Below are 130,049 nucleotides of genomic sequence, written 5' to 3'. Positions count from 1 at the left end.
CTCACAGCAAGAAGGTTCCTGGTTGGAATCTTCCAATCTAGAAGGTCCTTTTTGTGTAAAGTGTGCATGTTTTCCCGTGGGTGCGTGGGTTCCCTCACAGTCCAAACACATGTTTGTCAATTGGTGACTCTAAATTGTCCATAGGTGTGAGCATGAATGCTTTTCTATGTCTGTATGTCACCCCTGTGATTGACCTGTCCAGAGTGCATAGGTGATTTTACCATAAGGCAAAGGTTGGCAATTGCCAGGGGCCCTCCTACCCCAGAGGGCCTAAAGGCATTGACAGTATATACAGTCGCCCAGGATGCCACTCTCCAAGGGAGCACTGGCATGAGCTCAGAGCGTTTTGATTTAGCCAGGAATATAATATAAAATGTAAATCTACTGCCAGATTGTAAACGTCTCTGCCCCTTTCCCTCTCCTCATTCAGTGCTCTCTCTCTCTCTCTCTCTCTCTCTCTCTCTCTCTCGCTCTCTCTCACTACTTAACCACCCGCACTATGTGGGCACTGTCACAAGTTGGAAAAAACCCAACTTTGTCTTTCCTGATTGTTCAGAAGAAAGTAGTATGCTAAGGGCAGGAAGTTTTACACTTAAGTAACTTCTCCAAACAATGTTAATAAGAATAAGTTTCTGATTATTACAATTGTAGACACTTTTGTTTAATTAGAGCGCCACAACTTTGTGATCACGCTTAGCATGCTTCTTTTTTCTTGCGATCCATTCAGAGAAAGACAGACAGCTGCAGATAAGAAAATAGAGAGTGTAGAGAGAAAATCGATCTAATCTATCTATCTGTAAATCTAAAAAAATGTAAATTAAAATGTAAATTATGAAACGTAGATAGATAGATAGATACAATGTAATGATCTGCAGTAGAAATACCTGAATCAGAATGGCATTCATTGCCGATTAGGTTACACAAAGAACCTGACATGGTATGTTCAAGTAAAAATAGTAAAGATAGAATTAGATGTCAATAAAGTAAAAGTCTATTACACAGAACTACATTCACCGTCAAGGGGCTTAAATAACAAAGATTCTGAAAATACAAATTCTGAAAATAATTTGTGTGCAAGATGATGGTTAGTTCTTTACCTTACAGTATAAAATGACACACAGTGTGCAGTGTAAACAGGAAATATTCCTGTTTTAGCTTTTACACTGAGGTAAGTTTTAGTGATTTTACGAAGACTTTACACCTACTAGGAGCTAGGTGTGGGATTTCAACTGTAACTGCTGGCTATGTTTGAACTATCAAAGCTGATACATCACCTAAACAGTAATGATGTATAAACTACGTCTTAAATGAGAAATTACGTTCAAACTAGGCGACATTTCAATTTACGCAGAGCTGGTGCACTAGTGCGTTGGGAACAATTTAGAGCTTAAAACTCTGAAAGACCCCCCCCCCCCCCCCCACAAAAAACAAACAAACAAACAAAAAAATGAGACGTTAAGGAGTTCCCTGCCCCTGCTGTCCCCATCGTCAGATACCTCTTTTGTTTTAATATCTCATTTTAGAAATGTACTTTGTTGCCGCAGTCACACATTAACATGCTAACACCGGTGATGTTTATACAACAATTCTGAATGGACAATGCAGTGTTATCAGCTGTGCTCACATACATCGTGGGTTCGGACACACAAAAGCCAAATGTGCAAGCCAAAGCTGTGCTCTCATCTGCCAAAGTGGCCCAACATAATAAGCCTCTACATCAGAGAAATTCCCCACTGCCCTTTAACACACATAATGCCCCTGCACTTAAAATCATGTGGGTTGAATTTGACGGCTCTGACACCACCATACTGTGTGTGTCCAATGCAGTGATCCGGGACTCTGTTGAATTTGGCAGCCTGCCTCTGCTGGCTGCTTCAGGGGTCTGCTGCTGCTGCTGCTAGGCCTGAGCTATCCCAAGGTGACTCCCCCCCCCCCCCAAAAGCTTACGATTGGATCCTAGAAGGCCCCCTGCCTGTCATACAGCATCACACAAATACATCAGAAAAGCTTTACAAATAACACATCAACACAGAAAAGCAATCACTGTTCAGCCACATTATGCATGGTAATGAATGATACCGGCTTGCACTCTTAAAGAGACAGTACTGTACTGCTGTTTTTCTGCAGAGTGTCACAGCTTTGTGACAATGACTCCGTTGGTAAGATCACACTGCTGTGGTCCCTGTTTTGGCCCATGTTTAACTCTAATACGGACACTGAACAGATCTGCTATGACTCAATTTTTAAGACCTCTAAAACATCCACCGTAAGGAAAAACATATCCGTTACATATTTCCAAATGGATACACAGGATACCTGGCACAGAAAGAGTGTTGACAGTTAGAGCTATAGAGGTGATCTTCAATAAAAAATGTAAAGACATGTGGATCTCAGCTGCAGGCACATGGACTCACTGATGCCACAAGCAGAAATTAAAATTTCTAAAATTATGAAGCAAGTTGAGATGTGACATTTTTCAGCTAAAAGTAGATCATGGAACTTCAGAGCTGTTACTTTGGCATTCTTCATTCTCATGAATACTGCAGAATAATTCATGTTTGACCTGCGGTTGTTTGCAATGTTCTACAAAAAAGTAAACAAAAATACCATGACGCTTTTAGGCTTATGCTGCAGGGCTGTAACAGATAACATCAGTATTTCAGTGGAACGACACATTATTTAAGCATTAAAAGTCAAGTTTTGTTTTCAAGAGGTATCCAATCAAATCTCGTCAATTTCAACTTGAAATCCAGACTGTTAGATGCTTAGATGTTTCCTTAGATATTCTTTCATAAAACACGTGTTGATCATAATTGAATTTTCGAGGTCCTGAAACATAGTTGAACATTTTCACAAAATATTGATGATAAAGTACTTTACACAAATAGCATGGCATGGATAATGGTAAAGCAAAAACAAACACATAGATAAATAAAACACAAATATCACTTTATATCATGAAATTCAATTCTTGCACCAAAAATCTCTTGTCTGTGGGTTTAAGCTGCCTTGCAAAGTATTCCAATATGTTTACATATGATATCTAGCTGCTACAGCTGCGGAGTGTGTTGAACAGAAGCACTTACTTAAAGCACTTGCACAAGCATTTGCATCATTACAGTCTATCAAAGGCTGCTTCTGGCCAACATGAGCCCATCCCCCTTAAGACCTAAGAACCTTTTTTTCTGTGGCCTTCTGCAGCCACGCTCCCTTGAACTTTGACCCAAAATAAATAAATGTTGAAAAAAAAAAAAATCTGAGTCATAAATAAGTAATCAATTAACAGAATTTGAATCAGGGTTTTATTGTTTATTGCTGAAGGAAATAACAGGCAAGGTAAATATTGTAGATTCGGACATACAGTCTGTCAAATGTTTGAAATAATTTATAGCGCTGAATTCAGGTTATTTTCTTTTCAAAATATTAATACTACGTTATTATGTAGGCTGTCTTTTGAATGTTTTCCTCAAAACACCTTTAAATCTGTGGGCATGGTTTTGTAATCTGTGCGCTCAGCGTTCAATCAATCTTTATTTGTATAGTGCCAATTCACAACAAATGTTATCTCAAGACAAGACACAAAAATATATTCTAACATGTTTTACAACCATACAATTACAGACAAGTTATCTATTAAGTAGCATATGAAATCCTCCCACAAAATACATGTCTATAAAAAGATTAAACTCAGAGGAGGATTTTTCTGAAACTAAATTGCCCATTTTGCAGATTGGATCAAACAGCCTTGGAGACCAAAATACTAGAACATTCATTTAGCTGAGAATGAGCTTATTTTGAATGCAGAAAGAGATTTTCACTTGATAAGTTTTCATAGAATTAGGTCAGGATGTCAATCTCCCAGGGAAACAGTTCTCTTCAGGGAAACTGAACCAAAAAGATGTGTGCACCTTTGCATAAATATGAGTTTGATAGGGCACACTCAAACTAGGCCATGTTACCCCGTACTGTGCTGAAGCACGATTGTCCCCCCTCCTCATCCCCCTGCTTGTCTGCACTCACATTGCTCCAGACCGTTCGACATGTCCAGGGGTGGAGCAGCGATTTTAAAAGTGCGGGTGTTCTAATGCTAGTATATAACCACCCTCTAGCAAATCAACACATTGTGTTTCATTTAATGTCCAATAACTAATGTTAGCTGACACATCATACAACAAGACAAAGTTACAAACAAAAATTAGACACTAACTTTATGAACATCCATTGCGAGTAACCCAGTTAGCTTAAGCTCTAAAAAACGAGATTCAAAACTACTCTTTGTGATGCCATTATTTTGCTTTTCTTATTGCCTTATGACCTCAGTCTCTTTATTTCCGGTCTTCATATAAAATTTGCTTTTATTTTGAAAAACTGCAAAGGGGACTTCCGTTACATCGTGAAGTTACGGGAGTAAATAAATACAGCTAACAGAACAACAAAGAGGAGAAAATGTTACCCTTACGTTGTTTTGTGAGGTGGATTTATCTTAAAAACATCTGTTTGGGTGACTAACTCTCTTTCAGAAGGATGCTACATGCAGCATGTTTCCATTTGTTAGCTCTGACTCAGCCAGTGATGAGTGGCAGGAGGATGACACTGCTAAATGCACGTAACTTTACAGTGCTTCAACTGTAACCGAACAGCTATGATTGGCTTAATTGTCACTTAATAAATCTTACTTGACCAATATGTTTTCATCAATGACTCCACTGGTAAAAAGTGTGGGGGATGAAAATACATTTCAGTGAAAGTGTGGGTAACACCCACAGCACCCACGGGTGAGACGCGCATGCCCATGTCAGCTGTTTTTGTTTGCCTTTTGCCTTTGTACACACTACAAGATGCAGGAAGCACAACAAACATTACCATGGAGGCAACAGCAATCGCAAAGCATAAAGTTGGATGGATGTCATGAATTCAGGACCAACATGTTGATCCGAAATGTTAATTGGTCATGATTGTTCGTCATGTGCGGAGTCTCTCACTCTTTCAAAATCGTTTTGTGTGTACCAGGCATTATTTGTTTAAATAAATCTTGTTTTTAGTTTCTGTAATTGGGTCCACCTCCTTTTTCCAAAAATGTGACAGGTTGGCTTCCATAGATGACGAGGCATGATGGCTATTTGGATTTCCATGCAGTCTCTCATTTCTACTGCTTCCATATACTTAACTATTTTTTTGTGATGCGCCATGGTGCTGAGTTTGGGTGGCGTAGCCTTTAGTAGCTTTAAGTTGTCTCATTATGAACCTTTTACATATCTTGAGTTAAATTTTAGCCTGACCAACAGTAACATTGCTGTTTTTTTTTGGCCCTTTTCAACTTGTCGGTGTAACACTTTTGCAAAGAAAATATCCCAACCCTTCAACCTTTTCATTTGTTTGACTTTGTTGCTTTGATTCAGTCTATTAGTTTGGTTTGATCAACTTTTATATATATGTTGTAATGTTGGCAGAAATGCCTTCAGGTATACCTGATAGTATTTAGTCTGAATGAACTTGAAACTGCCCTCAAAAGTCTTACATCACCTCTTCTTTAACTTGTAATGTGTTTTAGGAATCTTAAACTGCTTTTATTGATTCCTCATCATTGTGCTGTTTGTGACTCTTTTCTCGTGAATGTTTCTTGCTCCCAGGTCTCTTTTATAAAACATATCTTAATCTCAATGAGAGTCATTGCCTGATTATAATAAAGATGAAATACATTTCAGAATGGAAATTAAATCTAGTTTAATTTAGCCTGTGACTAATGTATTCACAAGGCAATGCCAATTTGCATAATGTCTCTGAAATAAGACCCTGGCACACTTTGGGATCTCGTTTGTCGGGATGTGCTCTTTGTTTTTTTGCTGTGACCAGAAGTGATCATTAAACCAGACTGTGAGTGTAAAGATTGACTCAGTCAGACGAATCTTTGCCATGTGACGTTCACATCCTTCAAATAGTAACATTACTCCGGTCGTCATCATCACTTCTTCGTCACAGTTTATTTTGTTTTGTATGGGGAGAGAGTTGGCTCAGGTTAGACTTTCAGAATGAATCAGGACTGAGTCATAAAACAAGAAATATTGTTGGACTGCAGAGTGACTAATGTCAGTCTTTAATTAGTTTAAACAACACTCTGATAAAGGGGCCGGCGTAGACGAAAACATATCGCCTATAGCTTACCGGTCACAAAGACCTTAATCACTCCTTTTGACTGCACTGCAGATGTCCTTCCCATTTCTGATCACATGTTAATATCTTACACTATCCAAAAAAAATCTGCCACGTGTCATTTTATATCGCAACATCAAGGACATTAACTTAACTGTTCTCTCCAGTGGCATTGACAGCCTCCCCAGCATAAACTGTTAATCCACCCCCGATGAACTGGTTTCTCATTACAATGATGCTCTTCATAGCCTTTTAAATACCTTGGCTCCTTTAGAAACCCGGACTGTTTCATTCACCCACTCTGCTCCATGGTTTACGCCTGAACTTCGCCAACTCAAAACAAAAGGCCGTCGCCTGGAATGTCTCTAAAAGAAAACTGGACTTCTTATTCACAGAGAAATGTACAATAACCACATTCGCAGCTTCATTGGCTCCCGGTTAAACATCGCATCACCTTCAAAATCCTGCTCCTCACCTTCAAGGCCATCCATAACCTCGCTCCGCTTTACCTCTCTGAACTCCTGCACATCAACACACCTACTCGCACTCTCAGGTCTTCTTCTTCCATTCAACTCACTGCACCACCCGCCCGCCTGTCCACCATGGGGCTCCAGGGCCTTCAGCCGCTCTGCACCCCCACCTCTGGAAATCCCTCCCACCAGAAATCCGTAATATCAACTCTCTCTCCATTTTCAAAGCTCATCTCAAAACACATCTTTTTAAACTAGCATATTCAGTCTGATCATTCTCCACCCGTTCTCATAACTCCTTTACATCCTGTACATTTGTGTTTTTAATGTTAATTTTATCGTTGTGTTGATACTTTGTCGTTTTTATCTCTGCTCTGTAAGGTGACCTTGAGAGTTTTGAAAGGCGCCTTTAAATAAAATGTATTATTATTATTATTATTATTAATAATAATGTCTTCAAATATCTCTGCTCTGTCATCGTGTTTAATGAAGGAGGTCAAACATATTTTCATAGTGCAGGGTCACTCTGTGTAATCAATTCACGACACTTAGAAACACTTGTTTGCTTTTGAGAAGCAGACGTTAGCTCCCTCTCCTCCACCTGCACACTGAATGCAGACGCTGTGCTGCAGTGGCCCTCTCTTGTGATCACAGTGTGTGTGCAGTCTGTGGTACCTGTTCTGCTCTGATACACACTGCAGCAAACAGGAGAGGGGTGGGGAGCTTCAGGTATCTATAATTTAGCCAACTGAATGTGGACTATTTTTAGTTCAGTGGCGCTCTGTGATATGTGAGGGGACTTAATTGGCCTGGCCTTCTTCCCTCTCTGCTTCAAATGAATGTGAATGTCTCTAATACCTGCTCCTTCTCCTTCTTTCATTCTCTCTTTACTTCTTTTGCCTGCTGTTGTTATCTAATTGGCACATGCAGACAGCACTACCCCCCACCCTCTTTAAGGCTGTTGTACTGAATGGTTTTGAAATGCAAAGAATACTCCTATTAAAAAACATCTTGCTCAGCTGTTTATTTCTTTCTGCACTTCAGTGGGGAAATGGTGCATCAGGTTGTTCATTAGGCAAATGCACTCTTATTTACCAGTTACTAGTGCACAGCTGATTAGACAACACCAGGTTCCCAAAATCATTTTTTCTACCAGCGTTCCAGAAAACTTTGCAAAACAATTTTTTACTGTGAAAAATAATTTCATGCAGTGCTCACAGCTCGGTTAGAAACAGACCCGAGGTTTGGATAAATAAAACCTCTTGGTATTTTGCTTTCACAGAGACACAGCAGGCTGCTGGTGGAAGAAAAAATGCATCACTGTGATGAAAATCAGTTCTACCTAATAGTGCTACCAATCAAGATGCCCTACAATGCGACTCTGTGCAGAACAGGCAGAATCATTTGATAGGGGGTATTTGTCCATTGAAAAATGCTTCCTCTAAAATCTGAAATACTTATTTTATGAAATACTATCACAATGCTTCCTTCTCCCTACAGTGCAAATGCAATGAGTAGTGGTGTTTTACAGTGATTCAGTACTTGAAGCATTGAGATTAAAGGGATACGTATTGACATTCGGTCATATATGTAGTAGAAATGTGAAATACATTTTGAAGTTGGTGCCTTCTTGACCGAAAAAAGGCAGAATGTGGATGAAAGACACCAACTCCCAGAATGCACAGCACCACAGGCCACTCCCACTAAGGTCCTCTACAGACGTTTACTACAACAAATTTGGCCGTTTCCTCAACTGATTCCGAGATTTATTCCAGAAGGAATTGGCATCTTTGAAATTCCTGGCAGAAAACAGACTCTATGTCTGTGTTCATAGACAAACAGTGAGAGCACCGACACTACCAGTTCACCCCAGCTTGCCCCCGGGCTCCTCGTCCTCACCGCAGCACCCGAGGCATAACACCGGCCTGTCGTCAGCAGCTGCCTCACTATATTGCGGTTCGTAGAGATAGCCACGAACATCCGATTCGAGCACCTTCAAAATACCCTTCATCCATATCAGTTTGAAGTTGAAACGTACTTTGTGCCATTGTCAGTTCTTATCAGATTTCTCCATAGAGCCTGTTAGCATAGCTACCAAGCAATACGGCGGACGTTGAGTTTCATTTCTGGGAGTGAGGTCCCACCCACTGATCTGTGATTGGTCTGTAGCTTCAGTGGTTGAAAATATGAGGAACTAGTGATGTAGTTTCACCCCGCTAACCACAACAGCTGCTGATGACACAAAATGAACAAAAGAATTTCCCTCTGGGATTAATAAAGTATTTCTGATTCTGATTCTGAAATCGAGGACCTTAGTGGGAGTGGCCTGCAGTGCTGTGCATTCTGGGAGTTGGTGTCTTTCACCCACATGAGCCAAAAAGACACTTTCTGCCTTTTCTCGGCCAAGAAGGCACCAACTTCAAAATGTATTTCACATTTCTACTACATATATGACCCAATGTCAGTACAGATTCATGTTTCAACGGGTGAAGTATCCCTTTAACATCATCACACTTTACGCTATGTTAAGTTGTTGCCCATATATAGCTGTCTTTTGCTTTTCACCTGCGCTAGCTGGCCTTTAAAAATAAAATCTTAATCAGACTTTCATATTGTTTTAGAAGAATAACTTGAATAGATCAATCTCTCAGCACGTTGCTTCCCTGTATTTGGGATTAAATCTCTCCTGAGTGAGGGGGATCAGATGAGTGTGGGGTACTGCATGATCACCTCTGTGATCATACAGGCAGACTCCACCTCAGTCTTTATGATTAATGTAGCAAATATTTCGCTAGTTATTTCCAAAGCTACTGGACATTAATAATTCAAACAGTACGAGCCTCAGGTCATTAGGCCAGTAATCATACCCAGCTGACTTCACTGTGTTCATCCCTTAAAGGCAACGTTCTGAAGTGAGGCACTGGAGAAGTTCTGCTCATTAGCAGCTGAAAATAAATAAATTGTGTCTTTTCTTTGCCTTCATCTTTATCTTCTGAGGCTAGAGGAAGGACACTGTGTTTTAAATATATCATGGTGGATACATAATTATTTTGTGCACTTTTGAACATTCAAACTGTACTTGTAATGCATCCCTGTAGAGAACAGTTTTACAGACACAACTCACCACAGAGCTTATTATTGGTACAAATATTCCATCGTCTCCTCTGACACAAGCCTTTCTCTGTGATAAGGGGAGGGGGACGGACACACTTCCTGAGTTTGAGTCAAGCGGCAACCTCTGGTCTTGAAAAATGAAGCCAACGCAGAAGTGCAAAATCCTGCAGTTCGTTGAGTGTCAGCTCCAGGAACACCGGAAGTCACATTCACACCACAGTTATTAGAGTAGAAATTAACATGTTTACAGCCTGGTACTAAAAACGAAATGGGTCTGATTAGATATTATCATCATGGGCACACTGTACAGGGGGGGAATTTAAAAAAAAAATGACTCAGTTTTGATTTGATGATCGGTATGTGTTATCCATAGTTGGGCGCATAGCTGGCCTGATTGACAGGAGGGTGCAATGTAACGGTTCACATACATATGGTATATTTAATTTTTAGTGCCATAATGTCTTGGTTATAGCGTGTTAGCATGTGATTAAAGGCTCTGATATGCCAACATATTGAAGTGTTACAGGAGTTTTGTTAAGAATACATTTTGATATATTTTTTTTAAAGACAAGGAAACGCTATTTTTTTCCACAAATCTGAATCACGGAGGCAGCTAGAGAGAGACAGGTAAGAGTTCATAGAGATACAGTCAGGATCCCTGTTGTTGTGAATTCATACCACTAAAACAGGTATTGGTTAAACTTTAAAAAAACACTCACTGCTCATTTGCTAACAGTTTCACGAAAGAAAGAGAAAACAACATCGCTAAAGCACAGCTTGTTGTAATGTGGTTTGGAATGGGGATAGAGCATTGGCCAGAGTCTGCACCTGCAACAGCTAAAAGAGCAGAAACTGTTTAGAAAGCATCCCTGATTCTTTCAGTAGGAATGTACCGGAAGGACTGAACCACAGGGAACAGTTCATCTTTCTGTAAATGTTCCATTTGTCTAAACATAATCCTTCACTGATGAATCAACTGGCAGAATCTGTGCAGTCTGCTGCTCTTCAGATCACGCCCAATTTGACATCAACAGAGCTGAGCTGGGCTGGTGGGTATTCAGTGTGTAACGCTTCACTGACTGAGAGCTATAATGAAGACTTTGTACTGTGTGTGTCCAGGTGGGAATGGGACCAAATATAACATAGTTATCCAAACCATAAAGCCTGGCATGTATTTAAAAACAAAGTGAGATGTGAGAGACCCCACTGTTAAGCACTAGGGGTCCATGTGATCATGAGCTATACTTTTCAGGAAGTCAAGTCAAATGATCAAGAAGCACTGAAACATTAAACACTGAATTAACACCTGTCACTATAAAAATGAAAAAACATGTCTTATAGCACCGTTTGATTTAGAAACTCAGATGCACATGTTCCTGGATCGAACCCTGGTGTCAATTTTGTTTTAAAAGAAGTTAGGGACTAGAACAGTGTTGAAGTAAAAGGTACTCTCTTTCACTATAAGGACTGGCATAAATATATTTCTTTATCATACCGAAATACATAATGTTAAAAATATTTGTCATCTAAAGTGACAGCCAATAGCACATCTGTCTCAGAACAGAACAACTCCAGAGAACACTATCATTCTTTTATTGTGGACTGCTTTGCATCTATTTTTTAAAGTGACCTATTATCTGATTCCCCGGTGTTTATCTTCTGAAAAGAGCCCATGAATACATGCATAAGAATCCGATATAGACTCTATTGAGGAGACAGCACTAATAAAACATGAAGCCAGCTGCAGTCCAGGTTCAGAGTGTGAACAGAGCTTGACGGTCTAACAATCGAAGAATTTCTTCACAATCAGCTTGAAAAAATCACCCCCCCCCCACCAAAAAAAACATGAGGCATAATGCATGTGTACTTTGAGACTCGATAAGGGTAATTTTTGCTATACATCCGATACGTATACAGATGCAGACAAAGCCTTCTGCTCTTACTTATAAATTCAATTCGGATGTAATTCTGCAAGTTTTTTTTATAGATATAACTGGACAATTGCAGTTCGCCTAACGGCCATGCGATATCACTACAAACGCAGTATTTTTGTACAGTTACATATAGCTCCTTTAAAAGAAGCATACATGATACTTAGGTATGCAAAAATGTATCAGTGGTTTGTGATTAGTGCGATGCTTCCTTGCAGATCGTTCTGGCTGCAGCTAGACATCCTGACACTCTGACAGAACTGGAAGGCTGCAGAGAAACAACATCACAGCTCTGCGGTTTAGACTTTTCTCTGACAAAAGTTCTGGCTTTGACTTATGCATTGCTATATTTGATTGTTCAGTGATGTTTTATTCATTTTTTTTTAAATGAGTCCCGACATCACCTAGCAGAGAGAACCACAGTCTGGATTAAACATTAAACAGAGCCCCGGATGGTTTGATAAAGGATAATGTATTACAAACATAAATAAAAACTTCAGGGAAAGCTGCGTCGGCACCGGCAGAAGCTGTCTCTTCTTATTTTTAAACACTCAGCTCAAACTTTTTCTCCTTGTGTGGATCAGAACATTTATTCCTGACCTGCAACATTTTCCTCTGTGTGCTTGTAATTTGTTTGTCTTTGGATTTCATCATGAAGCCATTGGCTCTTACTGGTTTGTCTACTGGGGTGACCTAAATTCTTTTTTACATCAGAGCCTCAGGGTGGATTCGGAGTCTCCCTCCTATCCCCTTTCACTATCCTCTTTATCTTAACCCCGGGGAAAACAACATGAGGTTAAGAAAACATGATAAGAGAATTCATAAAGAACTTCGGGAAAGGCGACGTAACTGTGTGACAGCGGAGGTTAATATGATTGTATGAAGTTAAAAGTTCTCGTGAACGGTCGGACGCGCAAGTTGCGTTAAATGTTGCAGCCGCAAAGACTTATGGGACAGCATTATCTTCTGTCCTTTTGCAAAGGATGGTTAAGTGTATCCTATGCTAAAGGAGGTTATAAAGGAAGCATCTTTCCTTAGCTTTTAGAGAATTCCGATGCTTTCGGGTCATTTCACTCAGTTAGGAACCTTGATAAGACATTTCAAATGCACCCTCAGTCAACTGCCAGTCTCACATTCAAACACATTTCAGACTTTTTTCTCCAAATAATTCATGGCTCACAGCCTATCTTGGTATAAAAATCACCTTATTAATGTTTAAATGCAATTCTGAAAACTACTCATACTTTGAATCAATCTTCTATGTGTGTGCATGAAGAAATCACCCCAAAGTTGCAGACTTTTTGGCTGATTGTTGCATATGAAGGTAGATCTGTTGCAAAATAGGAGAGCTTGTAGAATGTGATGTGAGCTTCAGTCACCAATCTCTTGATATAAGAATTTTGTGAAAAATCAATGGAGGATTTGAATGGGGAAATGTACTTCTCATTGGCCAATTCCCCCCTACAGTGAGGTAGGGGGTACAAATTTGTTTTGCTACAGATGTCTCACAAAATGTGTTGCAAAACTCAAGCAGTGCAGATTCACGCGAGAAAAGTAATTTGTGCAGTTGTAGCGGCTGATTTGAGAAGTTGTAATTGCAGAGTTGTGGTTGTAAAGGATAATAGGCATGAGCAATAAAACAAATTCTGAGTAAATGATGGATTACAAGTTTGCAGCTGTCACTTTATTTGTGTAAATATCAGTCTTCACATTTGTGAATATTTTTTCTGTGACTTCACATTCAGATCACGCATGTGCGAATATTTTCTTTGGGTGCAAATTTTAACTCTACAGGTTCACATTTTTTTCAAGCTCTCACATCACATTCTACAAGCTCTCCTATTTTGCAACATATCTACCTTCATAGTTGCGGCCTAAAATGACTGACTTCACGGCAACTTTTCAAAAGAATGGCAATGCTTGTTGCGATGTTTTTAGACGTTTTTTTTTGCAATTAAATTGCGGTCACAAGCGTAAATTGCAAAACTAGTTGTGATTTTTTTTAATGTATCAAAATCAAGACTTAATATTCTTTAATTATTTTCTTACACACACTTCGATGTGATTGAGTTATGCCTATATTTTTAACCTGAGCAGAGCCATTAGCTTTGTAAAGTTACATATTCCTCTGCCTCACTCAGTGACGTCTCTCTCTCTCACACACACACACGCACACACACACACACACACACACACACACACACACACACTCATACTCTTCATCTGATTTCATTTCACATCCAAATTATTTCCATAAAATTACTTTGCCTTAAGATTTTAAACAACTTTAAACATTTTGCAACTTTTTATTCCTAACTATTTTAATTAATGCACACAAGCGCGCACACCATTTGTTTTGCAATCAGACAAGCTCTATCCATGCTTATTTATTTTACTCGCCTGGCTTCTTTCAGCACTTGCTATCGATCTGGATGCAACAGCCTCTGTCACTGTGATTTGTCATGTATGTTGTCCGTGCGTTTCAGTCTTTCTCCTGGCGTGTGTTGCAGTAGCTCGATGACTTTCGTTTGTGTCCCACCACAACGTTGTAGCTGTAATTTCTGTAGATAAATGTGTGACGTTTGTGTCGGACATGTCTGCGTCTACATGTAAACAGGGAAGTGAGTTTGGTCAATGGTCACCAATTTTTCGTGATGCATGGCTCGCTGTTTTCACGGGGGGACTGCTGTGATTGGTGAAACTTGGAGGGGAAACTATTCTGATTGGTCAAATTTGCAGAAAGGTTGCGGTGATTGGACAAAATTGCAAGGTTACCCAGAATTCACGGGGATTGGTTGAATGTGAGAAAATTGTTGCGATTGCGACTTCACGACTTCCTGGAGGGACTGTTCTAGTTGGTTTTATCGCTGTTACATTCTTGAGTTCTCTGTGTCATAGTGTTCCCTGATTCATGTTGTAGTTCTTGTCGTGTTTCTAGTCTTGTATTTCTTCCTGCCTCTGTGTGTGTTTTTCCTCCATTGCTGATTGCCCTCATTACCCTCACCTGTGTTTGATTAACTATCTATTTAGTCTCAGTGTTCCATCCCTCTTTCGTCGGTTCATTGTTGAATGTGAGTCTACGGCAGTGTCAGATTATCCCCGTGGTCTTACCAGTGTTTTCCTTAGGGCTCCGTGTTTCATCTTTTGGACTTCGATTAGATAGTAAGTTTGTTTTGCCTTTTTGTATAAAATAAATAGTTTTCTTTAGTTCTGCACTTGGGTCTTCTTTGTTTTTCAACATTCCTCAAACATAGATTGTAAATATTAATGGACAAAGCCTGAGGCATGTCACCCATCTGTTACTGCAGGGGGCTTTGGAGTCCCATCGATGGCTGTTGCCATGCTGGAAATGCTGTTTCACCCTAACATTCAGTCAACCTAATGACAGGCAGATTTTAAGCCTCTTAACAGACAGTTACATTGCACCCACCTGCCAATCAGGTAATCTACGCTCCTTATTGTGAAAGACACTTCTAGGTGTTCCCCTCTCTGCTGAAAAGACGATCTGCCCGGCCTCTCGCCTCCAGTTTTTGGCATTACACTCGACTCAGAAGAGAGGAAAGAGAGAGATATCAAAGTCTTTTATTGGTTCAAAATAAGTCAAAAAACAAAAAAATGCTCTCTCCACTCTGCCACTTAAATTTTGTGATGCGCATTATTCCCTAGGACTGCTCGCCATGGCTTTGTCCGTGGCCAATTTGCATGACGTCATTCTGGTAGATGAAGAGTGCAGCTCTGAACTGGACCAGAGTGACGTTCTTCTATGACGATCTGATGCCAAGTTTTTAACGGACCCAACAGTAGGTTATGGAGGGTATTATCCAGGTCAGTGGTTGTCATGATTTGGTCTGTTTAAGTTTTATATTTCAGAGTTTAGATTTCTTTATCTTGTTTTAGTTTTCATTCTTTGCTGGTGTTTGATTCCCTTGTGTGCTTCCTAGTTTAGTCTTCAGTGTTTCCTATGTAATTTTGTATCCCTGTGTTCTAGTGTGTATTGTTAAATTCTTCTGTGTCTTTAGTGTTTCATGATTTACATTGTAGTTCTTGTCCCCAGTGTTTCTTGTCTTGTGTTGTGTTCATTCCTGCCTCTATATGTTTCGCTCCAGTCTTTGTTGCCCAGATTGTCTTTACCTGTGTTTGATTACCCTGTCTATTAAGTCTCTGTGTTTCTTCCGTTCTGTGTCAGATCATTGTTGTTGGTTGTATGTCAGTCCATGTTTCATGTCAGTTGTTTCCCAGTGTCTTGCTACTTACCTGTGCTTATCAGTTTTTGACTTCATGGCTCCTTTTTGTTAGAAAGTATGTTTTTGTTTGCCTTCTGCCTCTTTGTTTAAAAATAAATATTTTAGTTTTTCTGCAATTGGGTCCACCTCCTCTTGTCTTCCTGAATCCTGACAGAATGATCTGACCAAGTATAGACCCAACAGGATTTTTTTTGATTTTTACTGTGATCCAAGGCTCGCAATTTTTCCTGGTTCCTGTGGCAGGAGGAGAAAAGGACAACGGGGCTCACAAAGATGTCCAGACTCGATCTCCTCGAGTGCTCTGATAGATTTTCTGCTGGAGCCAGGGGAGTTCAACGGAGCCTCAGTCACAGCAGCTGCTGAACCAGCTCAGGACTCATCTGGCCGTCCTCCTGAACTGTCCTGGGCTATGTGCCCTACATCCAGGCCTTTCCGCCTGAAGGTCCAGAGTTGTAGTGGATGTAGGAATTATAAAGGTTGCTCTTCTTATCCCAAATCATGGCATTCATGAGATGCATAACATGGCTCTGTATAGAAAAATGTTCTTATCTCTAAAATCTTAACAGCACATGGTAAGCAAATGCAAATAACTGATGTTTGGTGCTTTTCATTTCACTATCCGTTTAATCACATTCCAAAATTCTGTTTCAGGTCTTGCTGATTTTTTTTATTTTTTTTGGTCAATCACAGCCGATTCAATCCTGCTTGGTAAGTAATCCTTTTTTGGGGACTCTATGGGCTGCGCTGTCTTGGCTTGCACCCCATTCCTTTCAGGGAATTTATTCTGTGGAAGCTCAGAATTTCCATTCTTGAAACGCATCAACCACCCCATAGAGTCCAAGCACCAAAGTCTTTCTGTCAAGTCACATTTCCATGTTATTCATTGTTATAAATAACTTATTCACTTGTCTGTCCTGATTGAAATGAAGGTCTAGTGTAAGTTCAGTCAAGAAGATATAATTGCTTTCATGATCGGGTCTATCGCTCATTCCTCACTCTTGGCACGCTCCCTCACATTTCCACTCTCATTCTAGAGCTGGGTTTATTCTGTCGATGCTCAGAATTGCCGTTCTTTAAACACATCATAGAGTCCAAGCGCCAAAGTCTTTCTGTCAAGTCACATTTCCATGTTATTGATTATAATAATTGTCTTTATTCACTAGTCTTTCCTGATTGAAATGTAATTCCTACATCAGGGGAAAATTCTGTCTCGTATTTCCATATAAGGAGAGCCTTCTTTATCCCCTAATGTTTAAATATTGTAGGAAATTAATTTATAATGAAATGGATTGGATTAAATGTAAGTTCTGAAATGTCGTCTTTTTCCTCTAATGTAGAATTAAAATATATTTTGCAATATCCAAAAGACAGGGCTAGTTTGTTCATACGTTTTAGTGACCATAGCTTCAAGCATCATGTAAAGGTCTTGAACATTTCCCAAACCTTTTAATGCGTTAAATCAACACTGGTAATAGAAATCAATACCCAGCCCTTCCAATAGATGAATAATGAACTTATTTTAAGACAATAAGCATTTTCCCCATATAAAATTCCATACCAACATTATGACAACAAGCTTATTGACCCAATTGCAGAAAACCAAAAAATATTTATTTCAAAACAAACTAATATCAAAATGTCCAAACTGAAAACTCCAGAAAAGATCTACACACAGAATACTAAATAGACATGGGGTAATCAAACACAGGTGAGACAATGAGGGCAATCAAAACTGGAGGGAAACACACAGAGGCAGGAAGTAAGACAAGTAACAAAACTAACCTAAATGATGAAACACTGAAGACACACAGAACTCAAGAATGTAACAAAACACACTAGACTATAGAGAGACACAAGAATAACAAATGAAATCATGACAACAGGAAACAGTTAAGACTAAACTAGGACCCACATAAGGGAAACAAACACCAGGGAAGAATGAAACAAAATGCAAGAAGATCTAACCTCTGGAAAATCTACAAAATAAGACACCAAATCATGACACTTATTGTGAACAATTCCTTATTCAGCTTTTTTCCCCCTGTCCACTAACACCTCCAGTCTGGTTAAGAAGGCTCATCAACGCCTCTTTTTCCTGAGGACACTGAAGAGACACCACCTGTCTTCAGCTGTACTGATGAACTTCTACCGCTGTGTGATCGAGAGCATCCTGACCAGCAGTGTCTCAGTCTGGTACGGAAACTGCTCTGTCGCAGACCGTAAGGCGCTACAGCGGGTGGTAAAAACCGCCCAGCGCATCACAAGGTGTCCACTTCCTGCCATTGAGGATGTCCAAAGAACACGCTGTCTGCGGCGAGCTCATGGCATCCTTAAAGACTCCTCCCACCCTGCCCACAGACTGTTTACCCTCCTGCCCTCCGGCAGGCGCTTCAGAAGCCTCCGGACCAGAACCAGCAGACTGAGGAACAGCTTTTTCCCCAGAGCTGTTTCTCTACTGAACTCTACCCCCCGAACTCTGAACTCTGTCTCTCTCTCTCTCTCTCTCCCTCTCTCTCTCTGCACCCTGCTGACCCCCCTTTCCCCTGCATATCACCTCACACCCATCATCCCTCCCACCACTCCTCCTGGTCACACACACATCTCTCATCCATCTGTATTATAGTATGTTCATATTATGTCCATATTCTTTATATTATCTGTAAACTATTATAGCATGCTCACTGCATCTTAATCTGTATATTATAATCCTAAGAATACACTTATTTTGTAGCATTACTTATTTATAGCATTTATTTATATTTATTGCATCCCATTTATCCAGCCATCCAGATTTACCTAATAATTCACTTTTTTTTTTTTGTTTACATCTGTAAATTTTGTAATTAGGCTGTGTGTTACAGCCTAGCCTTGCTCTCTAAATAATAAAAGGAGTTACTGGCCAGTATTTTCTCCATTTCCACACAAAGCTCTGTGGAAAGCCGTTGTGAGGGCCAATCTAAAACTTACATACAGCAGCCTACAGCTTAAATTATTTGTGCTTAGTTTTCTCTTAAGTGCTTATTGTGTGATTAAGGTCAGTCACACTGAACCTAATGTCCTGACTCTGGACTTAAACCAAATACTTTAGACTTACTTGTGACTTGAAAAACAATGACTTGGTCCCACCTCTGATTTAAAGAGACCAGCTCCTCCAGACACAAACAAGAATACACGAGAAGGGTTAACTGGTTGCTGACGGTGGTCAAAGAAGTGTGTTAGGTGCCTTGGAAAAAAGGTGAAAACACTACAGGCGGGGAAACAAGGCATTGACAAACAACATTTGTGGTTATTTTTATAGTGCAAATCCATTACAAGTGTTATCTCGAGACGCTTTACAAAAGAGCATATGGGATAATATGCAGGAACGATTTCTTCTTTATTCCTCGCGTTCCTGTTGTCCACACTTCCTTGCCACTGAGGTGGAGGTCGGCGCAGGAATGAGAACAGTTGTGGTTGTGAGGACGATACAGTCCGATAGTGGAGACTGGGCGTCAGGCGGTGGTTGAGGGACGACACACCAACAATACTGAGGAACCTACAAGGCCTGAGAGCTCAGGAGCTCCCAGGAAAATATGTGGTCAGTAACTAAGATTTATAAACAGTGACATGCAGTAATACGATGTGGATGCACAGAGAGGGAGAGGTAGAAGCTCAAGGTGCCAGGTCCCCCGGTAGTCTAAGCGTATAGAAGCATAACTAGGAGCTGGTCCATACCTGCGCCAGCCCTCACTATAAGCTTTATCAGGAATTTTTATTTCTATTCTTAAAAGTACAGAGTGTGTCTGCTGCCCGGACCCTGACTAGTAGATGATTCCAGATGAGAGGAGCCTGATAACTGGTTCTACCTCCCAAAGTACATTTACAGACTATAGTTACCACGATCATTCTGGGAGCGTTATGTTCTCGAAGGGTGATACGGCACTATTAGCTCTTTAAGCTCTATATGTCAACATCTATATCTCAACAGCCATGGTACAGTAGGCAGTCACATGAATCAAAGAAATAGAACACGGGTGAAAGTCTTCAAAAACAATTATGGTGTTGTCTCACCTATATATAAATTACAGCCAATGAGAACAGTCACATGAACCAAAGAAAAACAAGACGGGTGAAGCAATTTGAACAGCAATCGGCACCAAATTGACACATAAGTACATATGTCAACAATACAATAAACACACAGAAAGATCCAATTGCCTTTGTATAGGTTTGTTTGAAGAAACCCACTGAAGGCATGAACAATAAATTACACAAAGCATGAAAAATCCAAATCCTCATTTTAACCAGGATACTTTAAATCATCCAGTCGAAGTATCCAGAAAGCTTCCCTAATGATTGGGTCTCTAGATTCTGTCAGCCCCTCTGACCAAGTGTTTGATGTGTTCAAAGCCCTCTATGCATAATTCTTAAAAAAAAAAAAAAAAAAAAAAATTAATTTTCCATTTATTTTACCAGGAAAATATTCTCTTTGCTAGAGAGAGAGTCCAATACAGCAATAACTAACAAATCATTGGCATTGTATGATATACTAAAGTCTCTTGCAATGGGGTAATCCTGATTCCTGGTTTGAATTGCATACTTTTGCTCAGCCAGACGATCCCTTACTTGTCTTTTTGTCCTGTGTCGAAAAAACTTTTTTACTTTGACAAACAAGCGGTATAGATCAAAAGTGGTCTTACATGAAGTCTTACAGTGAGGACAATGCGTACATTAAAATCACCCACTGGAGGAGAGAAGGTCTGAGGAAGATAACACCAACATGTTATCAGCTGAAATAAATCTTTCTGATGTTCAATTGACCAAAGAACACTTGTCAGTTTTATCAAAGGGTTTGTCTTTTGCCCCTATACCAACTTATGTTATCAGTGAACTATCCTCAGTAGCATCTGACTGAGGTATTTGTCTTATATGTGTAATGCTTACTTGGTCTTTTAATATCAAGGTATCTTATTTTTTATTTGTATTACCTTCTTTACGTAATGTATATCTGAAGTGGTACAGTTATTTCTGGTATTAATTTACTTACATTTGCTCATTTTAAGTTTATTTATGCTTATGTTGTATGTTTATGATTGCCTGAAACTTTCAATCTACTGCAACAGGAGTTACGCCGAAATACACTTTCATCGTATTTAAACTGCATATAGTACTCTACATTTCATGTACATAAATGTAGTGAATTTTGGTGTTTTTTCTCTTGGCAAAACACTCAAGAAGTGGGACTTAACTTTTCCCGCTGTGTGGCCAGTAATGATGATGCAAATGCAGTTATGTCCTCAGGACAAAAATTGAAGACCAAATGAAATCCAAATACTACAGTTCCTCTATGAGGGTTAGCACCTCCAAGTCCAAGGCCATGGTTCTCTGCCTGAAAACAGTAGATTTCTCTCTCCGGGTGGGGAGTGAGTCTTTGCCCCAAGTGAAGGAGTTCAAGTATCTGGGGGTCTTGTTCACGAGTGAGTGTAGGATGGAACGTGAGATTGGCTCGGCGTCAGCAGTAATGCAGGCGTTGGGCCAGACTGTTGTGGTGAAGAGGGAGCTGAGCCTGAAGGCAAAGCTCTAGATTTACCGGTCGATCTACGTTCCAACCCTCACCTATGGTCATGACCTATGGGGTAGTGACCAAAAGAATAAGATCGCGGATACAAGCGGCTGAAATGAGCTTCCTCCGGAAAGTGGCTGGGCTGAGCCTTAGAGATGGGGGGAGCTCGGAGTAGACCCGCTGCTCCTTCGCTTTAAAAGAAGCCAGTTGAGATGGTTTGGGCATCTGTTAAGGATGCCTCCTGGACGCCTCCCTTCAGAGGTTTTCAAGGCACGCCCAACTGGGAGGAGACCCTGGGACAGACCAAGAATACGTTGGAGGGATTATGTAGCCCATCTAGCCTGGGAACGCCTCGGATTCCCCCAGGAGGAGCTGGAAGGTGTTGCTTGGGAGAGGGAAGTCTGGGTTGACTTGCAGCCGCGACCCAACCTCGGATAAGCAGAAGAAAATGGATGGATGGACAGTTCCTCTAACCACCACTGGGGTAAGTTCCTAAAGTGAGTCCTGCCATCATATTTATTGCATGTTTGAGCCAGCGTTGTTTTCTGTGGCAATTTTTTGTGCAATTTTTCTTTACTCTGCTGGTTCCTGCTGTGGACCCTGACGTGGACTCGATGTGCTGCAGTCTGCCACTCACTACAAAGCTTTAATCAGGTCATGATAATAAGTTGCAAACTCCCTCATGTGCCCCTCTTTCCACAAGAAGACCTTCATGAATAATTTGTGGGGGGAGTTGGGGTTGGAGGGGGGCAGGCCAAAGCAGCCAAGCTTTTGAAGTTGTCCATTTCACAAGACAGAGAAAATAATGTAAGCTGAAGATAGAGAGAGTCCCTGGGCGAGCGGGATGAAGATGGCTGTCTGCAGGAATAAAACATTGCATGTCTGAGGACCAGATTTCTGCAGAAGACAAACTCGGTGTCTGGAACTAATGTGTTTGTTTGTGTGCTGCTCAGAAATAACAACCTGTGTCAGTCAGATGTTACACTAAAAAACCTATAATGAGTCATGTAACAGTTGTGTGCTCTCATGATGCATAGTGAGGGACAGATTTAGAAAAACAGCAAGGGGTTTTAATGTAAAGAAGCTTTTTCTCTGAATGAAGATGCTTTTTTCATGCTCTTACAGCTTTCAGCTCCCTGCAACTTTTAGTTCTGTTGTGTATCTTATGCAAAATAAAAAAAGGACCATGTCAAATATTTTACAAAAACCTTCCAGTCGTGAAAGTAGTTTCAACACTTCCACGACATCTAACAGGGCCATAATGTATTTTTATTCAACCATGTCGCTGCATAAATCTCATAACAGTATTTGCGTTCACATTCAGATCTATAATACTAAATATCATAACAAAATAGGTAACACTTTACAATAAGGTACACAAATTTTGCATTGTTAGTGAGAATGTCACAGTTCTGCTCCTCTGCTCACCTGTCTGTATTCAGTCACTCAGTACTTTTCCACTCACCCTGCCTCTGCTCCACTCTGCGTGCCAGCCACGCCCACCTATCAGCCAACTCAACTCACCTGTGCACACAGCTACCTCTCATCTGCAATCAAGCCAGTATTTTAGCCTCTCCTGTTCACCCACACACTGCTAGATTGTTCTTTACCTCATGCTAACATTTCCAGTAACTCTTCTTGGATGGATTACCCAGTTTCAACTCTATCTGCCTCTGACCCATCTTCTGCCTTCACCCTCTTGGAAAGTTTCCTTTTTGGACTGCTTACCTGTTGCCAACCTTGCTGCTTTCTTGTTTACGTCCGAAGCCTACTGTTACACAGTACTGTTCTTTGAGTTTGAACTGTTGTGTGTGTGTGTGTGTGTGTGTGTGTGTGTGTCAAACTCGCCCATTAATTTTTGTTTGTTCCTGACTGTTCGGTATTCTGGACCTTTAAGGCTTCTGGTCTCATTGCTTTTTTTCTGTATCACTCTGCCAAAGAAGAAAGTAAAGACTTTTGCTATATTTTTGTGTTCAAGTGTGCTGCTTCTGGGTTCATAACACTACCTGTTACAGAAACTATTCAACCACTAAGTAATGGGTAGATATGGTACACATGTTTTGCATAGTTTGTGGGAAACAAATGGGAATGTAATGGGTAGATAGTGACTACTTCTTCTTCACATGTTCTAAAAAAAGCTAATGATTAGTTGGTAGGAAAGGAATGTGGAACTAAGTACCCATTAGTTAACCCCTATGTATCAGAGGGTTTATTAACCAACATTAAGAGTCCCTTTTTTTTTTTTGTATTTTATTACACCTAGGAGGTTTTTAAGTTGAAACATTGAGAAGGTTATTTTTCTTGGTAAAAAAAAAAACATTGTACAATTTGTTAAAAGCTTTCAAATGTACAATAGTTCCTTGTTAATTCTACGCTTGTGTCAGGAATGTTGCATGCACTTTAGATTGATCTAAATATAACGTTATAATGACTTACTTCGCCGTACTTTAACAACTGGAAGGTCGAGGGTTCGATTCCCCAGCTGAGCAACATGTCTGATGTGTCCTTGGGCAAGACACTTAACTCTGAATTGCTCCCGCTGCTTCAGTGGTGGTGTATGAATGGATAAGTTACTTCTGATGGATGATACTACATAGCGATCACTACCATCAGTGTGTGAATGGGTGGGTCTGACATGTGGTGTAAAAGCGATTTGAGTAGTCGGAAGACTAGAAAAGCGCTATATAAGCTCAAGTCCATTTACCATTTACCACTTCTCATTAGCTACTCTAGAACATGTGATGAGGAAGCACTCACTATCTACCCATTACTAAGTGGTTAGTTTCCCATTTACTATGCAAAATATGTGTACCTTATTGTAAAGTGTTACCACAAAATAAATAAAAATATATATGAATGTATTAAGCAATACCGGAACATTCAGCTATATTAGTTAAAACAGTGAAGGTAGAGACCTGTAACACTCAACTGATTACAACTTTAATCAAATTTCACAGTAAAATAATGAAATTATTTTCTTTCTGTATGAGCCATTTTGGCATTTGTGATTACATCCCAGTGTATCATAAATTCCTCTGAAGTGTCTTAACTATTGTCTGCACTGAAGCAGTGTGTCAGCAGCAGTGTGTCTGAAGTAGCTTTCTGTGTGCAGCAGCAGCAGCAGTTTGTGTCCCCATCAGTGTGTCTGTGTCTGCAGCAGTGTGCTTGCAGCATTGTGTCTGCAGCAGCAGCAGAGTCAAGGTAAACTTGATTATACCTGAGGGGCAATTTGTTTTACAGATGGCTGGAATAATACAGGAAAAAAACACTGAGTCACAGAGCACTGTGTAACACACTGAACACTGAAAACACATGAATGAGACACATGATGCTGTATAGGAGACCAATGGTACCAGGAACAAATTAGTTCTTTAATAGACCTGCACCTAGGCAAAGTACTGCATATCTGCGACCAGATGGCAGCATCCTGTGCTCAGCATCATGTGTCTGCATCAGCAGTGCATCTGCAACAGAAGACAAAGTTCTCATAAACAGGACTGCTGCGGACATGTATTATTTTTCCTAGGGTGTACATGGAACCAGGTTATTAGGGTAATAGAAGAAAACTGAGCGTTAAAGCGATGGTTGCACATGTGGGGATTGGACAGAGCTTCACTGTACCATGATGTTCCTCATCAGCTGACTTAATAAGGCCCATCATCACATGAGTCATGTTGCAGTTCAGTACGCAGCAGTGGTCTTACTGCTCTCTGCTTTCATGTAATGAGCAGCTAGCAACACTTTTAAAAGGGGGGAGGGGGTTTGTGGGAGGTCGGTCTACATGAAAGCCACATGAAATTGGCACTGTTTTTTAACTGCATGAAGGTTCTGAATTAATTTCACTCAGAGGGCATAAAAATAACATAACAGCACTTTTAACACCCTTCAAAGTAAATCTCACACTCTGAGATCTGAACAGATGCCCAGGAGACAAATCAAGTCCCAGAGTGGACAAACAGCTCTGCTGTCAGCTCACGTCAGCATCAAATAATAATCTATCAACAAGTACACATGCTGTGTAGCCTCTTGTGTGCAGTCAAACGTGGTCCATTTCAGTGTCTTCATGAACAGTCAGTCACATCAGCCAAAGACATTTTTCACAAACAGGATTATCTGAATTAGTCCATAATAATGGCTTTATACAATACAAAAAGAAAACATAAGTAATCAAATGTGTGGACTACACATCAAAGAGTCTTTATTAGAAATCACACAGCCCCTGACCTTTTGGTTGAGAGATGTCCGACTCTACCACTCTACCAACCGCTCCTTATAAGATTCAAATGTATTTTTTTCCTGCTCTGCTAATTCTTAGCTTCTGTTCATTGTATAGATATCCCAGTTCAGAAGTTCAGTTTTTCCGATGAGGGATTAGATCATTGTGCATGTGAATTTCTGAATTTCCTGAGGGAACCTTCCCAAGGGATTAATAAAGTATCCCTATCTATCTATCTATCTATCTATCTATCTATCTATCTATCTTGAGCAGGATGCATCATGGGTAGTTAAGAGGTGCCCATCCTCTCCTCCTGTGTAACCTCTTCCTCATCTGCTTCCATCGCTCGTCTCATCTCTTCTTCTCTGAGGGATTCTTCGGGAGATATACTCCAGCTAGTCCTCACAATAATTACGCTCTGCCTGAGTCCTGTCCTTTGATTAATGTGAACTTGAAAGTGTGTGAGTGTGTGTGTGTGTGTGTGCGTGCGTGCCTGCGTGCGTGCGTGCGTGCGTCTGTGCGTCCGTGCGTCCGTGCGTCCGTGTGTCCGTGCGTCCGTGCGTCCATCCGTCCTGCGGTTTTAAAAGCGCTTTGAGGAGTTAGAAGTGCTATAAGCTTAAATTCCATTAAGCATTGAAGTTAAAGGAATAAGATATCGAAAGTTAACAGAGGGACTGAGTTCAAGTACTTTGAGTGTCACACACACACATAACAGAGGGACTCAGGAAGTTGTCACAGTAGCTGTGATAAAATCTGTCCTTTTGGTCTCGTGGCACATCAACTCGGACTGACACATATCAATAAGCTGCCAGAGTGTGTAAGTCTCACATTGAAAGCTGAAGCTCACAGAGCTAAAATTACCACTTATATTATGTCTGAATATTTGCAGTCAGGTCACTTGTTTGTGTTGTAACCCTAACACACAGTACACAAAGGAGTGTATAGATATATGCAGGTGCTGGTTGAAAACGCAGATTTGGATATAACAGCAGTAAAAAAATAAAAGGATTGCGAAAGTAAAGATAATGTCCTCAGCCTTTATTGAGCCATGAAGAATCCCCGAGCTCAGAAAAAAACAGGGCTGCTGTACCCTTGATACATTTTTAATGAGCCTGTCTTTGTTCCGCTCCCTGCTATTTCAGGATGATTTCCACAGTCAACACTCATTTGGTCCTGTACACTCCCTTATTCACTGCAAGGAAAGAGTCGGAGTTTCCACCAAGCAGCATGTTGATACTAATCAATTCAAAACGGAAGTTGGTTCAGACATCTTGGGAGGGAGGACCCAAGCACAGGAGGTTTTAGTCAGACTAGTGCAATTAATTGGTTATTGAATAACCAGGGAGGCAGAAAAATCGATCATTTAAAAAAAAAAAAAATCAGACAGACAAGTAAGTCCAGGTTTCAGCGTCATTGTCTAAGTTTGCATTCGGTTTCTCCGTCAGAAAAAGGCAAATGACATCAGTTAAACTTGCCCTCCGCTGTGTCTCAAAGGCAAAAACTCAACTCCAACTATGATGATTGGTCTGTTTCCTGACAGACGTTGAGTGTGTTTAAATCTTTTATGATTGGTCACAAGAGAAGATACACAGCCAGTCTGTTTGTCTACATTTTTCATGCTTGTATTTTCTAATTTACTAATCTGACATGCAGATACCCGGGCTGCTTTCCTCACTTGTATGTGCATGGTGTTGAATTTGAATTATATTATCAATAATTCATATTCCATGTGGTATGTTGTTGGTACTTTCTGCTATCGTATGGTCTTTTTACAAATGAATTATGACACATAACTCGCTGTAGATGATATGCATAAATTACCCTCTCAGCTCTCTGGGTTAGAGAAAATGATGTTTCTTATTTCTCTTTATCATTCATCATTAAAAATTCTTATTCTTCTTTTGCCTGAGGTTATGCATTTTTGCAAGCTGTTTCTGGTCAATTAATTATAGGCCCAATGTTTCTTATGATGAGCTCTATAGATAAACATAGCAGTGAAGGTATTCTGTGAAATCATTTTAAGGTTCCAAAGTGCCTCGTACATTTCTCATATCTTAACCGTTTATTTCACCCAATAAATCGAGAGAGGAGTACAACCTGCACAACCTAGGGATAAAAGTATCTGATTTATCCTCGATAAGCACCAGAGCCCGTATTCATGAAGCTTACAAGTACAACGAGTTGCTCCTATAGTGACAAAATTCAAAGCAATTCTTATAATCTTGATGTCTTCTAAGAATTTCCCCTTAACGTTTATTCCAGACAGTGAAGTTATTTACAAAGCATCTCCGACCGTAAGAGTGCTCCTATAAGTGAAAACATGTTCTTAATAGTGAGGAGGAGTTTTTAAGAGGCTTAATGGTTTCTCATGCAGGAGAAAATGACAGAATGACAGTGAGTAAATGAAATGCTAGATTGGAACAGATGTTTGTGGCAGGTCTCACAAATGATGGGCTCTCATCTCCCAGCGAATGTAACGATACAATATCACCAGGGCCCTATTTCAGAAAGGGGGATTAGTGAAAATTCTGAATATGTTGAGTCTGAAATGAAAAAAAAACTCTGGATTTTTCAGTTTCAGAAAGTGAGGTAACTCAAACCCAAGAAAGAGAGGTAACACATGCCTGTTCCAGAAAGAGAGGTATAACTTTAGCTCTTGAGTCTGTTACATTGGAAACTGAGTCTGTGAACCTAACCTGGTCGGGAGCAGGTTTTCTTCAATGAACCCAAAGTTTCTCTCTGTCTTCTCCTTTTAACCGAGCCAGAAACACTGTTTAATTTTCTCATCCATTCAGTATCACGTGCATGTATAGTGGAGATTCACGTCTTTTTCTGAATAAAAACCCAGGTTCTTTAATATAATCAGTTTGGCATATAGGCCTACTATTTGAAATTTAGGCGGGTGTATTGTCAAACATGACATGTCCTTTAGTTCAAGGAGCCTCTAGGAAGGGGCTGCATTATTACTCCCCAGGAAGTTACATTAACGTCAGGAGAAGTTAATTTAATTAGGCTGAATGAATGAATTAAACAGGGTATAGGTAATATGACCTATATGCTGTAAGCCTATGTGAAACCAGCATTATGTTGGGGATAAAGCCATTGTACATTGAAATATCAACTCACTGATAATTAGGCTACTTTAAAATGTCAAATATGATTAAAGTAAGGTGCTACCACCAAGAGCATTTTATACCTAAGCCTTTTGTTTAAACTATACAAATATATCTAATTTCTCAATCAGCAGTTTTGTACCACACCAATTCTCTCTCCTTTGCGCTTTAGAATGTGTCGCTTTTCTCTCGGTTTGTCTATACTCGTTGATGTCCGAATGAAGATGTATAGGTTGAGAGGGTTAAAGTGTGAGGACCTCTTTTGGTCACCTGTTGCCATGGTGAATTATAGTATCGAGACTCCATTAATGTTGTCCTTACATAGCTGTGATTCATGCACTGAATTCTGACTGAACCTACTCAGAGTTGATTGAACAAACTCAAATCAACTGTTCTGGAACCAGAAACTCAGGGTTTCCCACCTGAGAATAAATCAATTCATTGCCCAGGGTTGGACTGAGAGTATGTTGCACCTTCTTTCTGAAACTGGCCCTATATATTGGCATTGTGCCACGTGTCTAATAGACTGGGATTTGGGGAACAAAAGTAACATCGTAATTTAGCGCGTAATTTTGCATTTAAAGTTAATGTTACATGTTGAAATGACATGAGAACAGCATATTTTGCATTCAAAGAAGAGAAATGAACTGATTTTGAAGATGAAAATTTGAACATGAGATGTCATACAGAAATAGTAAGTCTTTTCATTTTGAACTTTCAGTGTCTATAGCAGAAAAGTCGATCTACCTCTTTTTGCTGGACAGGGCTTTTGTTTGATCAAAAAAAGGGGACAGAGTGGAAGTTGACAGAAGCCATTTCTCCTATTACCAAGTACAGGCTCAGCTTCACATTGTGGGTACTGACTATTGTGACTTTGCTGTCTAGAACAAAGATAACATCTTTGTAGAGAGGATTTTGCCTGATGACAAGCTCTGGGACAATGTCATTCCCAAAGCACAAGAGTTCCTCACGCAATGTATTCTTCCTGAAGTGATGAAAACAATAGGCAAGATTTTTTTATCTCTTGAGTGAAAAAGAGTAAAGAAGACAAACACAAAAAGGTATCCATGCTATGTATTCTGTTACGTTACAGAAGTTGGCTACCTGTAGCTATGAATTACAAATTACAAAGGTTTTTTAACTTTTGAAATGAAACAGGTCGCCTTGTATACCTTTATGTGTTTGCCTAATTTACTCTTTCTAGGACTTTTTTCATCCAAGCTAAACACAAGAGATTTGATTCCACCCTCCCCAAAGAGCACCTGTTGGGTGTTCAACTTGAATGTGGACTCGATCAATGCTCCTAACATTTGATGTTTTGTACATGTCAGTGTATCATTCTTCCTGAAGTGTAAGTACAGCAACTTACAAAGTAAAAAGCAGTTATGTTATAGATGGAGCAACATATCTGAATATGTTTCATTGTTTTATCAATTTATTGCAAATTACAAACAAATATTTTCAGGCATGTTTAACAATATCATCCCCGATACAATTTAAATGAATATGAAATGTTTGTATATATGTTAAAATATTTTCAGAAAGAATACTTCTGTTGCAATATATTGCAGTACTTCATATAAAAATGATTAAGTATGTTAATTATAGAGGTTGAAGATAAGTAGCTCAAACATTCACTTTATTATTTATATTATTGATAATAGATATAAGGCTGATATTTATATTTGAATTCCCTTCCCTTTTCTAAAAGCAGGAATCTTTCATGAAGCACAATAAAATCCTACACTAACTGTCCTCTATGTTAAAGCAACGGTCCGCAAGAAACCTTCAGGCAACAAATCCTTCAGAAGTCCACTCTATCCAGTTATTTGCCTGTCACTCACTCACTCTCCCTCCACAAGCACGACAGATGTATGTGACATATCCTTGAGGTGCAATACAAATGACAAATTGGTCGCACTTCTCACTCACTTTTATTATGAACTCAAGTCTTGCAAATGTTAATCACCTTGTGGCAAATTCGAGGAACTGTGGCACGGGAAACATTGATGCTCTAAGCAAGATCTTGGAGTGAAAGATTTAATCGCAAACAAATCAAGACCAAAATAAGATGTTCAAATTTGTTGTGCTGACAAAGACGTAGAAGTCACGCATGACTCATTGAAACACTTGCATCAAAACTAAGAAATTAGACAACTTGGTCTTGTCAGGGTTTGAGGAAAAGCAAAGAGAAGGACCCAGGTGCAGAACTAACAAAACTATTTATTTACCAAAAACAGGGTAAAAGGCAAACAAAAACTTACTAAATAAAAATCCAAAAGGGGAAGCAAGGAGCCACGAGGTAAAGGTCTGGCATGGCGAAAATCTAAAGATTACCTGACAACAAGAGGGAAGAAACACTAGACAGGGGTAATCAGACACAGGTGAGACTAAAGACACAGTTGAAGACAATGAGGGCAATCAGGACTGGAGGGAAACACACACAGGCAGGAAGAAAATACAGGAAACACTGAGGACAACTACAAAATAAATCATGAAACACTGAAGGCACACAGAACTCAAGAATGTATTAAAAATACAAAATGAACAAAGCACACAAAGGAAACACACAACACTGGGATAGACAGGAGAAATTGAAACCTAAACTCTGAAATACACAAAACTAAATAAGACCAAATCATGACAGGTCTTCTCTTTGTTGTTCCCAAAAGCCTCTGGACTACATTCATGGCCTTTTTTTCCTTACGTCACTCAGGTCACCTGAGGAGTGATTCAGATCATCCTCCTTCTTCACAAGAGCACTCACTCAAGTCCATTTGGCAACCTGCATCTAATTAGAATATATTTGGCGAAGAGAATAAGAGAAAGAAAGAAAGGTTAGTTCTATGATTTACAAATTGTATTTATTAAAGCTGGTCAGGTGGTAGTGATTTGTGTTAAATTCTCGTATTTTTCAGGATTTGAGCGGTTGGAACAGCCGTGAACAGGAGTCTCTTCCTGTCCCACATCTGGAGATGTTACGGTGATGTTACGTCAACTGCAAACAATATATTGGACCACGTTCACAAAGCTGCCGTTCGTGCACTCCAACATCTACTTTACAGAGTGACAGTTGCTGCTGCTGCACGTACATTGCACAACACAATTTGTCCTTCACAATGTCTCAGCCTCTAGTCAATCTCTGTAAAAAGCTAGCTGAAGGCAAATCTGCTTTAACAAAACTATCAGTCTCCAATCAACATGGCAGCTACATGAATACCCATGGCATCGCACCAAAGCTGAAATGGTTATCTCTGAGAAGCTCAAAAAATGCATGTTTTCACTGAATGGGGGATGAAGGAGCCTGAAAATGGACAAAATTCTCAACATTCTTCTTCACTTTTTTGACGATGATGCAGTAAAAGTAACAACACAACATCTTACAAGCAGGAAAGTAAATATTGCCAACACATCATCTCTTGTGCTGGAACTAAGATATCCCGCAGCCTGATGGTTTGGACTGGAGACAAGTCACCAGTATATCAGGGAAAATTTTGCAGTGGTGAGAGGAAAGAAGACTGCACTTGAAACTCAGGCTAGGAAGGAGAACCTTCTTGACATATCTGGAGACACTGTTCATATGGTAAGCAATGACGCCAAGGCCCTCATGAGCACGTTCAATGCAGAGGTTAAATAGTTCTGCTCTGATATCTATTACTATATTGAAACGCCACCAAAAAAGAAACACATTTTTGCAGAGTTTCAGTGTCTGCTCCATTTCCATTTCAAGAACCACAGTTTTAACAGGGGAGAGTCAGCTAACTCTGCTTGAGAGAAAACTATGAGTCAGGTAAACCTGCCATATTAAGTACTCAAAAGTTTCAGCAAGTTATGTCTTCCTCTCATGAAAATGAGGCCCTCTTTTGTAGAGATTCACTTCTCTATAACCACACCTGTACTAAAATGGTGGATGGAGGTGTAAATCATTTTTTAGATTAATTCAGTGTGACATTATTTTGGTTTGTTATTAACATTGAACATAATCCAGAATTTGATCATTATTTTTTTTTTTTTAAAGGTTTATTTTTGTGCTTTTTGTGCCTTTAATGTAGAGATAGGACAGTGGATAGAGTTTGAGATTGGGGAGAGAGAGTGGGGAATGACATCTGGGAAGGGAGCCACAGGTGGGATTTGGACCTGGCCTGCCCGCTTGGAGCCTCCATGCATGGGGCGCGCGCACAAACAACTGCGCCACCCGCGCCTCCAGAATTTGATTAATCTCTGACATATGGTCACGTAGTGAAGACATGATCTTTATTTCCGGGTTCCTTTTTTGTTTGTTTATTTATTGAAGGGGGGTCGGGACAATTTCAATGACAGACACACTTGAACCAGCCTGCACCCGCACTGAGCACTGATACAGTACGCTGCATGGAAATAATTGCCAACATCCAGACCCCGCTGAACACAGCAATTGTCTTCAGTGGCTCCGTGCAACACAACAAAACTCCCATTTAAAAAAATTCCGATCCCGTAATCACAACCGGTGAACCACATGTGGAGAGATTTCTGCAGCAAAATCTGCACAAAACAGGAAAATAGACCGTTTGTAGTATTGTGTTTTGCTCTCTGGTCCCCTACATATAAGTATAAAGTCATGTGATATACCACGTGAGGGGCACTGAGTGACGGAGATCAACCTACTAGTTCAATGGTCTTAAATGCTGATCATATGGGCGGAAAATATACCTGGCGCGCCTAGCATACCATGCAGCATCGCTAGATCCCACAGCTCGAGTGTTGCCAAAACCCACAATGTTTCTGATTGGCTAGCAACGTTTGATTGTTGAGAACGAGAGCTGCATTACTTGCAGAAAGTCGATAGGTGAACTCTATTGAGCCGAACTTCATCAAGCACATTCACAGCAAATTACCACATGTATTTATTGTTGTTATATATATTTTTTCCACTCACGGCCTCATGCCGGAGATCTTAAGTACTTTAAGCCCTGTTTTAGTCTGTAAGGCTTTTAAGTTCCATCATCTACAGTGTGTAGATACATGAAGGTTATACATGAAGGTTATATAGTTTAATCTTTATCATTCATTACTGTGGAGCGCAGTTTGGAACCTACTTTTCAAAATAACAACAAATAAGGAGGGAAAGATAATCCCATGCTAGTTTCATTATATAATAACCTGTTTAAATGTAGTTGTCAGTAGATCTTATTTAATTCTCTCATTTTTAAACAAAATCTGAAGTTTATGGACATGTCGAAAAATAAGAAAGAAATCATTTGAACAAAGAAGCTTAATGTCCCATGAATTATTCTGATGTAGATTTTCCTATATTCCATTAATTTCTTTCACAAGTGTCCATTGTTGAAAATGCCCCAGAAGACAATTACTGACTGTGTCGAGTGTGAGTGTGTGTGTGAGTGTGTGTGTGTGTGAGTGTGCATGTGTGTGTGTGTGTCAGGGGTATTGACATTCCAGCAGAGGGAGTTCTGACCAAGCAATCTGATTGGACAAGAGACATTCCATGAGTGCTGATATGAAGTAAAGCATTGCTTGGACTTTTCACAGTATGCATCAATGTTAAACAACATTTCAGGAGTAAATGAAGCAAATATATATAAGTATCTTTTACATTTGATATTGATTTATTGTCAGATAATCTTTTTGCCCTTGAGATCGACAGGCTGTTCGAAGATGTCTGCCCTGAGCAGATACTGGTGGAGGTGTTAGCTGAGGATGTTGTCTGAGGAGGTGAAGAGGCTGACCAAACTGCAAAGAAGCTGATGATGTGATCTGACGCTGATGGGATGAAGGGTTACTCTGATGATACCTCAGAATCACACAACTAACCCTAACCCATCATTTCTCTGGTCGCATGATAAATTCAAACATTGAGCTCAGCGTTAGTTCAAGCAGGAAGACTGGTTTTACTGTATTATCTCACATGTATTCAATTTCTTCATTCAATTTAGCCACTCCCTCTCTTCCACCTCATCCGTCTCCCTGCTCTGGTGATCAGCTGATTTGAAGTAATAATCCAACCTGACTCACAACCTCTCTCCACCAATCATCCTGCAGCTGTCAAATTTTAAGTCTTTTGCAGTCTATTGTTTGCAGTCTTTAGTTGGGGGGGGGGGGGGGGAACAGTCTTTACTCTTTAAGCAGACAGAATCCAAAAAAGTGATCAAAGAGGAAACAAAAGGCTTGAACGCTTCTCACAGGGGTCAAAGACGAACTGGCACAGAAGGAAGGGAAGCTACAGACTAAATAGTAGGGTGAGGGGGAAGACAACAAGATGCAGCTGGGAACAATCAGGGCGGGGCAGACAATCACACAGGTGGGAAACACATGAGGGCGGGAAGTGACGGATCTGAAACGAGAGGAGAAGTTAGTGACCCAAAACAGGAAATAATACAAGATAGAAATAAAAACAACCTAAGACACTGAGCTGGACATGACACCGGGCAAGTTGATCTCAGAGTCTTTCTGATCATTTTGACTTGCATGGGTCATTAAAGATTGAATTACAAAAGGATCAACCTTCATGGGTTTACAAGTAACTCAAAGCAGAATTTCAATTATAGAAATGTATGATTTCATTGTAAAATTACACATTATTTACACAGCATTGTCTCCAAAAAATGTCTGCGGCCCAGGTTCGAATCCCGCCTGTGGCTCCTTTCCCGCATCCCCCTCCTTCCCCCCATTAAAGGCACAAAAAGCCCCAAAATAAATCTTATAAAACAATTAATAAAAAAATGTCAAAGACAACACTGATTTTCAGAATAAGCTTGTTTGAGACAATGATCCTTTTGGAAACACAAGCGCTGAAAATCAATCGAAAGGATTTCAACCTTATGCTCCAACTTACTGTATATTTCCATTCATTTTATTTGAGATCTATTCACTTTAAATTGATAATTATTCCTTCTTGTCATGTCACTATTGATGTTTATCCGCTTAATGCAAGGACAGAGATTGTAGTTTGTGGTACGCATTGGTCTGTTTCTGTTTGTAACAGATAGTGATAAACAAACATGTCCTGTAAAGTATCAGTAAAACAATAAACTGCACGGTGTCCTCCTGTGTGGACACAGCCATGCCCTTTTTTTTTATGCGCCCACGTCACCTGTAGAGGTCCCCCTTCCACCAGATGCACGCGCACCTTTGTTGCACCTCCTCCTCTGGCTCCAAGCAGCGGAGCGCGGGGCAGGACGTTTTCAGAGGAAACACCCGCAAGAGCTGAGGGTGAGCTCAAGGAGAGAGTCACAGAGGATGCTGCAGCTGACGCGCGGGACTCTTCACTGCTCTTCGCGCTATAGGCTACCTACTGTGAAGTCCATCCGGTTCGTCTCAGAGATCTCCGCGGTCCCCCTTGTTCTCCTGCGTGGGTTTGTCCTTGCTGCATGCCGGGATGCCCACCGCACCTCTCCTCGCGCTCTTCTCCGGTAAGTTCCTCCGCGTGCACCGCTGCTGAGCTCAGCTGAAAAACCCCCCTGTGTGTAGGTGTGTGTGTGTGTGTTGGTATGTAGATGTGTGTGTGTGTGTGTGTGTGTGTGTGTGTGTGTGTGTGTGTGTCTGTGCGTGAGAAGTGATATATGACCATAGAGATATGAGAGTGATGTGGTTGAATTAGAAGTTGTAAACAGTATAAAGGCTGCGTTCTGTATATAAATCAATAAATCATTGTCATTGTTAAAATGGGCATTTGATTGGAAAAATTGAGCTTTAATTGAGCTAATATGTGTGTGTGTGTGTGTGTGTGTGTGTGTGTGTGTGGGTGTGTGTGTGTGTGTGTGTGTGTGTGTGTGGTGTTTGTGTGTGTGTGTGTGTGTCTGCTCCACTTCGGCTTTCAGCTCAGTGCAGTCTTTAAAGAACTGTTTTACCTGACCAGGACCAACTTCCATGTTGTGTAGGTTCAAGCCCCCTCTGTGGACAAAAGCAGTTCACTGTGTGTGTGTGTGTGTGTGTGTGTGTGTGTGTGTGTGTGTGTGTGTGTGTGTGTGTGTGTGTGTGTGTGTGTGTGTGTGTGTGTGTGTGTGTGGATCTGTTTTGGAAGTGAGACATCTGTAGTAATCACAGCTGTCTGCATGTCAGAGTACTGAAACATTTGTGGTCATTGGGGGGGCTTTGGACTTGGTTGATAACCTGGACTGTTCAGGATCCATGTTTAAATACGGTTATTAAGAAGATGTACTTGCCTGAGGGTTTGGCTGGTTCAAGATGAGAGGTGGGTGCACTGATGGTGAAAATCAGTCCTGATACTAACACTTTGTTTACAAGAAGAACCAAGGTTTATTCATTCCTTCTTTGTAACTCTGTCTTTCAAATGAGCAACGTGCTGGATGTAATTAATGTGTCCTTAGTCCCTCCTCTTGAAATGTCACTGGAACATGTCTTACAAACATGTCAGTGGTCTTTCAGTGGTCAGAGATGGTGTAAGACTCCAAAAACATTTCATTCACAATGGGCCATGAAAACAAATCAGAATTGGCCCAACTGGAGACTTCTTCTGCCCTCTAAAAAAACCTCTTCTGCAAAGAGTAGGCTACATGTTACCTCAGTTCTGAGGTAAACAAATGGACTTTTGAGTGCTTCCTTTTGTCTTCAGATAAATAAAACTTGCAATAGTTCTGACCAAGCTTTCATAGATCTATCTTTTATCTCTTATCAGTCATTTAAAAGTCATTTATTTTAGCGACCAAACTGAAGATCAGTGTTTAACGGCATTCTCTGTCTTTGCTGCTGTCTCCTTCTCAAGTTTGTCAGGTGATTGGAAGATGCTGAAGCTTCCTTCAAGTCCTCTTATTCTTCTCCAGGTCCATGATCATTAACAAGGTGTTTAACCGGTGTTTTGACTATCGCTAACTTAGCTTTCCAACTGTATGCACTTGTTAAACATCTTCTCCAGAAGCCATACCAAACTGGTGCATCTGCACGGTAGTTGTGTTTTGTGCTTGATGCTTTGAATATTAACTTTCTGAAATGATTGTTTTGTACTAAACGTGAAACTCAGCAGGCATTGTATCTTAAGCCGTTATTATACAAAGTTTCTGTTTGTTGATATTCTGTGGCTATTGCACGTCACTTCCTTTTGACTTCCATATTGCTTGGTAGCTATGCTAACAGGCTCTGTGGACAAAGTTGAGAAGAGCTCGGCTACTGTGGCTGCTGCAGCCGAGGCACGAGACCTGACTGTCGGCGGCGGTGAGGACGAGCTGGGGCGGACTGGGGCGGACTGGTAGTGTCGGTGCTCTCACTGTTTGTCTATGAACACAGACATAGAGTCTGTTTTCTGCCAGGAATTTCCAAGATGCCAATTCAAACGGCCGTATGTGTTGTTGTCTGTAAATATAGCACCCTAGCTTTAGTGTGAGTGGCCTGCAGTGCTGTGCATTCTGGGAGTTGGTGTCTTTCATCCACATGAGACAAAAAGACACTTTCTGCCTTTTCTCGGTCAAGAAGGCACCAACTTCAAAATGTATTTTCACATTTCTACTACATATATGACCCAATGTCAGTACAGATTCATGTTTCAACGGGTGAAGTATCCCTTTAACTGATGCATCATAATTCATAATCAGATTATAAGAGTTACGTGGGGAATGTACACCAAACTGTTCTAGCCAGTTTGGACGCCTTGTCTCAGGGGAAGTTTTTAAAATGTTGGAAGAGGACTGGACAACTAGAACATTTATAATCTAAATAAAGTGTGCTATTAGATGAAAAAAAGTAAACTAGTTTTAACGTCATTCCTCGTCTGATTTAGCCTTTCCACTGAGCCATAGTCAGCCTGTGATTGAAGGAACATTAGAGTGACCTCCATGGAATGTACACAGCAATGTCTCATAATGTGTTTGATAAATAAATCAGACATTTGTACAGAACAGCTGTTCTAGTAGGAGAGAGTTGTGCATGATCAGTTTCTGACCAAGGTTTCGACCTGCATGGTGACAGCGCTGACTAATATCAGAAATAACAATACTTCACACTAATGGTCTGCCTTGCTGCTGCACTGTATGTCATACAGAGATATCAGCCAGCTACAAGCATCCCATGTAAATGTTTTGACCAGCCATAATACTCTTTTTATGCAGTTTTCTTAGTCCCTGGAACATTGTTGAAACTAAAAGCTTTACATGTTCACATTGTTACAGTGTCACAAAATAACTCTTCTATGACAGTGTGAAACAAATCTATAAATATGTGTAATGTGCCTGCTGTACAAAGTTTGAAAAGCTTCATCATCAGCCTATCAGCCTGTGTGTGTGTGTGTGTGTGTGTGTGTGTTTGTGTGTGTGCGTGTGTGTGTGTGTGTGTGTGTGTGTGTGTGTGTGTGTGTGTGTGTGTGTGTGTGTGTGTGTTTGTGTGTGTGCATGTGCTGTGACATCAAATCAGTCCAGTTGTCCAGGGGTGATGAGGGGGTTCGTTAGTTGCATTATGGGAGTGAGTGAGATGGGCCGGGTTGTAGCTGATGGCAGTGCCTGTGTCCTCTCTGCTGCAGAAAAAAAAGAAATCTCACTTGTGACACATTACAATCAGCTGAATGAACGAGAAAAAAACCAGAGCTAGCCTGCTGTTCTTTATGAAAAATGTTTCTTTCAAACAGCATATCATATGGAAGTTTTTATTCTTACGTCATCCTTTCATCCTTGATGTTTCATATCCCTTAAGTCTGTGTCATTTCAAGTTTAAAGGTCAGGGAATAATAGATCTTAGAATTGAGTCATGCTTTGAAAAGGGGAATAATGTCACTTTTATTTCAAAACTAAACACAAGAACAGAAGTTTTGTGTACTCTGAATATTTGTTGAGCTTGGTGAAGTCTTCTAAAACGTGTTCAACAGTTTGATCTACAATAACCTCATATAGTGCCTAATACTGTCTTAAACGTCGAACTTTAAGTGTTTCATATCCTTCAAATCTGTTAAAATTATGTTTAATTCATGTCACTGGGGATGCAGCAATTTGTTGGCATTGTCTACAAAGATTTAGAACAAAATTAGTTGCAGAAGAGTTACATTTTCAATTCCGGGGGAACAACAAAATCACACGGGAATAAAGAAAACATTGTGCAAACAGCAGATTACTTTGGCTTTCTGAGGTTGATTTGCTGTTCATCCGTTGCCCGTTTTGACATAATGTTGATAAAGTGATTGGATACACAACCTGGAGTCTGTAAATTGTGTCTTATTTTGAAGTTTACTGGATGCTCTATGCATTCCCTTTTCTGACTTCCCATCCATTTCGATCTGCTGTTCTTACCTTGCTGCATGCTTGCATTGGGCCACGTTGAAAAAAGGCTCTGAGCATAATTGAAGCAGAGCAGAGTGGTGCTTCTGGTACGCACCAGAGACGGACCAGTAAAAACATGACCATTGACTAGAAAGGGATAGATCAGCTGTGGTGTGCTCAGCAAGTACCGTACATGGTGCACATGTGTGTTGGTAGATTTCCTAACTTGTGTGAATATGTAAGGTATGAGGATTTTATCCCATTTACAATTTCAGGCCCTCCTCTTAAAGTTCATATAATATCCTCCTTTTCAACAAGTTTAAATAATTTGAGCCCATCTCGACTGGCTTGGTTGACCTGGGCTCCCCCAGCTGTGGGAGTGTCCCCCACCTGGGGGAGGGGTTATTGCCCTTTTTGATGTCACAAGGGGAACATCTCCAAATGGCCTGTTTGAGCACACATTTTCTGAAAAGTAGAGCAGGCAAAAGACGAATAGGATGGATTTTCTCATAAATGGGGTGTTCGTAGACAGGCTAGGGACACATATAAGTGTTTGAAAAAACATAGTGAATTGTATTTTGCATATGTGACCTTTAAAATCTTTCCTCTAGAACACTTCATCTATTTATCTCCTTCTTATCTCTTTTTCTTCTTCCACTCCTCACTAAACAGTGGCGCAAACTCTTACCATGTTACTATATAAACTAAGCTACACATTAAAACTAAATCATCTGTCTTAATACCCAGATGTGCGTTGCCTATTTTGAGTATGACAGAGTAATGTTGAATTTTAAATCTGATAGTTAAATAATAGCCATTAACTATGCAAAACATTATCAGATTTGTGAACTAATTGTTTCAATAATCAAAGACTAGTCGACCATCAAAATAGTAGTTAGTTGCAGCACTTTATGTGACTCTAGCTTTAATGACTTTAATCTGATATCAGTTTTTACAGGATCAGTTTGTGTCCATCCTTAGGAGGATTATGACGGTCATGATAACGTGTGGTGGAGGTAGCTGACTGTGGTTGTGCTAATGTTGCGACCAGCCTGCAGATGCGCTGACCTTCAAAATAAAAGTAACACAGAGTCTGAGGCACAATCTCGCCATTTGAAGATTCTTACGAGACTTTGTTGTCCACGCTCAAAACTGCAGACGCAGTGTGAGTCAGAGTGACTGATGTCCTGATGGTGTCAGACTGAGCAAAGGTTTTGTGCAGGATGTACGAGTGAAGCGATGAATACGAGGAGAGGGTGTGTGTCTTTGTGCTGGACAACTCTGCTGCTCTCCTTCTCCCTCTTCACACTCTATTTTTAGAACTCTTCCTCTGTGACCTTTATGATGATGACCATTATTCTGTGCCTGTTAGATCCTCAGAGCTGTGTGTGTGTGTCTGTGTGTCAGGTGCTGTAACCGTCTCTATATTTAGAGGAGATGACCAGCGGCAGCCACACGATCTGTCAGTGTGGAGATGACAGAAGTCTCCGGAGCCAGAGGTGACCATGTGACAGCACTCTGGACTCAAATCTTAAGCAACCCCCCCCCACCCCCCACTCCCCCACGCCTCTGCAGTGAGGCTCTGTAGGTGACTTTGACAATCACAGAACCATGGGTACCATATTGTTTGTTCTTCTTTGGGATGTGGGACTGGGCTTCGGCCCAGGTTTCCACCTGACCTATTCTACCAGCATTCTGCCTTCAGTTTTAAACTAGGGCTCTAGTTAACTAAGACAATCTTGGTCAATTGAAATTACACCCACGCATCAACCAATCGATTGGTCATTGAAAAAACAAACTGTACGTTAGCTTTAGATCAACCGAATAAGTGACAGTGTAGTCAGTGCACCCTGGCTGGTAGTCTGAATGAACTTAAAAATTCATTAATTTTGCTACAACTTTGCTGCAATTATGAGCAACTCAGGGAAAACGAACGTTGCATCCTCGCGCGTAACGGCTTCAGTCCATCTCCACAGATGTGGATAAAGTGTTAAATCACTGACTTAACCCCTGGTTATATTACTAATAGCAATGTCAAAGTCCTATTTACGGACTTAATATAGGCTACTGATACTTTAGTTTTAAATCAAACAGAGGTGGAATGGTTTTCCTGATCACTGGAAAGTTTGGGTATGACATGACCTCTTATAAATACTGCTCTCAGCAGCATTTTTTGCTCCACTCTTAACTGTGTGTTGGTGTTAGCACTGTTTTTTTGTGAATTAGTGTAGTTCTACTTCCTACTTCTATTTGCACTGAAAGAGGACAGATTTCCCTCAAGATTACTCATTCATTTATGAGCAAGTATTCCAATTTTTGATATGTCAGACACGGACCTCCTGGTAGTCCACTATGTTTTCTGTGATATGCCACTCATCAGTACTGCATGTCTTCATGACAGTGGTCTTCAAATCCCAGTTGAGAATCACATAACAAGTGATTGTAACATATGACTCCGTGGTTTGAGCTGTCCACCAGTCTGTGGTAACACACACTTTGCAAACAAGTCACCATAGTGACTGGTCAATCACAGTTAACCCATCGTTAAATCCTCCCCATCTTTCTGGGCTGTCTGACTCTAAAATGGTACCATAACTTACTTAACGAACATCGTGCTGTATTGATTAACACTTGAAACCAGAGATTGAGACCGTAAACTCATCAGGAAAATCTTCACTGAGGGAATAAATAAACTTATAATAGACTATATCAGACTACTTTTTATAACCAGTAAAATGACCCTCTACACTGGACATTACAAAAGATGCAGGTTTAAGGCACATTTTATAAACAATCTGGTCCATATTCAACCAGGAGAATTATGATTGTCTTAGGATCTCACTCAGTGTGTGTGTGTACGGTGTGTTTTTGAGCTTTAATTAGCTGAACACAGCAGCAGGAGGTACTGTCTCCTTACTGAGCGCCTCCTCAACCAGCTGACAAAAATTGCTGTGACAACGTCTCCTCTCTCCTCTCTCACCCTTTTCACATCTTACACCCACCCCCACCCCTGCCTTCCCCCTCCCACAGTCCCTCAGTCCAAGCCACACCATCACTCTATCTCTCTTTCTCTCTCCTCCTCATTTGGGAGCAGCTCCATAATCCATACACACTGCCGGCTGTGTATATAGCAGCAGACAAACAGCTTGAGGTTCGTTTTTATCGCTCAGAGACTCCTCACCAACACACACATTGAGCAGGAGAATCTGCTAATTACTCAATTTAATCAAACACTTCTGTGTTTGTGTTTATCCACACCTGGGGAAACAACAGGAAGAGAACAGGACTTGATGTTTGTCTGCTTTCCATTAGTTTCATCGGAAAATTGTTCATCCCCCCCACATTGTTTAAACCTCGTACACTAATGGAGTCATGGAGCACTCTGCTGTTTGTATTACTGTAAAAGTTCAGATGTCAGAGTCCACACAAACTTGATCATCTGTTTAATATTAAAACTGTGTTTTATTCTAAACGTCAGAGCTTGTGAGGTTTTCCTCTGAGTTCACACCCTGAGCTGCTCTCCACAGTGAAGTGGGATAGTGATCGAGGCTCCGCCCCGCTGCTAAGAGAGGTTCTTTGTTTGAGTCCAGAGCGCTGTAATGGAAAGCAGATGTGCTTCATGTTTTCACTGAGACAAATGAGGCTGAAAGTCATTTCCAAAATATTTGTCTTTTATTATGAACGCAGATTTACAGGCTGTTTGGTCCGGCAGGAGTTCACAAATGGAGCAGTGATGAAGGCAGAGCCCACACGCTGATGCTCGTTAACACTCATCTGGATCACTGTAGACCCACAGCCCACAAGAGTGTGTGTGTGTGTGTGTGTGTGTGTGTGTGTGTGTGTGTGTGTGTGTGTGTGTGTGTGTGTGTGTGTGTGTGTGTGTGTGTGTGTGTGTGTGTGTGTGTGTGTTTCTGCAAAGGACATATACAGTGTGGTGGCCTTTGTGAATGACAGTTTGTGACACTCCATGAAATGTAATTTATTCCTGTTTCTGTGAGAAGGCCTGACTGATGTTTGTGAGAGTGACACTAGAAATCAACAATATGTGATCAATGTGACAACTGAGCTGCAGGGTGTGTGTGCTGTCTGAAAAGTTCTCTTCATACAAGGACAGACAAACAGCAGACAGTCTAACAAGCTCTAGCATGTGATATATGAGCACACCTGAAGAACTCCTGATGTGTGTGTGTGTCCGATGATTGGTGTGTAATATTTACACTTGAAGAGGAAGAGAAAGGAGCTCAGTTGTTCACACTCTGAAGATGTGTGTGTGTGTCAGAAACAGTGTAAGTGAAGCTGCAAACACTCACTCTCCGTCCGGGCAGTGAGCATAGCTTGCTGTTGCAGACATAATGAACAGACTCAGTCATGTCTGTGGGAGCTGCATGAAGTGTGAGTGCTGTGAGGCAATGCCATCCTCCCTCCTTCTCATTTACTGACTCTCTCCTTCTATCCCTCCTTGTTTTTCTTAATAAAGCCCTTCTCCTCCTCCCTCAGACCTTCACTTTTTCTGATGTTTTCTTTATTTTATTTGAAACACATCTCCTCTCTAAATGTAGGTTAACATTTTACAGCCGTGTCCCAGATCAGGGCTGCTCAGAGAGACTCTGCCAGGAAACGCAGCTCCTTTTGTCTGAATATTGGAACAAAACCCCAGTGTCCTTTGCAGAGCTCAGTGTTCCCATAATCCATTTCTGCCATTCAGCATTTCAATGGAGCAATAAACATGTACATTTAATGGACGGATTCACATGGCAATGGGCATCACTGCTCTCACGTTAGTAGTGTGAGATATTCACCTGCCCTCATATCAAAAAAACACCAATTTACATTGTGAAACATACTTCTACTAATGACTTTTCTTCAAACATTGAGATTACAAATGGATTTGTCTTCCCTTCAATGCCCATATGTCTGCTGCAGTGAACCACGGCGTTGCAAAGCAAATGAGCTGCAGAGCTGCATCCAATCACTGTCTGTTATAATGTAATTAGTCTGTTTGTTCATGTTGCATGATGACTGGAGGGGAGATGTATTTCACTTCTTGAACATAAAGGGAGGAGAGGAAATGAGAAGATCGACTGCTGAATACAGTCACATACACGCGCTCACTGTCTCCTTTCTTCACAGTGACCTGATTCCAAGTCATGTAGGCTAATAATTAGCTTGCAAGCTGCACAAGGTCGCTAACCAAAACATGAAGAGAAATCTGCCTCAGTTGAAGTTTGATTGTTTCTGTGAAATGTTTAACAGCTAAACAATTTGTACTGCTGCCCTGCCTCTCAATTTTACAGCACTGTGTGTGTGTGTGTGTGTGGGTGTGTGTTTAGCCTTGTTTGCAAAAGTTTGATGAGCACATCTGACACCGATGTGTGATATATTCACTGAACTTGAGCTACCTAAACGACCTACAGAAGGTTGTGATGGAGTTGGATGGAAGCAAGCTCTCAACAAAGGTGCAGGTACTAAAATACAAACTGTTTGAATGAATATTACATCTCAAATGTAAGATGTATGGTTTTTTTTGCATGGGCTAATTTGTCAGATCTCCCTTTGGCTCAATATTTTGTATGAAAATGTTGTGAAAGTTACTGTTCAGGCCTTGCCTTGATTAACTGATCCACACTGTCAAATTTTGCTCAAGTTGTGATGGACTACTTGCTGTTTTCCAAGTAAATCAGTCTTGAACTTGCATTGTTTTGCTCAGCTAAGACCTATGTGGTTTTAGAATTATATAAGAACTTCAGGTGTATTTCACAACTACTCTGAAGGGTAAGCTACTTAAGTTATATCAATTTGATAATGATGCTATTTAGTTAAATATTGCATAGGTACAAAAGCTGTTGTTTTTTGTGTACCATATCTTCTTAGTCACTGAAGCGATTTTGCTAAAGTCACCCAGTAGGCTATGAAAGTGATTCTAATCCTTCTCAAAAGTCTTGAACTGGATGATTTTTATGGATAAACTCAAGGATTGGATTACCTGATCTTATTCAATTATGTAATCCTTTTCTTTCTTAGGAATAACCAGATTTCAGAATTGATCAACAACCAGTGAGGGACATGGAAAAAAAAAGAGAAACTCAAGAAGATTTCTGGGCCATGCTGTCCTGAACTTTTCTAGAAATTTTCTGAATGCATGTGTGAAAAAGGCTTTTTGTCTATTCATACGTAAAGGTGGATAGGACACAGGTTACATGCACAGCTACTAGAGATGTTCTGATAACATTGTTTCATGCTCACACTGGTTCTGGTCCTTAGACGATTGGCTGGTAAACTACCCCCAAATAGTAAAAAATAAAACGTTATTAAGTAACCATATTTGCACTATTCGGAACGTTGTTACAAAAAAACAAACCGTAACCAAAGGTTGAAGAGCAGGCGGTTGCTAGGGATGCAGCTCATATCCCTACTCTTAAAGATTAACTGTAATCATATCACATACCTTTGTTAGAGTAATAATTATGACAAACATCATTTCACAGAACTTTGAAGTGCAGCAGCTAAAGGTGAAGGCTCAGGATGATTGGATGTAGTCATAAAAAACTAACAGATATAAGAATAAACAATCAGTGAGTTACTGACTGACTCCAGTCTACATGTAACTGAAAAAACTGCTTTGAAAGCATTTGGCCACTTGTATGGATTGAATTCTGTTCTCTTCTTTTTCTGTTCCTTCAGTAGAACTTAAGCCCAATTGGAGGTTTCCATTAAGCTGTATGTTTGGTGCAGGTGTTGTTTCCTTTCCTGTTAGCCAGTGTTATCCTCATCAGCTGTCCCTTTCTTGTCTATTCTTGGCCTTTCTACCTTGGTGAACATGCAGGCTGACAGCCTAACTGCAGGGTGCAAGAGTTTAATGTTACCCCTCCTGCTCTCAGATCTACCATGGCTTTGTCTGCACTGAAAAGTTGCTTTCAGGAAAATAAACAGGCCATTAAAGAGACCATGAGGAAGGGCAAACAGCATCCACTGTGATGGTTTCTCATATTCATGATGTAGAGATCTGTAACAGTTATACAGTATTAACCTTACATGCCATCAACTATCTCCTCATTACACAAACATTGCACTGAATAAGTGCTAATGTAGTAAAAAAAACCCTATTTAACTCATATCTATTGTTACCTGACTGATTAACTGTCAGAATTTAGATTTTCCTGACATCAGAAATATTCTATCAAAACCTCTTTCAAAGAACAAATGTTGACAATTTGTCGACTGTCTCATTTCACAGACAGACCTGACACGTCATGAATTCAGAATACATCAGCATCATTATGTACTCATTTCAGAAACCTTTATAGCATGTTTATTGTAATTAAATCACAGTAAATCTGTTAAACTGGGTTCATAGTGCTGTAGGAAGACATATTTCAGCCATTGTGTGACTTGTTAGATTTAGTGAATTTGTCACTCAGCAGACAGATAGACAGGAGCTGATATGGGGACCGGAGTTATGCTATGTACTGTAGTAGGATGCCAAACTGTTTAGTGCCTTAAAAACAAACAACAGGATTTTAACCCTACCCTAGTCCATGGCTCACTGAAGTCATAAGAGAGCAAAGAGCAGGGCTGAGGGCAGCAGGGAGAAAATGGCAAAAACCCCAAACAGTCCGCTGACCTCAAAGACTTGTCTCATTTTTCTCCAGCCTGAAAACGGCCAAGACAACATATTATCAGAACAAGATATGCAATGCGACAACCACCTCCTACTCCACCCTCCGATCTGTTCACACCAGACATGTTTGCCTCATATTTTACTGAAAAGGTTGCAACCATCAGTAACCAGTTTTCTGAGCCTGACCAAGTCAGCCCAAAGGCACCAACCAAAAGTGCCTCACTTGACTCATTCTCCTCTCTGACCGAGGACGAAGTCTCTAAGCTTGTGCTAGACTCTCGACCCACAACCTGTCCTCTAGACCCAATACCATCAAGCCTCCTGCAGACCATTTCCTCTCTGCTTAATGCTGCACATAAGTATATCATCAACTCTCTGTCTACGGGTGTGTTCCCCACTGCATATAAGCAGGCTCGGGTCACCCCTCTGCTCAAAAAACCCACACTAAACCCAGCCCAGGTTGAAAACTACAGACCGGTTTCTCCTCTGCCCTTTCTGTCAAAAATACTTGAGCGCACAGTCTTTAAGCAAGTCTCTGAGTTTCTGTCCAGAAACGATCTGTTTGACCCAAATCAGTCAGGCTTTAAGCGGGGCCACTCTACTGAAACTGCACTACTGTCAGTAGCAGAATCGCTACGAGCTGCCAGAGCTGCGGGTCAGTCCTCAGTTCTATTACTTCTAGACCTGTCTGCTGCCTTTGACACAGTCAACCATCAAATCCTCCTATCCACGCTCTCTGAACTTGGCATCTCTGAACTCTGCCCTCTGCTGGTTCGTGTCCTACCTCTCTGGGCGATCCTTTAGAGTGTCGTGGAAGAGAGAAGTGTCCAAAGTGCACAGCTTATCCACAGGGGTACCTCAAGGGTCAGTGCTTGGTCCCCTTCTCTTCTCCATATACACAAGCTCACTTGGTTCAATAATCTGCTCTCATGGCTTCTCATACCACTGCTATGCTGACGATACCCAGCTCTTCCCGTCATTCCCGCCAGACGATGTTACAGTCTCTGCAAAAATCTTATCATACCTTGCTGATATTTCTAAATGGATGAATGAACGGCACCTTCAACTCAATCTTTCAAAGACTGAGCTCCTTGTCATCCCAGCCAGTCCCTCTATGCAACCACAGATCAATATCCAGCTTGGAACAACCAAACTCATGCCCACAAAGTCTGCCCGGAACCTGGGTGTCATGATTGATGACCAGCTAACTTTTAAGGTTCAAGTGGCCTCAATTGCCCAGCCATGTCGATTTGCCCTGTACAACATCAGGTAGATCAGACCTTACCTGTCAGAACACGCTACACAGCCCCTTTACAGGCTCTTGTGATATCACGCATTGACTATTGCAACTCTCTACTGGCAGGTCTTCCTACATGCACTATCAAACCCCCTGCAGATGATACAAAATGCAGCAGCATGACTGGTCTTCAACCTTCCTAAAAGAGCACATGTCACTCCGCTATTCATCTCCTTACACTGGCTCCCAGTTACTGCTCGCATCAAATTTAAAACTCTGCTGCTCGCTTACAAAACAGCAACAAAAACGGCTCCTCCTTACCTAAACTCTATAATCCAGGTCTGCACTCCCTCCTGCCCACTACGCTCTGCCAATGAAAGGTGTCTGATCCAACCTTCACAACAGGGTCCTAAGACGCTGACTAGACTCTTCTCCTCTGTCGTCCCCCGGTGGTGGAACAAACTACCAAACTCCATTTGATCTGCAGAGTCCCTTTGCATCTGAAAAAGCTAAAGACCCAGCTCTTTCAAGAATACCTACGACCTTAATGATGATGATGGTCTCAATATTATTGATGATGATGATGATGATGATGACGATGGTTTTGTTTGGTAACGATGACTTTTAAGATGGTTTCTATACTGATTAGAGCTCTCAAAAACTGCCGTCAATGTTGTGCTTTGCCTCCGTGCAATGCCTATAAGCACCTGTGTGTCCAATTGGACTCAAAGCTGATCGTTTGCACTTACTGACATTGTTTCCTTTTTGTAATACCTTGCTTGTGTTGTACTTACTCTCTGATGTACGTCGCTTTGGATCAAAGCATCTGCTACGTGAATTGTAGAATTGTAGGACTGTGTGATAATGAGTTGCAGTGAATTCGTTTTTCCAGGAGAGAAGTATAGAGAATGGATCTGAGTTTGGAGACGATGCAGAGCTGCATGAAATTAACCTTTAGTACTTTATTGATGTTTGTCAAACTTTAATTCTGAATTGGACATGACTCCAAGATTTTTTGCATGTGGTTCGATGGAGGAGGTCTGTGAGCCAAGATGTCGTGAGAAACTGTTGGTCAATACTGTGGCCCACATTAAATAACTTGAGGGAAGGAAAGATGTCATCTGGGATTAGATGTCTTGATGACAGTTATTTCAGGTCATTCAGTTTGTGGAAGTTGTTGGGCTCTAGGGGGAGGTAGATTTGTATATCATCTGCATAACAGTAAAAAGAAATGTGTTTTTGAAAAATGTAGCCTATAGGGGAAGCATCTAGATGGAGAAGAGGATTGGACCAAGTATGGAACCTTGGAGGACACCACAGGTTACAGAGGCAGTGGAAGAAGAGTTGCTGATAGAGACACTGAAAGATCTGCTGGACAATACAAAGAAAACCATCTTAGAAAGGGTCACAAACTCTCAGGTAAACTTTTTTTTTCCCTCTCAGGAGTTCAGAAGCCTGACCGTAGTGAAATTCAGGTTGCAGATTATTGGTCCAGTGTGTCCAGCTTCAACACATTCAAACCGGGACAAATATAATTATTGAGATTAAAAATTAGCAACAGATGATAAAAGTCTGTTTGTATGCTTGTTATCTGTTTTCCTAATTTTCTCTCCAACTGGTGTGATTTAGTATGCTATGAGCTTTAGGACAGAACGCATTTTCATTTCAAGCCTTTGGAGTATCACTTCTATCAGAGCAGCCAGATTTGTGTTGACATGTAAGAGCTGGCTTGGGACCATGCTTCATCCAGTTCCACTGATGGATCAGATTATGTGGGGGTTTTGAGGGGCAGTTATCCATGCTGCCCTCTGTATGATAAATCCTTTATGTTTCTCTCTATGATGAAAGCTAACAGCACAAAGTGAGAAAGGGTGGTCAAGGTTTTGTGACGGCTGTCAATTTTTCCTCCTGGGAAGGGATCACAGATGCCCAGGAGAGCAAATTAACCTGAAATATATGCAAGGAGAAATTACCTGGAAGTGAATTATTTAAAGTGTGAATGCAGTTTAAGATAAGGAGCCTTTTGATGTAATGGGACCCGGGTGTACATTGTGCTGTGTGATGACCAGGCAGCTATATCCAAGGAGAAACTATCAGGGAATGAAAGCTGCTTTTACAACGAACCCGGCTGAGTGTGTCAGTAATCATTTTTCTGATATGATTCAGTTTCTTTGTCTGTATCTGAACCAACCCTGTAGCTTCCGCTCAGCCTGCACTGTTATGCATGATGTAGTTTGTCAGTACTGAATGTATGTGTTTGTGGAGTAGGGGTGTTAATAAGATGATATTAGAAAATCAGAGATTAGAATGATTCAACAGGCGCCAATCAATGCAGAGGGATTGTAGTATGTGTTGTAGCCACTACCCCCCCTCCTTTCCCCACTTTTGATTTACAAAAAGCAGAAAGCCATGGCTGAAAAGGAAACAAAACAGTTAGTCTCTTTTCCTTGCCTCCTCCAACAACATATAAGAGAAACATTATAAAATGATCCTGCCATAAAGCATTTGATTTGTTATTTTTGCCCAGCCCAAGTGTAGAAATGACAACACACATGATGCTGTGTGTGTGGAGTCACATGATGCTGTGTGTTAGTAGGCCTAATGACTGACTGACTGTGTGACGCGCTTTAACTCCTCACGCCAGCTAATCAGCTTTTACTTAAAACTGCTGATTTTCAAAGCAAATCTAAATAAAAATAAAACAATGTATGTCCTATATAATGAATGGGTTAACTTCTGTATCAGAGTGATTAGTTGGTAACTTTTCTGCACCACTTGAACTGTTCTCTCTGAAAGCTGCATGCCGCCTGCATGATGTTTAGAACATCTGTCACAATGAAGCGAATAACTGACCTCACAAAAGAGTTAGAGCACAAATGTGAGCCCGTGTTATCACAACACAGATCTTCCTTTCAGACAGTCAATCCTTTACATCTCCCAGTGTGTGTGTGTGTGTGTGTGTGTGTGTGTGTGTGTGCGTGTGCATGTGCGTGCCTGTGTATGCGTGTTGACATGTGATGTCTGAACAGTGTTAAATAGCTGAATTAAAATCAGGAGTATATGAGACAAATATGTCTCCATAAAAACAAGACAAAGTAAATATGTTCAAGGTTTAAGATAATCATCAGCAGCATGTCTTTAACCAATCACATGGTGTGGATCAGATCGTGTGTGTGCTGTGTTCCCATGGTGCACTGCAGCACTAAGTCCCTGAGTTTCTGTATTTGGGACATAAAAAGGTCGATGACATCACAGTGACACATCTCAGACACAGTGTCAGTATCACACACGGCTCTGTCCAAGATACACATTGCACACTTAAACACACTTACAGCCGTCCGTCTCTGTTATATCTGACATCCCTTAATTCACTCTTTTTTTTATTAATGCTGTCAGATGATGAATAAATCTATCAAATTGATTTAATGCCATTTGATGAATTCAATCCATGAGAAGTATTGTATCACAGGAAGGACTTAGCCTGTCTGTTTCACCCTATAAGATCTAAATATGTGCTGTCTACACACAGAGATCTTTCTGTTCCAGTTTTCATGTAAAAAAAAACACCAAACAGACTCACAATTAGATTTTTGTTTTTTTCACCAACAGCTCAGTTTTCAGATTTGCAGATGAGCTGTGTTGAGCAGTGTCGGGCTCGTTACTGAAAAAAAGGAATATATTACTCATTAATCGTTACTCTTTTTAAAAGTAACATCATTACTTTACTTGTTACTCCCTGCCAACAGTAATATGTTACATTACACGTTACATTACTTCGTAATAAGCAACAAGTTTCATTAATTTCTTTTGGCTTGTAGCTGTCCACGATTAAAATCCAGTCTTGGTTGTTTTGGAGGCATTGTAGGGCTACAGCTCCGTGGCCGCAGAGGGCTCGTTGGTGGGGCAACGAGCTTCACATTGTTGTGCTGTCGTTGTAAGTGCTTAAGGAGGTTTGAAGTCATGTTTTTTGCAGTAGAAAGAGTCCTGACAACGATGTTCTTGTCATCTTTTCTCTAGACGAAACTAAAGTAATGGGAATGTTTCCCATAGAGATTGAAGGGTGGCAAAAAATAAAGGCTGATTTAATCACAATATATCACGTACTACTGCTTAAACAGCCATCCACTATTTCATTGATTCAACATTTTTACTATATGAAGTGGGTCCTTCCGATTTTTGGTCAATCTTTATCAATCAATCTTTATTTGTAAAGCACCAATTCAAATGTTATCTTAAGACACTTAACAAAAGAATAGGTAAAATATCTAAGTCTTATATTATAACCTTTGAGACAAGGGAGCCTCAGGAGCTGCTAGAAAGATTTATGATTAGTAACTTGCATGGTACATGAAGATTTACAGATAGTGACATGCAGTTATATGATGTGAATGCATAGAGAAAGAGAGAGAAAGAGCGAGAAAGGGCGAGAGGGACAGGAGCTCACTGATGCTTTAATGGACTCTGGGCAGCTTATTTACATTCATATATTCATCTTCATGAGTTTAAATAATTTGACATGCATACCTCATATTTGATTCAAACCTGCTATCATTAATCATTTAATGATGAGAGTTAGAGAGTAACACTCAGAATTCACTTCTTTAGTCACTGCTTTGGAACAATAGCATGAGACTGATGTGTGTATTTCTCTGTGAGAACATGAAGGCTGAGACTTCATCCTCTCCGTCCACTGTAACTTCTGTCGGGGTTACAGGAGAGTGATTTAATGAATGAGAGGAGACGCTTAAAGGAACGATGTAGCAGACAGAAAGGTGAGTGAAGAGAAGAGATTTTGTGCTTCATTCTCACACACACACACACACACACACACACACACACACACACACACACACACAAAGCATTCTGACAGGAAAGCAGATCCTTCACAAATTGAACTCTTCATGTGGTGATCACTTCCCAGCATGCACAGCTGGTCAGGGTCTCCCTCACCACACAATGTAACAGTTTCCTTCTGATTAAATTCTGATTAAAACAAACACACACTCTTTCTGTTTTGATATCAGTTGATATTTTCTCGTTTGTTTCACCTCTGGCATAAAGCTTGGAGAAGAGGCCTCTAGTGATTTAATGTCTGTGAGCGACAGGGAGAATTTAGAGCCACATGGATTAAAAGGTGTAGCAGCAAACATGGCCGACAACAAGGCGCAGATTCAAAGCAGAGAAATTACACAAAGTCAATGTTCATAATTTTCCCTCATTGTTCTTGGATTTGAAGTTAGAATGTTTTCAGTTTAATAGTCTCCAAATATGAGGTGAGCTTCAGTCAGCTTTGCAAACAAACAGCCAGGAGTAACGTACTTCAGAGGGAATATGTTATAGCACTACTTTTACTTTTTACCACATTCCTTTTATCAACTGCAGTAAAGAATGAGTGGAGGAAAAAGAAGAGCCAAGTGCAGAAAAAAAGACATAAAAGGAGATAAAGCCCCCCCACCCCCCAATACACCTCTGCCACCTCTGCAGAGCTGGCACAGTCCCACCTGTTTTGCAGGACTACTGCACACACACACACACACACACACACACACACACACACACACACACACACACACACACATTGACACCTGCAGTCTGATGGTGCTCTGCAGGTTACACATTCTCTGTTCATGCTCTGCATGTTGCAGGTCCACAATTGCCCCATGAATGCACCTACACTAACTGTGTGTGTGTGTGTGTGTGTGTGTGTGTGTGTGTGTGTGTGTGTGTGTGTGTGTGTGTGTGTGTGTGTGTGTGTGTGTGTGTGTGTGTGTGTGTGTGTGTGTGTGTGTGTGTGTGTGTGTGTGTGTGTGTGTGTGTGTGTGTGTGTGTGTGTGAGAGATTGGGTGCCTGCGTCTGGGCGTGCATGCGTGTTATCTTTAGGGATTGGTTGCAGTAATGGGCCTCATTAATCATTCAGCAGGGCTATGAATCTGTATAAAATCATTCAGATGCATGGCTAGAGAAAGTGCTTCAGCAGCACCTTCGTCCTGAGCCCTCTGTGGTGTCTGTGTCTCACTTTGCTTTTACTTAACTTTCATTGTGAAATGTTTAATGCATCATGAGCAACAGTAGCAAACAGCCCACCCAGGGCTTCAGCATACATTAAGACTCCTCTACCTCTACTGGTGTTCTTAAGAGCTGTGTGGGTGGCTGTGGCAGCAGACCAGACTTTATCCTCCAAAACAGGAACACACACACACACACACACACAGACACAGACACACACACACACACACACACACACACACACACAGACAGCGCCATGTCCTGTGAGGAGGTTTCTGTTACAGGTTAACCAATTGAGTATCACAGACTTTTATTTTTAAAAAGAGCCTTCTTCATTTAGAAAGTTACTCTTCAGCTCTATTCTTGCAGGATGGATCTAACACACACACACACACACACACACACACACACACACACACACACACACACACACACACACACACACACGGTTCCTCACACACTCTTGGGAGCTGCCCAGTACAGCTCAGCCTAACCTGCTGACCTCTAACGGCTCTGTGGAACAGGTTCAGTAGTTCAGAGTTCAGATCAGATAATGAGGGAGGTTAGGTTCTGATGTGTCAGCCTATATTTACCCTGAGGGTTTTGGGTTAAGTCTGCTGATATGTTTTCTCAAACACATATGTGAATCTTTGCATCCCAACATTTCTCAGCATTTATTCAAAGATGGAGGATGTTCCTCTTCCTGTTTGAATGACACAAACATTCAGAATATAAACCAGTTCTGGTGCGCTTGCCACCTCCAGGAAATGTTACGTTCTTTTATACGGTATTACGACCAGTGATGATTTTTCCACTGTCAGATTGTTATACTGTCAATCTAATTCAAACTAAAACACATTCATTTGTAAAAATGGACCAAGGGTCTCATTTATAATAGATGACCCCACAAAACGGGGCCTGAAGCTGTGCTTAAGCCACTTCTCTCACGAAGCAAACCTGACAGTTATTTGTATGCACAGGATAGTGCTGCCAGACTTCTTTCATTGTTCATCATAATGAACACTCAGATTGGCAATTTCATTTATGAATGTGCATGTAGTGAGCCATTAAGGAGTACCTTTAAATATGAAAAGACATCAACATTTTTTGAAACAAAGTTCCCCATATAACGGGGTGGAGATCGTGCATTTTTAATGATACTGGTGCCATTATTGATACGTGTTAACGATCCAAGTCTTTAACGATACCACTGTTGATGCTTATGGATTATTTGGTGGAGAAAACAATACAGCAATACATTTTAACAGAACTGCTTTTTATTTGTTTGAAAACACGCACATTTTGTTCCAAACAACTCTATTTATTCTAGTTTATCGCTAAAACTTACATGTTTCTTTACCTGACATTTCATTTGAACATATCATGATGATATTTGTTTTTAACATTTGCCTAATAGTGATTTTCTGAACCGACCTTTAACACATCATAATGTCAATTTTATGTCAACCTGTTTAGTTGGCTAAACAAGTTTTTATCCTGCTCATTTCAACACAAGCTTAAATGTGCATGTATGTCAACGAGTGTGATTTCTGTGTTGTAAGAAACAAAGTCTGGAGAGGAATTCTAGACTGCACTAACACAATCATTCGATATCCTTTTATTCAGTCACAATACCAATGACTAAACCAACGCACTAAAAGCTTTCTTTTACAGCTCAAACTACTTTTAATAATATTCTAGGGTGAGGACAGCATGAATGCAGCAGCAGCAGCAGCAGCAGCAGCATCGTGGTGTCACTCAGATTTCTCTGTTCACTCTCCTGCATTTTGCAAACAAAAAAAGATGCATTCTGTATCTTCATTCACGAGCATCTCCATGTCTGTGTCAGAAACTTTATCTTCTACCTCTTCCTTCCAGTTGTTGCCATGATTCACCTCTGGAAACCTTTGATCTGCCAGCATTCATGAGGTGACTATTTATGCTGGCATGTGGGTGTTTGGAGGGTGGAATGTTAGGCTGAACAAGTGCGCACATTAATAGGCGGATCGTGATTTATAAAAGGAGCATTGCACGCAGGTGTGTTTGCATGGTTTTATAAATCTGAACTTTTTTTTGTTGCATCGAATTTTAGGGATTTTGGCTCAAGTTTTTCATCTCTGGAATCCTTGCACTGTTTTATACGCTAGCAATAATCCATTGATACCTGTGTCTGATACCTGCGAGTTACTCAGGCTCAACACATAAATCCAATGAATGAAACAGCTCTCTCAGTGTTGTTGCTCTGCTGTAAAGTGTATACATAACCATCACCTTGGAAAAGAACACGCACACTGTGCTGTTTGTGCTCTCTCTGTGTAATAAGCCGACATGCTAATGTGCTGAATTTTAAGTGTTTATCTGGTTGTTGTTTGAAGCAGAGGAATCAGCTCCCTCATTATCACCAAACACGGCAACGATGATCAAAGCAGAGCGTCAGTAGGCCGACACTCGCACAGGGCCTCGCTCCACAGAGAGAGGAATCCTCAACCTCTTCAGAGGCCCTTTCTTCTTATTTTTAGTCTATCATTTAACTCTGAGTCCTTACAGATTTACACAAGTGTTTCTGACGTATTCCCGTTCTCTCCTGTGACTCTCTGGGCAGTCCTTTGATTTATGTTTTCTCTGAAAGTGTCGCTCTCTATCTGACACAGTGATTTTCATTCACCGCTCTGCTGCTATTCACAGCAAGAACCTTTACATTCACAAGATGCTTCTTGAGAATGTTGAATAGGATCAAATGCATCTTAATAAATCAGGATACCCTACAGTGTATTTTACACTATTTTACAGTAAGTTTTTTTTCTGATAGGAGGACTTAATCCATCCTTTTTCTCATTTATTAAATCTGCATTAAGGTGCCCATATAACAATATTACACAAGTTTGTTTCCAATACAGAAGGACCAAAACTAGAGCAACTTTAAGGGAACGTTGTTGATCAGTGAATGTTTCAGAATTCTGGTGGATTGATCATATTGGGCTCTTAGTTCATTTATTTTCTGTGTCCTCAGATCAGATGTGAGTAAGTACAACTGTGCAGTAGATGTGTGCTTTGCCTCGTAGTGATGTTTACATTTAACAATCAAATGCATATTTAAACATGTGGGGCATTCTGGTTTTAAACTACCTGGTGGTGAGAATGAACATAGAGGAGTCTGTCCAGTATTGATTAAAATCTCTTATTTACCGCTGACTTCTTTTCTAACTTCTGTGGGGGTAATTAGCAGATGGATGCAGCTCTCCAGGGCACCACAGTGCCTCCGTGAAGGCGGTGAAGATGGGTGGTGGTAGGCTGGCTATTTTAAATATCTGCTGGAAGTGGAGATCATTTTTGCACCTTCTGGACTGCAGAAGATGAGACCAGGTGAGGTTGCCAAAGTGGTGCACACCAGGTGCTCCTGACCCTGAGTAAGTGAAGGTTCTGTTTCCATGGTGACAAACAGAATCTGTGAACAGTTGCTGTAACATTTGTTGGGATGATGCTCTGCTCACTGTAAACATGGCCTTGTTGAACTGAGATCAGTGTAACATCACTGAGCATACAGTACCGTCCTCTGCTCATGCTACCATAATAACAGCAGGTGTTTGTCCTCACACCTGGCAGGACAGATGGCCTACTGCTGTTTGCGCTGTCTGCTCTGTTCTCAGGTCGGTCCGTTCACCTGCAGGCCCGGGCTCAAGACCGGCCTGTGGCTCCTTTCCTGCATGTCATTCCCCTCTCTCTCTCTCTCTCTCCCTGTTTTCCAGTTCTATCCATTGTCCTTTCTCTCCAATAAAGACACAAAAAGCCAAAAAAAAAAAAGCCAAAAATACAATTTAGCAGCTTATCACTGTTTGAGTTAAAATAGTTATTTCTTTGTTGTTGTTGTTGTTGTTGTTGTAGTTTTTACACCTTGTATGTAAAGCACTTTGGTCAGCTAAGGCTTTTTTAAATGTGCTATACAAATAAACTTGACTTGACTTGACTTATAACAGGCCAGCCCGCTAGCTCATATGCTAACCTGTGGTGTTTTGTTTTACCCTTTAGAGAGGTCTGGGTGTCTTTCACTGAGTGCATGAAGCGTTATCTTGCTGGTACAGGACTGTTTTTGAGCACCTTTTTGGATACATGTTCTATAAACCAGTACTAGTGCTGAACGGTATATCGCTTTAATATCACAATTGCGATGTGCCCATGTGCAGGCTATCATGTGACCTGAAGCACGTCATGCTGACACTTTTCTGATATCACCTCCAGTGATCACAGAACTGACAGTTTTGCATGCAGAGTGTGTCCCAGGATATAAAAAGTACACATACAGGATACGCTGCTGTTGTCACATACCCCATTAACTCAAGGTAGACGCTAATCACATGAGGCGGATTTAAAATAAGTGTATTCACGCTATCGGCTGCATGGGCAACTCTGTGGACACATATACGGACGGTTAACAGAGCAGATGATTGTTTACTTTAACAGCTGCACTTGAAGTGCACAGTGAAGTGTTGTGTGAGTCACAGGCAGCTTAAGACGGTGAGCATTTGCTTAATTAGAAGTTACAATTAACTTGCTCATCATGCAAACTAAACATTACTTTGAACATTCTTCAAAATGGTTGATAACCTATAATAACACAATTGCAAACCACAAGTTTATTTATTTAAAATTTAAAACAGAAAATGGCTTAAAGACCCCAATAATAAAAAGTACGATAGTTTGATTGAAATTTTAATTGATGTACACAAATAGACAGAGCATTAAACTGGTTTAATTACTTGTTCTTCTTTTTTGAAAAATCGCAATATATAAGAAAAAAAGATCCCAATGGCTAAAATTGTTCAGCCCTAATCAGTAGGGCCACCATCAGTGTCGACTCTGTAGGCCCAGTAGTCCCACAGGAGGAGGTTCAAAGAGTTCAAATAACTTTGGAGTATTTAGATATGTTCTTAGTTCATGGTTTGACTTAGAGAACCTTTTAGCTGAGGTGTACAGAATTCACTGACATGAAGTATTAGAAGTAGTAAAAGGTGAAGTAATGTCATTTATCAGAGCTGTGATCTTTTGCTGTTATAAATCTGCCTTTCATCAGAAATCATATACAGACAGTATGGTTATAACTATTTGTGATGCATGAAATCTCCATGTATAAACATTATGGATTTGGAGCTGAGCCATAAACGTGGATCTTCCCAGATACAGCAGATGAGGAGTAGAGGATCAATGAAGGCAGCAGAGAGAGAAACAGTTGGAACTTGCTATTTGTAATGAAATGACCATCGGAACAAATGAATGTAAAAGTACACATTGTCAGGAGACTGAGCAGAGAGAGACCATGAATAATGGACACTGGACAGTGCGAATCTTTCATCTTCTGTTATAATGATAATTGTTGTAATAAAAATATCACATTTTTATTTACATTCCCTCAAACCATGCAGGAACCGTGATTGAAACCAAAATCCCATCTGTATGGAGATAATAATGCATGCATTAAAAAAGCAGTCAGTTTTAAAATAAACCCCATTTATATTATACAGCTGTGTGCGTGTGTGTGTGTGTGTGTGTGTGTGTGTGTGTGTGTGTGTGTGTGTGTGTGTGTGTGTGTGTGTGTGTGTGTGTGTGTGTGTGTGTGTGTGTGTGTGTGTGTGTGTGTGTGTGTGTGTGCGCACGTGAATTTGTGCACATGTGAGTGTGCTGTGTTTATGTTATATTTCATCCTGTGAATATTGTCTTTTCTGATTAATGTCTCTGCTGGGACAGAAAACCAGGACACCTCAGATCTACAGCTGTGTGGGTTTATGTGTGTGTGTGTGTGTGTGTGTGTGTGTGTGTGTGTGTGTGTGTGTGTGTGTGTGTGTGTGTGTATGTGTGTGTAGGTGTGTGCTGACAGCAGCAGAATGCTGTGGTCTGTCTGATGGATGCAGAGCATTAACCTGACGGCTACATGTCTTATTGTGATGGTGTTTAAAGGTGCAGGGTGCAGGAGCATCCTCCCTCCCACAGAGCTTCAGAATAAACAAAGTGTGCTCCCTGAGAGTCACATTCCATCTGTAAGAGATTTATTACATTTGGGACTTCAACAGGACTCCAGTTTGAAGGAAATGTTTGCAAAACTGTGATGGGAATTCAATGTCACCTTATTCAAAGAGTGAAACTCCAGCAAAGCTTCAGATGAGCCAAACTGAAGAGTCGACCTACAAAAGTTATTTAACAGCAGACAGCAAGGACATTGAAATAAAGTGAACAACCTCCTCGTGAATTCTCTAAATACTTTCGTTTAACTTTGATGTAAGCCGTTTTATCCAACAAACACACAGCCGTAGATGTGAGGCGTCCTGGCTCAGTGGTAGTGGGCCGTCTTTCATCCCAAAAGTCAGGGATTGGATCCCAAAGCTCCTGCATTCACATGTCTGTGTGTCCTTGGCAAGACACTTAACCCCAAGTTGATCCCAGCGCATGAATGTGTATATGAATGGATGAGTTAATACTGATGGACACTTTACATAGCAGCCTCTCTAAACAGTGTGTAAATAAGTTAGTGTGACCTGCAGTCTTAAAATTGTTGGATTTTCTTTCTAACACTTGTAGGACGTGTTGATCTTGTTCTTGTTTTGGATTATTCTGGGTAAGCAAATAGCACATTCTATATAGCACATTCTATATAGCACATTCTATAGCACAGTGTTTGTCTATGTTTGTGACGCGTGGACTCTTCCCGTTTACAGTCTCGGAAGTTTGCAGCCTGGGGTTCGATTTCAATATTTAAAGCTGCATGTTAATATGAATATTAGAAGTAATCAAATTAAGTGCAGGATAACAACATCACAATTGCATTTCTTTCAGACTATCAAGTCACACCTGAAGACTTAATGTTACCCAGTGGTGACTGCAGGGGAGCAGGAGGATTTTACAATCCCGTTTCTTATCTTGAGACACTTTACAAAAAGCAGGTAAAAGACCTTACTTATTGCTATATTACGAAGACCCGGCTTAATCCATCATGAGCACTTTAGCAAAGCAGCAGAAGTTACATTGGTAAGAAAAAACTACCTTATTAAAAGGCAGAAATCTTCAGGCCGGATCCCCGGCTCATGACGAAACAGCCTTCACAGGCCTACACTGTGCCAGGCTTGAAAAAGGGATAGGGGGAGATGGGATTAGATGCAGGAAGAGGGATATGGAACAGTGGGGAGGTGGTGGGGTTGTTGTTCAGACAGGCCATCTATCAACCATCCCGAGGGGGGGGAGGGGGGTGTTGTGTTATTAACCCATCCCTTGTTTACACTGCAAGGCAAATGACGCGGGATGCAAATTTTTCATGACTTTAAAAGTCAGCTCAAACATCTTGTCTGAAACAGCCTCTACTGTTGCCGGGCCAAAGAGTCCGGAAGTCATGCTGTAACCAAGCATAAAAATGATTTTCATCCCAACAGATGTCTTATCAGTGACACACACTATGAACTTTCCTGTCTCATAGAACAGATTCAAACTTGTGACATTATATTATATTGAAGAAAATGATTTTTTAGAGAGGACTGATGCGTGTTTGTTGTCACAGATAAAAAGAGAGCATGAATGAAAACTATTCTGCTTTTCTCCTGTGCAGCTACAGACAGCGGCATCCAGCTGACCTGGCACACAGTCACATTGCTTTATGTGTCAAACACTGTGGTCTGTCACACACACACACACACACACACACACACACCCATGCACACACTCTCTCTCTATCTCTGCTTTGCTACCCGTGTCCCCACCTCCCAGACTGCATTGCAGCATCAAATGTGACTTCTGTTCAGTTTCAACTTTTGGGCTTGCACGGAAATATGCAGAGAATGAGTGTGTGTGAGTGTGAGTGTGTGTGTGTGTGTGTCTGAGTGTGTGTGTATCAGAAAGAGCCTGAGAGAAACATCTACATATTGGGATTAGTTAATAGATATTTCGGATAACCTTCCTTCTCTTTTACCATTGATACACCTTTTTCTCTATAGAGCGCCCTTTATTGAATCTTTGAAAGCCGTTGGATTGAGCCTTCCTGTTGGTGAAGAATAAATCATACATGGGTCTGCTTATGGCTGTTCAAATTTACTGGCGGGGGCACGCGGTAATAAAGCAGGGTCAGCGGACCGAGCGAAAAATGCTGAGACTTGGAAACGGAGCGATTTATAGGCCCATAAGTCAGAGCAAAGCCAGAGAGAAGCAGGAGGAAGGGGAGACAGATTGCTACAGGGACGGAGAAAAAACAAGGGGAGGAGGGGGACAATCTGCAGTCGCCTTCAGCTAGCAGGAGGCGTCCTGCTGAGCCCCCAACCTTAAAGGAGGAAAGGTTGGACCTAAATAAAAAAAAAGGCTACTCCATGCCTCGAAACAATAATTTAATTTATGACATTATTCCTCATTTTGGCCACATTTACACGAAAAATGATCCACTGAAAACGGAATTGTTTTTTCGTTTGCATTTTTTAAAAAAGGTTCAGGTTCAGACGACAATATTTTGATAACAACCTCCGAGCACACACATCCACACAACGACTAAAAACAATATATGCGAGGGCAGTAGTTGGCGGTGTGACTTTGTAATAAAACAACAAATGTGTGAGCACATACTCTCCTCTCAAGAGTGGTGAGGTGTAATCATACAAAAAATGTCTAATATCTAATCACCTTTTGGCTGCCATGCGCTGGTGTATATTTGAATTCAGTATTGCACTTGTATGAAATGCTTCTCTGCTTATGTGATGGTGCAGTAAATCTACAATTGGAAGAGAAGTGTTGTTGAATTCAGCTTCAGGTAAGCAGCCCAGTCTCAGGAACTCGGGAGTCAGTCATTGTTGTTGTAGTCCACTTATACTCGTGCAATGCTATTGACCGGAACCGTAATACACACTTGTCAAATATCTTAGTTTTCCGAATTGGATAATGCCAGTTTACACAATTACACCGATGGTGCCATTTTCAAAAGTTTTCATTCTTAAACGCGTTTTCAAAACCCTACATTTTCAGGCACCCAAAACACCTCTTGTATGTACAAATAAAAATGTATTGATTGATTGATTGATTGATTGATTGATTGATTGATTGATCGAATCTTTTGAAAAATGGGAACCAAAGCCATATTTCATGACTTTGTGTTTTAGGATGTAGGTTGTACTAAAAAATCATTATCATTTGAATCTTCTTTAGTGATCACAACTCAAAAGACAATGGACGTAAAATCCATGGAGGGATATCTTTCAAGCAAATGAGACATATTTGTGAAAACATTAGCTAGAGTCAGACGACAGCTTTGTAAGCGTTAAGCCACTCACCAGTTTATATCGCCATATATGCTTGGATTACCTCTGAAATATGGACTGACTTAATAGGGGCGGCTGTGGCTCAGTTGGTAGAGTCGTCGTCTCTCAACCGGAAGGTCGAGGGCTTGATCACCAGCTACGTGGCGACCCAACCATCAGTGTGTGAATGGGTGTTAATGGGTAGGTGTGACATGCAGTGTAAAAGTGCACTTTGGTGGTTGCCAGAATACGAAGACGTGCACTGCTCACGTCAATCGCTAACTTCCTGCTTGTGTTTATTAATATTAACTCTGTTTTCATGTAAGCCATCATTCACTGTGCTGACTTCACAGCAGCAGCTGCGGACTGCTTCTTCACTTTGCAGTTCAATCTCATTCTGCAGCAATAGATACAGATACTATTTCAATCCAAATCTTTTATTTTTCAGTTCAAAAACGTATTCTGCTTCTATAAGGTTGTGATTGTCCTCACATATTAATAGCCTGAGGAGAGATTGAATATCTTGCTGGCAACACTGTGAAGAATGTGTGGTTTTGTCACTGTTTAATACAAAGAAGTGATATAGATTGAGTTGATGGCTCTCACAACAGATACATCCATGCATGCTGCAGGAACTACTGTTTTACATTTCTCTTAATATCTAGAGGCATCTAACATGACATACATGACTGCGTGTGCCTCCAGAGACAAAGGATCCAGTCAGCTGCCTACTCAGAGGAAAACCAAGTTTCATTCTTAGGACTCATGGGTTGAAGTAGCAAAAACTCAAAAAATCAGGTTTGTCCTGTAACCTCTCCAATATTTTCTTGTTTTTACCACTTTGGAAGAAACGGGAACAGTTCATCAAACGCGCAGACTTGATCCAAAATAAATCCAGTGAGAGTTGATTCTTAAAGTTGCTGATAGTTTTATTGCAAATCAAAGTACACCAAAAAGTATGTGTGGTGTCTCCAATGACCTAAAAAACATGTAATTCATATAATTAAACGCGACGGCTGAGTCTGCGGTCAATGACGGTATGCGCCGTGACCTGTCTTCCTCCCAGGTGCGCTCTGCACTCCCACTTATAGAGGCGCCACTCTGCCTATGGAGGGCGCACACACAAAATGAGTTACAAATTAAAATGCAAATACAATAAACTTAAATGTGGCTCCTACATGGGTCATCATACACAGGTGCTTTCCTCTTAAGAGTCCCCCTCCCCAAATTACAATGTTCTATGTCAGAGCATACACTGCTGTACACTGCTGCCAGTGACAGACTGACAAAATAATGAAAATGTTGTATGTCTAAATCATGAAAATAATGTTGTCTTTAATGATTTTTATTCTTATGTAGGCCACACAATGCATCAGAGCAGTGTTTTTTAAAGTCCTGGAAAGTGAACGATCCCTGAAAGAACATAATAACAGCCCATGAGACCCTACACCTTCAATCATCGAAAATAACCTTAAAGGAAACCAAATTTAACCAAAGTTACATGTTCCGTTAATCATTTGTCAAAGTAAAGTCCGCAGTAAAAATGAATCAAAAATGTAAAGCCTATAATTAACGGTTAATGGATCAACAGAGCTACACCACGTATACCTGTCTGTCAGGTCAGCCATGTGCCTTACTGTAAAATTAATAATCATATCCTTTATTAAAATCAAATCAGATGAGTTATAAAAAAGAAGTTCTCCCCCGTACAGTGTGAACCAATTAAGACATAAAATAAAACCAAAAACAGTTCTCTTTGTACCAGGCTGTTAACATGTTAAGTTATGTTTTCAAACATTGACGTTTTAATATAGGGTGTGTATGCGACTTCCGTCTCTTTTGGTGCCAGCCTGAAGTGGACACTTGAGGGACTGCTGGGTTCTTGCACTTCTGCATTGGCTTCCATTTTTCAACACCAGAGGTCGCTGCTTGGGTTCAACTACTTTTTGCAATTTCACTTGCTTCGTCAATTTCATTAAAAATAAAGCCTCAAATCATTGCAACTTTTATCACAGCTTTTTTTAAGCTACAAAATGAGGCATTTTAGGCTGCAACAATTATGTTGTATGGTGTTAATAGCAGTTAGATTCTAGCAGCTCTAACATTGGCATTATAACAGTAATAATAAAAGTAAGACTAACATAAATAGTTGTAGCAGCAGTACCACCCTGACTGGTAGATGATTCGAAGGAGTGGGGCCTGATAACTAAAGGCTGTATCTCCCATACTACTTTAAAGACTGTAGTACCACAAGCAGGACTGCATTCTAGGAGCATAATGTTCTAGATGGGTAATACGGCACTATGAGCTCTTTAAGATGTGATGGAGATGTCACAGGGAAGGTGTATGACTGATTTACTTTCCTTAGTATGGTCAGTAAATGTCCTGCAGCATCTTGGAGCTGCTGAAGAATCGTTAGGGACTTATTGGGGCAGCCTCAATCACAATAATTCAACCTAGAGGTAAAATATTGAATAATTATTCTGCGGATGTGCCTGACTTTAGTAATATTGATAAAGTGAAAAAAGGCTGCTCTTTGAAATTTGTTTAATGTGGGAATTGAAAGATATATGCTTATCAATTAAAACTCCCAGATTCTTAAGGGTGTTGGATGCCAGGCTCATGTCATCAAAGACAGTTGTATAGTTAGAAAATTACTATCTGAGGGGTATTTGGTGGAGTACAATAATTGCGCCATGTCCCTTCATTTAAAACACCTTAAACTGTGATTGTCTTTCAAGATCACCACCAGTTTTATCCTTATTTATTTATTCATTTTTTACTTTAAACATCTTCTTTCAAGATCTCAAAATTCTTTATGTTTTACGTATTCATTTAAAATCTAAAATATTTGTATTTCTAATTTTAAACACCTGCTTTTTAGGTCCCAAATATCCTATGTATTTATAATCTTGTTTGAATACAGTTTGTGTCTTTTTTTACTTTTTACATTTTTTACAACACTCAGCACATCATACTTATATCTGTTGTGTTAAAGAATTGTTTTAAAAATCAATAATTCATAATTTTTGCATCATTCAGGGGCACCACCTTCTTTAACAAATGAACATTTGTTAACAGGTTAACTAAGCTCATTTTCTTGCTGTCATGTGTTGATTGGCAGTTTCTGCTCAGAGAAATAATACACAGATAACACCTTTGGTGATAAATAAGGCCTTTATATTAGAAAATTGTTACAAATGAATGAATAAATAAGGGAATAACAAACAAAAGACAAAACAGACTACTGCTTTTCTAGTCCTCTGACCACTCACACACACATTCAGACACTGATGACAGAGGCTGCTACATAAAGTGTCCATCAGTATGCCACTCATGAGCAAGTGGGGATTCGGTGTCTTGCACATGGACAATAGGACATGTTACTGCAGGAGGTGGGATTGAACTGGAAGAGATATGACAGACTCAACCACTGAACCACAGCTGCCCAAAAAGACATGCCATGCTGGTTTTGAGTAAACATTTGCAAAATGAACACATTTATGCTCAAAACATGCCAGTGCAGACATCCGAGGTGTCTGAATGCTTATCAGAGAATATTATTTTGTGGCAGTGAAGGGTCTTCCCCACTTATGGTAGATTGTGTTAAATTGTTGTATGTAAGTAACTACAGCGTCGATTGTTTTTGTGTTGTGATCTATTTAAAAAGTGCGACAGTGTCTCTAGCCTTTTTTTATGGAAGGATTATGGGATGGTGTCAGGTTTATAAAAATTGGATTCTGCTGCCAAAGTTATGCGTGTCTGTCACATCATTATTGTGTGCGCATGTGAAGACAGTTTTTGGTTACAAGAAAACCTAATGAAGAACACTGATGAGGTTCTTTTATAGCTTTATGCCCTCATCGCTGTCTTACTGACCTCTGACCAAGGGCGAATCCTTCCTGTGTTGCGTGACAAGATGGTGATGGGGCTGTGACTAAGTGCTGCAGCAACGGGGGGGACAGCAGTGGCGATGATGACAGTGATGATGGTGATGTCTCTGACATGTCACTGCTGTCCTCATCACAAAGCTGAACTCAGAGCGGCCATACAGCTGCTCTTGCTGGACTGCTGATAAGAGAGATCAATGAAATACAACATGGCTCACAGGAACAGAGTACAACAGTCACACACAGTTTTGTCGTCTGAATGAAGGGAGGGTGTGTGAGTAGTGTTAGTGTTCGTAAGCAGATCCATCATGATCAGAGGCCATTGGAGGCTGTCAGCTCTCTGTAACCCCTTACTCTATTCTTCTCTCCTCCCTGTCTGTCATTTTTTTATGCATTTTTTTACAGATCAAGTGGATGTATAGATGAAAAATATATTAGAGGAGTAAGCTTAAAGGGATAGTAAGGTAATAGGGAAGTGGGGTTATATGAGGTACTTGTCAATTTTGAGGGTATTAGCCACAGGAGATACCTGCCAGCTCGTCCCCTATCAGTGGTATTGCAAGCACTGATTACACTGCATACAGTGATTTGTACCATGTAATTTATGTAAGGAAAAGAAAAACTAAAAATCAGTGATGATGACAGTGTATTTTTTTTTTTTTTTTACATTTTCAGTCACTTTGTTTGAGGACTACTTTGTGATGCACCAAGTATGTGTTTGTGTGCCAGCAGCACACTTATCAACTAACTAGTAATTAATTAGTTACTTTCCAGATTTGATAACGCTGTTATAATTTCTGACATCAAGCACTCGTTACTTGTTTCTTTACGTGAAACAGCAGACAACAAGCGGGCAAGGTCACACGCTTTTTGAGAGCCCAGTGCTGCAGACACTGGAGACCCAGGTGCAGCTAACAGTAGCTCGTCAGAGGAGGAGGAGACACTCCTCACAAACAGCCGGAGTGATTTAAAACACCGCCTGCGATTCGATTAGATCTCTGTTGCCTTCAGAGATCTAATTAGCAAAACACCTACAAATAGAAAATGACTTCAGCGTTATTTGAAATATGCGAGTTGCCACAGCACGATTCTGCCACAGCAGCACTAAATAATGTGAACAAAAAATATGAGGATTGAAGCAAAAAAAGTAACGCTAAAGTTACCTTTACCAAGTAACTATAGTTACTTTACGAAAGCAGCAGCTCTGTGATAGTAGTAACTCATTGTCTGAGCCACACTCCTCTACTTCTGGGTTTGGATCACTCCAGGATCATTTCAAAGACTTCTATGACTTTATGTCTGTGTTGATATCACCACAGTGTAGAGCTGTGTCTGGATGAACTTTCCTGTTGATTCCAGCTACTTAAGGTTGACCAGTAGGATCAGTGTTCTGTGTCAGCTGTGGAGCTCCTGTCCATCTGTCTACACTGAGTGTTAGTTTCAATATAATTCATTTACCAAGTCATACTTGACTGAACTCTGTCGTACTACAGCACTATAAACCCAGATTAACAGATTTACTGTGATTTATTTCCAATAATATTAAATTGCGTGAATAAATTAAAGACCGGTGTCACCTGGCATGAATTTCTATTGCTGCATGGACTATATATGCTGTTATAAAAAGTTTGCTTTTTTTTTTTGGTCATTAAGATTATTGCAGCGGTAAAATGCCATGAGAGTAATCAATAATAAAGATAATGATGGTGCTGTGGTGGAAGGAGAAGTTTGTCCTTTACAAACTTGGTTTCAACATTCCCAAGGTTTCACCTCTAAAGGGTCCAGGAGGTGAGATTTGATACTGAAGAGTTTTTGGAAGGAGTAAGCTCTTGCAGAGAGGTTAAGCCTGATGTTTATGTTTGCATTTTTCTGCTCCTCCCCTCTACATACCACAACTTCCAAACAGCCCATTCTAAATGAGCGGTTATTAGGTTGGATTACACAGAGTTGGCAGAGAAAGCTTCATTTAAGGAATGGGATTGATAAAGGTGGGAATATTAGCTAAAGAGAGATTGGAGCAGAGGTGGGGGGAGATAAGGGCAGTTCCCCAAAGGGGTCACTGTGAGATATCCCAGCTTGCTCTGTGCTCTGGTTCAGCCCTCCCCTCCCCACAACATGTTACAGGTGGTGCTTTCAAACTTGCACAAAAGTCCTTTGAAATTCCTTCAGTTATTAAGGGGAGCTGCATGTGTGACCCCAAACAGACACATTTTTCATCTGACTTTACTCAAACGTCTTGCCAGCCGCCTAGTTTGTGTGAAGTCGGGGAGAGCTTATGTGAGAACGCAGCAAGTACACTCTAAAAACAAATGTGTTAAATAAAAAATAATAATAAGATGCACATTTACAGTGGTGTATAAAATTGAGATATATTTGTGTTCTCAAATCGGATCTTTTTGATATCCTTTAAAGAAAAGGGAAAATGCGTAGAACAGAAGCAGCTCGATACCTGTTTTTGTAACTTGTAAGCAAGTTGGGCCATTATTCCACTGCATCTGTGACATTCCAACCCTCCCTGACACAGTAGATGTCAGCCACTGTGTACAGGCAAGGGGCTCAGGGGCTCTGAAGCACTCCTGCCTTTTAAGACAACGCTTTATTTTGATTTAAAGGCAAAAAATATCCTATAGCATCAGACTCCATGGCTTTGTCCACCACTTCCGCGTCATTCTTTTTACATCATGTATGGCCTCCCTCCTGTCCGATGGGTTGAGTCTCACACTGTGAGGTGCATGTGTGATAATGGCTATATGCAGACACACTTTCGCAAACATGTTACATTCTTACCAATTTGTTAAAAATTCAATGCCAAGTTTTCTCGATAATGAGGGCTGTCCACATTGTGTAACCGAGCTTGTACGTGAACTGTACTGTGTCGAAGCACACCTCTTCAAAGTGTGCCGGGGCAAAGTAAGTGTACAGTACTTGAGCATGTATCAGCACACTCACACTGGTCAAACAACAGGGACTTTAGTGGTGAAGAGTGCTTAGGCACAGTACAGATTGCCTACTGTGAGTGGGCCCTCAGTGTCTCTGCTGGAGGGATCATGCTGCTTCTCCTTTCAAGGCTGCTCAGCTCATTTGGTCTCTGTGCTGGATGTTTGAGCCCTTCGGGATGTTTGGCCCTCAGTCTGACCTACGGAGAGACTACAAGCTGCTGTTCATCATTGCACGCTCACTGAGGCGGAGCTTCATGAGTTATAGGGAAACAGAAAGGAATGTTTCAGAAGATTTTCTCCGATAGATAAGCCCATAACTGAGATTTCCAACTGTAGCATTCCTCTGTAATCATCTCACATGGACCCTGTCTCCCTCAAGAAATCTGACCCCAGTGGCTGAACGAGGCCTGTTATGCTGATCCTACACAGTGACTGCACCTCCCCCCCCCACACACACACACACACACCCACATGCTCTGTTGGTGAAAGTTTAGGGAATGTGTCTGCAGCTGAAGAAGAAAAAAAAGGAATGATGCAGTCACTGCCCCACAACCCCTCCCTCTATTATGTCTGATCTCTGCTGATGGGGTTGTGTTTCTGGGGCTCCTCTGTTGTGTTTGTTCTTCCTCCCTTCCCCCCACCCACTGATCTCCTTATTCAAAGCCTTTACTCGCCCCCACCCTCTCATTTAGCATTCATGACTAATCTATATTTTCTTTTCTCTTCTGTCTGTGCTATACAGCTTTGGATTGAATCAAACTTTTTTAAGTCAGCTGTACAGCTTTATAAAACAAGTCCTTCTTTTGTAAGTGCCATAGATTCACTTTCATATAGCTTTGTCTTCTCTCATGTGCTGATCTCACCTCACCTCACCTGTCCTCTTCATCATCCACCCTATTCCTCTCCTCTGAGAGCTGCAGAGGGACAGTCACCATGAGCTGAGCGTGGACGTTTCCCTTCCTGCTGCTGAAGGGAAATCCATTTACTTTAGACTCCAAAGTGTTGTCTCCAGCTAAAAGGCCTGATGCATTGATTACAGTCGCAGTACAGTATAATATCCTAAGTGCTTTGATAGACCCACCCCCCATTCTGCCTCCAGAGTACAATGAAAATAGATCAGCATTTAATCACAGAAGGAAGTGAGAAAGGAAATGAGGACAGGAAGAGATTTAGTTGAAAAGAAAATTGGTGGGACCAATGAGGATATTAGAACTTTAACAGGAAACATTGACATTTCATGAAACCCTTTTTTTTTTACTCTTAATTTCCAGCATATTCTTTCATCTCTGGCTGATGTGTCCCTTGTGGCAGTTTCACTTGCTCTTACTCCGCTTTGATACATCTCTTTGTCTGGTGAAAACTAAAAACAGTTTAGTTCAGTTTTTCTCCCGTTGATCAATAAGTGTTCTGAGGTGATTGAAGCTTTGTCCACTGTGAGATGAATACAAAAAAGTTTTTGAAAAAATAATTTGAAGCTTTCATCTTAATGGGCCTAAAAAAAACATACGCTTCACTCTAGAAGTGCAGAGACTTTTGTCAAATAGTTTTTATAAAAGTAGAAGTAGCTGCTGTAACTTGTCTCCTGTATTAAAGTTCTATACAGTCGAGGCTCAGAAATGTTCTGTGTAAATCAGGTGGATCGGGAATGTCTCTGTTTGCCATGTTTGCTGCTTCAATTTCATCCATGTGGCTCACATACACCACATTTAGGGCCCAATTGTCCCCTACCATGTTTAAGCATGATTATCCCCCCTCCCCATTCCCCCCTGGCTTGCACTCACACTGCTCCAGGACTAACCGGGCCCGAGCATGGTTACCTGTTGTACATAACGTCGTAATACAACACATGTATGACTTTAAGTGATCATGAAGCAAGCTTAGTTAACAAGACAGGTGGACATTTTTTTTTTTAAAGTGCACGTCCCCATATTGGAGAACAACTAAGGAGAACATGACAACTAATCTACTGACATTGTGGTTTATTTTGAGTCATTTTAGTCAGATACAGCCATAACAATCCGGGATTCCTCGATAATGGAAGCCTGTCCTGTGCTTGTGCTTGAGCACAGATGGAGCACTCACACTGGTCAAACAAAATGGACTTTAGGGGTGAAGAGTGCTTATGCACAGTACAGATTGCCTACTGTGAGTGCGCCCTCAGACCTCTTTGGTCATATGGGGACTCTCTCTCCCTTCCTTGATCTCATAGCCGCCTTAGTTGCTGACCTTATTCATTATACAGTGCATCCAGAAAGTATTCACAGCGCTTCACTTTTTCCACGTTTTGTTATGTTACAGCCTTATTCCAAAATTCATTCTACACACAATACCCCATAATGACAAAGTGAAATAAGTTTTTTTGACTTATTAAAAGTAAAGTTACGAAAATAAACATGTACATAAGTATTCACAGCCTTTGCCATGACACTCAAAATTGAGCTCCGATGTATCCACTGATCATCCTTGAGATGTTTCTACAACTTGATTGGAGTCCACCTGTTGTAAATTCAGTTGACTGGACATGAGTTGGAAAGGCACACACCTGTCTATATAAGGTCCCACAGTTGATAGTGCCAGAGCACAAACCAAGCCATGAGGTCCAAGGAATTGTCTGTAGACCTCCGAGACAGGATTGTAACGAGGCACGAGCAAAACATTTCTGCAGCATTGAAGGTCCCAATGAGCACAGTGGCCTCCATTATCCGTAAAAAGGAAGAAGTTTGGAACCACCAGGACTCTTCCTAGAGCTGGCCGCCTGGCCAAACTGGGAGATCGGGGTAGAAGGGCCTTAGTCAGGGAGTTGACCAAGAACCCGATGGTCACTCTGACAGAGCTCCAGCGTTTCTCTGTGGAGAGATAAAACTTCCAGGAGGACAACCATCTCTGCAGCACTCCACCAATCAGGCCTGTATGGTAGAGTGGCCAAACAGAAGCCACTCTTCAGTGAAAGGCACATGACAGCCCCCCTGGAGTTTGCAAAAAGGCACCTGAATGACTCTCAGACCATGAGAAACAAAATTCTGTGGTCTGATGAAACAAAGATTGAACTCTTTGGCCTGAATGCCCAGCGTCATGTCCGGAGGAAGCCAGGCTCCGCTCATCACCTGGCAGATACCATCCCTACAGAAAAGCATGGTGGTGGCAGCATCATGCTGTGGGGATGTTTTTCAGTGGCAGGAACTGGGAGACTAGTCAGGATTGAGGAAAAGAAGAATGCAGCAATGTACTGGGACATCCTTGATGAAAACCTGCTCCAGAGCGCTCTGGACCTCAGACTGGGACGAAGGTTCTTCTTCCAACAGGACAACGACCCTTAGCGCACAGCCAAGATAACAACGGAGTGGCTACGGGACAACTCTGTGAATGGACAGAGTGGCCCAGCCAGAGCCCAGACTTGAACCCGATTCAAAATCTCTTGAGAGATCTGAAAATGGCTGTGCATCGACGCCCCCCCATCCAACCTGATGGAGCTTGAGAGGTCCTGCAAGGAAGAATGGGAGAAACTGCCCAAAAATTGGTGTCCTTTTTTGAGCATAATACTCAAAAAGACTTTAGGCTATAATTGGTGCCAAAGGTGCTTCAACAAAGTATTGAGCAAAGGCTGTGAATAAAAAAAAACGTCTTTCACTTTCACTCTTTCATTATGGCGTATTGTGTGTAGAATTTTGAGAAAAAAAAAAAATAATTTAGCCATTTTGGAATAAGGCTGTAATTTTACAAAATGTGGAAAAAGTGAAGTGTTTCTCGCCCTCCAAATTGGCGGTTCCATAAGTGTGCAACATCATGTGACAACTTTGAATATGCACCATTGCAAAACAATTAAAAGAAAACATTAATACTGAGGCCATTGGCCACTTCAACTGACTTAAATAATCTATTTTGGGTAAATCTTCCTCATTCACTTTTTTATTTTTCCATTTACAGTATTTAAATGAGCTGTGCTGTGTTTATTCTGGCTGTTATGGACCAGATGGTGCTGAAGAAGCAGAGCGGGATCTTCTGCAACAACTTCACCATCTAACAAGGTGCATGGAGAGTGAAAGGCTTGAAGAAGTCAAAAAGCCTCAGCAACACTTGTAGTATGCAGATCAACTTTATTAACAATTTAGACTTGTGACAAATGTCTTGATAACTTTTAAATTAAGGAAGTGACGTGAATGGTCTATAAAATCAGTGACAACAGGGCCATGATCAGGGTCATCGTTAGAGAGCAGGGACACAATCACTATATCAAATTTGTCATAATCAAATTTGATGATATGATGCCTTTCATGTAGATATGGCATTCATCAGTGTATAAAATGAATAAAGCGTTGAGAGGACACATCCCTGTGGTCATCTATTAGAAGAAAGATCAAAATCAAATAAAACTTTAGTTAAAAATTCTTTAAGCCAGCTTGTCAGACCCAGGTCAGTGTTGTGAATGCCCTGTAATTTTTCCGCTAAAATGTGAGGCTGGATACGGTCAAAAATTAAGAAAAATCAAGAAAAAGTAAATGTACAAAAGCTTAACCTTGGTGTGTTCATATTATTTTAAGAATGGTGGCAAAAGCATCATTAACACCCCTGCCTGACCTGTATGCAAACTGATGCGGGTCTAAGTTTGCTTGCACAGTCTTCATACGCTTATCCTTCACAATCATCTCAAATGATTTCATTACAGGGTAAGTGAGCACAACAGGCCTGTAATCGTTATGCAATTTAGCAGCACTAATTTTCACCAAAGGTACAAGATTAGAGTTCTTCCCGAGACAAGGAACCCTGTGAGGATGAAGTGATAAGTTAGAATAAATAAACATCTGCCAGCTGCACAGAACATTTTTTAAGAACACGACCTACAATTCCATCAGAGCCAAAGTGACTTCTCTTTTATGCCACGAAAAAAGCTTTGAACGCTGGCCTAATCCACATGCACACAGCTCAGAAACATAATCTGTATTCCAAAAAAGGGGGACTTTCTTACTAAAATCATGGACATTAAGCGATTATAAAAAAAGAATAAGCTTGGAGAGGTCAAACTCTAACATGCATTTAAAAGACATAATGCATTTCTGGGGCTGCAAACTGCATCTGTTGAGTATGCTTCCTGTGTTTGTGCTGCGGTATTATGTACTGTCCTGTAAAGTGTAAAGAGTCAGTCTGTGTGATTAGATTGTGTCCTTCTATAATAAAATGATGAAAGATTTGTAAATCTTTCTTTATAAGGCAATACTGTTATATTTCTATGAATGCCTTCTTATTTAGGTTGATTAATGACTCTCTTGTCTCATGGGTACATCATGAATGAAATTACATAAACTCACCCTGTCTTTGATAGAAGAGCTTTTGGTGTTTTTGCTCCACCATCTTGAACTGCATCTCAAACCGCAAATTCAACATAATCTATAAATTCTATGTACGCTGCGTTCCGTCAGCACACTACAGAGCTGATAGCTTATAGCTAATTGCTCATGTTTCCACAACACACTCTGCTGTCTGTCTCCAGAGTGTGCCAGCAGCATCACTCAAATCTGCTCCGTTCCAAAAAAGCAGAGTCCATTTTCAACAGAGCCCAGCTATCGACCAGGACAGGAGGTCAGACAATGGAACGCACATAGCATCCAAATATACAATCAAAAACAACATTTCATCAAAACAGGCACCAAATGAACAATACATCAGCCTTGGAATTATTTTTATTTTTGTATTCCCATTTTGTACTTTTCCTGTGATCTTGTGAGCCCGTGAGTACGATTCTCTTTATGTGCTGCTGTGTTCACCAGGACTCCCTTGTAAAATTGGTTTTGTATCTTTGTATCTTAACCTATACCTTGTCAAATATAGGTTACATTAAAAAATGAAAATCACTCAGGGTCCCTATGATGGGTTCCTAGTGCGCACGTCCTATATACTGTACAGAGGCTATAGTCCTCCAAGGGGGTGGCCAGGGTTCATTTACTGACATTGTTTCCTTTTTCCTAGATCCTTGCTTGTGTTGTACTTACTCTCTGATGTATGTCGCTTTGGATAAAAGCGTCTGCTAAGTAAATTGTAGAATTGTAGGAGTGCAGATTTGAGATTTTTTAAGCACAAAGTTAAAGCACTTACCACTCAGGGGACTCATACCTCAGTGTGCAATACTGAAAAGGAATAACAAGCATCAGACCACTGGTCATTGTGATGCCAATTATCACTACATTTACATAATGTTAAAAAAAAGTTGGGTTTTGTTTTTGTTAGTCCAACTAAAACACGTTAACATGTTAGTCTGACTTAAAATTGTACTTAATGAATTTCTCAACAATGGACTAACACACCTAGATAATGCAATTGGGGTCAATTTACACTTGCATGTATGCACCTTAATCAGACCAATACTGGTCTATATATGCCTTCTGAGCATGCTCCATAGTTCCATATGCAGGCTTTAACCGCGATGTGTAAATGAGGTTGAATGGGTAGGTGTGACCTGCAGTGTAAAAGCGCTTTGAGTCGTCAGAAGACTAGAAAAGTGCTATAAAAGCTCCATTTACCATTTACCAGAACTAGCTGAAAGCGTCATGTGTTACATCTAACACAAAAGATAGGCACTGATAATGCTGCCTATATGAAAAAAACCTTGAACTAACCTGTAATTTAACCCAGCTGTGTCAAATACTTGACTCTGATTGTCTGATTCTAAGGTCTGCTATTTACTCTACGAGCCATCAAAATTGTGTTGCGTTAACTGTTATTCATCATGAACAGAAACCAGTCCAAGAAATTAATGCTTCTCCATTGTTCTATTGAAATACTCCCAACATTGTTTGAAGGTTAATTAATTACAAGGTAATTGTGGGGCAGTTTTGCCTTGATTTATGGGACAACTGATGAAAAAACAAGGAATGTTGGAAGTAGGGAGAGGGGTAGACCTGTGGTGGAAGTTGAACCTGTGGACATAAGCCTCCGCTCTACGATCTCAGCTAAACCCACTCAGCACCTTTTCACCACAGTATGAAGGAATCAATATTGTGTCTCTGAAACTCAACATGTCCTGTTAGCTGTGTTGTGTTCACTTTCAGCATCACAATGTCAAGCTAATACTGTACATGGACAATATATTACAGTGAGCATGCAGTGATTGGGGCCTTGGGAAGACCCCTCCCACCCTGCAGAGTCCACTTCCTGTCCTGCTGTCTGCTCAGTGTGAGGAGGACAATGTCCAGATAATGGCAGCTTACTCCATCTGCTGACATTAAGGCTGCCAGAAGGAATGTGTATGTGTATGTGGGAGTGGCTGATAAAAAACTGAATTCATGATCTGTCTGAAAACAGAAACTGAGACCATTTTTATTAATTATTATTCTTTTTAACACTAAAGTAAAGCGCCAATGGTAAAATATTTCATGATAATTAACTTGAGCTTTTTTTTTTTTTTAAAGATGTATTTTTGGGCTTTTTGTGCCTTTAATGGATAGATAGGACAGTGGATAGAGTTGGGAATCAGGGAGAGAGAGTGGGGAATGACATGTGGGAAGGAAGCCACAGGTGGGAGGTGAACCTGGGCCGCCTGCTTGAGACGGCAGCCTCCGCACATGGGGCGCGTGCACTAACCACTGCGCCACCAGCGCCCCTAACTTGAGCTTTTATAGCATTTTTCTAGTCTTCTGACTCAGAGGGATATTGCAGGTCACACTTGACTATTCACACCACATTTTCACACTGATGGCAGAGGCTGCTTTGTAAAGTGTCCATCAGTATTAATCCCATACACAAGGGGACTGAACCCCTAACCTTCTGGCTGAGAGACCACCGACTGTACCACTAAACCACAGCCACCTGTCAAGCAGAGTCATTGTTTTATTGTCTGAATGCATTGATAAATAATTACTGTCTGTGTCCAGGGGAAGGATTGCAGTGACATGTTCTAACATCAGAGAAGAGGGATAGATACTTCACATGAGCCTCAGTCATCTCACCCTCCACGGACACACACCCACAGAAGAAGCACTTCACTTTAGTGTTTTATACTCTTGTGTGAATCTAAAAGCCTTCATGTGTCTCTCTTGGCTCATTTGAATCTCATGATGGAAAGTAGACTTAAACCCTTTTCTCACATACGGATATCTCCTGAAAAACTCAGGAGACTATCCAAAGGAGCTGTATATGTGAACACTAACGGCTAACAGCTAACAGCCAAATTATTCTGCCCTCCCTGATGATTGGTGTTTAGTTTGGCAGTTAAACATTTTTTTGAGAAAGAAGAGACTGTTTCTTCTTGGTTTGGCCGTTTATTATATCCTCACAAAGGCACTATAAATAAACTATTGATAAATAGTGTAACGTGTGTTTAAACAATGCTCAGCTAGATTACTAGCTGCATCCATATGCATAAAGTTAATGCTAACACATAAAGGAAAGGCTAACAGAATTAGCATTTTATTTGTGAGTATTTCTCCAAAAAAAAAACAATGTATTTCACATGAAATACTGGAGAAACAACATAATATACATTCCTATTTACAGGCATATATTCTTGATGCTATTAAAAATGAACTTGAAACTGCTAACTTGTGACATTCCAGTCTACTACTTTTCAGTATGTATTGAACACAAACAAGCAGAGCAAACATGTAACAGTACAAAACGTATAGGCCTAACTGTAGGGGTAATAAACACAAACAGGCTTTGTTCAGATAGGGTAAACCAACATGTCAGCCACCTAGGTTTAATAATTTTTAACCTAGTTAATTGCGTTATCACCAGTTATATACACAAAGTGTATTTTACTGACTTCACAACTGGATAGTAGAGGCAGCAGCAGTGAAAGCTAAGCTTCATTCGAATCTTTTCTTGAGTTAACTTTAACTTTAAATGAGCATTGACCTTATGACTTAAACTGTCACACCAACACTATTCAAATTTGAAGGAGCTCAAAGAAACTGGAAAATACTTTGTCTCTGTATCTGTCACATAGTGACAGGTAGAAAGACCAGCACACATACAGGTTTTTTATTTCCCTGCTGTCCCCACATGATGAGGACAGTTTCAGAGTAGTTTTCTGTTGCTCAGGTTGAGACACAGATAAAGCATTAGGCTGGGAAGTGTTTCCTCCTCTCAGGACTGGCCAGGCAGCTGTAGCAGAAAACATGAAGGATGATTCATTGTGAGTGCCTGTTCCCCTACTCCTCCCCAAGTGTAATAGGCTGCAGAGAAATGACTGCATGCTTCTCAGAGCAGCTAATGTGCAGAGAGACAGGTACAGCAGCAGGGCGGAGACACGTCGCATAACATACATATTAATACTTTCAGCAAGCATTTACAAATTTTTAATCTTTTCACGTTTAATCGGCTCCTATTTCTAAAAACTATCTATCAAAGAAAGTTTGAAAGAGCTTCTGAATCCATACATTTGTTCCAGTTTATTAGTTAGCGTTCTCAAAAAGCTTAGCCTGTGTTGTAGAGGCTTCACATGAGTACAACAAATGTTAGAGTGCCCTCTATGTTAGGTTGGGTCTGGTTTCCGTCTTAGGGTCATGTAGTGATGACATTTGCTTTTGGTGTCCTGTGAAGGAAGGTCGACAGTATGCACAGATCTTACTTAAAAATGATATTTATTATAATAAATAATATATTATATTAATTAAATAATATATTTTTATTTTAGAAGTTACTTTGGATCCAAAATACTTCTCTATGGCTGTGTGCAAGGACTGCAATCACCAATACTCACAGTTGCAGGAAGATCTTTTTCCTTAAATTTGAACTCCGGAAAGAGGACGAGATTATTGACAGCTTTATATCCATAGCAGCAGCACATGGAGTCAAAGCATATTTCCTTTATGCAGCCCTCCGGCTTTGCTGCCTCGATGACCCCAATCAACCTCTGCCTTGGTGCTACAGCTGGCCCAGGCCTCAGCAGCCACTCTTCCACTGCTGGCTTGATGAATACCGGTACTGAGCTGACCTGCTCCGAGGGCCCTGCAGCCGAAATAAGTGGCTAATCTCCAGAACTATTTCCAGATGCAAAAGTAGCATGCCAGCCGCCCACCACCGCAGCTGTGGACCGATGTGTTAAAGTGCTGGGGCTGCAGAATGAACCTGAGATCGGCACTGGAACTTGGCTCCTGGCTCAAGCTCATAGCTCCATACCAAAGCAAAAGCAACCTTCCTTATCGAAGGTGAAGGAATTTAAGCACTTTACCAGGATCCACCAGCATACTTGTAAAAATCAGCCTTTTAAATGTACGGTCCTTAACAAACTTCATTAAATAAAAGAAACAGGTGTTCAGTGGTATTCAGCCTATAGGATATTATTTATGTGATATTCACGTTATAGGAGGTAAAGCTTGCGCACATCTATTTGATCAGTCTTTTTTTCACCTTCACAGCATCACAAAAATCCTGCCTCAAAATAATGCAGACTAATTAGTCTGTGCCTTTGTTACCTCTTGGTTGAACTATGGCAATTTCCTTTTTTTCAGGCTGCCCCAAGCAGCATCCTCCAGTTAAGAAATATGAAGCTCATGTGAAATGCTGCAGTTTGTCGAGGGTCTGCTTGACATTGGCTGCAGATGCACCAAAAGTCACATACACATGCGCTTAAAAAAAGTCAGTTTTTTGAGCAGAAATTAAAATGTTTACAGGCTGGTACAATGAAATATCATAAAAGACACTTACATCCCTCAGTGGGTGCTGGATCCAAAAACATAAATAGATAAGCAAAAGATCTGCACACCAAGAAGCTACTGTTTGAAGGATTTATTGATAAGTGACGTTTCAAGCCAACATGCTCTTCCTCAGACTTGAAAGTGTATTTTGTGAGTCGCCATCTTAGATCAGTGGTTCTCAAACTATGGTAGTGGTACGCAAGGGAATCTCCACAATATAAAAAAAAAACGTTCAGCATAAAACGACAATTTTGTTGTTGTTGTTGTTGTTGTGGGCTGCTCTTATCTTATCTGTCTTATATCTATTAGGTTTGTATTTATATCAGATGTGTTTTCCCTCTAAATTCATTTAGTTTTTTGCAATAACTTTAATCTAGTCAATTCCTGCTTGCACGCGCACAGACATAAACACCAGGAGTACGCCTCACGTTTTGAAAAGTTCCACTCGATATTCCGTTATAGTTCAGTACTGACTCAACAGTTGTAGGCCTACATTAACAGATATTCTGTTATTTATTGGAGTTCAGCACAGAATCGGCTGCAATCAGCTGTACATTTAAATTTTTAAAACAGAGCCAGGAGAAGCTTCCGTTTTGATGCATTCTCGCTCTCTCTCTCTCTCTCTCTCTCTCTCTCTCTCTCTCTCTCTCTCTCAGCAACTTTATGAATAAATGAAAAATTAAATAAGAACAGGTCGGAAATATACATGGGCCCAGGTATCGTCTTTGTGTGGGAAACACTGGAGACTAAATATTTTCAAACAGGTTGTTGGTATAAAGTTGTCATTTTTATTGTTCAGCACTTTTGTTTTTTATTTGGGCAAATGTCAGCGTTTAAGTGCCAGTTCCAGTGCTTAAATGTGTCTGTGGAAGGGGGGAGTGATGTCAGGGGAGCCGTGAGGAGGTGTCAGTGCTCTCTGTGAGCAAACTGTGGCGAAGTGTTTTCCCAGTGAATCCCAGAGTACATCCAAACACATGGCGAGTCATCAGTGCAGTGATCGTCCGTGAATCTTGAGAGAAAAAAAAGGCCAAAGAGCGGCAGGCAGGCAGGACTGAAAGCTACACACAGAGGTATGAGCATGGAATCAATCTGCGAGCAACAGAGGCTGGTTTTGTTTTTCTGTTAGTCTTGTTCCCTCTCTCTTTTTGCAAGCCCAACACAGTCCCAGCAGATGGCTGCAAAAGTAAAAAAAAAAGTATTGTATTGTATGAGTCTGCTCAATGTGACTGCCTGTTAAAATGAAGTTTTCCCTCGCTACTGTTACTTTGAGCATACAGCTGTTTGTTAAATGTCTGTTTAGCTCTGCCGTAGGGCCCTCTGTTTTTTATATATTTTGTTCAGCTTTTCTTACCAGGAATTCTGTTCTTTCATGCATAAAAATAAACCAAACATGCACATAGGTAAACGCCCATGTTAAACCACCACAGACCCTCCTTTCTTCTCTCTTAAAACAGAACCCACAGGAGCAGTCTTAGTTTTGGTAGCTGTTTTAGTCTTTAGTCTATATTAAAACCCTCACAAAGAACATATTGCTGCACTACATACCATTTTAGCCCAGAAGCGCCACAGGTAATGTTAGTTGTTAATGCAGATTACTGCACCAGCTTGTGCTCTATCTGTTTCTCTGCTCCAGCCATGCACCCTCCTTCTGCTCTCTTCCTGTCAGCGCGCCCACACCTCTCTTGTCTCCTGCTTGTATTTTGATGGACAAAAAGATGAACAGTGGGGGGAAATATCATGGATTTTGAATGTTCGACAGGACACCACAAACATTCTAGTCAACGTCTCGTCTTTGTCATGAAGAAAAACAGTATTTGAAGAGCATTTATTGTCAAATTGTTGTTAACAAAATTAACAAGGCACAGTGTGGAATTGAAAGCACACTGTGGATCAGTTGTAGAGGGGGTAGGCTCTCAACTGGAGGGTCAGGGGTTTGATCCCCAACTTCTGCAGCCACATTGTCAAAGTGTTCTGCAGGACACTTAACCACAAATTGCTCCTGCTGCTTTGTGATTGTGTGAATGTCTAAGAATAGAATAATACTGTTGGCTGGTTGGGCAATTTATGTAGCAGCCCCTGCCAGTGTATTAACTAGGTGTAAATGTGACAACCAATGTAAAAAGTGCTATGATTTCTATCTAGTTAGCTGTCTATGCATGTATCTTGGTCTTTGTAAGTAAAGCTACCTGCACGGGTTTGTGGGAGAAACGTTTTTGTAGGGGGGTAAGGGTGTGTGTTAGTTTGTTAAAAAAATATCTTTAAGTTTGACCTTTGACGTTTCATTAACAGGACATTTTATTCAGAGCTACCGTTACATTTCCTGTCTGTGTCAGATGCTCTCTCTCTCTCTCACACACACATGCACACACACACACACACACACACACACACACACACACACACACACACACACACACACACAGTTCTAGTTTGGCTCAGTTGTGTCCATCCAGCAGGACATACAAGCCCACACAGTTGATCAGCGTCCAAAGAGAGGAAGAAGAGATAAACGGGAAACAATGTGCAGCTATCATCCTCAGTCTCTGGGTAAATCAAGCCTGGTCTGCACAGCCAGTATCACTGTGAGCAGCTGTGCTTGGTGAACTGATACCCCCACTGGATCTTATGTACCCTCTTTGTAGTGTGGGGGACTTTGAAAACTGACTGTAGGTGAAATGAATCCATCCATTCACATATATTCACATATATGTATTTGTTTATTGTGCCCCCTGTTTACTTAAAGTATTCCCGTATTGAGTATTCTTTTGTTTCGATGATAGATCGCCACAGATTGGTTAGCAATAGTTATAAGCAATCATGTTTATCTAGCTTTTGATAAATCCTTACCCCCCCCCATCGCAAAACTCAACCTCTGTAGAAGTTGAACTCCCAGCTCCTTTCAGATACAGCCTTCTGCGATTTTATTTTCTCCTGGATTCATACATTTCTTCTCATTAACAGTACTGATTACATTTCTGATATCTGATATGAGAGTCACTAAAAGCATACCTTAGGGTATAACTCATTTCATATTCTGCCAACTTAACCAAGCAGCACAAAGCGGAAAAAAGCAGACTCATTGACTCTTTCCTCGGCCTGGATCCCAAATATGCCTCAAACCCCTGAGCTGTAATGTACTGTACAAGGAACACTTGAGCCTGCAAGCTGAAATTCACCTGCTCTTAGCCAAACAAGAAGCGTACTGTGTATGCATTCACCTGAAACTGAAGTTTATTTGGACTCATCAAAGCCCCAGGCCTGGATGGCTACTCGTTTGAATTTTTCAAAAAACATTGTGACAAACTGGCCCCACCGTTTGGGCATGTACAATGAATCTACTGAACATGGTGCACTACCACCTATTCTCAATCAAGCTTCAATCTCTCTCTTACTTAACAAGGAAAAGGGACTCCACTGCTTAATGTAGATGTCAAAAAGCTAGCAAAGGTGTCGACAGGGCACCTAGAGAAGATCCTTCCAAATATTGTTTCAGTGGAACAGATAAGGTTTATAAGAGGTCAATATTTTTTCTTGAAAATAAGTACTCTTATGAATATATCTACTTGGGTCAAAACTCAAACATTCTCAAGCTGTGGTATCTTTAGAGCCAAAATGGATATATCCGTTTGCTGTTCTTAAAGAAATTGGCATGTTTATGCACTAATAGAGCTCTATCTGATTAGTTTTGTTTTGTCAAGCAGGACTAATTTGGATTGTCCTTTAAGGCCCCTTTTATTTGCTTTATTAATATTGTCCCTTTCAATAGTATTGTGTTCCTCACCTCTTTTGCATGGAATTTGCAGAGATGGCATAGAGCATTGACTATTGCTATATGAAGACGACTTGCTTCTGTTTATTACAAACCCTTCTATTCCTATTTTTATTTAAATTCTACTTGGCTCTTTCCCTCGCTAAAAGCTCAATTAACAGAAAAGCAAATTTTTTCCCCATTGATCAAAGTATTTTACAGCTACAGCAGTCCAACATCCCATTTCACCTTTGCAAGTCAGGGTTCATCTTGGGGTCAACATAACACGGAGAGAAACTCTCATTGAAGAAAACCTGCTCCCAACCAGGTTATGTTCACAGACTCATCTACCATAGCAACTGACTCAGAGACAAAGTTATCTCTCTTTCTAGACCGGGCTCAAGTTTCCTCATTTTCTCTGGTTTAAGTGACCTCCCTTTCTGAAACGGAAAATCCAGGGTTTCTCTCAATTCAGGGTTAACTGACTCAATGTTTACACTAACCCTGCTCTCTGAAACGGGCCTCAGGGTACACAGCATAGCTTTTTCCCCTTGTTGTTACATACATCTTTGTAGCTCTGCTTTGAATTTTAATATGTGATGCAGAGAATTAATTAATCTTGAACCTCCTTTTTCTCCATAGTTTTGCTGGGTGTGCTGACGACATGTGCCCAGACAGAGATGAAGAGGGTCGTTGGAGACAACGCCACACTACCCTGCCACCATCAGTTCTGGGCGGGGGATGACCCCACTCTGGATATTGAGTGGCTGTTTCTCAAACCAACCAATAGGCAGAGGGTGGTAAGTGTTTGTCAATGTAGCAGGGGGAATGAATCAATGTAACTGATGCCACATACAGCACTTGTAATTTGCAATGTCTTCTACAAGAAAGGCCTTTAAGACACAAAAAACAGCAAATACATAAATAATCACAATTAAAATAATAACAAATCAATGTAAACATACAAAAAGCACAATATCATACATGACTTGCTTGTGGGGATATTGTTTAAGTCTCACTTTACAATGATCTCAGTCAGGATCCAGTTTGAGTTTAAATCAATCAATCAATAAAACTTTATTGGTGCATTTTTCATACAGGTATGTGCACACAAAGTGTGTTACATAAAAATTAATCAAACAACAACAACATGTATGTTAAACATAGTGTAGGAGGACTGCTAAAAATAAAGGAGTGATATTCAAAAGATGTGTACTCACCAAATAAAATGTCTTTAAAACCATGTGATGCTAAAAGAATTGTGGCTGTACCCCCAACTCTTTTACCTTTTCTAAAAGAATATGAAAAATCATAATTTGGAGGATTTGGGGGGAATCAGCAGGAGGTGCACTTGCACTTTCCCTTCCTTGACCTGTTCACGTTTAGATTTTTTGTGTTTTTTGTGGGGAGAAGGAAGAGGGGCTTAACCTTTTTCCTTCTTCCCCCTGCCCTAAACCTACTGTTCCCCTTTGTTACATCATGTCATGTCTTCTTTCTGTTGTTAAATGTACGTAAAGCAAAAAATAAAATTTGATTGGCTTCAAACTTCAAGTGCATCCTATGTTTACTCACTTCAAAATCATTTTGTAAATATGTAAATATAACCTACTGCTGCATTCTTGGTTAATAGATATGAAGCTAATATCGTACTTACATTGCTAGCTATGATTATTGTTAGCTAGGAGTATACCCATTTAACATTGTATCTTCCCAGCAAGCATTGGAAGACATTTAAGTGACGTCTTTGGGAAGACATTGAATAAACGTTTATCTTCAAACAGGATTTTAAGAGGAAATCTGCTTCTGTCACAAGAATCATCACAAAGATCTCATATTTATAGTGCCTAAAATTACTGTATAAGTTTATAACAGTAATCTACGCTGGAGTAGACCTGGTTTTGTACTCATAACTCCCTGCAGTCAAGTCTAATGCTTCCCACCATCAGCCACTACCACGTCAGTACAACTCCAGTCCTGTCAGGTGTAAAATTACATTGTCAGCATCCGAAAAATGAAATGCGTTGAACTGACACCTTTGCATGGACGGGATTTAATCCACTACTGCAAAATGACTTTGGTCGTTAAACGTTCCAAACTCCTCAAAATATAATGGATGGCTTGATGTATTTTCTATTCTGTGTTGATGATTCCAATTAGGTAACACTTTATATTAAGATGCTTGTAATAACAATAAATAATAGGTAATAAGTCACTTATAAGACCTGATTAGATTCTTATTAACACAAATAAGTCTGTATAACTGTTAATAGAGGCATACTTAACACATTTATTATGTCTTATAAGATGCTTATAGGCTCTTATTAGAAACTTATTAACAGTTTATATACCCTCATAAACAGCAATATCATTCCGGCTGCAGTATGAGATTAAAGTTATCCCAGGAAAGGATCCAATTCGAGTTTATAACAGTTTAATCAATCAATAAATCTTACATTGCGTCAATTCATGACACATTTTATCTCAAAACACTACAAAAAGAGTAGGTCTAGACTGTACTCTTTGTTATACAAACAACAATTCCCAAAATGTTGGGAGGTTGTTTCAAATGTGAATAAAAACAGAATAAGAGGGGCGCTGGTGGGGCAGTGGTTGGTGCACACCCCATGTACAGAGGCAGTAGTCCTCCAAGCAGGCAGCCCGGGTTCGAATCCAACCTGTGGCTCCTTTCCCACATGCAATTCCCCACTCTCTCTCACCCTGCTTTCCGAATCTATCCACTGTCCTTTCTGTCCAATAAAAGCCCAAAAATAAATCTTAAAAAAAAAGAAAGTGTGGTGTGTCGATGTGGTTGATGGAGAGATGATTTCTAATTTTTAGTGACTACACACTGTGGTGTATCCAGCAGGTTAAAAAGGCGGCATCAAAAGCTATGGTTTATCCTTCAATTCTATGACATCTGCACCATGCAGCATAAATGCAATATTATACTCAATATACAGAACCTGGACCTAAACCAGAACAAGAGACTGCTGTGCCAATAACGGAGATTTTATGAAATACATAAATAAAATACTTTTCTTCATTCAAATAGTTTTGGCAGGAAGTGGTAAGTGATCTGAATGCAGGTCATTATGAAGTAAAGATGGACGTGATATTCAGTTTTTACATGAATCGAAGAGGAATAACCAAAGAGCCAGTGTGGGGCTGTCATGAAGAGAGTTGTGTAAAGAGAGAAGAAACTCTCTTCCCATCCTCATCACAAACTGTTTTCACCCTGTTTCACCTCTCCCATCAGGTGATCACCTACTTTGCTGGGCGGGTTTTTGACCCAAATGAAGCGGAGCGTGGTCGTGTCGCCTTTGCTGGAGAGTACTTAAAAGGGGATGCGTCCTTGCTGATCAGTGACTTGTCTTTGACTGACTCAGGAGAGTACAGCTGCAAAGTTAAGAATGGTGCACAATACCACTGGAGCACCATCAGCCTCATTGTCCTGGGTAAGTGGCACAAATGGTGCTTTCACACTTGCACGAAACTCCTGAACCGTTGCTACCATCATGCATCTTCTCCGCTATATATCCATCAATATTTGGAACTTGTTAACGTGTCAAACTTCTCATTATAGCGATTTCGAGTTGATCTTTGTCCATTGTGTGTATGTGTGTGATAATTCTCTCAACAGTTAAGCCGTCCAAGCCGCGATGTTGGATGGAGGGGAAGCTGTTGGAGGGCGGCGATGTTAGGATGAGCTGCAAGTCTGCTGATGGCTCTGACCCCGTCCTCTATAAATGGGAGAGGCTCATGGACAAGGGCAAGTATGTTGGCAAGCTGCCTCCACTGGCACTCTTAGGTGAGTCTTTTCACACTCTGTGTCTTAAAAACCATGACTTTAACTCATGTATCAACTTGATACAAATACAATTCTACATAAAAAAACAAAGGACAGCTGTCTGTTTCACCTCATCAGCTCTGTTAGCAGAAAGCTCAGGGTTGTCATTCTGCTGAAGGTGGACTCAGATACACTTCAACAAATACCGGACTGTGTGCTTGAATAAATGCTCTGACATTATTATTGCTTGTTTGACTCTGAGAAAAACAGATTCTTGATGCTGATAGGATTTTTTGTAACACAGTGTTCTCACTGAACCAGTGTTCTTTATTTCAAGCACTGCTGACTCAGACTTAGACTCAGACTGGAGCTTTTTACTGCATTCAGACCCGGAAGAACTTTTTTCATTGATAAAGCCTGTGTAATTGTTTTTGTAAGTTTTTTATGAGGCCCAAATTTGTAATTCAGCTTCCAGTGAAGGCTGACACATGCTAACGGGCTAATGGGCCCGTTCACTGCACACATGGAAACATAAATAATTACTGATAACACATTTTGTAATCATTTAAAGTAAGCATTTGAAGAAGAAATTTATACATTGACACAAATAAATCACCTGGTAAGCTTGTACTGAATATGTAATGTGAATGTAATGATACTGAAACTGAAGCCCATCTTGGAACTTGGCTTGGACTCAACCTTGACGACTCAGACTTGGACTTCAACTCAACTCAGATTCAGGCAATGGGGCCTCAACTCAGCCTCAACTCGGATTATTCTTTGGTGACTCTGACTCAATTCGGTCTTGATTATTGGGGACTTGAGACTTGACTCAGACTCAACGTTTGGAAACTCTGGGCTGAACACCTTATTTTACATATACAATCTTAAACTCTGTCAAAAAAGTCTGTTTTAAACTTTAGTAAAGCTTGGACACCTCTAAAACGTGTGAAGCTCTGAGCAACTGATGTGTTTTTTCTGTTATCCCCTATTTCAAATATTGAACTCAAATCGAATCACATCTATTTGGAACCACACTTAAAGACCAGATTTCAGTTTCATATCCCGTTTTCTCTTCGCTTGTACTCTCAGATCTTAAGAACCCGGAGATTGTAACTTTGAGGAATTTGACCAAAGACAGCACAGGAGTCTATAAGTGCACAGCCAGCAATGATGTTGGCGAGGAGAGCTGCACGCTGGAGGTCAAGATGCACTGTGAGTGGAAAACTTTGACTAATCAATGAAACTTATTTTGTTCCAACTTCTTGCTAACACCAGTATCTCACCAACAAATGACTTTCACACAAGCAGCCTAAGTCCTACAGTGAAACAATCACTGCTAACTTCAATTACTTTGCAGCATCAGTCGTTTCATCTGTATTCCTTGAACTAACCACTAGTTGGAATGACTAGAGTTAGACTGACTACATGATTGCAAGATAACATGATTATAAGACCTTTTTTGAATTTTTTCATTTCAGAATTGGTTATCTTCAAAGGGTTTTATGTTGCCAAATGTAGAATAGAAACACTAAATGTGTGTTATGAAGAATAAATAAGTTAATGATTTACATTACCATCATTTCTATGGCCAAACAATTAATCCACAAATATGAAGACCACAACACTGAACTCTAAGAAAACACTGAAATGTGTTAAGCTAATTTCTGACAAGAATTCTGACTGTTGATGATCTGATGAAGTTTTATCTGGTGTATAATTCCCAGACATCAAAAACGATCTGTGCCTTCCCAAATTAAAAGAGACGCTATAAAAATAACACAATTGGCAGAGCAGTGTAACTTCAGTGATAAAGAACAACCTGCAGGTTGAAGACCCATGTGAGTCAATTTGTCAGAAGAAAATATGATTTAATTTAGCATTTTTTCATTTTTCTTTATTTCTATTTTGTACTCAATTTGTAAATTTGATATTTAGTTGGATTGTTTTCTCTGATGAAACCAACGCTGAATGAATGTTTGCACATTTTGCTTTTTTTTTCTAAGCGTTTTTATATCCCAAAAAATATCCAAAATGACACAAAATGAAGTTGGATAATACGATGTATGTTTTTATTTGTTCACCAAAACTGGTTTCAGGCACAGCATTTATTGTATGACAATAATTGAAATTTTCTTAATGTTTGTAATCCCTTTTTATGGTTTTATTAATGATCCTGTAGTTACCTTTAGCTTAAAATGGTGCCTTCTGATACAAGTTGTTAGGTCTCTTGTCTTGTCTGAACTTCTTTGATGTACAACCATACCACCACAACATTGTAATGTAGCATTTATTGGTACACAAATGATACCCTATTTTAAGTGATCATTAATTATAATTATTTGATCTTAGACTATCATTGTGAAACAGATACAATATTGTGTGTGTGTGTGTGTGTGTGTGTGTGTGTGTGTGTGTGTGTGTGTGTGTGTGTGTGTGTGTGTGTGTGTGTGTGTGTGTGTGTGTGTGTGTGTGTGTGTGTGTGTGTGTGTGTGTGTGTAGATGTCAGGGGAATGGGTGTGGTTGCAGGGGCAGTTGTTGGTGTCTCCTTTGGAGTCCTCCTCATAATCCTAATCATCTGGTTGGTGTTCCGCAAAAAGGAAATGAAGAAATATGAAGAGGAGGAGACCCCAAATGAAATCAGGTACATGATGAGAAATGTTCTCTGCTATCCTTGACCAGACTTGGGATCAGGACCTCAGTCCAAACTCTTACTTATGATTACATAGAACACACTTATTTGCTTTGTTTGACCTAAGTAACTTGATATGAATAAAGCAACAAACAACAACTACAATGAATAAGATAGACTTATATCTGCAATGTAAGTTTTGCAGATGACAGCCAAGTGGGGGTTCCCAGTCTCTGGCAACCTTATTTTGGGGGTTCATGAGCTGCAAAGTTAAAGAACCCCTGCCCGAAATGACTGCTTAATGTTCTGCTACTACTTCTGTCACAGTCACTGACAGTGCAGGATGCTGGGGGTTAGACCGCATCACTAATGAAGCCAAGCTAAGCAAAGTTATGAATACTAACCTTGAGATTTTGAATGTAGCTGCAGTGTCTTCTATGCTGTTTTAGAAAAGAGTGATTTGATTAAACTTCAGTTCTCTCTGAAATTAACCACATGTTCCTTTCAGGGAGGATGCTGAGGCTCCTAAAGCCAAACTGATGAAGCCCAATTCCCTCTCCTCATCCCGCTCAGGCAGCTCTCGCTCAGGCACCTCCTCCACCCAGTCCATGGTGCACAACATGGGGCCCCGGGGCACAAGACCATGTATCCCTGCTGTGGCCACCCTCAAGGAAAACTGCCAAGCCTCCACCTTCCCTCAGACTCCACCTGCCTACCATCAGACTGTTCCCAAGACTCCTGAACCCCGTTGCACACCCACCCCCACAGCTACTTCCAACTCCAAGCCCAGCACTCCACCTAAACTGGGTCCTGGGAACCTGACCCGTATGGGGGCTACTCCTGTCATGATCCCAGCCCAAACCAAGGCCTTCCAGACTGTGTAGATAAGAAGGAATCATCCAGAAGACAAGGCAGCCTCAGGAAAGTGCCACCAGTTTAAGATCCAGTTATATAATGGAAATTCATTCTCACCGTACACAGGCTGATGGAGACCTACAGCAGTTTATGCTAAGTTTACAGGAGCAAACTTCCTCTGCTGTTATATATCGACACATTGTCTCCTGAGCAACATCTGGACCAAGGTGGTGTTTTCTGGGAATCAGTGTCGACTAAAGGGAAGCAGAGATGACTGTGTGAAGCAGGTAGTGGGTGGAGCAGATGAAGTGGACGGAGTGAGAGGTTAGAGAAGTTCTTTAGGTAAAAAGACGTATAGCGCACGTCAACAACAGTATGTTTTTAACAACCTTAGACACTTTCTTCATACACATTAAACACCCTGCACCTGAACTGCTGACTGGACTTACACTGTACCATGTTGGAGTACATAAAAGGATGAATGCCTCTGATTGTATAAACAGACTTCTCACACCCATACACACCTCTTTCACACTGTTACATGTATCTCTGCTTCCTCCGTGCCCACGTGTGCTCATATGTAGACGAGCCGACTTTTTTTTCTTCAGTAGTTGACTGGATTCATTCAGCAAATGTTAATTCTGTCCACACCCGAGGAGTCCTGGCTTGGAGAGAAGTTAGAGCATGACAGACATTTTTGGATATTTGAATTGCCAGTTGAGGAGTGCTGATCATTTTGTAGATTGTTACAGGGTTTAGATGAGACCCTACTGAGAAAGTGCCACATCATGACGGTTTACATTGGTTTAGTTTCTTTTTGTCTTCTTATTATTCAGTCCACCACTCAAGTAAAGAGAAACTGTATGAATGTGATGCTAAACCATGTGATTTTCTTTTCCTCAGCAGTTTGATATGACTGAATTATTTGTCAACACTTTAGAACTTAAGTAATGTTCCCTTCGACTTTCTCTGGTCACATGCATGCCACACATACCTGCATGTGTGATAATCACACAAGTACATTGCTATTAAATCTGAATCAATTCTCCTTCACAGAGAGCATTACATTTACAGTATGTCTTTGATGCTCTGAGGGGATGAAGTCTACACCAGCAACGGCCATCTGACAGAGATGCTTTTGCTCTACCAGCACTTCATATACAACAGCTTCATGTGGTCCTACATGTTATAACTTGATGACCTAGGTTCTCCTGTAGTGTCAGATATTCACCTGCAGGGCTCCAATTAGCAATTATAGTAACCAATTGAGTTAGTAATTATACATATGCAACGTCCTGCTATACTCTACAAATGAAGAAATCTAGTGGACAATAATAATAAAGAAACTTCAAGGTACCTTTCAAAACAATGCTGTCAAGATAGTGATACCAAAATAGTAACTCCCACTTTGGCCGGGAATACACTGTATGATTGTAAAAATGTTGTGGTGGAATGTCGTCTCACACTGTTCGAGCCGATCGTTTACAACACACAGCCAAAGCTCTCGATTTATTTCTTCACACTGGACAGTCAGATTGTCAACCATGACCTGAGCTCACACTGAACGTGTAAAATTAGGGCAGAGCATTTATTGTAAATAAAGTTTTATTTGAAAACTCCCACAGACAGGAGTTGAAGCCAGATCGATGTGTATTTTAGTTGTGTCATATGCGCGACTCAAATATAGACACCGCCAAAAACATTCTCACTCTCTCTCACACACTCAGCGTTAAACACAAGCTAGCTAGCGAGCTAAATCATAGCAAATATTCCCTGGCAGCTGGAGGTCCGCATCCTGTTAAAATCAACATTTCTCTTGTTTATATCTTTAGTGATAGAAGGGGGAAGATGCATCAAACGGGCATGTCTGCTGTTGCCATGGAACTTTTAGATGCTGTCTGCCATTTTGCAGAGGAGCAATCCGGAAAAAAGCCCCTGAAGTACGGCTATTGGATTCTGCTCTCGCACTGTGTGTGTATTAAGCAGCAACCTCTGGTGAAAAATGAAGCCAATGCAAAAGTCCAAAAAAACTGCAATTGCTCAAACTTCCACTTAAGGTTGACTGCAAAAATCCCAGAAGTCATATACCCATTCTAAAATGCCAATTTTACAGTAGAAACAAACATGATAACAGCCTGGTACAAACGACGATAGTGCATTTATTTTTTGTCACACACTGAAGATGAGGCAAAACAGCTGATCTAACTGCAAGCGGGCACGTTGTTGTTGTTTGTAAGCAGGGTTAAGGCCTGCCTCAGCTGTATCTCTTTGCCTGTTATTAGGTTGACTGAAAGTTATGTTGAGATAGTATTTTCAACATGGCCAAATAATTCCCCTTCAGTAACCAATGGTTGACGTCACTGAGACTACATCCATGTTTTATATTACCTATGGAGTGTTTGCAGTCATACAACTATCATTTCAAACATGCCAGAAATTCATCCGACTGGTCGACGGGCATCTGATCTAACTGTAACCGGCACTCATACCCCTCTGTACACTGCACACAGTCCAACTTCAAAATCAGTGGTATGAAACTTTGGGCCGAAATGTCGGTGAATTTATCATACAGTGTATGCCCGGCTTCAGAGTTTAAAAACAAAATAATCTAGACTACAATAAGAAATAAGAAATATTCATCAAGAATGTTATATAAATAACTTGGAAGTGGACTTATTGAAGTCAACAATGACTGATTGTGTTATGTCAGTGTTGAACTCCAAGGTCCTGGATGTCAGTTCTGTGTTTGAAAAATCTATCAGCCCTGACCAAAACCCTCAGTGGGCGTTCCCACGCTTCACACTACATCGCCTGACGTTCTTTCTTGATCTAATCAAGAAAATAAGCAACAAGATAAAGCTAGAAATAATGTAGTCACACAAAATGAAGTCATATTTTGTGCAGTGTTTATTTGAAATGGACGTGTCATAATATTTGTCTGTCTGCTTAACTTCATTTGAACTTCAGTTGTGACCCGACTCTTTTGAAATCAGGTTTTCTTTTTCCCACAAAACGTTCTGCATTTCTTTATTCAAGATGAAAGCTTTTTTCTGTCTCCCTGTTGCAATCCTGCTCATTGAATTATTCTATTTTGTATGTCACCCTGACGTGTTTACTTACAGGGATATGCTTTTTCAGACACTCCTGATGAACAGAGCGCACTCTCACATTACCATGCCGTCATTTTCTTGATTACAAATCACAACCATGTCGCAAAGTTCACCTCAGATTCTAAACTCTAGATTCATTTATAAGAAGAACATAACAGCCAAACAGCTGCTTTTGGTTGGCCAGCATTTCAGGGGTCAGAAGAAGGATGGCTTTGAATTTCTCTCTTTTTCATTCTTGAAAAAAACAAATTGCCAAGATAAGAAAACACCTGACTAAAACAACCTCTGATTTCCCTACAATATCCTGTTATAATGAAAGCCATCAGACATCCAACTGAAGAGATGTCAATGTCTTATGGTGCACACATGCAAAACTTCTGAAAACTTATTCAAGCAATATTTCCTGCCAGCCCTCTAATACATTTTCTGCATGAAGTCGGAGAGCTAAATGCCACGTAAATATTGCGGCAAATTCACTTCAAGCAAACAGAAGGGGCCTGATGACATTTTTATCCCGTGACCAGCGCCCAGCCATAGACTGTATGCACGTTTCCGGTGTGATCTCTGTGCACATAATGAAACTGTTCATTACGGTTTCTGTTCAGTATGTTCCATGCTCTTCAGTTTATACTGTTAAAATGTCAAACTTAAAAAGTTGTCATTATATTGTCAAGCTGTTTGCTTTTTCTGGCCCCTCTGCTTCATTCTTTTGACACCATGTACTGCCTCTCGAGGCCGCCATCCGACAGGGATAGCCTGCTGTGAGGTGCAAGTATGAACAAGCAGGCCAGGATGATTTCAGGAGCAGCCTGTCTGAATTTTTCTTAAAATTTTTAAGGAGTGCATCTGTGAATATGGCTTTATTCAGAAATATTTCACTATTCCACTGTAGATTGTTGGTATCAAACATGTCCAGACAACCATCACTGAGCCAGTTTTACTGTTTGCCCTTTCTTCTAGCTAACAAGGCAAATATCTTGATTCATGTCCATACTATCTCCAAACACCATCATCACAATGACGGTGCAGCCTGAGGCTCAACCTGCACTCAGAACAAGGTTTAAAGACATCCATAGACTCATATCCCCAATAAAGGCTGAGTATTGATGATTGCATGCATGTTACAGATATTAAACCATAGGAAGGATTTTGTCCATAATTGCCTCAAAAGTTATATTATAAAGATATGATATTTATATAAATAAAATGTAAAGGTCTTATAAGTCAGACAGTTAAGTCAAATGTATGATAATTTGGTTTCATTTTGATTTCTTAATGGTATGCTTTTAAAACAAAGTACTTTGTACTCTCTGTCTCTTCTTTTTGTAAATATAAGCTTTTCTTCACTTAAAAAGTATGGCAACAACATGGTGCCAAAATGAACTGTTTTTTATTTTTCATGATTTTGTGTCAGACTTTAATTTTGAAGGGAGTTGTGTATAGCCCTCTGCTTGAGTTAAAGAAATGTATATTTTACAGAATATCAAAAACATGTTTTTATTTCTTTGTTCATTTTTTAAAAATATAATGTTGAATGGAGAAACAGAAAGCTCCTGTGATTATTCCTCATACAAGCTCACTGAGTCTTTGCCTTAAAGTCTGGTACACACCAAACAGACAACCAAGGACAAGCTGCAAACCAACTGCTGAGTCATGTTCTGTCCGTCGCTGCCGGGCCAAAAAGTTGCACTGTTCACACTTAACTGATAGCAGTCTAGTGCCAATTAGTTTGTGCATCCATGTTTTATTATGTGAGGCAGTACCACTCCATGCCAGCAGGCAGCGGCAGTCTGATATTTTTCATACTACGTGGAAAACCAACGTTTTTACACTCCTTTAAAGAGGACATATTACCCCTCTTTTCCACCTTTTCAAACAGTCCCCTGTGGTCTAAATGAAACATCTGCTGTGCTTTGTTCAAAATATAACGTGAATCAAGCACAGGAGAAGGTTTGTGACCCTGTATAAACCAGCTCTCTCAGAACGCTCTGTTTTGGATGAGCCTGTAGTATATGATGTGCCAAGATTTTCAAATCTTGTAGTGTGAGCACGTTTGAGATTCTGGAGAAGACTATCTGTTAGGATTCTCCGAAAGTGTGTGATGCTGCCCGAATTCAAAATGGGGAAGGATTGTAAAACTCCTGCATAGGGCTGGGAATCTATGGGTGTCTCATGATTTGTCCCAGTTTCAATTCTTGAGGTCATGATTTAATTCAGAATCTATTTTCGATTCAAAATGATGCTGGATATATGGATCCATGGATTCAAAGTCTATTTTTGAATTAGTACATACTTCACTTTCTACTCCAGTTATCAATAAGAATCTCGTTTTTTACATAAATCGATTTTCTCACCTCTACTCCTGCAGTGTGAGCCAGGCTTTATGGACCATTGTAAAACAGCAACTTGAGCAGTATTCCATCCAAATTCCACTTTCAAAAAACCCAACAATTTATAGTTTTAAGACAGAGATAAAATGTAGAAACAGTTTAAAGGTTAATGACAACCAAATACTCATTAAACAACCATTTAAAGTGAAGCAACTTTATCAGGTCAAGTAAATAAATGAGCAATAAGTGAACTCTCTAAAATTAAAACGTGAAATCTAGATAATCAAGTGGAAGCAAGGTGACGCAGTAAAACTGACTGTAATGAAATTCTTCTCATTTTAATGATATATGCCATTCATTTATTACAAAGTCTGTAATAAATGAGATACATTTTTTTAATCGATTGACTATGGTGGCCAGTAGTTGCAGAGTCAGCAACGGCTGAAACAACGTACATTTAGAAAAATTTGCAGCATATTCAGCAACGCTGCACATTGAAAAGCAAACTCACGAAACAAATACAATGGCTGAAACCTGCTGCAAAAGAAAAAAACACTGCGAAAAGGCCAAGCCACTGCATTAACATCAAATGTGCTGCAAGAACAAAGTCAAAAACACACATATTCAGAACACAACTGCCAATATAGAAACGCTACAAGTGCTCCAGGCCTGTAGGGGCGGTCTGTGGAACCGTTTATTTGCGGGAGAGAGTGAGAGAGAACTGACAGTTTTGTTTATCTAGGAAAATTGCATCATTGATCGACACAAAACAACAAATTACAAAACAAAAGCTTCTAATGCCTTTCGTTTTAATATTTTTTTTCCTGTAGCTGCAGCCAACGTTATTCTGGACCCTTGCGGACTGATTCCAAAACACAAGCAGGCGGTGAAATGCACCCTCAATTGCGCTGCACAGCAAACAGCATATCTGTGCACCGGTGCTGGTTGCTAGTATTTAAATGTAACATTAAGCAGTCATTTCAAACACCCACAATTCATAAACACCCGCTGTTACAGTTAAGAAAAAATATCTGCTGTGACTATGTGGTGACCTCGCAGACAGAAGGATATCACACGTGAACCGCCATACCCTAATCAGGTGCGACGTCATTCTGTGGGAAACACTGAACAGTACTGTTTATTGGGTTCCAAAATGCCATGGTCATTGTTCACTGTTTATGGTCCCTTAAGTGTACGCCACTTGCTTGGCCTTTTGTGCTTTTTTATTATGTGTAGGATTATATGAGATAGTTGGTCTTGTGTGGTAGAGAGGAGGGGAACCTCAGCATATTCTGATTAAAGGCAGGGTTTGTAATTATCAAAAACTAGCATGATTTTGAAAGTAGCATTCCCTCAGTGCAACGTCTACACCCACCCCCTCCCCTCTGTGCTCCCTCAAAAGCCCCGCCCCTCACTTACGAGTACTAGCACCGTTGCTCAGGAAGTGGACCTAAGCTCATCGCTCCAGTGTGTAGAAACTACCTCATCTGATGTCATCATTCAGTGGTAAGTAAACATTATACTTTATGATAATACATGTGTAGTACTTTTTCTGGTAACAACAGTTAAGACAACGGGATTATACCTGCCTCTGCTTTGTTTTGTTGCAATTCAAAATAGGAACCTTATCTGTCTACACTCTGCAAATAACTGCTTTTTTCCCATTTCATGTCTTTGTCACAGACTCCAGATAGCTTCAACACACAGCACAAATCAGTGCAAAGTGGGACTTCCATCTATTCTAACTGGTACCAAAAACAGCTGCTTTCACATGGCACTCAGCATCTCATTAATACACAGGGTAACCGTTATCCACATAAGAGACACAGCAGGCTTTCAGCTGTAATGTAAACACATCTGTGACAATACAGGGCGCTAAAGGAAACTGCTGTTATTGACATAGTAGTGTAAACGAGCTTTCTGGGTTCCTCGGACCTGATACACTTGTTAAGGAAAACAATAAAAAAACACATAGACGGGGAGCTTCCACTTTATTCAACACACATGTACAGCCAGCCGGATAACAACAGCCTTGATACCCTTAGAGAGCGCAGACCTAGCTGAGCGGAGAGCAGTCATATCCCCGGCCCTGAAGGCTGCATCTCGGTCATCACAATATCTGTGGAGATAAAAGGCAATCACACATAGCAGTATTCTCTAGCCCAATCCAGGTGGCGATAATCATCTCGTGACTGTTCGCTAACGTCAGATAAACAACAAACAAAAAAGAAGAAGAAAACACAAGAAAACACACGAACAGTGGCAACAAGTTTACTACAAGCTACTACTTTATTGTCCCTGAGGGGCAATTTGGTTTGCAATAGAGGTCCATACAGTCAATACATCCTTAAAAAACAGCACAATGACATAAATGCATACATATAAGACATAGAAATTGTTGTTGCTGCAGTAACAACTAATGGAGATCCAATTTGAATCAAATTAAATGAAAAATCACAAAGTTGATACATCGCTCCCGAATGCACAAATTGTATTTTGTTGTATAGGCCATTAACCAGATCAAATCAGGTGTTGTTATGTTATTTATTTCAGAGAAATATGTATTCATTTCTATGTTGCTCTTTATTTTGCTTCATTTTTGTTTGTTTAACGTTTAATAACTGCAGGCTTTACCTACTATCAAGTCTATCACTATAAGCTCTCACTAGAAACTTGTGTTCTAGACCAGGGGTTCCCAAACTTTTCAGCCTACAACACCCAATATATTGGCGTTAGAGACTGGGGACCCCCATTGTCCCTAGAGGTGGTTTAAACATTTCTCGTTGCCCACACTATTAGGTATATCCAAACACTGGCATTAAAACACAACAGCCTAAACACTGTAATATTATTTTTGTAATTTATGTTAAGAAACTCTTGAAGCAGAACACAAATAACCTTTTGAACTACGTTTTTGTATATATTTTCACAATAAGGGGTCAAATTATTTTTATATATTTTTTTAAAGGAATCTGGCGACCTCCGTCTCAGTGTCTCGCGACCCCCGAGGGGGTCCCACCCCCCACTTTGGGAACCACTTATCAACAATTTGTTAATATTAATGCCTTATAAAGATTTATCACTTTCGTGTTTTTAGATGGTTTTAATTTGAGTAAGTTGGTTTTAAACACAGGTCTCCCCCTGGGCTGTGTTTTATCTCCTATTCTCTTCTCGGTTTACACTAACATCTCCTGTAACAGTGAAGGAACTGCACTTTTTAAGTATACAGATGACGTGGCCCTGGTGGCTCACCTGACTGACACCACTGCCCTGAACCCATACCAGATGGCAGTGAGGAAGTGAGGCAGATGAGGAAACTAAGGACTTTTCATGTCAGCAAACATATTTTAATTCTGGTTAATCGAGCTCTTATTCAATCCATCATGTCTTTTAATCCTGGTTCAACTCCCTCATCGCCAAACACAAAACAAAACTGTACCGCATAGTTAATGTCCAGTGATAATTGTTTTTGATGCTGCATGAAGACAACACAGGTTGTCCACATTAGACAGGAAACAGGTTAAAATAAGTATTTAGGCAAATCATGAAACAAGAGTAACAGCTCAATATCAGGAAATTGTCCTTCCTGTTTAGGACAGAAAATACACACATCTACTGTCTTTAATGAAATTGTACATGTATTTACGGGTGTTATAGAATTACGGGTGTTATTTAACGGTTGAATAGAATTAGCAGTCTTGGCAGTGTATAAAAGCTGCAAACAAACACTCAGCTCAGCACTGGGTCATGACACTGTCTGACTGCATGACTTTTAGTGAACCAGCTGACTGACAGAAATAAAAAGGACCAAAAAGATCTAAAGTTGGAGAATAGACTTTTTGACAGGTCTGTGCCTGATCCAGCAGACATGTCACTGACAAATACTTCCAAGCATTTTACATTTAAATCACTTGAGTTTAAATACCATTTACTCTTTGTTTCCTGCAATAGCAACTTTCGACCACTTGAGAGCAGCATTAGCTCCACAATTAATAGTTACATTTGAGTGTGATTCCAAACAAGCAGAAGGCAGAACTATCAGAAGCACAAGTTATAGAAGCTTTGAGAACAGAGCTGCACCCTGCATACACCTACAGCTGAATAACAGCCACCTCAGACAGGGAAAACACTTTTTCTCCTGCAGTGAATAACATAGAACTTCACATGTGGAAGACTTGAACATATCTGGTTTGGGCTCTCTTTCAATATCTGGCTGGATACCATCAATATATTGAACAAATGTTGCTCTCATCTTGTGTTCAAGATGAGAGTAAATATCAAGAATTAAAATATGCCTTTCTGTCTAATCCATGATTCTCAAACGTGTAAATGTAAGCTGATGGCAGCCAACATGTTATCAACAGTCATAATTAAGATGGAAACAGTTGTTCAGCTTTGAGACGTTAAATGATGAAACCTGGAGCATAACAGTTAGACACAAGAACAACATTTGAGCGTCACTGCAAAGTGGCAGCTGTGGGCTCTAGTGTGTATATTATTTCTTTATCACCCTCAATGAGATGGTGAACCCACTAAGGTGCAAAATGTGGCCACATTTGTTGGATTTCCCTTTTAATCAAAAATTTCTATCTAGGATTTACACATTGCTGTTTGTTTAATTAACCCTCTGGGATCACTCTGGACATTTTTGTCTCAAACGGTGACATTTTTACCTTTATTTGGCAATCATTTGGACTGTTATTGCATATAACATGATTTTTGGTAAAGTGTTTTTCTTGATACATTTTGAAATTCCTATTTCACAAATTTTTCATTTGTGCTTTTTTCTGTGTCTTTGAAGTAGACGGAGAATATGTGAGCTTGACCCAGCTTGATTTTATTGTAAAACTAGTCCTTTGATAATGTCTCTTTAGCACTCTGCCATACATGCACTCCTACAAGGAGACGTGGGCCTCTGCTCTCTGGCTGCAGAAAACAAAAACAAAGGTTAGTGTGTTTATGCACCTGGTCAGAGCCATAGTTATGCATGTGTGTAGCTTGGCTGGCCATTTAAATCCTGTGACAAGCAACAAGCAAGATGAAGAGGCACATCTGTGGAACAAGCCAGGGACATGGTCACGCAGCCCTTAACTGCAAGCAGGCTGCAGGCTGCAATTCAATCCACATTCCTGCTGCCAGGGCCCATGCGTTATGCCATCAACCAAAATTCATGATGTGGAATCCTGCTTTGATTTATTTTTTACTGCCTGAGATTCTCCAATTTATTGTTGACATGAGAAACCTGCAGGGGAACCAATCAGTGGTAAACTGGAGTGATGTTGATGCCACAGATGTTCGACAGATATCGGGCTCTTTCATTTGGCTGGAGTATACACGTCCACGGGTGAATCCACCCACAGCCTTCTGGGCCACCATGAACAACACCAAATTCAGGTTGATCAACTCCACCCTCTGATTTTATGACAGGACGACCAGAGTTTCCTGTTACAAAGAGGACAAGCTTGCCCCAATCGGCTCTATCTGGGGGAGGTGGATACATCGCACTTTGATGCTTTTCAGCCCCGGGATAGATGTGTGTGTTCATGAGTAGCGTGTCTCTTTCATGTAGGCCACTGCAAATTGTGTCTGTATATGCCAAGCAAGCCAGCTAAGGATGGGCGAAAAACCACAGATGTTGCCACATCTTGTGCCTGGAGGTGCCAGGGGAACACAGGGAAAGCTGACAGCAGTGCTGCAGAGATTGGACAGGGAATAAGGGTCATCCTGGTGATAAAGAAGGAGACAGAGGGGCTCCATGGATCACTGTCACATGTGACAATTATTTTTTACATCTTATTCACTTGTGCGGGAGTTTCTAGAAAGGAGCACACACAAACTCGTACACTCACGCGTTTTTCTTCAGTCTCTTGTTTCAAAATGAAGAACAAGAGAACTTTCTGAATCTAAAAAAAGCATAAAATAAATCCAATAATCCATGTAGGCCCATTTTTGATATTGGTAATTTATTTTCTCCTTTTTGGATTAGTTATCAAAAGAAAAGCTCTTACGTTTTACGAAAAACTGTCATGATTTGGTCTTATTTAGTTTTGTATTATGTATATTTTTCAGAGTTTAGATTTTCTTGTTTTAGTTTTTCTTATTCTTCACTAGTGTTGCTTGTTTCCCTTGTTAATGTTTCATAGTTTAGTCTTCAGTGTTTCCTGTTTTATTTTGTCATTTCTTATTCTTGTGTCTCTTCTGTTTGCCTCCCGTCTTGATTGCCCTGATTGTCTTCACCTGTGTTGTTAGTCTCACCTGTGTCTGATTACCCCTGTCTATTAAGTCTCAGTGTTCCTTCCCTCTTGTTATCAGTTCATTGTTACATTTTGCCCCTGCCAGACTGCTGCTTAACAGTCTTTCCAGTATTTTTCGTCGTGGCTCCTTGTTTCACCTTATGGACTTTGTTTATATAGTTTAAGTTTGTTTTGCCTTTTTTGTTTAAATACAATACTGACAATAAAAACGCTGCACAGCCGTCCTGTCTCTATGACAACAGTATGACACTGTATGACCAACACTGCTCCAGTTTCTTTTTTTATTGTATGTATGATATTTAAGGTTTTTTTTTCCGTTCAGTATGAGCATCATAGAGGATGCTTGCCCTCCTATTTTGTCTAGCCATGGAGCAAGGAGGATATGGGTACAGGGCATGATCTGTAGAACACAAAATACAGGGAATATCATACATTTATGAAAAGAGTGCTACTATCGTCAACAGTGCCTTTATACAAAGTTGAAAGATTTTCAACTCAAAGCGCCCGAGGCAGACGCCAAAAAAAAAAGGTTGAGGGCTCAGAAAAAAGGCACTGGTGCTGAGAAAAAACCGCCAAGCTTTGCTGTTGTGCTATTCACCTCTAACAGCTGATGCTTTTAGTCATAATGCCGTAGTTCACTGAAACCCCAATCAATCATTGTTTTTCAACAGTGAGCGCAGCTGCCTTTCTCCGGATCATGCCACCAGTGCCACTACGCTCTGCTCTGTTTCAGATACGCTGCAAGTCTATTTTTGACGGAGCCCCCTTTTTTTTTGCAAGTCAATTGCAAAAAAAGTATTGTTATTAAAAATTTAATTTAAAAAAATGTATGATTGAAAATGTCACACACCTCAGCACCCTCAGCACTAACAGCCACACACAGAGCCAAGTTAGACAGTAAATCTGTGCCTGTTAAGCTTACACTTTGAAATAATCATGGCAACAATTCCAGCTTTTTATGAACACACAAGTTGAATTGCATACAAATAATGTATAGATGTCATGATTTTAATTCTGGATTAAAAGGGGAAAACAATTACAAAATGTGTGGAGACAGTGTGGAGAAGTTAAGCTGGATGAGGGTGAAACTGGTGAGCCTGGATGAGGTGCTCCGCTGGCTCACTACAGGGACAATTCTATTGTTGAGACAGGCAAGTTTTCAGAAACAATTTCTTTGATGGTGGACAGATGGACTACATTACAACACTCAATAAGTCAAAAGTAGAACTCAGACAAAAACAGTCTGTTGTTACCCATAATATTCACTCTTAATTATAACAAGATACAGCAAGCTGAGGCTTGTTCAATATGAAGACCCTGATTAAGAGTCGATCCCGTCTCCATTTGTATAGTCTACCGCACCACACCCTTTCTATTGTGGAGATTATTTTAAGGTATCATCCTTTGTTTATCCTTAGGGGAATTTCCACCATCACGTTTCATGCTTTCCTTAGGTTTACTGTTCTCTTGCAACATTTTGATCTATAGACATCCACATCTGAACATGACAGTGTCTCAGCATGGCCTACTTAAAAATGAAATATACATGCCTGAACCATTGAGATAAACAGTTGGCAAAAAAGTCAATATATTCAGGTTGAAATTTTCTAAAAGCAATTTATATTTACCCTTATTGTAGACTTAATCTGAGGAAATAAAAGATAGAAAGAAGTCGGAGTATAAGAGCAGAAGCAGTGCTGCGTTACCGTCACTGCTATGAGATATTAACATAGATGGAAAAGAGAAAAGAGCTTCTCAACACAAGGTTGTAGTTGAAAAATATACCAATTACTGCACAAACATATAAGTATAAATTCTCCTCTCCAACCAGCTTGTTTTATTAAAGGACCATTATGATAAAATGTAATGCAACAGCACATTTTGAATGTAATTTGGAATTTGAATTTAGAAATATATATAATATGAAGTATTTCATAACCAAACCATATAGCTAAACTAAAATGTTATCTAATTTCAAACAAGGCCAGCAGGTGGATTATTGCTCTTCAGTAAAAACACAAGCAAGGAAAGATCTAAAAGATCTAATCTTTCCAGTCATCATTTAGACAGAATGGTCTTGAAGCAGAACTGGCCTCTTAAATGTGGTCAGGGATTCCCTTCATTTCCTTCAGGTTTATAGTCAACATTAACGGGGCTTTCGGCATAATCCGCATTTTGTCCTGACTCGTCCGTCTCCATCATCCAATTTGAGCATCAGCAGAATTTTTTATTTTTCTCTTCGATCTACCTGTGTTCCTGACAGTCATGTGGTACACATAAGCCAATCAACTGGCCTGTGTCATACAGAAACGTAAACCACTGATATCTATATACAGGTATACGTGATGATTGTCCTCAGAATGTCTTTTTTCCTCTGCTGCTTTACGAAATGAGGTCATAGAATTAACACAACTCTAACCTGAGCTGTCACCCAGTAGTACGACAGACAGTCAGACATGCCCAAAACAAGTCTTCTCATCACAACCAGCCTATGCCTTGATGGCCATGGTATGCCACCTTCCGAAAGCAATTCTGTGTTCTTACAATCATTGACCGATTTTCCAAAATGTCACATTTACATCGACTTGTGGTTTTTGACCAAGGCCCTCAGTTTGCATCTCATTTCTGAAAGGAGTTTTGCAACTTGATCGGTGCCAAAGCCAGCCTCTCCTCTGGCTTCCTCCCCAAGGCTAATGGCCAAAAAGTGCATTACAACCAGGAGCTGAGGACAGGGCTGCGCTGTATGGTGTCTCAAAATCTATCTCTCTGGAGCAGAGAGCTAATAGTACCACCTGCTCAGGCTCTTGTGTGCCATTGCCACCTTACCTGGAGGAAGGCTCAGGCTGTGCTGTTTCGGACTTCTGGCCGCTACAGAAAAGCTGCCAGCAAGCATTGCAGCCCAGCCCCTCACGTGTGGGACAGAAGATGTGGCTGTCCACTCAGGATCTTCCCCTCCGAGGCGAATCTTGCAAACTTGCACCCAAGTTTATTGGACCCTTTTCCATCTCCAAGGTAATCAACCCAGTGGCAGTTCAGTTGCAGCTCCCCAAGAACTTGAGGATGCATCCCACCTTCCTGGATATACATAGTCTAATGAAAACACAATTTACACAAACAAGATGACTTCAGATGAAGACTTTTAACATCTCTTTAACAAACAGACAGTTATCACAGTACACATTCACAGTAGCACTGATTATTGCATTTGCCTCATGCTCTTAAGTTGACATGAGTTATGACAGATGTTTTATAAATGAGCAGTGTTGTCACTGTTCTAGTCCAAGCAGCTGATTCTGAGACATAGGCCTATGAAAAGGTTTGCTGTTCTGAGTGAGCTGAGCTGTTATAGCCATGCGTTACTCAAGCAGACACTACATAGAGTTTTAAAGTGTCCACAGCACTGAAGAAATCTGTCTTTCAGTGCATGAAGCTGTTCGCACTTACAGCCACTGGGGGTCGTGCCGAGCTCAATAAGGACAGCCAGCTGTCGATGACTCGCCAAACTGTGGCAGAAGTTCCATTTCTTATCAGTGTGGATGTGTCCTCACACACTGGTCGCACAGCAGGTATGTGCACACCAAACACTCGCAAAGACACCACATGAGGTTATTTTCATTCACATATTGAGTTCACAATGATAAGAGTAGTAAGAGGCCACAGTGGATCCAGCTGACCAGGGGTGTCAGACTGCATGTCAGAGTCCCTCCCCTCTCCCCCCTGCAGCTGTCTCTCGGAGCCTGCACGCAGAGGAGGGGATGGGTCCGAGGCGGACAGCGGTGAGCTCAGCAGCTGCAGCCTTAAACCTCTGTCTCCACAGGAGAGAACCAGCGGAGAGGAAGAGGAGCGAGGCAGGCTTTAATTTGATTAAATTATCTTTGTCTTGAAAAAGAGCAAGAGGACGAAAGTAGTTTTGAGGCTATTTTGAAGTCATGTTCGCGTCGTTCTCCTTGCCCATGAAAGCGGAGCGCAGCCGGAACAAGGAGCGGCTGGAAGCCAACCTGGCCGGCCTGTGCGAGCTTGAGCTGCTTAAACAGAGACAGGAGGCCCGGGTGCTGAGCGCTCTCTGTCTCGGGGACTCCCGGGCTCCCGGCAGACCGCCTTGGGGAGCTTTGCGGTCGGCGCGATGCGCTCTCGACGCACCAAAAGGCGACGCGTCGGATGAGCAACACGTAAGTTGTGTTTCTGTGAAAATTGATTGTCTATGTTGTAGGCCGGGGCAGACTTCTGCAGAGGCGTGAGATGTGTTTGAAAAAGTTTCCATAGGCTATGACTTAGCCGTGTTCATGTGCACGGTTACTTTCACATTACCTCCTACTTTCAGACTACAAAGGAATTAAAGTGTCTAAATGTAAGACGTTTTCAGCAGTCTCATTATTCCTCTAACTGCAGTATCTGCACGATTAGAAACGCAGAGTATGCATAGACTTGACTTCAGAGAGCAGAATGAAAATGCCTCTGAAGCAAAACGTTACCATTTAAGGGCAGACTTGGATGAAGTTTTTTGTTTCATGCTCACTTGATGGATTTAGCAGACATCCGTCGGGTTTGGATAAATGATTACCTGAATGGGATGAATGGTGAGGTTGAGGTCACTGTTCTTCACAGGGAATGGTAGACTTCCATCAAACTCCACAGGACTCTTTGAAGAACATTCCTACACCAGCCTCATCCTTTTCAGGTTCACTTTAGAGCCTGTATGGCTCTTTAAAGTCCAGAGCTGAGCATGGGAACACGAGAAGCCAGAGGATATGGCCTACGGTTTAAATTCAATGTTACAGTACATTACAGTATAATACCAACATGATGAGGGTTTGCAGTTTGAGACATAACTTGTTTCGTTTGTGTATTTTGTTGCATTCTGGCTACTTTGATTACAAAAGTCAATGTGTTAAAAGTATGTGTATTACATTTTTAACATCCCTCTGTTTTAACAGACACTGCTGTCTTTTCTCATTGAAATTACTGTAATTATGCCAAATAATCATTTAAAGCTGCTACGAAACTGTGCTGCACTATATTACCACAGAGAGAAGGTATGACTCAGAAGCTGTGTGTTTGAAATTAGGTATGTTCAGTCATTTGTTTTATGCTGTGTAAACTTTGAAGTAGTTTTCGAAATATGTTTATTTGAAACATTTATGCAGTATCCTTCCAGTTCCTCTCTTTCTCTTTGAGCCTGCAGTGTTGGAGCTCTGTTGTTATGATCTGACCCCTCCCCAGTGACTGAGACATAGAGCTATGCAGGGCTGTCTGTGTGAAGGATCACGAGTGCACCATCATGCTTTTACTAAGATAGGAACATAAGGCTGCTGTCTTGTTCCCAGACAAAGAAAAAATGAAACAACATACCGGAAAAAAACAAACAGCCTGGCACTGATATCATCACTGTGAAACCTCAGTCCAATCACTTCTCGTCTGTCAGAACTGAGAAGTATTAAGAAAGTCTTCCTAAATATAAAGTGTTTGCACCAAACAAATTAAAGTAAGAATATAGTTCTTCAGTGAAGGCCAGATTCGTCTACTCAGGAGACACTGTGTCTTACTTTGGGCCTCACTCTGTGTCTGAGTCTGTGTACCACGTTCTGTCTAGCCGTGTCTCAGTTTGCGTATCATTCTGGATCACTCTGTCTCCCTCTATGTGCTGCTCTGTGTCTCACTTAATGTATTACTCTGTCTCACTTTTTATCTCACTCTGTCTCCTTCTGTCTCTATGTATTACTCTGTCTCACTTTGTGTCACTCTGTCTCCTTCTGTCTCTATGTATTACTCTGTCTCACTTAACGTATTACTCTGTCTCACCTTTTCTCTCACTCTGTATCTCCCTTTATGTATTACTCTGTGTCTCAAACAGTGTATTACTCTGTGTCTCAAACAGCGTATTACTCTGTGTCTGACTCTTTGGTCTGTGCCTCAGTCTGTCTCACTCCTTGAATATCTTTATCTTGTTGTGCGGACTCCCTTTCTGTCTCACTCTAGACTCATTGTCTGACTCTGTGTCCTATTCTGTATTATTCTGTGTAAGTCTGTGTCTCACTGCCATAGAGACGCAGACTTAGACAGAAAAAGACAGATTCAGAGTAACTCTTGTAGATGCACACACTGAGACACAGACCTCATAATCCAGAAGCCATACCATGACCAAGCACGTGTGAGCCCCAAAGTCCAGTTTGGTTGACTTTTGTGAGTGCTACACTGTGCTCAAACCAAGCATCAACCTCCGGTCTTGAAAAATGAAGCCAATGCCGAAGTGCAAAATCCTGCAGTTCGTCGAGTGTCCGCTTGAGGCTGGGAACCCTGGAAGTCATACACACACCACAGCCAAAAAAAGCCAGTTTTTACAGCATAAATGAAAATAAAAAACAAAATAGGGCTAATTATTGTCATCATGGGCACACACTGTACGGGGGATGAATTACAGCTCTGTTTTGATTTTATGAACGTATGTAACGGTTCATCAAGAGGCTTAAAACCCGCCTCAGCTCCAGCTCTCAGCCTCTCGTTAGGATGACTGAAGATTAGGGTGAGACAGCGTTTCCAGCATGGTGGCTGCTGCCGATGATCCTCAAGAGCCCCCTGCTGTAACAGATGTCTGACGTCACTCAGGCTTCATCCACTAATATTAGCAATCTATGGCTCCAACACAGTACACTTCATTGGCCCTGTAAGAGCCTGAAATGTTTTTAAAAAAAAAGAAATAAAACACTAATTGTTCTGGTCAATAATGTAATAAGATGCTGAGCCCAAAACGTAATAACTTTTGGCCCAAAACAGTTCTTACACTATGGAGCAGGCAAAATATTTTTCTCCTCATAATGTAATAATTTCATTACATTATTGTGCAATTATTATTTTGGGTTGTTGTTACATTTCGGGCTCTTACAGGCCCTGGCACTATGGATGGGTACCTGAAACTGGTACTTTTTGCTAACAGTTATGTGGTTGGCCAGTAACAGGAGTACCGCTAAGTTTATGGACTCCATGGGGCTTTTATCAATATTTATGTTAGTCCCTCTTGTTCAATGCGGGGCTTTCCGTAATCGCTGGCTGTCAGCCAAACAGCGGATGCATCACAAAGAACATTGTAGACTATTTATTACACATTAATGGCCTTATGAAATGGTAAAAACAAAGTCTAACAATTAGAGTTCTTATGCTACCATCAGAGTTTCAGAGTTTACTTTAATGGTTTGTGGAGTGTATTGGAAATGGCAGGATTTTGACATAATGAGTGAGAAAAGAGAAGAAGGTGCCAGCTCTGTTCGCATTGCCAGATATCCCAGCATGCTTTGAGCAGCAAATTTTACAAAGCCATACTTTGACGCATTCAGTGAGTGAGTTTTAAGAGTGGGGAGGCAGGGGCACTCAGCTGACTGTATACCATAGAGCCACACGGAGCCAATTCACTTCAACTTGTGTCCTCCTACCTCCACTGGTCACTTGTTATGTTGAACTGAGGAGCCTTTTCAATCAAACCAGCATCCTATAGGGTTTCCCAGCATGCTTTAAACAGCAAACCAGCCACTTACAATACATGATGAAATCTGGGAAAAGGCATAAATCCCAAAATGCGAAAAGAGCAAGAATACGGAGTGATTTTGCTTTGTCTGTCAAATCTTTATTTTTAAATTGCTATGTAAATAAAGTTACTATTATTATTATTATTATTATTTATGCTTCTAATAAAACATTGCATTAACGATCATTTTGGCATGTCTTGATGAATCTTAAGGTGAAGCTCTGATATAATTGGTAAAAATTAATGAATAAGTCTAAAATCCGATCAGTCAAAAATAGGCATTGTTTTTCTAATGAAAAGCTGTTTAAAGGCGTTATATACGATTTTTTGATCCAGCAGATGTCGCCCTTGAGCACCAACATGAAACCAAAACAACTTGCACTGCATTGTTGTGTTAGCATGCTAATGCTAGCGATCTTTATTATGCTCGTATCTTCACACTGCATGTAAATTTACCCAAAATTAACATGATCTAGAAACGCAGCTAAGCAGTGAGTACAGTATGTTATTCTTCTTTTCTCTAGTCCCTCCATTAAACAACTTTTATTCGCGAGGGGAGGAGTTAGCTGGCCGTCCCAACGATGTAAACAAACTGAAGATAGGACTCTGAAAACTCTGAAAGCATCACAGACAGTGGGACTCGGGTGTTACACCCATTGTAGACAGTCATGACTCACAGTGTTATTTTCAGAGGATATACTTGATTGTGTGAAAAATCGCATATAAAGCCTTTAAAGACTACGGGGGCATGAAATGGGTTAAAACACACAAGAGGGTTTATTATCCTTTGAATTTGGTTTGCGCACGCAGTATATATGATAGAATGGTGGAATTAAAATGTGCCAGAGACCTCTTTCTGGGGATGCATGCCACTGGATTCAACTAGCTGCATACTAACCCTGATCCCTAACCCTTTTCCTTAAAAAAATCCCCCCCAAAAAATCTGATCATTTAGTATTTTAACAGTTTCTTTGTGTGTGACATATATAATGTGTGTGATGGTTCTGGAGACCTGACATCCCTTGTTGGTTATGGTTAATTTAAAAGAATGCGTGTGTGTGTGCGTTTGTGTGTGTGTGTGTCTGTGTGTGTGTCTGTGTCTGTGTGAGTTTTCTTCCGCTGGACCTGCTGACAGCCATGTGACAGCCCACAGCAGCTGAAGAAGCAGCCCAAACTTCACTGTGGCCTCCTGCATGTCAGGGGGGCTAATGAGGGGCATGCTGAGATCTGTGTGTGTGTGTGTGTGTGTGTGTGTGTTTGCCGTATAGTCACATAACAATGATCATCATACAAGAGCACACAGTGTCGTTGATTTTGTTGCAGTGAGTTGTTGTGCTGAGCAAAAGCAGGATTATACATGCAAAGTAGTTTTTTTAAACTGCAGAGCACCTGACTAAACATTAATGTAGTGAGGGCTGGATTCCCATCATGCTTTGTGTTTGATTCTTGAGGGCTGTCAGTTGATTACATTTTGTAAATGTGATTAATTACTTAATTTCAATAGTTAATTCATTTTAATGATTTTTTATTGCATGTTTAAAATGTCATTATGTCGGATTTAAAAAATACAAATTGAAGGCTTTTCTTTTCATGTTCTGTCTTAAGATAAGAGAAACTTTTAGACTTTGGGAAATTTTCCTCGGACTCCATCCAGCTGAAGTGGTAGAAGTGATGTAATACAGAATATAGAATGATTCTACAGAAAAATAAAAAAACAAGAAACGACTGGCAGTTTGCAACAGACAAGGGAAAAATGAACAATCTCACAGAAATTTAATTCAGAGCATATGCTTGTCCACGAATACAATATTTACACATCCACACATTATTGGATAGATAAGTATTGTAGTCATTTTGAGCAGATTAGCCTACTATTGCAAAGGTTCTGCATATCTTTCTGTAACATATTGCATTGTTTTTTTTGTATCTCATTACACTGCCCACATGGCCTATGTTAGTGGTATTGAGTAGTTTAATTGACATGGGTACAAAAGAGCTTTTGTAGCGGTTCAGCCTGCATTCGGGGACTCTGAATCTCCTGTCGGTAGGTAAAGGCTGGAACTCCTGGTGTAGAATGTGAGATGGGTCTAACATGGTAGACTTCCATCAAACTCCCCAGGACTCCTTGAAGAACATTCCTAAAACAGCCTCAGCCTTTTCAGATTCACTTTATTTTTAAAGTACCTGTAAAGCCCAGAGCTGAGCATGTTGGGAGTACTGCTCGTAAAGAATTTGGAGATTATTTTTAACCCCATGATCTTCATAACAGTCTGCACCGGACAGGGGATTAGTGACCTCAGCTGTACTGTCAATGTACCATACCAGACTGGGATGCCGTATCTTGACCCAGTAAAAGAATAACATGTCTTCTGCTCCACTCTATAGACTTGAAGTCTATGCAGAAAATACATGAACTGTTAGACTTTTGGAGCAGAGAGCTCCAACATGCACCCTCCAGCTGAGAGTGTCATTGGGACCATACCTGCATGATTTAACCTGTGTGATAAGAGCATCTTTAATGACCACAGGACCGATGGTCTTTAATAGTGCATTATTTAGTTCTTTGGCTGGGTAGCACATACCTGGGCATGAGTTTTAGGCATATGGATAAACAACAGCGTTTCCATTGTTTATATGGGCATTTGGGCTGCACCATTCTGTCTAAAATGTGAATCATGATTTTTCTCCCTGAGACTTAAGATCACAATTCTCTCACACAACTGTCACTTTTTAAACTTTTAGGTTACATTTGTGTTTGGGGTTCTCTACCAAAAAAAATAATTTTCCTGCATTCTGATATTTTTTTAAGCACCAATTTATACCTTTTCTGCACCACTTTTTAATTATGATATATCCTTATTGTCCCTTTTTGTGCCCTTTCAAATATGTTTACCCAATGATGAATGCAGACTTCGATGAATTCTGACAATGGTCATGCAGGGAAGACCTAATTTTTCTTATTTTAATGGGTTCTTGTCTTATTTTTAGTGGGGTCAGGATAGATGACAGAAACACTTAACCTGAAGGTTGATGGATTAATAGAGAGAGAGAAAGAGAGAAAGAGAGAGATGACATGCTGCACCTAAAACATTCCCAAAGTCTGGGCCTCACTAAGCGCACAGCGTGGGTGTGGATGTGGATTTGAAAAAGGCATTTCATTTCATTTTTTCTTAACTCAGCCTTCTCCGTGCAACATAACAAAACTCCTGTTATAAGAAGTTTCTCTCGTGTCTCCATTATCACAACAGGTTCGCCTCCTGGATAGGGAGGCTTGTTATAACCATGCAGCAAAACCAAGAGAGCAGAATCATATTTTCAGCAAACAGCTGCAGAAAAATATTGAAACTAAGGCATGAGAAACTTCAGTTTTGGCATGGCAGAAGCGCTGCACCTCAATCAGTGCAATAACGGATGGATGTACAGATAGTAAACCTCTCTCTCACTCTCTCGGTCGGCAATTTTATAGACAGATAAAAATGTAATCAAAGAAAGGTCAGAAATATAGGCTTCTTGGGCAACTAGAAATATACCTTGGCAGCCTGCCTGAGAATCTTCTGCGTGTGGTAAACACTGATGTGAATGCAGCTTGTTCTGAATGCATAGGAAATAGTCGCCATCACGTAGAATCTTCCTAAAAACTGTATAAGTGGGTTTTAAGAACAAATTAATTCTTAAGAACAGTTGTTGAATGAGGTCGACAATGAGCAGAGTGTACATCATGTACATATGAGCTGTAATCAATGAGTACTGCTTACATTTCATGTTAGGTGAGCTGGGGGGGGGGGGGGGTGGGGGGTCCTTTGTTACTTCTCCAAAGCAAACAGTAGGACTTGATTACTCAAAGTCACAGCTGTGAAGCTTTAGTCTAAGTTTTTCAGTTTAAAACACACTTAATGCCACCAAACAACCACAGTGGAAAGAGGAGGAATGTGAAGTAAACAGAGAAAAAGAAGAAAAAGACATCATTCAAACTGAATGCAGGCTTACAGACGAATGGAAACCACTGCCTGTAATTAATGTTGACAGTTTGTCCTAAAACTGATGGGAGTGTGAAAAATGAAAACGTTTTGCTACATGTATAAAACATGTTTATGTGAAAAAAAAACATAATCTTCGAGGGATGGGCAATAAAACTTAACATGTAATCATGATGTTGTCTATAATTAAATGGTATAGAGTCTGACATTGCTGCCAGTCTAAGGAAGATCCTGGCTGATAATACCTTAAGTCTGCAGAAAGCAGATATCCTCCTATATCCTGCTGCTTTGTACATTTAACTTTCTAATTTATCGAATAATTGCATTTTCTGAAAGTATATACTCAGTATGTATGTATGTAAAAATTAAGTACTTTTGCTGATGTCATCTGGATGTACGGTATACTGTAGTACTTCTGATTTTTATGTAATTGAGGATCGGCTGCAAAAGTCTTTTGACTGTTCATTAGAACTTTTACTAAAATTCTTGGACTGTTCTGCAGTTCTCCTCAGCAGTACTGCAGAAACTATATGTGTCTGTAACTCCGGACCTGGCTGTGAAACCTGATGTGGATGTTTGAGTTCATGCTGGTTCATACAGTGGCCTACAAATGCAATCATGATGCATTGGTTGAAACAATTTTAATAGATAAACAGCATATACCAAAATGATGCAATTTTGAAATCACATGCAAAAGTCGAAAACAAATACAGAAAAATGCTGCTCAGTCTGCAAGCGGCTGCAGCGGCTGCCCCTGCCATGCCTCTCTTTACCTGTAAACTTCTCTGTTGGCAACATTCATCAAAATTAGCCTATTTTCTACTACTTTCTAACGTTTGATGGGGCAGTCAAGTAAAGACTGAGATTTCTTGAAGGAGCTGCAGTGGGAGTCTTTGTTTTCATTCTTTTGAAACATTCCCACCATCAATCCGTGTTTCCTGTTTCTCTTCCCCTCTTTAGAGGTTTTCCCCTCTTCTCCTCTTTACTTGCTTCAGAAGGGAACTTTTTTTTTTCCTTTCCAAAATTTTACCTCTCTGTCTTTCAGTCTTTGTTGTCAGTGGATGCTCTTAGAAACTTTAAGAATCCCAAATGTTTTTATTTCATTTATAGGGTTATTCTCAAAGATTGCTTAGGATTGAAACACACACACACACTGCATAAGACCACACTGTGAAAAGGCCTTTCATGGAGACAGCGCTTCACCAAACATCCAGACCCCCACTAAACCACATATTAACATTGTTTATCTGCTTGTCATTCAGACCATACTGTGTGTATCCATGAAACATTTTTTATTTCATTTTGTCTCCATGCTACTTCGAGGTTCTCGTCGGTGTAAATGGAAACTTACCTCCTTTAAAGTATCAGTCTATCTTCATTTCATTCTAAAATGCATATTTGCTAAACACATGTGGTGAGCAGAGAGTCTGTGGTTGTAGTATATAAATTCATTTCATTCTTTGCCATAAATTGGTGTTATTTATCAACGGGGTCAGTGTTCTGAATGCTTGTGTTAGTGTTGTTTAGTTCAGGCCGTGCAGGACATTTTGAATTTCCCTCAGGATCAATAAAGTATCTATCTATCTATCTATCTATCTATCTATTATTATTATTGCTGGACATTGGAGCATGAGTGACTATTATTCTGGTTAGCTTATCAGACTTACTCTAGAATTTTTCTGTTAGAAAAAACACATAATGAAAGCAGGATAAATAATAGTACAATGTGAACACACAGATTGATGCACAGTCTGAACACGATGCTAAAGAGACCTGAGTGTTCATGATGTGGGAGCTCAGAACCACTGTGGGTCTGACTATCTGCTTAAGAGCTCATAGATTCAGTTTAATTGGCGGTGCGTTCACTCGTGTGAATTTGTAACGTCTTGAGCATGTGTGTGTGAGCGTGCACCCACAGGAGGAAAACAAGCCGCTATTCAGACAGTGTGGTCTCATGTAAGAAGCTGCTTAAACCCACACACAGCCCCCTTTATACAGTGCATGCCTGACACACAAACTCTCACACGCACACGCACACACACACACACACACACACACACACACACACACACACACACACACACACACACACACACACACACACACACACACACACACACACACACACACACAGTGAGTGAAAGCCTTGTGATGGTTTGAATTGGTTTGAACATTTGACGCTTCCTCAATCGTAAACATATGGCAATGACATAAGTCTTTCTTTTTCTCTTTATTCTTAATTTGAGTGGAACGACGAGGATAATAAGTAAGATCTTCTTTTAATGATATAATAAATAAATAAATCCATCAGTCTTCATTTGTATAGCACCTATTCATAACAAATGTTATTTCAAGACACTTTACAAAAGAGCAGGTAAAAGCCCTTACTCATTGTTATATTATCTACAAAGACCCAACATTAATTCATATCATGTACTGTAGACAATGAAATTCCCAGATTTTTGCAATTTTAAGTTGAGAAACATTATTGTGAAATAATTGCACTATTTGCCAGCACAGTCTTACAGAGAGTGGTGGACCCCTCTCCATCCTCCTACTTCAGAAAGACTCAGCCGCTCTGGGATGCTCAAGCATGAATGTTTGGAAACTTCTCAAGTCCCACATGTTTCTGTCATCAAATTAAAAACAGGCATTTTTCAAAAAACATTTGGTATGGGGTTGAATGGGTTTCTAACACAATGCAGTTAGGTGCTGAGTAAACGTAATAAGGTGAACAGTAGTAATGGCAGAGCACAGTAACTGTTGTGGTGCTGTTTTGATTTCTTTGTGAAAGTGGAACTTTAGCAAGAAGACATGGTGAGGGCGATAAGGAGCAGGATGGAGGTAAGGTATTAGTCAACCTGCAGAGGCAAGAGCAGTTCAGATCTACCAGCCCCACACTTCCCCCTCCCTCCGAGGATACCAGGAGCCAAACCTAGAAAGAAAAACACCTCTGTATTCTCAGTAGTCAAACTGACCCCTGCTGGTCTTGGGGGGCTGGGTTCGGTCCTGGCCTGGCTCTCCCTCTAGGCTGTTTTAAGTTGTGTCATAATGTCAAATGCCAAATTAGAGCAGATGTTCTCATTGTTGTTCTATTTCCATGAGTAATGTCAGTTTTCTGTGTCTTCCAATATCAAAAGAACAGACATCTGTGTGTTTTAAAGACTTCATAATAAAGGACTATGGTACATACTGGGTGTTTAAAGACTTGAGCTGACCTGACTAAGAACGTAAAATGATCAAGTGCCCTGTCATTTTAAACGTCAATAGTCGGAGACCCGGAAGGGCTGCATGTGATTGACTTAATGCAATGAAGACAGTGATTTATATTCATTATCCACCAGCTTCTAACCCCACAGAAACAGGAAAACCAGTCATTCAAAGGTTCATTTCATCAAGATCCTTTGTAATGACGTCCACAATCAAGCTAATGTGACCTATCTATCTCATTATCTAACTACTTAGCTAGCAACTTATTATTCATATAGTACGCCCAAGTGATTACTTCAACATCATCAATCACAGATTTACAACAAAATCCACTGGAGCTTCTATAGAAGGAAAAAATCAAAGCCAGAGATGAAAAAGTCATTCATTTCCACTGGGAGATTTATATTACTTCAGCAGAGACTCTTCAAAGAACAAAAAGTTACAAAAAGGTTATTATAAATGACTGGATGCTACGAAGCAACAATATGTAGGAATTTGGTTTGGTAATGAAGGTCTCTGAGTACAACTACTGTTGTAAGACTAATAGGCAACATGCAGAGGGTAAGAAGCCTGCAAAGACATTGCAAGAAGCCGAACAACCTTGTCGACTAACAAGGTGCAGTAATGTTTGCAGTATAAGCATCTTCAGGCCATTGTTTGCATGTGTAGTATGTGTACTTGTATCCAGCTGTTGTCATGATATTTATTGGCTTTGGCTTAATGGCTACTGGAGAGGGTAATTATTGGCATCCTATATGAGGTAGGTTTGTATGGTTCCAAACTTATGAAGTTATGAAGATTAACAAGGAAACAGACAACTTTTTTGTGTAGGACAGATTTTTAGCTTCTTTTTATTCTTTTTACAACGATGACATCTGTCACCGTCTTCTTAGCCTCAAGTCATTGTATCAAACCGTACAGAGACGGGCTCGCTGACTTCTTTTTATACCTAAAGGCTTGTGTGTGAAATAATGCATAAACCGTATGCACTTCTTATAAGATGATTTCAGCCCGCTGCAAAAGTGACATACTGCAGTAAATAGGATCAGACCAAGTTATGTACATTTGAGAGACGGCATTCTACTTGTTGAAAGTTATTGTCCTATTAGCTTTATCTTTGAAACTAATATTTTAAAATGGTTTAAATAAAAATAAATAAGTTACATGTAGTAGCTCAAAATTATCTAATGCAAAAATAATGAGTTGCTGAATCATGCAAACTAATAATTTGAAAAAGATGATTAGCTTTCAGAAGAATTTTTTGAAATGTCTTGATTAACTTTCAGAACTGTGAATCTGATAGGGTTTTTTGTGTGTTTATGATTAAATGTGAATTTCAAAAATATTTCAAAAATCTCCCATACTGCTAATGGTGTAGAGTAAGAGTTGCATTTGCACCATTGATATGAACACAATTTTGACTTTTACATGGACATTATCAGTTTTCCCACTTTTGCCGGTAGCTTTTTGTCCTGCTTAAGATAAGTTTCTTCAGGACTTTCTCTTTAATGAAACTTTCCTACAACCACTGCACATTCTAAGGCCATGAGGCAAATATGAATAAGGACAGAGGCATTATATAATTTATAAAGAACTTTTCTGGGTGAGGTTTTCAAACAATAGGTCCTGAAAGTGAAAACACTTGAATTTGGTGTTCTTGTTCTCTGGGCTGTATTGATGTTGCTTTTGAAAAATATTCCCATCTGTGTGCAATGTGTTGATTTGGTTCTGTCTCTTCCTTTGTATTTCAGAGCAGTCTCCAGTGTACACCATGGAGTATTAAGGCATCTTTAGAGCAACAAGTAGCAGAGCTGAATGTTAACTCTGAGGTCAAATCAGCAGATCCGGCTGATCTGGAGGACAACCAACTGAGCTCAGGTAAATAAATGAACATAACCTGAAGTTTCAACCCAAAAATGGTCATTTAAAAGCCAGTGGTTTTGTGCTTTGTGACCGTTTGATGTCCCTTTTGTGCATCTTTGTGTGTTTTGCTTTTTGCAGATACTGGACAAACCTACCCCTACATTGCAAAATATGAATCACTAAACATTATTAATTTCCATCACTTTGACTTGTAAGCGTACTGAAACTCTGTACAAAGGTACAAGTACTGTTAAGTTACTCTGTTACAAGCACTGGTGTAAGAACATACTTTAGTAAAAGTGCAAAGTATTCTTCTCAAAAACTCCTCATATATACATTTTAACAGTTAATCCTAAATGCATCAATATCAGGCATTAAATCAAAGAGGTTTCAGCTTCTTTAAATCGTCATTCTAAATGACATCCAACTCCTGTGCTGTTCTGTTCAGTCATCACAGTCACCTCCACAAACCTCCACATCTCATTCTCAACTCATCACATACCGACTACTTGTCAGCAACCCTCTGTTAATCATACAGACAGCATACATTCACATCTGAATGTGGTGCACCGTAATTTTCAAGTGACTTCATGTAAAACCATTGTAGCTGTATGAGGACTGCTACGTTTTCCATATATTTAACCATTCATCTTTCTGCTTCACATGTTCATCATTGGCCTTTAAGCCTTTATATGGCTTTTGGCATTTAAAGTAATGCCAGTGTTTCGGTTAATGAAATTGTGTTCATGCGTAGTATTTGTCAATTAGGTAAGGAGTCTAGATGACCCTGATGAAGGACACAACCCGAAACATGTCGGTCTAATTTGTTAATAAAGTTGATCTTCGTGCTACAAGTGTTGCTGGAGCTTTTTGACCTCTTCTAAGCCTTTCACTTTTCATGCACCTTGGTAGTTGGTGAAGTTGATCCGGGAAATCCTCTACTTCTTCAATTAGGTAAGGAGGCAGAGCTAAATTTCAGCTTCAATGTATAAGCTCAATTATGAAACAAATATGTTGGTCTCCCCTTTTGAGTAAATCACATTTGAGTATCAGGTATACTCAGGTATGCAGTGCCGACATGGGAGTAAGTCACACATATACAAGTCACAAGCAAGTCTCAAGTCTCAACCTTCAAGCCTCTAGCAAGTCACAAGTCACTGCTGTGAGAATCAAGCAAGTCACAAGTCAAGTCATACGAAAGTCTGATCACCCAATGTATGGGCTACCTAGAAATAGTAGTTGGAAAAAGGGCAAAATAGCAAGAAGCACCTTGATGGACGGACTTGCCTCACAGACTACTATGGTAAGGTTTTTAGAACAGGGATGGCTTTTGGCTGGAAACTACTTGTGAATGGAAGGTCTGATATACAAATTTCTTTGCATAGTGTTTGTTCTATTTCTATCCAAGAGTTGTCTGATGCGACAGGATTGGTCCATTTGTGTATGTATTGCAGTTGGTGAGCGATTAAATACCGGTAATAGGGAAATGACGAATGAACTGTTGCTTGTTAAGCCCTTTTATAGTCTGACAACTCAAATTGTTTTTTTCACTGCATATCACACCTAACCATTCACACCCCTTTACACACTGACAGAAAATTTTTAACTGCAACAATGTATCTAATCACTTTGTCTTTGCTCTCTTTGTCAGGTGGGGTCCTTGTTGAACAGCAGAATAGATCTCCTGAATCAAATGACTGCCCTATAGTCCTGCGCTCCCTCTCAGCCACTGAGGGAACAGGGAAGATGGAGACAGGAAATACATGGCAGGCAGACTCAAGAGGGGCCACGGCTTTTGTGGAGATGAGAGTTGTTTACCCAAGTCAGGAAGATTTTCAACAAGCCCAGAAGGTAAAGACTTATATACTTGGATTGATCCAACGCCGAGCACTATCCACACGACCATCGAAGCCCCGAACTAGCCTGGCACATGAAGCCCGAGGTGCCACTGTGGTGAGACAGAGTAGTGTCTGCTGCAAGGAAGAGCAACATACTCAGAAACAGATGCCTGTTCTAGATATCTCTCCTCCATCCCAGTGTTTAGAGGAAACCGCTCCACAGTCTTGCCATTACATAGAGCAGGAGTGTAACTTCAGGGCAGGATTTACAGAAAGTCCTCCACCCCCTTATCACCACCATCCCCTCCAGCAAAGTGTCCAGCATCAACCAGGACTTTACCACATGCTCAGACAGGCCTCCACGATGAATACCTCCTGTTCAACCTTGCTGGACTATCCATCTTTCAGAGTGCTGCAAGCCCACCAAGACTCAAGCAATAGTGAGCCTGATTCGCCTCAGCAATATCACTGTAACTATCCACCTCCAACTCCGTCTACCCCTATCCAACAGCCTTTACCTGATGAGCAGCTGGTGAACGCTGAGTATATTCCGGCCCAGCCCTGCCGAGCATCTACCAGAGCTTATGCTCATCACCACTCCAACCCGAACAAGGGCTCTGGGGTGAACAAACCCAATCAAAGCACTTACTCTCCAGAAAGAGGCCATCATCATCATCATCATCAAGAGCAGCAACTAACAGAATCTCAGACCCAACCCTCCAGATCCCGAGGGGGTGCAAAGAAGTGTCGCTCTAATGAAGACAGAAGTGGTGCCAGCAGGAAGTCGGGGAAGAAGGCATGTAGGTCCCAGTCAGAGAACAGCCTGCAAAGGGTTCCAGAGCGGAAGTACAATACAGTAGAAAGGGATGGTGGAGGAAGTGGAAGCGGTGGAAGGGGAAGCCGTAGTAGTCAATCCAAGAGCAAGAAACATCCGCACGGAGGGGCGAACTACCGCCGCTGGCAGTCCACACAGGAGCTAAGCCAGGATGAGGCTGACCAAACACCTGTGCAGGCTCCTGTGCAGGGGTCATCAGCTTCAAACCAAAGGGATCACTGTGGAAGACGGACAAGGAAATCTCGCTCTACGCAAGCACCATTTGCCTACCAACATCACCATCACTCACGGCATCATCAACATATGGAGTACCAGTTTGAGAGGGACCAAGTGCACCCGTGTCAGCAGCCTAGTAAGGACTACCCTCACCAAGGTCAGGGTGAGACTGAGTCCAGCATGAGTGAGGCTGATTCTCCAAATTCCAGCTCTTTGTCAAGTGACTCAGACGAAAGTGGTGGTCTGGTTTGGCCCCAACAACTACCCCCTCATCTTTCCCTCCCATCACCTTCCGCCCAATCTGGAGCCCCACTCCAGCCAAAGGCTTTTGTCAAGATTAAAGCTTCCCATGCCCTGAAAAAGAAGATCTTACGCTTCCGCACTGGTTCTCTGAAAGTAATGACCACTGTTTAAAGTGTAACTCTTTTTTAACTGAAAGAATCAGGGGCCAGGTTCACAAATCCTTTGTAAGAAAAAAAAAACTTCTTAAGTGCTGCTTTCTTCCTAACTTTGATATTCGTGAATAAAGTGGGTTTTTATTTTCTTCACTTTCTTCTTATGTTTCTTCCTAAGAAAAAAACGTAAGAATGAACAAGATTCTTGAAATCAAAGTTCTTACATTTCTTTGTATTATTATAATTTTCTTCGTAACTTTAAGATCATACCACACCTGTCCTAAAATTGTAAGAGTGAAAAGGTAAGCCTTTAAATTCATTAATTTAAACACAATTTTAGCTTGCTACTACTGTTTTTGGTGTAAGTCTCCTTTCTCTGGTACTCCTTTTAAATAAGTTAGCAAATTGGACAGTTAATTTTAATCTAATTTGCCTTTACCCAGAGAAACAAACTAATTTTGAAATCTTTTCCTTTACTCAAAGTTATTTTTTTTAGATAAAAATAAATCATAAATATGGTTGTCACTTATACATATTCTAACTGTTTTCTACATGGAAGTACTTTGGGTTGCAGCTAGGGAGGAAAATATAGGCATAGGCCTGCCCTATAGCACCTGAGAGGTTTGTAAGTGAGAAAATTAAGAGTTTAATTCCTGAATGTTTTCTTAAGAACAGTGTCATTTCATAAAAACCTTTTTATTTTCTTACTAACTAACTTCTCAGATGCTATAGGGCAGGTATGTGTGCCCTTATAATAGGTCTATGCCTATGCATATGCCTATTTACATTGTGTGTAGCACCATTGACTAAAGCACCGAAATGTTTTAAATTATAATAAACATGTTTGTCAACATCATTGCAATCGGTTAGTTATCAATCTTAAAAAAAAACATTAGTTGACTTGAGAATTGAAACATTAGTTTCTCTAGGTAAAGGCAAATTAGTTTAAAATGAACTGTCAAATTTGCTATCTTATTTTCAAGCAGTACCAGAGACATAACTTACACCCAAAACAATAGTGGCAAGTTAAAATTAACAATAAATGTTAGACAAATTTAATAAAACTGACACTTTAGGACAAGTGTAGCATGGTCTTAAAGTTACGAAGAAAATTAGAAATAAATTTGTTTTCAAGAATCTCATCTGTTCTTAAGTTTTTTCTCAGGAAGAAACATAAGAAGAAAGTTAAAAAGAATAAAAATGCACTTTATTTATGAATATCAAATCTTCTTTACTTTTGTCTTAAGACTGAAGTTAAAAAGAAAGCAGCATTTAAGACTTTCTTAAGAAGGTTTTTTTTTTATCCTGACCCTGAGCTGCAGTGCCTTGATCGATGTAGAACAATGGGCCGAACATTTAAGATAGTAATGTGAGCATGCGGGTACGCTGATCTTGGCCAACAGAATTGATTGGATGGTTTTATATCAGATTTAACTAAAAGTTAAAAAGGAAATGACCATCATTATATCAGCCCTTTGTCCTGCATTTCTTGTATATCTTGTGAAAAGTTCTGTCGCCCTTATTTAGGCACATTTTTCCCAATATCCATCTAAATGTAAATAGCATCTTCCTTCAGTTAGACCAATAAGTTGTGACTAGGCACAGATAACTCTTGATTGTTCTAACCATTAGTTTAGGTAGGGATATAAAGCCTCAGTGTTACAAGTCAGAAACAGCACAATGTTCGAATGCTAGTTCATGCCAAAGATTTGCGACAAGATCAGTTTAAACTTGCAGCTACTTGCAAAGCAATGTGCTTGTCTACACAATCTAAATACTGCCGACAACAATGCAACTTAACCAGACGTTACTTGTTTCTGTCTTTATCATGGAAGTAACAATGAGCCACAGCTCTGTTCAGTTATTTGATGAAGAATCATGCAGAACTGCAGACATGCAGAGAAGAGAGATCAAAGAGCCAGGATGAATCTTTGACTTAATTGACACAAAATGTTGCTTCACCTTACTTCCTGCATGGTGTTGTAGGGTTAGAAGCATGTTATATGTGTTCTAGAAATCACTTTCACACAATCAGAAAATATAATCAAACTTTCTGATTCACTGCTTTTTTTCTTTTAGTCAATGCTGCTCTATGAGCTGGAAGGAGGGGCAGCCTGTGAATGTTGGGTTAATTCAGAGCAATGGGAAGCTCATTATAAACATTGCTACTCCTAAAACACATTTTCAAGATGATTCCCTCTTCATCCAAAACTCTACCATTTTGGTATTTTACTCTACTTGCTGACTTAGTTACATACTAATTGTCTGTTAAAAAATACGATTGGCCTTTTGATCTAAATCCAGCCTATAGTGACTTAAGGCTGCCCGTAGCAAAGTAAAATTACGGATAAGATCTTATTTATGTCTTATCTTTGTCTCCTAGACAAAAATGAGCACTATTTAAGACCAAAACGAGTTTTTTGATTCTGAGAAATTAAAATAGTTTGTCTCACAGTTGGCCCTGAGTGAGATCCCTTATTTGTCTTACAGGTGCCTCATTCCAAAATCTAAGCTAAAAGAAAAATTTAATTACTGTGAGCTCTCAGATTTGATGAAGTGAAGGTTCAGTCTAAAGTCAAATTTCTTTTAATTGTCTTAGTTGTCTCATTTCAAGCTCTCAGCGAAGATTTCTCATTCATAAATCTGAGCTTAAAGAAAAGTGAGACAATACGTCTCAATATGACCAAAACTATATAAAAAAAAAACTAAGATAAAGATAAGACACATAAGAGACAAAGATATCTCCAGTTAGATGATATGTTTCTTATATTATCCTCATGAACTTCTCTTGAGAAAAAAATCTTTCTTGTCAGTCTTATAAATTAATTGTCTCATTTTCGTCTGATTATATGCTCTTAAAGTTTTCCTTAGAGCAAAGATTCTGACTGAAAAAGTACACAATAAAGACAAAAATTTGATTTTCGTAGATTTTTAGCTATAGGTATTACACCGCAAACTGACAACAAAGAACAACCTGCGATGAAACGGACTGCGTAGTGTTCTGTCAGGCCCAAAGTCATACTGCTCACACCAAACTGATAACAGCCTACCGCCAATTAGTTTTTGGGAGAGACAATAACACTCCTTATAAGCAGATTGCGGCAGTCTGATGTTTTTCTCGCAAAGCAGAAAACTGCAAGTGTTGAACCAAGGATATACTAGTGGCAGGGTTTTTACACTGGTTTATAATTTTTCTGCTGAGCATGTTTGTAATTACCTCCACTTGAGAAAATGTCAGAAGTTATGGAAATGGTACTGGCTTTACATGAGAAGAGACTTCTGGGCTTGTTCTCTTGACTTGTTGTTTTTTTTCCTTTGTGACTTCTGTTTCTCTTCTCGTGCCCTGATATTTTTGCTCAGAGTAATTTGTCTCCCCGACTGGTCGCAGCTGGTTCTACACATTGAATCAGGCTAAAAGCCTCTGACAAGCCTTGAGCAGTACCAAAGCTGCTTTTCACACCACACCGAGCATAACCACTGACTCTCACTGACACTTGACAAGCCCTGATCCCTGACGGTCAGGCCAGTGTGTACTTTTAGCCAGTGTGTACCCAGGCTCTCCCGACAGCCAGCATGAGTCAGGCTAAGACACAAGGCTGCACCTTCTCTCTGCAATGTTCTAAAATTATTGTGCTATATAGTAACAAATCCATGTCCGAAACTTTGCTTGATTTTACTCATGAGTAGCTCCACATTTTACATTTTATAATTTATAGAACAACATTGTTTCCACTGAAGTATAACTGCTTCTTTAAAGCAGGGTTTGTTTCCAGGTAGTCAGCCTCTATTACACATAACACAACACAAAAGGCTTTCCACATATTTTTTCTATTATCTTTACCAACCAATTACTCATGAGATCACAGGCAATGTATGGTTTAGGAATTGGGGGGCTACAATGCAGAAACAAACCACAAACTTTCATATTTGTTGACATATTAAATGTCTTATTGTGTTTAAAGCAACAATATGTAACCTTTCAACCTTTGAACAGCAGTTTCAAAGGTCAATTTAATAGCACAATAACTTTCAACATAGAGAATCTTGTCTCTCCCATGCCCACAGCGCAACCAATCCCCAGTTTACTGCGGTATGTAAATTTGCCAATTTCAACTTAACATTAGGCTGTATGGTTAATGGTGTCACTGTTGTCTTGTGTTCAGCAGCTTTACCGGGTGCAGAAAGTCAGCTAGTCCAGGTTAGGCCTCAGGTCTACCAATTAATCATAAATCCATCTTACAATGTTGGCACTTTCCTTGTACATGGTAATTGGCATTGAGCTTGTATAGCGCCATTTTACATTGCAGGTCACGTCTACACATTATCAAAGCCCAGACAAGGCATTAGGGAGCATCTTGGGTTTAAGTGTCTTGTCCAAGGACAAATCAACATGTGATTGCAGGAGCTGGGGATCGAATCCCCCAACATCCCATTTGATAGACGACCGACTCTTCCACTGAACCACAGTCACCCTATTTGATCTTACCTTTATAAGTTAGAAACTTTAGAATTTTGGAACCTTACCCATTCAACCTATCTCAACAACCATGTAGTAAATGACTCTCCCCAATGAAGCCATTAAGCCACAGCCCTAGATATTATTTAGTGTTGCTGTGGCAGAATTGAGATGTGACAACTCACACATTTCAAAAACATTGTAGTCTTTTTCAGTTATTCTACTAATTAGATCTCTTAGGAAACAAGCTCAACAGTTGAAGTTGAAGCATGTTGCTGACAACATACCTGCCTATCAGTCTACTAGTCTGGTTTACACATCGTAGAGCTCGCTGTGTTTTAAATCAGGGCTGTTTGTATGGAGTGTCTCCTCCTTGGTTTGCAGAGCTAACTTGAGCTGCAACCGGGTCTCCAGTGTTTGCAGTGGAGGGCTCTCTACTAGTTTAGTAGAAACTTTGTTGTTTTGCTCAGTGCTTAGTTTCTGTAAGATAAGTTTTCCTTCCGACACTTAGACTATAACTCACCGCTATATTCTTATTGTTTAACTCGAGTAGGGGGAAATGATGTCTTTATTTCTGAAAGAGAGAGCTCACATCTTAATGATCACCTGTTATTTGTGCAAAATCCGGTAACACTGTATTACTGCACCTTGTTAGTCGACATGGTTGTTTCTTACAACATCTTTTCCAACTTTGCATCCTCTGCTTGTGAACAAATGCATAATGTTGATGAGGTATAGTCGGAACCGCACTATTTGTGTCTTACAACAATGCAGTGATGGTACTCAGAGACCAATCCACAGCAAACTAAATTCCTACATATTGTTGCTTTAAAGTTAAATAAGAGTTTAACTTAAGAAAAAAAAAGATCTCTCCTAATAATTTGGGTTAAAGAAAATGAAGTCGGACATGGGGGAATGTGACCACAGCATATAAAATGAGAATTTTTGGATGTTGCATCGTGAGTACATTTGTATGGTATACAGGGGAGATATTTAATCCCGCTGTAAAAAATGTCTGTGAATCATTGACATTTTCTGTGTTGGCAGACACAAAACATCAAGTAACTAAAGTAGTAATCATATGACTTCGTCAAGAAATCTCTTAAGTAGGAACTCTTTCTACGATTTTCAATGAATGAGCCTGTCCAAAGAATGTATTAACAAGTACATTGTCACTTTGAAATGTTCCCAGTATTATCATTAAAGCTAACTATAAGCTTATTTTTGTATTACATGTATCAAATTAAAATGTTCCCACTGCATATACAAACCATGACTTGATCTTTTTGGAATCTTTCAAATGATTGCTGCATCAACCAGTATGTTAATGGACATGTTTTTCATTTCGCTAGGAGTTACTAAATGGCCTGATCATGAAAGTGTCAGCAGGCAGACCACACACACACTCAGCACACGGCTGGGTGTTCGTAATAAGGAGTTCTGTGTAGGTTCAGTCATCCAGTTCATGTTAAATTGAAGACTT

At 40.3% G+C, this 130,049-nt stretch overlaps 2 protein-coding genes across 2 annotated transcripts; both read left to right on the top strand.

Moving 5' to 3' along the window:
- The first annotated feature begins 35,772 nt into the window (after positions 1–35,772).
- Positions 35,773–97,213, top strand: LOC109995269 (CXADR-like membrane protein). The gene is made up of 7 exons (XM_020648939.3): positions 35,773–36,186; positions 85,935–86,092; positions 88,549–88,747; positions 88,933–89,100; positions 90,172–90,294; positions 91,582–91,723; positions 92,220–97,213. The coding sequence occupies exons 1-7, from the start codon at positions 36,153–36,155 to the stop codon at positions 92,593–92,595; spliced, it is 1,200 nt and encodes a 399-aa protein (XP_020504595.1). The 5' UTR covers positions 35,773–36,152; the 3' UTR covers positions 92,596–97,213.
- A 10,781-nt stretch (positions 97,214–107,994) lies between these two features.
- On the top strand, positions 107,995–129,836 carry LOC109995244 (dapper homolog 3). The gene is made up of 3 exons (XM_020648897.3): positions 107,995–108,429; positions 120,715–120,841; positions 122,478–129,836. Exons 1-3 carry the CDS (start codon positions 108,190–108,192, stop codon positions 124,127–124,129), a joined length of 2,019 nt encoding a protein of 672 aa, XP_020504553.2. The 5' UTR covers positions 107,995–108,189; the 3' UTR covers positions 124,130–129,836.
- The last annotated feature ends 213 nt before the right edge of the window (positions 129,837–130,049 follow it).

Source organism: Labrus bergylta, chromosome 14 (assembly GCF_963930695.1).
Source record: "Labrus bergylta chromosome 14, fLabBer1.1, whole genome shotgun sequence".
NCBI lineage: Eukaryota > Metazoa > Chordata > Actinopteri > Labriformes > Labridae > Labrus > Labrus bergylta.
The sequence above is the reverse complement of the archived record's forward strand: the minus strand, read 5'-3'. Positions and strand labels throughout refer to the sequence as shown.

What these genes read in the sequence shown, in the direction of transcription:
- LOC109995269 (XM_020648939.3), top strand. Translation starts at nt 36,153, where the DNA reads ATGCCCACCGCACCTCTCCTCGCGCTCTTCTCCG. An exon ending in CATCAGCCTCATTGTCCTGG is followed by an intron (nt 88,748 to 88,932) that starts GTAAGTGGCACA and finishes TTCTCTCAACAG; the next exon opens with TTAAGCCGTCCAAGCCGCGA. An exon ending in GCCTCCACTGGCACTCTTAG is followed by an intron (nt 89,101 to 90,171) that starts GTGAGTCTTTTC and finishes TTGTACTCTCAG; the next exon opens with ATCTTAAGAACCCGGAGATT.
- LOC109995244 (XM_020648897.3), top strand. Translation starts at nt 108,190, where the DNA reads ATGTTCGCGTCGTTCTCCTTGCCCATGAAAGCGGAGCGCAGCCGGAAC. An exon ending in ACGCGTCGGATGAGCAACAC is followed by an intron (nt 108,430 to 120,714) that starts GTAAGTTGTGTT and finishes TTTGTATTTCAG; the next exon opens with AGCAGTCTCCAGTGTACACC. An exon ending in GGACAACCAACTGAGCTCAG is followed by an intron (nt 120,842 to 122,477) that starts GTAAATAAATGA and finishes TCTCTTTGTCAG; the next exon opens with GTGGGGTCCTTGTTGAACAG.